Source organism: Arvicanthis niloticus, chromosome 16 (genome assembly GCF_011762505.2).
Source record: "Arvicanthis niloticus isolate mArvNil1 chromosome 16, mArvNil1.pat.X, whole genome shotgun sequence".
NCBI classification, from domain to species: Eukaryota; Metazoa; Chordata; class Mammalia; order Rodentia; family Muridae; genus Arvicanthis; species Arvicanthis niloticus.
The window spans coordinates 31001248-31145426 of NC_047673.1; the positions used below are offsets into that span (position 1 = coordinate 31001248).

The 144179-nt window shown below is 38.8% G+C and overlaps 3 protein-coding genes across 6 annotated transcripts in view; 2 read left to right on the forward strand and 1 right to left on the reverse strand.

Annotated features, from left to right (window-relative positions):
- Positions 1-4396, reverse strand: part of Fgf20 (fibroblast growth factor 20) — an 8223-nt gene extending 3827 nt beyond the window's left edge. The window contains exon 1 of the mRNA XM_034520665.2: positions 3636-4396. Within this exon, the coding sequence (XP_034376556.1) occupies positions 3636-3921 (286 nt within the window). The 5' untranslated portion in view covers positions 3922-4396. The remainder of the gene's footprint in view (positions 1-3635) is intronic.
- A 20323-nt stretch (positions 4397-24719) lies between these two features.
- Positions 24720-102357, forward strand: Micu3 (mitochondrial calcium uptake 3). Of its 3 annotated transcripts, XM_034520552.2 has the most exons (15): positions 24720-25276; positions 49862-50015; positions 54269-54300; positions 67584-67662; positions 70663-70710; positions 73189-73271; positions 75634-75705; positions 78159-78197; positions 87137-87232; positions 92175-92275; positions 92725-92896; positions 95547-95655; positions 96459-96616; positions 97930-97998; positions 100395-102357. In XM_034520552.2, the coding sequence occupies exons 1-14, from the start codon at positions 24917-24919 to the stop codon at positions 97996-97998; spliced, it is 1572 nt and encodes a 523-aa protein (XP_034376443.1). In that variant the 5' UTR covers positions 24720-24916; the 3' UTR covers positions 100395-102357. The 3 variants fall into 3 exon arrangements, with proteins under 3 accessions (XP_034376443.1, XP_076770157.1, XP_034376444.1); XM_034520553.2 differs by lacking the exon at positions 78159-78197 and having other exon boundaries at positions 24884-25276; positions 100395-100550; XM_076914042.1 differs by lacking the exons at positions 49862-50015; positions 54269-54300 and having other exon boundaries at positions 24883-25276.
- Positions 102358-138909: 36552 nt separating this feature from the next.
- The window catches only part of Zdhhc2 (zDHHC palmitoyltransferase 2), a 54285-nt gene continuing 49015 nt past the window's right edge, over positions 138910-144179 (forward strand). Inside the window, exon 1 of one of the 2 annotated variants that reach the window (XM_034520256.3) lies at positions 138910-139216. In XM_034520256.3, the coding sequence (XP_034376147.1) occupies positions 139090-139216 (127 nt within the window). In that variant the 5' untranslated portion in view covers positions 138910-139089. The remainder of the gene's footprint in view (positions 139217-144179) is intronic. The other variant, XM_034520257.2, reaches the window with a different exon arrangement.

Consider the following 144179-nt stretch of genomic DNA (forward strand, 5'->3'; position numbering starts at 1 on the left):
AGTTCTTTTGAAGTATTAAGATTGCAGACTAGTAGAATTCTAGAGCTATCAAGGGATCTTACAGCACAATACCCTACTAAATAGCCTGTAAATGGGCTGAAAGAGTCAGTGTCCCTAATGGAGAGGCCAAAGTGGGGAAGATAAGATGTATCAGGAAGGTTTAGGCTTCACAGGGCACAAGAACTCTGACAACTATGAGCTGGAGGAGTGAAGGAGAATCACATCCACTACCAAGTTCCTCAGTGGAAGAGTCATGTCAGGAACGAAAACATAAACCTGAAACATAATTGGCATAAATACATATAAATGGAATCTCACCCAGGATATAATTACAAATGCATAATTACTTTAAATTATATTGAATATTCACCCAGATTAAAAAGGACGCATGGCTGACGAGCACCCAATGTTCCTACCCCAGGACACACTCCACCTACACTTTAAATCTTATCTTCAGAGAATACTGTCCAAAATATGTAATTACATAAGTAAAAATGATTACCCGTGTCTTTTTTAGAATAATTATATCCAATAGTTTTAACATTTTAAACAACATATAAAACCATATACACAACCAGGCATAAATGATTTTTGCCATGGCTCATGGAACTGATGGGGGAACATTATGTGTGGGTTTTTTTTTTAATGCCCCTCCTAAAGATTTTAGCCACACTTTTAAATTCTGATCCTTTTTCTCACCAAAGAAATAGTATACCACCTAGTAATTTGTAATCGTTTGATTCTTAAATGAGATTTGACAAGTCTTTCTTATTTATAATATGAGGTGGCAACTAAGCTAATTCTTTCCCAAAGAATAGACATGAAGAACTTTCCTTAAGAGGTAATCACAGATTTTAGGTAGATTTTCTAATGCCCAGTGTCCCATAAAAAAGACTTGGAGGTCCTTTGTCTTCCTGGTATCGTTTTCAAAGCCGGCCTTTTCTTAAATCATAATAAACAGGTGAGTCAACCCACAACGCGACCACATCAGACAAATCTAGGGAGAGTAAAGAAGAATAAAGGAGAAAGCTTTAAAGGAGTATGTTTGATCTCAGGCTACACTTTTTTCTAAAGGAATGATTCTATGTTTACGTGTTAGGTAGAGTCTTCCGTCTATACTGTGGTGCAGAAAAAAACTCTGCTAGAGAGTTTCAGGGAATCCAATTAGGGTATTATTTTAGCCTCACTGAGAACTCTCTGCTGATGTTCAATTGGTGTAGTTTTAAGTTTTTTTTTTAAAAATCTGAGTTTTTATTGCTTAAGTTCAAATTAGTATAACACTATTTTAGTGGTAGTTAATATCTTAAATAGTCATCCTTGAGAGTTTTTTTTAAATATTTTAATATCACAGAAGTGAGTTTTCTTTAAAAGGGGGGATGTCATTTAATACTTAGTTACTAAGGCAATAGCAAAAAAAAAAAAAAAAAAGAATGGAGAAGCACACAGTGTTGCACACATTAAGTATTACCTTGTCCCTTATCCTCTGGCAGTTAGTTAAGGTTTCTAGGCCACTGGGGGCACTACAAGTTATAAAGAGACTGTTCCTTTAGGTTTATATACTAATATGGGTAGTCTTCCTTTTATGTAACAGTGAATACTTGGTTTCTCTATAGAGTCTCTCACTAAAACATGACCTAACCAACACAGAAACATATTTTCCTAAACAATCTTTCAACATATAAGTTTTACAGTGTATTAGTAAAAATATGCCACACCCATTCCTAAAGGATCAGATTTCAGTACAGCTCACTGACTGTTACCACATCTTCGAGGATTCACCAATCCCTCCCAATAGAATCTGTCTCCTAAGGAGACAGAACACAGTGGAAGAGACAACACCTACATTACAAGGGGCTCAAAGGAGTCATTTCCTTACTCCATTGGTATGTGGCAGAAAAGTCGGATGTTGCCTATAACCTACATTTAACTTCTGGCTGCTTTGCCTAAAAGTGTTACCACATTTGGGAAGATTTTACTGTAACGAGAACAGTACAGTCATTCTTAAAGGAAGAGAACTAGACCAGCTGGTGCCAGGCAAAGCAAACTCTTTAGAATCATAACGTCAGCCTCCCCCGAAGGGGAAAAAAAAAAACAAAAAAACAAAAAAAAACAAAAACAAAAAACAAAAAAAAACAAAAACAAAAACAAACAAAAAAAAAACCTTTCCAAAAGTGACCCCAGGTTGGCCACTAGGTCATAGCACTCTTGACTCATTGTCAGCAGCGGGAATTTAGAAGGGATCAGTGGGAGCTGCAAACACGTGGGGTTTTTTAAAAGTCAGTTTTCTAAGCCCTTAAGTGCTGCCAAATGACCACCACATGCTGCTCCTCCCATCTAAGGTTACGAATGCTTCCCAAGTGGAGATTTACACTTCGACAACGTTTTAATGAGCACTGCAAGTGCATAAAGCAATGGGAGTGCGGGAAGAAGAGAACAAGACAAGAGCCACTCCATAATGAGATGCTCCGGAAATGCCACACTGAAAAGGAAAGATGTGTGTTGCGATTCCTCATGGGGCTGACAAATAAAAGACACTGTGTTGTTGTTGTTTTTTAAATTAAAATGACACTCTTCAATGACATCACAGGTTAGATAAGAAAAGTTTCTTGGACGAGATAGTAAGTTAATTGATGAAAAATGTAGCCACAGGGGAAGTATCCTGGGATATTAGGATCAGAAAGCATCTTTAGCAAACTATCTGATTTAACCTGTCTTGTCTGTTGTGCGGCCCGGCAAGAAAGCACGACTCACACTGGGGGGGGGGGGGGGGGGGGGGGGGGGACACTTGCTAGCTACCTGGATGGCTGGGAAGTCATTAAGAGCAGATACTGTACTGATCTAATCTAGAGTCCCTTCATCCTATTAACCCCTCCTGCTCCCGGGCATTGCTGTTGTATTATAGAAAAGATTCTCTGTGTTCCCAGCCATATCTTCTTTCGCTTCCCCCATTTCCTCTTACCTAAGGTCAATACCAAGATCTCTGCTTTCCCGTTTCGCAATTTCTAAAGGGAATCTTGGCCAGGTGGGCATGCTCAGTCCTTCTCCCTCCTCCCTCTCTTCCTCTCCACACCCCCAACCAGAACAGAGAACTGCAGCCAGGCAGTCCACTGAATAGACACGTGAAGATTCACATCCTCTTGAAGAAGCATCCCTTCAGAGAGAGAGACACGGGCAGACTAGCCGCATAACTGCGGGTCATGTTTTAAGAACTGGAATGCTTCCCGTTATTAATTTTCAAAAAGGTAGGCACAGAACTGCAAGTGTGGAAGAAAGAAAATTTTGTACAGAAACCTCCTCAAACAATAAAACTGACTGTGAAGGACAGAGTGCAGACAAGGCTGGGGGACGAAACGCGCTCCAACACTTTGTGCCCCAGGCAGCAGAGAAAACAGAGCAGCATTGTACCCCGGAGTGAGGGACCCATCCGTCCTTTCTCCCCCTGCACCAAGAGTTGCGCTCCTACTTGGTAGGACAATTTCTCACAAGCCCTGAGCCCGGAGCCGCGCACCCAAAATACCTAGGGGCTCAGGTAGCCCAGAGCTCCGGCTCATTCCGTTCCGCCAGCTTGAAGGTGGGAGGCGAGAAGAGGAAGAGGAGGGGAGTTAAGGGCGCAGGGGCGGGATGTTTGTACCTACCGAAGAGACTGTGATCCTGCCGGGTGCCCTGCACAGTGCCGTCGGGCAGGATCTGCAGGTGGAAGCCGGTGCGGCAGTAGAGCTGCCGGCGGCGCAGGATGCCATGCAGGTGTGCCAGCTCCACGGAACCCGGCCCGCCGCGGGCGCCCCGATCCAACGCGCCCCGCCGCTCCCCCAGCAGCGGCGGCCGCTCCCCTGCAGGAGGCAGCAAGAAGTGGGATCCCACCTGCTGGCCCAAGCCCTCCAGGCCTCCCAAGAAGGCCCCGACTTCGGTCAAGGGAGCCATAGAAGGGCCGGACAGGATGACTGAAATTCCAGAAAACAGGAGACCTTTTCCCCAATAAAAAAAAGTATAGCGAGGGTGGCGAGGCGAACGCAGAAAAATTATGGCCAAATAGGTACAATAAAAGCTAAGGCTGGGTTACTCCTGTGAGGTCCCTGTAGGGACAGTGCAAGGCACTGGCGCCGTCTTGGATGGATCTTCTCTCCTTGGGTAGGTGAAAGCTGGCTGCTGGCCTTGCAGAAACATCTAGAGCTGAGGCTGCTGATTTGGGGCTGAGGCTGAGGGGCTGGGGCTCCAGCTCAGCAAACTGATCAGACCAGAGTTCTGTGTACATACACTCCCGGTATATATGCGGGTCCTCTTGACATATGCTAATGAAGTCCTTTCATGCGCGCCGGGGAGGTTGGTTTTGTTTGAAATCTTAAACCAGCCTCCTCTCGCTACACGTTTTGCTCGTCGGAAGTGACCAAAACGGAGCACTTGGAAAACTCATTCCTGCACTTGGCCAAAGTCAGTCAGCTAGCAAATTCGGGAGGCTCAGCAGACAACCTGGTATACTAGGTTGTCTCTGAGACAACCACGATGTTGTTTAGTCGCTGCTGAACAAACAACCACCTTTGATGTGAGCTCACTTGCAGAGATAGATAGCTAAGAGAAGGAGCCCAGCTTGCAGAATATAGATGGGGGTGGGGTGGGGTCAGGTACGGAACCGGAGATAAGTGGAAGAGGAAAATGCCGGCGCTAGAGAATTGGACTCCTTGGGGCTGCTGGGAGCCTGCAGTGGACAGGTGCAAAGAAAGGCAAGGAGGAAGAAGGGAAAGGGCGTTACCTGAGGCTTAGACCTGCCCAGACACACATGAAAGGAAAATCAAAGCTTTGACAGTTTAACTCACTAATTTTAAAACACTAATAAAATGTACAAGCATTACTCTTTTCTTTTATCATTTAGATGGGGGATTTTCTTTACATAATCAAGCTTAGGGAAGAAATGCCTTGCCCCCCCCCCCACCTCCTTCTCAAGTTCTCTTTAATGTTTATCTTAACTCAGCAAATGATATAACCAGGATTGCCGTATGTCTGTGGAAATGATAAATTGTGTGTGGAGGTCCTGGGCTTCTCATTAGAATAGTCAAATAGCACAGTATAATCATGAAGGGGGGGGGTTAACAGTACATTCAAATAGGCTGGTTCGTGTCCTTATAATTTGCTGTGAATAAAAAATACTATCTACAATAGTGATATAAACGATAGATGCCTTTGTCCCCTTATCTAATCTAAGAACACTTCCTTTTGTCTTAGCTGTAATTTCCTAGAAACTGACCTTTTTGTTGTTATTGTTGTTAAATTCTCTCTTCAAGTATAAAAAATCTCAAAATAGCTACACAGAAATAATTTTGGTTCTTGATGAATGTCAGAGATTTCAAAATTACTGGTAAGCTTTAAGAGTACCTAATCATATTTGCAAAATAAAAACTTGACCTGAAGGCATTAGACGTATATCTAGTTAAATGTTAAGACTTTGTTCCACTGGATAGCCTCAAGAGCTGGCTAGTGAAAATCCATAAGTGGCAGAAAAATTGAGACTCACTGGTCAGATTTACTCTTTCCCTGTGCATAGAGTTTCAAAGAATGACTTAAGATTAGAAGCTCTATTCAGAAAAAGCCTAAATTTGGGAGCTCAGATGGATTTGACTGGTTTATTTTATTTTCTCTGAAGGCTGGCTCTTCCTCTTCCTCCTCCTCTTCCTTCACCTGCTTTTCCTCCTCCCCTTCTCTCCTCCCTTCTCTTCTCTCCCTCTTCCCCCTCCTCCTCCTTCTGCTTTGGATAATTAATTGGCAGGTGCTTTTAAAGAGGTAAAGTTACACTTTTTTGTCACTCCAAGCCTAACTACTGACCCTTGTAGAACCAGGTTATAAAAGAGACCTTAAAACAGTGATTTACTGTTGATGGACACAAAATAAAACAAAAGCCCAGGCTAAAGACAACAAGCAGATCAATTACTTTAGAAACATATATCAATAAGTCTCTTCTAAAGGATGTACCAGGTAGATGTCATATTATTTTACCTTTCAAATAACTGCAGCTTGCTTTGTGGTGGGACCCCCAAATCCACCACAATCAAGATTTCAAAGCACATCTGTGTAAACATTATCACATCAGTGTAAAGCATCGACCAATGGGCTGTTACTTTGAACCAAATCTTCTTAATTGCAGTGTTAAATCAAAGAAAGTTAGATCAAAGTTGTGTGAATCTCATAGCAGGATAACTAAAGTAGCCAGAACATACATTGATCACTTTTAAAGAGGAGGCGCTTAAAGGTTTTAAACTTAGATCAAGTGCCTTTTAAATGAGGTCTGTTTCAAGATCTAAGTTGTATGTGACGTATAATGCTGCTAATTATTCCACAACGTGTTATTGTCACCTGCTCCTGGAGGTATCAGTTGAGTGTGTATTTCCTCATGCGAACATTTTCAGTCCTGGTGTGTAATTTATAGCCATTAGAATTCTTAAGTCTCTTGTATCTCGCACACACACACACACACACACACACACACACACACACACCACATACACACACAACCAAACTTTTCAGGAATAGTCATCAAAGTCCAAATACTGTAATAATGGACCTTGTCTGTTATAACTTTGTCTTCGTGGGCCTTAGCATTTGTATGTGTTTTCTATCACAATACCCCAGTACGACAAACATAACCAAGTTATTGAGGAGCAAAGTCCTGTATTCACTTGGGTTTTAGTTCTGAGTCTAGCATCCTTTATCTGTAAAATAAAGACAGCCCCATTCCTTAGTTCACTGTACTCAAGGTTGCCCTGAGACATAAATGTGCAAATACACGTCCGAAAGAGGTTTTAAAATGACAAGGTTTCCTCTGTGTAAAATGCCCTACATACACTACTTCAATTGTTGAGCAAGTTTTTCTTTTAACTTTATAATTCAGCAAGTGCAATTTGTCTGAAATGCAAAATAAATTCTTTTTTATAAGCCCAAAGCAAAGCTATTTTATAAAAGACCAGAATAGAAACCAAAAGATAAGGGTTTCTTTTGTTTGCTCTAGTCATGTGACAGGAAAAGATAACGTTAAAGTTTTTTTTTTTTTGTGCACATGCTATGATGATATCATGGGAAGTTAAATAATTTTGAAGAGTGTTTTACAAGGGTACATTATTCGACTTTTAAGTATACACTGCAATCTAATCAACTTTACCTGTGCTTCCTAGAGACCACACTTGCCTTGCTGTTGTACAAATATAAGGTATGATTTTTACTCACACAAGATGTGGTTTCAGACCATATAATCATATACACCTTTTCATAACATTTGGTTTTCAATGACTTTATATTATGTGATTCACTTAAGAAAAAATAGCTTACTTAAAAGCCATGATTTATACTTTCCACAAAACAAAAGTCTCTATGTGCAACATTATTTATTACTTTTAATTATAAAACATTGGTAGCAACATGGATATCTGCATATAATAAACTGAATAAATAATGATAAACATGAGAAAGATATAAGAACTAATATCCATTATTTTTAGAATATAATATAAAATTGAAAAGATTATATACAGAGTGCTATCTTTCTTATAAGAAAGAGGGGAATTTTAAATGTATGTGCTTATTTAAAATTAATTAGTTAATTAATTAGAATATATGGAATGAAATAGTGGTGGCACTTCTCTGAAAACATTTTTACAGAACTTTGACTTTTTAAAAAAAAATTTTTTTCAGGTAAGATGAAATAAGCAAAGAGGGAAGACTAGAATTTACTCCATAGTGTTGAATTACAATCGCTATAGCTGGTATTAACGTTAGCACATTCTCTCTCTCTCTCTCTCTCTCTCTCTCTCTCTCTCTTTTTCTCTCTCTCTCTTTATCTTTATCTCTCTCTTCTTCCCCTTTCTCCTGTCCCCACCATCTGTGTGTGTGTGTGTGTGTGTGTGTGTGTGTGTGTGAGCACACACACACACTCTTTAGTAGTTTTTCCATGAAGAGGGCCTGGATGAAAACACTCGCACAAGCTGTGAGCACACCTAACATTTATAACTTTTTTTTTTAACATTTATTCACTTCCTGAAATTATCTTGAAAACTTGGAGAAATTATTGTGCCGGTTCTAGGAGTTTGTTTGTTTGTTTGTTTGTTTGTTATTTTCCAGCTAGCAAGAAAACAGAGAAAAAGATAAAAAAGTAACAAAGGGACATTAAGTCTAATCTAATCTGTAGATGTTTATAGAACAAAATAAAAATATTCAAAGGCGGCCAGAAGGCTGAAGATCAGATACTCCAACGTTCTGTAGTATAGGGACTGTCCAGGTGTTCAGCGGTCTCTATAAATTGGCTGTGTTTTAGAAGCTATGCTTTGTGCTTCCCATAATTTCAGTTAACTCAGTCATTCTGGATTTCTGATGGGGTTGAAAACTTTTGTCTCATAGCCAATCCTTGCTATTTACTTTGAAAGAAAAGATTTGAGAGGATAGTTTTCAGCTGACATTCATTCTAAAGCCAAGGGGGGAAAAAAGCCAGGTTCAGAACTAAGTGTTTTATTTAGGAGAAATGACAGTGGTTCTGGTTAGTCAACAAAATGGTGGACTGGGTATTAGGTCTATCTTGCACCTTACTGACATAAATTGGTATAGTTATGCTCTAACTGTATTTTGAGAGAAAAGTTTTATTTTAACAGGAAGGGTGATATGTAGGAGGAGCTAAGGTGGAAAGAGTAAGGAGGAGTATGGAGAGGAGGAGGAGAAGGAGAGGAGGAGCTAGGTGATGAGAGAGAAAGAGAGAGGGGGGCCAGACATGGAGGCAGATGCTCAGATAGTTGATATATCTAGGTTGGGTATTAGGTTACACTTCTGATTGATATTGAGCATTACCAAATTTATAAAGCCATTGGTTAACATTTACAAAAAATTGTATAAAAGCAAAAAGGAGAAGGGGTTATGGGATAGGGGTTTTCTAGGGAGGGGAAATGGGGAAAGGGGATGGCATCTGAAATGTAAATAAAATATCCAATAAAAATTAAAAAAAAAAAAAACATTCAAAGGCAACCACTTAAAGAAATGACCAAATGTTAAAGGGAATCTTTGTAAAAGAATACCAACTAATAAATAACAAAAAAAAGTGAAAATAAAAAATATGGAATTAGAGAAGGACCATTTTTTATACTCATCACAAGGACACTGCTGGTCCAGATAAAATAATTAGTACATGGTAAAGCTAATTAGTAAGTTTTGATTAAAAACAGCAACACAAACTGGAAAATGGTGGTGAGGGATAAAGAGTGTCTATTAACATGGAGAATGTTAGTAAGGACAGTTCATTACTGTAGTGACTACTGTTCTACCCAAGTAATAACCACAGCCATGTGACAGATAAACCCCATTTTCTTTTTATGCCTGCATTAGTTACCTGAGAGAAATGTTTAAATGAGGAAATTTTTCTTGGTTCCAGGTTTCGGAGCGTTCAGTCCATAGCTGCTTGGTCTCATGTGTTTCAGTAGAACAGCGTAGCCATGGAAGCATGTGATTTACCTCATGGCAAATGGGATGCTGTGTGAGACCTGGGGCCTAAAGAGATGGCTCAGCAGTGTGCTGGCTGCTCGTCCAGAGGACCCAGGTTCAATCCCAGCATCCACAAGGCAGCTCACAAGGGTCTGTAACTCCAATTCCAGGGGATTTGACACCTTCACACAGGCATGCATGAATTCAGGAAAAACACAAAGATAAATAGAAAGGAAGGAAGAAAGAAAAAAGGAAGGAAGGAAAGAAGGGCGAGCCCCACAGACATTTCCCTACCTTCTTCCTTTTACCTCTTTCCAATGATCCTGTCATGTTATGACCTCATCAAGGGCTCAATCTGCTGATTACATAAGAGCTGTCAGGTTGTAGTCCTCTCTGGAAACACTCAGTGAAAACAGCAAAGTGTACTTTACTATCATCATAGTATCTCTCAATCCTGTCAAGTTGACAATGGATAGTAACATCACAAACAAAAATACAGTGCTACTTCTGTCTTATACCAGTCAAGACTTCATAACCTGATTTCATAATGATGACAAATAACACCAACTGTGTGGCAGTGCACAAAACAACCAACTTGTGGTCTCTTCAAAAATGTCAAAGGTTCAATGTCCACATTAATGAGAACTAAAGAGACATAGAAATTAAATGTAATGTAAAGCCTGTTGAACTAGAAAAACAAAACCATTCAAGTTTTATTTACACAACTTAAAAATTTGACTGTGGGTGGGGGCTACTCACCATATCTCTACCCATAAAGAGGAACAAAATAACAAAATAATAGTAACACATAATTTAATTTTGTCCTTGTATTTTTCTTTCCCTTTCGAATTTGTTACTCTTTTGTAATGTTTTTTTTCCGTCCTTGCCCTGCTCAGTATAACTAGGATGAGGATGATGCCGCTGGTTTAGTATAAGACCTTGGGAAAATTCTATTATCTCCACAGAACTCAGACTTTTTCTTTTCCTAATACAATGAATCTTTCCATAAAATGTAGGGAATAAATTTTAACAATTAATGAATTTGTTGTCTCTTTGGAATTAGATAGAAATAAAACTGCCATCACAGAGACAGAGGCACATGTTTATTCTATAATAACATCAATAATAAGAATGAATGACATTCACTTTGAAAATCAGAAAATGGATTAGTGGCTTCTTAAGCAACCAGGAGATTTTACATCTTGCAAGCAAAGTGATAAGCTGACTAAAGCCTTATTTATGCATCCTTCTCCCTTAAAATAGAACTCTGAGCTAACTAGTCCAGTTTAAGGAAGACTGAAGCTTGTAGTAACAGCTACCCAGAAGTTTTCCCAAACCAGAGCTGGGGGACTAGGGAAATATCCATCCCTTTAGTGGGGAACAGACAAATAAGAGGAATGGAAAGAAGACTTAGGAGTTTCTTAAACTTGGCAGCTGTTAGGAAGACACTCGTTTTCTACAAGGACCAATCTAGAGGGAGAGGCACTTGTACATGGCTGAAGTATCAACTATGTAAGTAACACACTGCCAGTTACCTCTTATTTGTCTTGAAAGCAGGTTGGAGGAGTTAAGACAAAACCCAATTACAGTACTGATGTTATAAGCACAGATCATGATGGTATTTTTTTTTTATTGTCTGATTTTAATAGTCTGGCTTGAATTCTATCCTAAAAGAGAAAGCTGGTGCATCATTACAGCCCTGCTAAAAAAGGAAATTAATGGAACAGGGAAAGTTAAAGAGGGAGGTTAGAGGGAAAAGTATGAGGAGAAATAGCTAACACTAAAAACCTTTGAAAATACCATATGGAAACTTACTACTGTAGAGACTTCCAGAAAGATATACAGATAAAAGGAGTTTAAACAGAACTATTCTATGATGGTGCAAGGCCCGTCCCAGAGACCATAGGCTATCAGACAGAAAGCTCAGTCAGTGCCAGATACAATATACCTAGTTTTGAATTATTGGTGACTGAGGTCCCATAGATGTTCCCAAAACATTACATTCGACTGCCATTGCTCTTGATTTTCCTCCAGAACTTAAAGGTGAGACCCTATCACTGAAGATACCCACACTTGAGTCATAGGAAACTGTGGAGTCAAGATGGTACAAAACTGGAAACCTCATCCTTACTAGCTATCTTCCATATTGACAGGTGCTATGGACTCTACCAGGGTAGGAGCGTAGTCAGTTACACAGCTGTGAACTGTGTGAGCTACTGTAACCACAGGCCTGGCAAGATACACTCGCTGCTCCATTAGTGGCATGAACAGCATAGAAGCGAACAGCCACTTTTTAAGATTATTAGATTGAAAGCACTCTCCATAAGACAGAACTCAACCCTATTGCCACCAACTGGAGTCATAACCCCTGACGGGCTAGATCACAGGACTTAGGGCAGAACCTAATACTAGTTTCTGCAAAATGGACATAGTGATAAACTGCCCAGTAAGTTCTGATATTTGTGTTCATAAATTAATGCGTTTCTGGTGCCTCATAAGAAGTATTTTTTATTTGGTTGATTTTGTAGTAGATGGCAAGTCATACAGCCCCATGACCAGTCAACCTGCAGAGAATAAGAGAGCTTGTAAAACTGAACTTAAAATGGGATGTCTGTATGTCCTGCCCCCAGGATCACACCAACAGGTAAGCAGAAAAAAATAGTAAGAGCCAAAAGAAATAGACATCTGTAGCAAAATAGTATTTCCCAGATATGACAGCTCCTCTGCACACATGAACTCTTGGGGGCTGTGACTTCCTGTATATGACCTGTTCAAAATCAAGCCAGTCAAAACCTCCCAAAGAATGGGTGAGAGGCTGGTTAAGTCCTGCCCCTATGTTGGGAGCTGACTTTAGTAGAAAGCGGCTAGATCAACTTTGCAGCCATCTGGAACCATATACCCTGATGAAAGACTTGGTTTTCAAAAGCCTATAACAGCTGAAGCACACTCTGATAAATATATTGTTTATCCCACATAGCTTGTTTTGCTGTTTAGTGACCTTAGCTGTATGGTGCACGTGGTAAAGTGTTTTCACCTGTGTTCTCCTGCTTGTGTTTATAAATACCCCAGATTTCCTTTCAATAAAGAGAGATGAAAAAGAGACGGGAGGAGATGAGTCGAGAATTAAGACTGGATCACACACCCTGTCGTCTTGTCTTCATTCTTCGTGTAGCTTGCCCCTCCAGCCTCACTCTCTCTCTTGACACTTAGCACCAAAGTGTTGAGGCAGAGTGCAGGTCCTCAACACCCCTAGATAAGGAGCTACTGTCAGTTGACAACTGCTGGGACAAAGACTGAGTTGGTTTTCTTCAGGGGTGTGGTCTGTGAGAGGCTACCCACTGTCCAGTCCGGTAGCCCGACACCCACGCACACACAGGCATCGCTGTGTGGACTCAGTAGCTTTTAGGAAAACAGAGCACATGAAGTTGAGAAAGGAATGTTGGGGAAAAGATGGAGGCAGGGAACAGAGAGGAAGCTTGTATGGCGTGGATTTAAAACACATTATAATGCATGCACAAAATTTCCAAACAATAAAACCTAAAGTAACCTAATAGTCCACATCAGGCTTACGTAGCTATGAACTCTGAGGTACTGTAGCAGCTGTCCTGGGACAATACAGCATGAACTTGGACATATTTTCCATGCTCAATAAAATTCCTTTTCACTTAGTTGATATGCATGTTTTAAACTTTTTCAAAAACCTCAAGCGCTTGCTTTAATTTCTTGAATTTACTATTGCTCACAATTAATAATGATTCTAAGTTACATAATCCAGAGAGGTAAAAGTGTAACTTGTCTCTCAAAAAAAGGGGGTGGGGTACATTTGGGAAAATATATCCTTGGTCTTGAAAAATAACTACTCTGAGACATAAATCCACTTGCTGCTTCTGTGGGAAAGCGGCTGCTGGCCTTGCCTGGGTCAGCCACTAGAGGACGGTGTGCTCTCGCGCCACGACCTTGATAAAGCCCAGCAGGGATCCTGGGAGACTGAAATGATCCCTGCCAAGTTTCTTTTCCCAGCTTCTAGTCCTACCCTTGGCAGATTCTGCATGTAATTCTGGCTTCCAAATGTGGAGAGGGCAAAAAAAAAAAAAAAAAAAAAAACAAAAACAAAAAAACAAACAAACAAACAACCAGCGAAATTAGAATGCGTAGGTGATCCGCAAGATTTAAAAGCCACAGAAAATTGTGACAATGTCAGGAGTCTTGATGGGGAAGAAAATGCAGGTCAGCAGCCACCGTGCAGCTGTCAGGACACTGAGAAAGTGTTGACGCTGTGAATATTTGACTGGAGCTATTCCTGCGAACAGGCTATAAGGTTGGCAGTGAAACTTAGAGCCGAGTTCAAGGACGAGAGCTGAGTCAAGTAAACGGAATGACAGGGAGCCAGCGGCTGGATTTGGAGTCCACTGCTGTCAAGTATAATGATTACTGATTTCTTTCAGAACTGTAACCGTCATAAAGCCGTGTTTGCCGGAATCTCCAACAAAATAACAGCCTGGCAGCAGCAATACACGCAGTGGGCTTTGTAAAATAAGACCTGAAAAAAAAAAAAATCTCACAGCAGCATTTAATGTCTTTAGCAAACTGAGATCCATCGTAGCTCCCTCAAACCTTTCAATCATAAGCTGTGTTTCTAAGGAGCTGTCCCCACGGAAATTTATTTTGCAGCTCCATCTTCTTTTCAGCTGCAAGATTGCTGACGTGGGTCTCTGAAGCTGGGATAATTCAGTCACCTTCTCTCTGCCCTGAGGATGCCCGTTAGATTTGCCTGGATTTTCAGTAATCTTATAAAAAAAAATTTCATTCTTTCAAAAACAAAAGATTCTGTTTGCTTGCTTGCTTGTTGAGACAGTCTTGTTATAAAGCCTTGGCTGGCCTGGAACTTGCTGTTTAAACGAGGCTGGTCTCAAACTCACAGTGATATCCCTGTCTCAAACTCACAGTGATATCCCTGTTTTGTCAGTGGCAAAGAGTTACTTTTTTCATTTCTTTTCTTTTCTTTTCTCTTCTCTTCTTTTTTGATAATAGATCCCTCTCTCATACAATACATCCCACATCCCGACCACAGTTTCCACTCCTCCCAGATCCAATTCTCCTCCATTTCCTCCAAAAAAAAAAAAAAAAGCAAGACTCCAAGAGATGATCAAACAGGACAAAGCAAGATCCAGTATGACAAGATGAAAACTGTCATATCCAGCCTGGACAGGGCAACCCAAAAGGAGGAAAAGAATCTCAAAAGCAGGCAAGAGACTCAGAGATATACCCACTCCCACTGTCAGGAGTTCACCTTTTAAAATAATCTAGAATTGAGCCTAGGACATCCCAGTTCCCCAGATTGTAAGTTCTTACTGCTTAACAAACAATGGCTATCCTCTTAAAAGGTAAAATGCAATCAAACCTTCCTGGAGCTTACAGTCTAGCTGTTAGCTACAAACGAATGAAGAGGAATGCCATTAGATATTGGTGGGAGTGGCAGGAAGGGGAGTTAAGGTGCTTCACTGAAACTAAGGAGGTTCATGAAGCCACCTCTGGGAGAGGAAGCATTTTGGTTAACAGACAGGAGTCCTGAGGAGAGGGTCAGGGAAAGCAAAAGCAAAGACAGAAGCCAGATGAGAGAGTTTCACCTGGAAAGTATGTCTTAGTTAGGGTTTTACTGGTATGAACAGACACCACGACCAAAGCAACTCTTATAAAAAGCAACATTTAATTGGGGCTGGCTTACAGGTTCAGAGGTTCCATTCAGTATCATCAAGGCAGGAACATGGCAGCATCCAGGCAGGCATGGTATAGGAGGAGCTGAGAGTTCTACATCTTCATCTGAAGGCTGCTAGCAGAATACTGGTTTCCAGGCAGCTAGGATGAGGGTCTTAAAGCCCATGTCCACAGTGACACACCTATTCCAACAAGGCCACACGTACTCCAACAGGGTCACAATAGTGCCACTCACTGGGCCAAGCATGTACAAACCATTACAAAGTAGAAATTCATTCAGTTGTCTCCTCTGAGTCCATGTCTCCAGTGCTAGCCAACATAATGTTCTATGATACTCTTCCCAAATTTCACAGAAAAGAAATTAGTAGAAGAATATAGCTAGCAACTTGACTTTACAGGCTAATTTTTACAACTCCATTTCTTCAAATTCCTTAATTCTCCTGACCTTAGACGAAATTCTAAGATGAAGTAGGGAAGAAGATTCTAGCATTCAGACTCAAATGTGAACAAACCCATAGATAAATGTTTTATATGTGCACATGTAGGCTTAGATTTTTTCCAAAATCTACCTTAATTATGGTTCTTTAATGCTTCAAGCTCCCTTCTAGCCCACCACCCAGCAGAGGTAGGGGAAAAGAAAGATTAATAGGAAACGAGGGTGGAGGACCTATTAAGAATAGTTCTTTGGGGCTACTCCAGTCTTTGTTGTCATCAGGCTAGTCCACGAGTAAAACACTAAAAAAGAATCAGCAGCGGTAGTCCAGTCTATTCAGCAAACACTAACCATGAATCAGTAGCTGTGGCTTGATCCACCTATTGACAGGCATCCTCCGAAGTGGCAAAAAGCAGCCAAACGCCACCAGAAGTTCTTTGGTGTGTTTTTCTGTACAAAGTCATGACAAACAAAGATCAGTGAAAAGAGCAAGGTGAACCAAATGCCACTGTCTGCTGGGTTATACTCTTTCCTGATATCACATATCCTCTCAAGCATCTGTTCTTGCAAAATATCATGTGCCCTTTCACCAGGCAACTTCCAGAACAACATGTATCTATTCTCACCAAAACATCCTCTCATGTGTTTGCTTCAGAAAAGCATCCTTTTGTAACAGTTTTCAGAAAAACAGCACATGACACAACTGAGTCTCCGGGGAAACTAGAAATTCCCATGTCGTGCATGAGTGAAGTTGTTGTAGTTCTCCTAAACATACACAGGATTTCTGCAGGTCTATCTACAACTTCCCAACTGTTATTGTACAAATGGTATCTTTTATGTAACAAAATCTTTTTAAAATCACCCACTTCTGTATAAACTTTTTGTTTTGTTTTGTTTCGTTTTTTGGTTTTTCGAGACAGGGTTTCTCTTTATAGCCCTGGCTGTCCTGGAACTCACTCTGTAGACCAGGCTGGCCTCGAACTCAGAAATCCACCTGCCTCTGCCTCCCAAGTGCTGGGATTAAATGCGTGTGTCACCACTGCCCGGCCTGTATAAACTTTTAAATCATGAGTTTTAAATAAATACTGCTTTCAAAACCCAGGTTTCAAAGTCTGGCTTTGAAGTAAAAAACTAAATTCAGGTAATTTTTTTATTTTTTTTATTTTATTTTTTTTCAATTCCTTTAGGCATTAGGCACCTAACTTTCAGTAAGTACCTTTTTATGACCTCTATGTCAGATATAAAGCACCTAAACTGTTCATACCTGGTTGATAAAACTGTAAAATGACACACTAACACTTTGGAAAATGCTTTTGTTTCTTAAGTGACTACACACACATCTATGCAATTATTAAGCAATTCTACATGCAGGCATTTATCCACTAAAAATAAAAAGATACGCCAATACAAATGATTGTGGTACATCTGAATATAGTGCAAGTGCCCCTCAACAGGAGGGTGGAATGCTATGCTACAGTACAGGCAAGCAGAATTCTATTTTGCAGAAAGAATAATTGGTATAAATAAAAAACATAGATTAATTTTAATAACATGCTGAGTTAAAGTGTCCAGCCAATCAAGTTGATTGAAAGTGGTAACATCAGTTTATCTCAAACTCCCCAAAAGTTAAATACCACAGGATACAAAGATAGTTAACTTAATTATAGATATCAGATCAGATCAGTGTTAATTTCTGGATATGGAAGGTAGAAAATGAATTGGGAGGTGCTGAAGGAAGCTTGCCGAGGTAACAGAAATAGTCTGTCTTGAACTATCTTTGCCAAAACTATCTGAATGGTACATTTGACATTTCAGCACTTCAGACTCCCAAATACATGTCAAATGCATTTCAATGGAAAGAGTGAGCATGAATTGAACATTCTTTACGAAAGAAAAAGAGGCACTCCCAAAGGTATGGTTCACATCTGTGCAGTGGCCTCTTCTGGTTTACTGTCATGTCAGCCTGCATTGTCATCAGAAAAAAGCATTTGAAGGAAACTTCACTTCAACAAACAGAAGTTGAAATAAGACCAAAGGAGCATTTGTACTCCATTTTGAGATTTATTGCTCAGGTTCTGTCTTGTTATAACTATTTCAACCCTTCCTTCTTCACTGGGATAATTTCCAATTTTAAAAGATCACCTTATTATTATTATTATTTTTTTTTTTAGAAAATATCTTGAACCTTGTGGGTTAACTTTAATTGTACTCTTTCATCTCAACAAATCCACCATAAGAACAAACTCTTCTGAGGATATCAATAAGTCAGTGTAACCTCCATATTTCACTGTAACCATGAGTGCAATGATTAATTGTGGGTATCACAGAGCATATGTCTCTATGACAGAAACTTTGATCAAAGTATATGCCTCCAAAAAAAAAAAAAAAAAAGATCAAGATTCTAGTCAAATGTGGTTCCCTTATACTGCACTCAAGGGATGAGGGAACAGACCTCTTTATTCTAGAATTTTTTCTTGTTCAAGGATACCTGTACACCTGCATAATGATGTTGTGGTAGATTGTCTAATGGTTTCCTATAAGGTCTTATTACTAAGTGAAAAGTCTACTTCATTTCCCTTGATGTGGTCATTTGGGGTTTGTACGGGGCTGAGCACAAGATTTGAGATGACTTTGACAAACTGGAAGCCGTTTTTGAAGTTTGTGGGGTTTGATAAGCTTCAGCTGCCAAAGCATTTAAGGAAATCTGTACTTTCAAACTTTGTATTGAGATCAATCCCTACTTTCTAAGACACACTAATTTATTTTAAAAGAAAAAAAACACATCCAAATATTACTTTTGTTTATGACTGAATAACTTTATATGGATAATATACAGATTTTTAAGTGGAATAAACTTAAGCTTTTGTTAAATGCAATACATCACTGATATATAAATTTGAAACCTATGTTGATCAAATCTAAAAGTTATTGTTTGCCTATACAAGACCCTCATTTCCTGGTATTATAAAATAAAAATATTGCTTTTAAGTGGAACCTTGCAGATCTAGTCACACTGGCCTCTGCCTGGTGTGTGTAGTATGCTGAGCCCAGGAAGTGTCTGCATGTTTGAAGTGGTCCCGAATTTTGAAAGAAGAAACAGTAAAATGGCAGTGTGCAGGTTACTGAACTTAGTGAACTGTCCTGTGAAACTGAGAACTGGGGTCTTCCTCTTCACTAAAGATGAACAAATGCATTTGGCCATTTGTGTCTGCAGACAAATCAATCCTCACTAGTAAAACCTTTTCTCATTTCTCTGTCTGTTCCTGCTGTGGTCTCCATCATCATTTTTGGAGGAGTTCTGAAGACACCAAAGTGATCAGTCTTCTCATGGCTCACTCACCCTTAGCAGACCTACTCAGCCATTTTTTTTTCCTTGTGAATTCTGAGTTTGCCCTGAAATTTTGATTTAGTCCAAATTCTGGATAAACAACATTAGATCACATATGTTGTCAAAAGATGAAACTGGCTTGCTAGCCCACTAATTTCCTCCATGCACCCACACTGAATTCTCTTTGCTGCTTCTCTACTGGTCCCCTCTTTCTGCTGAGCTGTCCATCTGTTCTGAAGGTTGTCCTCCTGTTTGGATATCTGCCCTGAAAGCAATTTCCCAACTAACATATGACAGTCTGGGTTCAGCGCCAGAGACAGGAGTGTGCACTAGATATACTACGACTTAACCCCAGGTACCTACTGAGTCTGTCCATATGGACGTTTCAGAAGAGAGTATTGCAGGCCACAGAAGAGGAAGCACTGAGCATTTGCTTACAAATCCTTTTGGCTTTCCTTATAAATAAGAAAAAAATAGCTAGTGACCATCTTTTGTAGTTCGCAGACCTGAATTGGACACTCTCTGATTAATGCTCTGGAGTTTGTGGCAAGATCATCTACATTTCCTTTGAGTTTTAAATACTTCAGTTAATGTTATTGTTTTAGTTCACACTAAGCTCCAGATGGTCCTAAATTGATATCTTGTAACTCTATAAGATTTTCTAGTTGGTAAGGTGTAAGAGCACCAAGAAGCAATTTTTTTAACTTATTATAAATATTTTATGTCATGACATATACAAAAAGGGTATGCAAAATTTGAGAGTATAACTCTATGAATATTCAGAATGAAGACACTCTGTCATCTCACCCAGAACATTCACAGGACTCTGAAATTACCTTTCCCTAACTAATCTTGCCAGCATCATCTACCTAGGGATGCCTACTACCCTGAGTTCTAATATTATAAATAAATGAATAGGGCTGGCTGAGAAGTCAAAGGCATTTACAGCCAAGCCTGAAAACCTGAGTTTGATCTCCAGGACTTATATGATGGAAGGAGAAAACCAATGCCTGCAAGTTGCCCTCTGACCTCTACATGCACTGACTTATATGCACTTGTGCACACACATACACACAAAATAATAAACGAGCTTAATTTTTAAATGTATTTTTATGCAAATGACTATTTTGCCTGCATGTACGTCTGTACAATACAACTGTGCCTTGTGCCCTTGGAGGCCAGAAGCAGGTATCAGTTGCTCTGTGAGTTACAAACAGTTGTGAGTTACTATGTGGATGCCGGGATCAAACTAGATCCTCTGGAAGTCTTGCCAGTTCTTAACAGCCAATCCATCACTCCGGCTCCATAAATGAGGTTTTGCATTTGACTTCTTAGACTCAGTTTTATCCTATGAAATTAATCAAGATGATTACATGTAATTGCAGTTTAGAATTCTTTTTTACTTATTCTATCAAGTTGCTTAGCTAAACTATTTTTTTTACACCCACACTTCCACTGAAGGACATATGAGTAGCTTATATTCTGTTGACAATTACAAGTGATGTTGCTTTGAATACACACCTATGTCTTCTGGAGACCTGCTCATGTTATTTCAAGGAGGGGTAGAATTAGGCCACAGGGTATGCATATGTTGAGTCTTGGTAAATACTGCTATAATAGTTTTCAGAAGCTCATTAGTTATTTTGATACTCTGGTATTGCAGTGTGTAATAGATGACTAGCATTGTATTAGGAACCTATTTTCTGCCAGAAGACATCCTTTGATGGTTATGGAGTTCTAATCACTATGACTTCTGTGTTAGTCATCATTCTTTTGCTATGAAGAGACATCATGACTACAACAACTCTTATAAAGAAAAATATTTCATTGGGGCTTGCTTATGGTTCAGAGGTTTAGTCCATTATCCTCACAGCAGGAAGCATGGCAGTATGAAGGCAGACTCAGTGCTATAGAAGGAGTTGAGAGTTCTATATCTGGATGGGCAGCAACAGAGAGAGGGATACTGGGCATGGCTTGAGCATTTGAAACCTCAAAGCCCACCCCCTAGTGACTTCTTCTAACGGGGCCACACCTCCTAATAGTGCCACTCTGTATGAACCTATGGAGGCCATTTTTTCTTCAAACAACCACAACACATGAATAAAAGAAGAATGACAGTAAAATGAGTTTTCTTGCTTTGGATGAGGGAGGGGGAACTTTACTGGTAATAAGTCTGAGCGGCTATTCCATTCTGTTCTTTAAATAATGTAAAAGTCCCTTACAGCAAGTAGCAAGCAAAGATGGGAATTTTAAGGGCTACACAGGAGGAGCTGGGCAATAAAGAACCAATAGCAGAGACCTTGAACTTGTGAAGAGTACATTAAAAAAAAAAAAACCTAAGTAGGTATAATGGTCATGGTTAGAGTTTTACTGGCCTAGATGTTAAAATACATACGAGTATCACTAAGAATTTGGTTACGGCTAACAAAGAGATACATAAGAACAAAGAGGGACATGTGACCATCAGGCCAGTGACTTGTGGCAATGGACAATGATGAACTTCCTTAGGGAACTATAAGGACTGAGATCTAAGACTCTAATCCAATGTGATTGTTCCAGGTAATATTTTAAAAGCGCTAGCTCCAAAAATCTCAACATCTCAGAACTTGTTCTTGAATTAACCCTTCTCCATGATCACCTTCCTCCTTTGCTTCATTCTATTTTCCCTTTTGGCCTCTACATTGAGCAATGGTTCTCTGGAGAAACAGAATCAAAGAATGAATGTATATTATAAAAGGGGGATATATTAGTTTGGCTTATACCATCGCTATGGGTTGTGTAGTTCAACAATGGCTGTCTGCATGCTGAAGCAGATCCTGGTACTTCCTCAGCCCATGAAGTCCATGGGTCTCAGAACTTCCAGACTGGCTCTGAAGGCCCAGAAGTTCCCTGGAAAGCTGCTGGTATCTGATCTACATTGGAAGGCTGAAGAAGCTGGCGTCTGACATTAGTGGGAAGACTGTGGCAACTGATAGACACAGCCAATCAGGAAGAAGCAGCCAAAGGTGAATAGGAACAAACTCCTTTCCCTGAGGCTGTCCTTTATCTGGGTCACCCGTCCTAAGGTGCTGCCTAAGATACCTGCCCTTTCTTAGTTAATCGTATACCCACCCTATCTCCTTGATCATTCCAAATCCTGTCATGTTGATAACCAAGATTGACCACCAAAGCCTCCCATTTAAATCAATCAGATCTCCAGATGTGCAGCTTGGTTTTTCAGGAAGTAAAACAATTTGTTATTTAACATGGACTTTTTGCTAGAGTGTCAAGTATATAAAAAGGGTCACTAATTCTATTTCTGTATCCTCTTATTCTCTTCCCCACTTCACAATCATAATAAAATCCCTTCCTTTTAAGAACACTACTGATGTCCTATCTCTTGTGGCAGGGTGGGGCTATATGAATGTTCTGGGGTGATTGTTGGGACAACGTTCCTTGAAAGGAAAATTTAGAAGATTATTACAGTCCTGCTGTTGTCAGGACTGAGTGGACCGGGGCAGTGGAGGGAGGATGAGGATGAACATGAACAAATTCAGGGCACACACTTCTCATAACTAGGCAGGCTTTGGGAGCTCGGTGCACAGAATAAGACAAGTGATAAGTTTCTACAGGAGTTTTGTTAAGCGGTTTCTGATGATTCCACATTTTCAACAAATAAAGGTTATTCCTTTATTCTCAAGATGACAGCCAGCAAAAGGCTAACATCATTAGGTCAGGAGTTGCAATTTTTAAGTTGAAGAAACAAAGCAAGTAGGACAATTGCAGATTTGAAGAGATAAGATGTGAGAGATAGCATGTACCACAGAATTGAAAAAAGAAAACCCAAATGCTATAAAATGCATGTGTGTATACATATATGAAATGAAACAGATCCATGAGGCATCTATAGCCCTGCTATTTGATAAGAAACCCTGGCGTCTGAGACACTATAATAGTTGCTGTACACTCAGGATGAAAGTTCAGATCTCTAGGCAGTAATTACTAGTTGTATAAGATACACCCTTTCCTGGAGAATCATTTCTGGCTTAATCCTTGCATTTTTTCCAGAACATTCTTTTCCACTTAGGCCATAGTGAATGAATGCAAGTTGACAGTTTCTGTGACTGTTTTGAGGTCTCGCTGTGGAGTGGGGGTGGAAGGTAATCATTGATTCTCTTTCGAATTGATCCAAATAAGGAGTGCAAGTTGGGCTGAATCTGTATTCATCTAAAGTTTCAAGAAGTCCCGAGTTCCTAATATCATACTTTCTTCTCATGTTTACTCTGGGAATTAAACTTAAAACAATATCCAACTAGCATAGCAATTTGGCTATTTTTCTGCAGCAACTGCCACAAAGCATGTAACTTGGGGAAAAAAAACAATCATTATTCTTAACCCAGTTTGGGTTTAAAAGAAAGAAAGCATGGAAGTTTGATAACTTCTGTGCATGAGACATTTGTAACCTACACGTGAGTGCTCCGGAGGTCTAAAGCCTGTACTTCTTATAGAAGAATTTGGCTTCTCCCCAGAGAAAATGGAAACGTGGCCTATACATTTATTATGACTGAAGATAATAGATAACTATGTGCGTACGTCCTATAACATCATCTTAGATAATTCACTGATTTTCCTCATTGCAATGACAGTATATATTACTTTCCTATTGCTCTTTATAGCTTCTTAGCTTTTTAAGTGCCACGAATAAAAATATATCCTGTCCAACATCTCTGATAATAGTCCATGTTGGGAAGTTACAAAAAATATCAGGAATTGTGCTCAGTTCAAAGAAGACAAGTTTAGAGGACCTATGCTACACACATCACCATATATTATATAGAAGTATATATATCCATACATATACATACATACCTTTGGGAAGTAAATGCTTCGGGAAAACTAAAAATGTTTGAAATTAGAGAGGACAAAAATTGAGAAAAAAATTCTGGAAAAGTATGGGGCTGCCACAAGTCATCTTGGTGGAATTAACAGGCTTCAGTGGAAAACAGATAACCTAAAATAGATTCTGTCCTTATATGTCGCAGACATTTCTTTTTACCATTTTTAGTAGCTTTAAGAAAGTAAAATTCTATTGACCTATATTAAAGCAAAACATAACACAGTATATACTTGTAAGTAAAGGGTGAGGGACGGACACAGCAGATGTAGGCCAGAAAACAAACCAATTAAACTATTGGATGTTGTTGACTATCCTAGATCTGAAACCTCTCTGGGGTTCCTGGCACCATTCCACAGGAAGAGCAAACCAAGCAACTCAATCAATAAAGCTGACACTGGCAACGTGCACACACACAAAAACTATGACGTGCACAAAATAAAGAGGATACATTGTACTTCTCAGTTACATTTATACCAACAACCACACACACACACACACACACACACACAAGACAAAACTGAGTCATACGATTTTTGAAAAATCCTTTGTATCACATAATTGACAGTTTTATTACACCAGTGTTTCCTAAAAATATTAACACTAACTATAAACCATTAGCCTGTCCTGGCCCAAAGTCCAGAAGCCATCCTTAGGTAGTCCAAAAACATTCCTTCGGAATTGCAGTCTTTATGACTTGAAACAAACGTCTGCATGCAACCACCAAGCACTCAGATCAGACACCGAGCGGTGCACAGAGCAGCGGAGCCTCCCTAGGAGGGGCGCCGGGTCAACCCGCAGCCTCGGCTCCTGGAGTTCCGCCGACCAGCGGTTCCCCGGTGTGTGTGGGTGGGTGGGGGTCCCCTAACCAGTTGCCATGGCTACGAGCGCCGTCCTCTACGACTACGTGGCTGCGTTGAGGAAGCATGAAGAACAGCCTGGACTTGGGCGGCTTTGGAGTTCCCTCCGCCGTGCGCCAGCATCCAAAGGCTGCTCTAGAAGAAGCTCGGCCAGGGTTACGGAGGACCGCGGGTCCGCACCGTGCTCTAGCACCGCGCCGACTTCTCGCGAGATCTCACTCCGTCGCCCCCCTCTCCCCTCCGCTCGGCCCGCAGCTCCCGCTATGGCTGCACTACGGAGGCTCCTGTGGCCGCCGCCTCGGCTGTCGCCGACGCTCGCCCCTCAGCAGCCCTTCCTCTCGCCGTGGGGACGGCCTGCGGGGGCGGCTCCGGGGATGTCGGGCCGGCCCTTCTCCTGCCGGGAGGAGGACGAGGGGGCCGTAGCGGAGGCGGCGTGGCGGCGGCGGCGCTGGGGCGAGCTGAGCATCGCGGCGGCAGCGGGCGGGGGGCTGGTTGGCCTCGTGTGCTACCAGCTGTATGGGGACCCCAGAGCCGAACCCTTGGAGCTAGCGGCCCCAGAGCTCGAGGACCAGCCCCGCGGCAGGGGGCTGCTGCCCATCCCGGTTGCCGCTGCCAAGGAGACCGTAAGTGCCTGAGCGCGTGCGCGCACCGCGCAGGTGACGCCAGAGGGTTGGGCTGTCAGGTGTCCCACCTGCCCTGGGAGGGCTTGTTGGGAGGAAGGGTGGTCGTCACCGTGACACTTGATTGACACTGGGCAGTGGAAGTTGTGGAAGCACTGTGCAGTCGGTAACAGAGAGTGAGGAACCTCCAGTAAGCAGCATAGATCAACGCCAGGCGTCCCTGTGCACTTAGGATGCTGGGAAAAGATGAGGATGTTGCTATCACTCAGGCCTCTGGACCATTCTGGTTGCTGAAGCTGCCATCGAACAACCAAATACAAACCAGACCTGTCAAGTCCTTTAGTTGTGACAAACAAGTGTCACAACTAAAGGACTTGACAGGCATGAACACGAAGAAGTGATGGAGGGCCACATGAATAAGAGAAAGAGACGCAAGAGAAAATGATACTGGAAGCCAGTGCTGGATGCATTCTGAAGGTGTCTTCAGATATCAGAATCTGCCTCATTAGTGTATGCCAGTCCCAAGAGAGACGTTGCCGTACTGGAAAAGATAAGAAAGCATTACTCAAAAGTAGTACATCTTTTTCGTTCTTTAAAACCAGAATCCCTGAAGTAATGGGTTAAAACAAACCAGAAGGCAAGTCATGAAAGGTGATAAACTATGAATGAAGCCAACTGCAGAAGCATCAACTAAAAATGTTGAGCTATAATGTAGTTCTGATATGAGGTAAAGACTAAGACAAGAAGAGTTAGGGATGTGCTCCCCCCTCCCCACTGCTCTGTAGTTAATTGTCATGTAAATGACTTAGAGAATTAGCCTAGAGAATATTTCCATATCAAGCCTAGAAGAATATGACAGACTTAGGTGAAATAGTGCTACTTTTAACCTTAATGAAATTTTGTATTTGGATGAAGGTTGGCAGTTCATTTAGGTTAGGGAATCTATGCTCTGTACCTTTGCTTAGTGCTAAATCACAAGCACACTGTGTACAGTACTTTTATTCAAATAAATAAATAATATATAAATAATAAAGTACTAGCAAACACTGTCACCCTTCAGCTCCACACATACACACATGTTATTTTGTGGCTTAGAATAGCATGACATTTGTCTTTTGATTTGCCATGTGAGAACTTTATTCAACTGTAGTTGCTTTGGAAACAGATTAACAGGGTAGGGAACATGCAAATACTGTTTTCTTTCCTTCCTTTTAAAAATTAACTTTACCTTTAGATTTGAGAGACTGGATCACGCAGTTACAGGAGTATGCTCTGAAAACTAGCCAATGACTCAGCAGTGCTGTGGGAGTTAAATAAGTTAGTGTATTTGGGGCAGAATGGAACGCCTGGCGTGTCGTAAACCTTCGTTCATTTTGCATTTATTCATTTACTTTGTGTTTTTGTTTCTTTTCATGTTACTAGTGATCAAGTCCAGGGCATCATGCTTGCTGCACAAGTGGTCTATCACGGACTATCCTCCCTAGGTCCTTTGTTATCTATCAGTATTTACTTACATTAGTATTGCTTCATGTGCATACAATTTTCTGTGTGATAGAAAATAAACTGATACTAAAGTCCCATGTCTTTGTCGTACCTTTTGCATGTGATAGTTTTTCCTTCTGTAAAACATATTACAATCTTTTTATGATCTGAGTATTGGAATTTTTGCCATAATGAGCTTTGGCTTGAACATATTTTTCATTGCTTGTACTAGATGCTTTCTTAATGAAAGGCCTTTCATTATGAAAATTCATGTCAAAAAGTTTCTTTGAATGTTTCTTATACTATTTCTGTTCTCTTTTTTTTTCTCTGGAACTGCTGCAAGTCTGAATTTAAGCCTAACATCCTAATGCTAATTTAATTTTTTTTTAAAAAAATCTGCATCCACTGGGCATTATAACCAACCTTCAGCATGACTAAAAAAAAAAGATACATTCACTTGTAGAAGTCTAGGTTTGGTATTTAACCTGGAGGAAGAAATACTTATTCTCCCAGATCCATGTAGATTTGGGATTTGTATTAGTTATATTATAATTGCTGTGATTAGTACCTGACAAAAACAGCTGAAGGAAGGAAAGTTTTCTCTTGACTCACAGTATCTGTGGATAGCCGTCATGGCAGCATAAGTGTGAGGCAGCTGGTTACATAGCATCCACAGACAGGATGCACAGGAAGATGGATGTGCATGCTCAGCTCACTGTTCTCAGTCTGTTTGCAGTCCAGTGCACACAACGAATGGTGTCACTCACAGTTCAGGTGGGTCTTTGACATCCCACATAATCTAATCAAGAAACTCCCTGGTAAACATGCTCAGAGATCTGTCTCCTAGGTGGTTTTGGTCCTGTCAAGTTGACAACCAATATTAACCATCATAGGGCTGGGCTACTTTAAGGAAAATGTAGCTATCCTCTTAGAGACTGACTCTGACTCTGTAATTTATCTTTAATAATTATAAAGAAATGAATGATATTCTACCTAAAGATTAAAGAGGACAATTGGAGTCATTAAAATAATTACATTAACTCTATACTTTATATATGGCATTTTGACATATATACATATGACGTGCATATAATATATCTATCTTGAATATGAAATATCCTTAATAGCAATTGAATGATTGATTGGTCCCTAGCCAGAAGCATTGTTTGGGAAGGTTATAGATCTGTAGATGCTAGTGCCTTGCTGAAGGAAGTATGTCTCCTTTACAGGTTTTGAGATTTATAATCTAGTCCTACTTCCCATTCTCCCTCTACTTCCTGCAAGCATATGAAATGTGATCACCTTGCTTCCTGCCAGGCTAGTTTGGTACTCCTGCTACACACCTTTCCCACAGTGATGGACTGGAACTTTAAGCCCAAATAAACCCTGTTCGCCTCTAAGTTGCTTTTTGTCTGTATCCTATCTGTCTTAGTTAAGGTTTTGTTGCTGTGAAGAGATACCACAAGCACAGCAACTCTTATAAAGAAAAACATTTAATTTGGGATGGTTTACAGGTCAAAGGATTAGGTCATTGTTGTCATAGTAGGAAGCATGGTGGCACTCAGATGTAGTGCTGACAAAGACTGATCCACTCCACAGGGAGCAGGAAGAGAACTCTGGGCCACTAGGCCTGTCTTGAGCTTCTGAGACCTCAAAGTTCACCCTCTAGTGACACACTTCCTCCAACAAAGCCACATATTCACCAGCAAGGCTATACCTAACAATGCCATCCCAAAGAGCCTATTGAGCCATTTTCATTCAGACCACCACACTAGCATAGCACCAGACAAGTAACTCATACACACACTTTGTAGAATGATTAAGTTGAACTAATTTACCTTCCCTCCAACTTTTCTTTTCTTTTCTTTTCTTTTCTTTTCTTTTCCAACTCTAATTAGGCTAAGGCATATTTCAAGAAGAAACAATGTCCAGTTTCTAATTCCAGTTGAGGTTACATCCTAAGTCACTTCTTTAGGAAAATTCAAACCACTTTTTTTTCCCTGTGTATAACGGATACCCAGCACCAACATTGGAGAACTCATACTTTGGATATTTTAGGGTGATGTGTAAATAAAGTTTTATTGGTAGATGAGAGACAGCAAATATTTGGCCTATTGTCATTCTCGTTGACCCTCACCTCTAGATGTAGTGATCTTCAAAGGAATAGTTTAAAATTTTTTAAGTTAAGATTGTTTTAAAAATTAGTGATGAACATGAAATGGTAGAATATATTATAATCCTGTATAGTGATACAAAAAAGTATCTCAGCTTTTTGAACCTTCATTCATATCATTTTCCAAGGTATTATCTGATACAGGATCTCATCCTCAGGCTGTTTTTACTTTGGAGCTTTTCTTTTTATTGTGGCATAGTTTATGAGAGGCCACATAGATGTCTGAAATGAAATCAACTATGGCTGGATGTTTTGCTCTAATCTTCCATGAAGGGCCACTTAGTTTTCAGAGTCACTTCTAAGTTTTCTGAGCCTTAATTTTGGGTACTACTTTGCATATGAAAGTTAGTGCAAATTAAAGCCCATTTCACCTCATGTAAGTTGACAATGGCTGGTTTTGCCCAGGCCCCAGAACAGACAAATCACATGCTATACCATGTATTGATGAGGACTAATGACTAGAAATTTAAATTATAATAGCATTCTCAGGTATGAACAGAGTAAAGGTTTTTTTTGCAATAGCAGGCACAAAATATGTACATTTATTTTTTTCATCACTCTAAATCATATATGATTTCCTTTGTATACATCTTTAGTTTCTCAGCATTAGTATTTAATCAAATGCTTTTATGTTTTTCTTACTTTGAGATAGATGTACATGTAAAATTATGTATTGAAACTGTTCACCACCTGGCTCATAATAGCTATCAATTTAGTAATTCTGTCAGCAAGTGCCTCCTTTCATCCCTAATTAGTTACTTATGCATCTCTTTGATCATATAATCTGACATTAAAAATTAAGCTAGCAAAGATTTATTGTGGCTCAAAATTTTGAACGTTTGCATCCTATCATGGCAGAGAAAGCATATAGAGCAGCCCAGTTCACCGCACAGAAACATGTGGAGACAATGCACTATGAAACAGCCAGGAGGAAACCTTCCTAGACTCACATCAGTGATAACCACAAGCCCACACTTACCTGACCTCATAAAGACTCCTTGGGTTCCTTAAAGAGTATGATCAACTTGGGAAGACGTCTTCAGATCAGAAGCATATGGGTGATAGTTTCCATTGAAACAATGACAGTCCCTCACTCTGTTTTCCTCTCTTTTAAATAACATGCAACATGTTAATTATCCTTGATACACTAAAGGATAAGACGTTTTCTAAAGGTGATCATTTATGGCAGTGGACATAAGTTTGTGCAAATAATTGTTTTTTATTTTATTTTATTTATTTTGATGGTGCTGGAGATCATACCCAGGATGACCTTGAGTAGGCAAATTACATCTTCTATTATGATTTGTGCCTCCAGCCCTAAGGGCTTAATATTTTTTTTAACTATTATACCATAAATCTTTTGCTTTTTTTTTTTATTTCATGGATATAATATCAAGATTTCCATTTCATGTTCTATTTTGAAGTATAATAAATATATCACTCTGGCCATTGTTCATTTAAATACTTTATTCATAGAATACTTACTAGGGACAAGTATGGTAATATAATCGGCTTTTGGAAGGCAGAGGCAGGAAGATCGTATACAGCTTGGGCAGTATAGTGACTTCGAGCTCAGCTTGAGCTATATGGCAAGGTCCTAGCTCAGTGATAAATAAATTTGAAAATTTTAAATAGGTACTAGGCATTTAGTGATAAATGAAATAAAATGCATATATGCTCTCAATATATAATATTGTGAAAATACAGAATATAACATGCTAAAATGACATGATGGGAAAAAGAGAATGTTTTGTGGGACCACACAGGAAAGACATATACCTAGACACCACACCTGAAAATGTGTCTTTCTGGAAGAAGTAGCCTTATGATGGTAATGAATTGGTACTTGAAAACTGAGTAGGAATTATTATTTTCAGAGGGAAATGAGAGATGGTAGGTAGTATTGTAGCAGGGTCCTTGTCTAGCACCTAGGAGGCCCTGGATTCAAATCCCAGTGTCACCAACAATAAAATAAAATCAAAATTAAAGAGTGGAATGAAGGTTAAGATAAAGGACAAGTTTTCAGTTTGATACATAGGTCAGAATCTCAGTGGAGGTGTCCTTGTGATAGAAATAAAGTTGGGAATCATCAAGTTTTAAAATTCATAAAATGGATGATATGCCTTACAAGATGTGGACTGTGAACAGAAAAGCAACTTAAAGGGAAAACAACTTAAAGAGCTGACTAGCAGACATATGGAAAGAAAACCCCAGTCATCAACTAAGGGAAGAGGTAGGAACTGCAAACCAGTTAACTAAAAGATAGGGGCAGGAGTGGCATTCAGCAGTACCTTTGATGTAAGGTACCATGGGTACCCTGAGAGTAATGGTGAATAAAGGGTGCTACCGAAGTTGACAAGGCTTTCAAGACTCTATCCATGAAGAAGCAAGATCTCCCAGGACATAGAATTGACTTCATTTCTTTTAGATGAAAGACTCTGAACTATGTTTAAATGCTGAAAAAGAAGTAAAAACTAAACTAAAACAGAGGTTCATTTGTTGTCAAGCAGACAAATGGATGTGGAGATTAAAGTGGAGAGTTTACTCTTAGACAGTGGAGGATGGGTGTCCTGTCCTTCCTAATAGAGGAAGGGAGGGCGAAATAGACTATCTGATATTAATTAGCAAGGAAGAGAAGTTCTTGACTAATGTCTTGTGCTTACTATATGAAATAGGAGGTAATAACGCATTCTGAGAGCAAAGTGTGCACACCAAGAAACAGACTTGTAAGAAAGCCTTCAGGGGGTTGGATTTTAGCTTATTGCTAGAGTACTTATTAACATACCCAAGGTCTGTATTTTGTCCCAAGTTTCAAGAAAGAACACTTGCTGTAATTACATTAATTGCTAGCACCACTGCTTTTGCAATTGCCTTGACACAAGAAGTTGAGACAGCTACTTTTGTTAATCATTTAGCAAAAAATGTTACTAATGTGTTGAAAATACAAGAGGATTTAGATAGGCATTTGAAAGAATGGATTGATGCTTTTTATCCTATTCAAATTATTGGAAGGAGGTTCAGAGTTTAAGATTAAGGAGTTATCTCAAGTGTCATGCCAAATACCATTGGATTCATATTAGTTCTAAAATTTACAGTGGTAGTCATTATAATTAGGAAAAAGTTTAAAGACATTTGCAGTGTATTTTGCATAATTCAAACACCTCTCTGGATGATTTAACTTTATATACTGAGATTATGAATTTAAAGAATGCTGCTCTGCTGAGTGTTGATGATGCAGATACTGCTGATAAAATTACCAATGGCCCGAGGTCAGTATTTCTGTTTTTGTCAAGCTTCAAGAATAGCATATATAGCTTGATCATGCTAGCCCTTTTTGTCCTGGGAATACTTTTATTCCTGCTCATTGTGTTAAAGCTTGTCTTTAACAACATCAACATGTTGGCAGCCAAAGTACATGGCTTGAACCTGAAAATAAACCCCCAGACAGAGTTATTAAATTTGCAGGCTGGCAAGCCAAGGACAGGTAAGATTCTGCACAGAGCCTTACCAACCTAAGACAGAAGTGCATTGTTTTTGATAATGCATATTCCATGATGAGTAAGAAAGGCATTCTTGTCAGAACAACCTAAAACAGGGTCAGTCTTGTTTATGAAATAAAAAGGCGGAGATGTGGAGAACTTTTGGGACTACTTTGCAGGAATCTTACATTGGCCAAGAATAAGGAAATGGGCTGCTTGGCAGGAATCTGACATTGGCCAAGGACAAGGAAATGGGCTTGAGGCAGGAATCTGACATTATAGTAGAACAAAAAAGTAATTTCAGACAGGAATCTAAATCTTAAGCTAGAACAAGAAAGTAGGCTTCAGACATGAAAATGACCTTGGAATAGGAAAATGACCAAAGTAGGCTCAGATACTTTGGTCATCCTGATAAGCCTCTAGATACAGTGATCATGGGAGTGTTCGTGGAATTTTATTTATTGCCTTGCTTGTTCTTTGACTATTTGTGTTTATTGTCTTGTTTATTCCCTGACTATTTGCATCTATTGTATTGTTAGTTCCTCAACCTAGAACTGACCTTAATAATTGCATGTAATTAAAATGATATAAAAGCAAAAAGGAGGAGGGGGATGGGATGGGGGTTTCTAGGAAGGGAAAATGGGGAAAGGGGAAGGTATTTGAAATGTAAATAAATAAAATATCTAAGAAAAAAAGAAAAAAGAACATTTGCAGAATCTTTTTGTTTCTCATGATTTATATTTACAGTGTTAAATATTATTTTTTAAATGATGAAAAATTTTCCACTTCTGTCTGAAATGCAGCATTTAACAGGATCACAGCCTTTGTTATTCTAGTTGATAGATTTTCATGTTGTTCTTTTTATTGAGATGCAGATACCTTAAGAATCTGGTCTAATAATTTATACCTGTGATGTAATAATTTATACCTGTTAATTTGTATGGAAATGTACTCCATTCATAGTACAGTTTAGTTTTTGTTTGTTTGTTTAAGCTTGAGAGGCTGGTTTTGTCTACAAAATTTTAGAATGTACTATAATTGTGCCAGACATTGAGAATTTGAATAACTTTGTGTCCTGTAAGCACTTGATTTGAGAAAATATCTAAAAGTCAAATAAATTCTACTTATTTCATTACCAGGCATTAAAGAAATTGACTAGTGAACTGTAGCAGAATTTTACAAATATGTTACTTTCTCTTTCTGGAACCTTTTTTTTTCCCCCTGTGGATGTAAAAACACAGCTCTCACCCCTAAGGGAAGAAGATAGGTTATTCAGAAGCCAGATGTGCTCTAGGGACAGCTCTAAGCTTCCCACCCACCATGTTCTAACATGGTAGGAGTTTCATTCATGAAACTTCATGACATTTCTGTTGCTAAAGAACAAAAGAAAGGTGCTTTTCAAAGGCATGGTGGGAATACCAGGTAGAGTACAGCGAGGTGCAAATCCATGTTCTAGGTTTTACATGTCATCTGATGACAATCATAACTTTTGGGTGGAAGAAATCTGATGGTCGGTTAAATTAATATATCCTCAAATTTTCAAGTGATAGTTACAGAATAGTAGGTCAGATGTGGGTAGGCAATTAATAGCTATTGCAGAGATTAAAGTGAGCCCAAGATAAATTGGCTCTGGCTCTGTGACATTCCAGCTCTTCACAATCATGAATTTCTATAATGTCATCCTTGGAGAATTTTCAACATAGGTGTGGCTTTTTTTTCTGTGGAATTCAGTTTACCTCCCTGTATTCTATGATGTATTAATGTGGAATTTTGTCTAAAAATGTGGATTTTGGTGCTGAATTATTTATTTGGTAAGCAATAGACATGGTATGTAGTAGTAGTAGTATTTGCTAGCAAGTTCTTTTTTTCCTCCAAATTGTAAAAGTAAACCCCATATTTTTCATATTCCAAATTCTCATTTAGCCAGCTCAGTGCTCAAACTTCTTCCCTAAAATTTGGAATATAGAACATTGTGGGTAGGGTGGCTGGGAACGCTGAAAGTTCCTCCAGGTGGGAAGTCATGCATGGAGGTTGTGACTACAGCAGCTTCACAGTTCCTCACCATCAGTCCCAATGATTCGAAAAAGTCCTTGGGTTTCCAAAACGGCTTTATTGGCATGATGGATGATGGTTGAATCTGCCCTCGTGAAACTCAGGGCAGACCTGAGTTAAATAGAGAGGGAGAAAGGGGGAAGAGTCTGCGGAAGTATGCTTAATTGGCTGCGCCCTCTGGCCTTCAGGCATCTCATTCTTATGTAAATCTCTCTAGGGCCTGAGGCCTGTAGTCCTGCCCTCTACCTGTGCTCTTTGGGTGGGGCTGCATTGCCCTGAACATGCCTGAACAGTGTAGGTCAATGGAGTTCCATGCCATGTGTTAGGAGCCTGGATTCTGGGAGCGCAGCGGAACAGATGCCCGTCCCTTACAGACAATGGACACCTGTTGGGTCTCCAGGCTTTCCAGCCAGCCTGTCGTCCAAAACCAAGACCCCTTTCATGGCCTTACAGAACATGTTCTATTTCCCATCCTGAATATCCCAGGTTGAACATGTATGTACAAGAATTTTAAGTCGTTCCATTGTTTTCTACTTTTTCATTAGTATGATATCTGTGAGGTTGATAGTGTGTGTTGACTAAGATCTTTGTAGTATTCTGTTCCCTAGAAAAGGATGTGGTAGAAGATGCTTGCACCAACTCAGTTTAAGACAGCTTCATCCTATTACAAGTTACTATACTTAGCCATGGTCATCTAAATTTTTCCTGTGCTCTTACACATCTGACAATGAAATAAGACTGGTCTTTTTCATATGAATACTGTTCTCAGTAGATTAAGAAAGGGAGTGAAACAGGGTCTATCCTAAATATGGAACAATTATTTTATGCAAGTTTATACAGCATTATTAAAATCCTCTATGTGGTAAACATAAATAAATAAATTTCTCTTTTTCATGATATGATCAGAATCCAGTTCAAGTATATTAGGGTCCTATACATAATAAGTAAAACTTAAAAATATTTAGGGGAATATGTCTTACTGGTTTTCAAAACAAAAGTAAAACCCAGAAAGGGAAGTACACAAAATCTTGGAATGTACGACAGCATTCAGAAAGAACAAGTGTGCAGAGTGTATAGTGAGGGGCCACAGATTGATATGACCTCAGCAGAGAGTGGCCAAAGTGAACAGGTGAATGAAGATAACAACGCTTAAATGACTGAAGGACTCATGAAACGGTATTTACCACCACCGATAACAGAGACATGTAAATTATAACTACAATGAGGAATTCTTTCTTACCAATTTGAATGATTAAATATGAACAATACCAACTGTCAGCAGCAATGTGGAGCAACAAAGGTTCTCCTATGCTGGCTGTAGTTGTACACATTCAAGAAAGTAGTGTGGCATTTTTACCATCAAATGAGGATTCACAGTTCTCTTACTCCTGAAATTCTCTCTAAAGTTGAGGTGTACCCCTGGTAGTACTTGCCTAGTGTGGTGGTTTGAATGAGACTGACCCCTATAGGCCCAAAGAAGTGGTACAGCAGGTAATTGTGGCCTTGTTGGGGGTAGGTGTTGGCTTGTTGGAGGAAGTATGTTACTGGGAGTGAGCTTTGAGGTTTCAGTTGCTCAAGCCAGGCCCAGTGTCACTCTCTTTGTGCTTCCTGCTGATCTGGATGTAGAACTCTCAGCTCTTTCTTCAGCAGTCATGTCTGCCTGCGTTCCTTCATGCTTCCCACCATATTGACAATGGACTAAACCTCTGAACTGTAAACCAGCCCCAGTTAAATGATTTCCTTTATAAGAGTTGCCTTGCTCCTGGTGTCTCTTCACAGCAGTAGAGATACCTGGCATGCACAAGGCCTGACTGTGAAGAAAAGACCAGGAAATGAAGAAGAAAGGGGACAGAGAGCAAGAAGGAGAATGAGAGTGAGTGACAGAGACAGAGACACAAACAGAAAGACAGAGATGAGTGGGGGTGGGGTAGATTGATTCCATGTTGTCCAAACTTCAAAGAAATTGGAACATGTGCCACCTGACATGGAGACTTCTCAACCCCTCTTGACTACTCTTAAGACAGGTACATGGGCTTTAATTTTTATGGTAGAAATGGACAATCAGATATAAATTTTCTCAATTTATTTCTTCCTCACAAGTAGGTTTGCCTACTTCTTGAGTTGCTTACTTCTAGTTCAACAGGAGAGAGTTTTCCCTGTGAAGTTAGTGAATACAGTTCATACATCACTGGCAATTGTCAATACTTGAAGAGTTATAACTATTCTAGCTATAGGGTGATACAAGGTACTTACAGAATCCTGCACCTTGTCTTGATATTAGATGTCAGTGAGCTTTGAGGCTGTTACTGCACAACCAGTGTGCTTTAACACTGGAGTTATTTCTGATGTGATGCTGGCTGGTGAGGAAGAGCATGCGTTGTGTATGGAAGTCCTCTTTAACAGTTGAGAAGGAATGCCTATAAGTTGCTACTGGCAATCAATATATAATCAGTGCATAGCTACCTTTATTAGCATTCATGGTTTAGAACTACCAGATGTAACTGCCAGGTGAAATTAGAGGCAGAGATGAACATCCTCATTATTTACCAAAAATTGGTTAATAAATAACAAGAGAACAGATTACTTAAGTAGGTTGAATTCTTGGGGATAGGTTGAGTTTCCAAAGGTAAATGAAAATTGTTAAAAATGTAAACATCTTAATTTGGGCCAACACAAAATCCTTTAATAAACTCCCCTTAAGGACTAAATCACATTCCAGGAACATTTTTCTTTTCCTTGAGATGTGCTTTTCTCCATAAAAAAAACCCACCTGATTATGTTATCTGATGATATGCTTTCATTTTGTTTCCCATTAAGACATTAATATCATTCCTAAGACACAGTCAAGTTAATATACACTATAACTTTCAAAATCACTGTATTAGGTTAGGTGAGTTTGCAATAACAATTACACCTTCAAATATCAGTAGGTTAACTCAATAAAAATTTATTAGTGTAACCTCTCTTGGTGGGTAGGTATATGGTTACCAAGGCTTCTTCATGTTTCTGTTCCCATATGGTTATTCCCAGAGTGATAGGTGAGGTGTTTGTTTGTTTGTTTTTGTTTTTTTAAACACTCAGCTTGAAAGATTAATTAGAATGGTGCCATCATAGTTACAAGATTTTTTAAAAACGGAACATAGATGAAGATGTTTTATGAATGTAGCTTGGTAATGATATATATTCTTTCCATCCTTTTTACATTTTCTAAATTTAGTAATATGGCTATATCTAAGTGTAAGAGATTGAGAATGTACTCCAGACTCAGAAGAGAAAATAGGCTTGGTTGGAAATTAGCAGAATTTTTCATAATGATGAGGCATCTCGAGAGGAAATGACATTTCCTCCAGTGCACAGTATGGTAACTACCCTTTTATGTCTTCAGTTTCCACCAGTCTGGAATCGGATGGGTAGGGAGATGGGAAGGATCTGGGAAGAGATGGATGGAGAAACACTATCAGAATGTATTATATGAAAAAAAAAAACCCTTTTTCAATAAAAACACAACAAATTTGATCACTGTGATAAAAATATTTCTCAAATGGGTTAGTGTGTATAACTTAACTTTTAAGTTCTCTTTTTAAGAACTAGCAAAATTTCAAATGTATGAATTTTAATAAACCAAATTGTATATCACGTGTATAGCATTATATGTGTAGCATGTACAAGGCCATATGCTCAGTCCCTAGTGTTGTATAAAATCAAAACAATAAACATTGTTTGTCAATGAGTTCTGTAAGGAAAACCATGAACACTATTTTTATTTTTATACCTTTTAATTATTTATGTATTTTTCTTATATGTTTTAATGTAATTTTTTCTAAACTTAAGAGTTAAAAAGTTATATATTTATCATTCAAAATTAAAATTTATTTTATGACACTTTTACACTATTTTTAGAAATAGATACTCCCTGTGTGTGCTGTATTTTTAAGAGCAATATTGACAGAATCTCCCTTTTTCTTTAAGAAAAAAACCAGTTTTTTTAAAACAGTTTTAAATTAACACAGAAAGTATAGAGTTCCCATGCACCTACATATGTAGACTCCCTCTCCTCCCAGTATCTGGCAGCATAATGATGAATTTGTTACAACTGATAGACTTACCTTTACAAATTATTATTACCCAGTATTGGTATATAAATAGCCACACATATTAAAATTTTATTTTTGGTGTTACATAGCTGTGGTTCTTAACAAACATCTAGTGTGTCCACTATTGTAGTTTTACAAAATGATCACTGTAAGGGGTTAGCTATGAAGAATAGATTAAAGTTTGAAAGAATACTCCATACATAAGCAAACATGGAAGGAAAACCTTCTTCCTGGGTCAGAATTTGGGTCTTCTCAGTAGTTGCAGAATTTCCAGATACTGGGCCAAGACTCACAGGCAAAAAGACTGGCATGCTTGGATTGGTAGCTTGAAATTCTACCAGTGGGGTACTATATGGTCAATACAGTCATGTAGGAGACTTCTTTCCAACCCATGGGGCTTCAGGAATTTCTTTTTTTTATTGGATATTTTATTAATTTACATTTCAGATGTCACCCCCTTTCCCCATTTCCCCTCCCTAAGAACCCTCTATCCCATCTCCCTCCTCCTTTTTGCTTTTATACCATTTTAATTACATGCAAGTTAAGGAACTAGCAATACACTAGATGCAATTAGTCAAGGAACAAGCAAGACAATAAACAGAAATAGTCAGAGAACAAGCAAGGCAATAAACAAAATTCCGTGAAGGGAGGTTGTTGCCTAGGTAAACTCAGCATAGGACAAAGAAGCAGACAGTTCCACTGACAGACACCAAAGGATATCTGGTAGCAAAGGATTCTGGATCTGATCTTAAGAACTGTCTTGTTCGTTCACAGGTGATATAAAACATTCATAGTGTTCCACAGAGTGAAATGCCCTCTTGGTAAGAATGACCTGCTGGAACATTTATACAGCTTGCATGAGAGTGTGGAGAAGTGGGGGTGGGGCAGATAAGTTGTTCGGTGTATGTACTGAATATTGGTGTCCTCCACAAATGCGTCTTGAGGCTCCAACCTTGAGTGTGATAAGCAGTAATCAAGGATAAAGATCGCACAGAGATGGCATCATCTCACCTCTTGACCTTGGGAGAACAGAACAAGAAAGTGGTATCTGCAAACCAGTAAGAGGACCCTTACAACCAAACAAATGTGCCTGCACCTTGTTCTCATATTTTCCACCTCTAGAACCATTAGAAACTAATTTTTGTTGTTTAGGCTGATTAGTATGTGCTTCTTGTTGTTGTTGTTGTTGTTGTTGTTGTTGTTGTTGTTGTTTGGCAGCTCATACTGAGTAATATAGTTGGTAAGTTCAGGGTGGTTTACTGGGGGGAAAGTGTAAATATTGATGATGTATCTGTGTTCCTTTCTTTTAATCTCAGCCTATAAAAACTATCTTGGAGCCTACTATTAGTTTTTGTACCTGTCACCAAAATATATGCAAAAGTGAGATTCATTTTGGCTCTGGGGCTCACGGATTTCAGTGTATAGCCCTTGGCCCCTTAACCATAAGCAGAGCACCAGGCTGAAGGAGCATAAGCATGTGCAAGAGGTTGCTGTTTATGTCAGAGCTGAAAGGAGGCAGTAAGGTCAGAAGAGAGTTCTGGGAATAAGATACACTGTAGGAACACTCCCGTGATTGACTTCCTTCATTTAGGTCCCACCTCTTATAGTTAACAACACCTCCTCCTAAAATAGTGCCACCAGCTGGAGACCAAGTCTTCACTGCATATGTCCAAGGGGTATCTTCGTCTTCAAACCACAGCAGAGGTATTGTATACCTAGTCCTCTGTGGCCATGGTGAGTGTATAGCTAAAGATTTTGCCTTGGAAAGCTAGCTGTGACTTTCAAGTAGTAAAATCACCACATTGTATATCTAGACATTTGGAACTAAGTGAGACTGAGAGAAAAGTGGTAGAACTTAAGTCAGATGAAAAGCACAAAGACAGACATGAAGGGCAGATTATTTGGAATAACCATGGACAAACCTAATGATCACTGAACCTACAGCAACACAGAAACTTAGTTAAACCTGAGACATGGAACTGAACATCTAAACTGTTTCAAGAATTAGCCAATTAATAGAATGAGTTATCTTGACTATCAGAGAAAGAAGCAGGCTTCCTACTTTTTGCTTAGTCTTTATAGTTTGTGGGCTTGGTATTTATCTATTTGAAGCTAAAGTTCAGAGAGATTAAGTATTTTTCCCAAGGCTACCTAAATAGAAAGTTGTGAAGCTGACATTTGAACATAAGCCTGAGGGATTGCAAAAGCAGTGCACTTTTATTCCAATATACCAAGTTGTGTAATAGGAAAGCATATTGAATTGGGTGTCAGAACACCTGACTTCAAGTCCTAGATTGATTTGCTGTCTGGATGACCCTGGTGATGACTTCTATAGACTATTACCTCTTTTTTTCAAAATTAGACTAACACATTTTCTACTTGCTTGTTAAAAGATAATATACTGATGTAATTATATTATAATCTCATAAATAAAAATATATTTTTTATAAAAGCACACTATTCTTAAGTGACAGTTGAGTGCTCACTTCAAAATATAGGGCATTTATACCACCACCTCTAAGGCTAGGGAATCGTTATCAAAGAGATACAGAAAGAGTACAAGAGCAAGAAGATAGGAGAAAGGTTTTGAATGTTGTCTTTTTAACTTCCCAGCATTTGTGGATGTCTCCAATGGACTTACACAATACTGAGTCTATCAGCAGTCAGTCGTATATTAGAAAGGGGCCCATAGGGCCCACCTCTTCCTTAAGGAAGTAAGTACTACTTACTGATGGATTTTAAGGTAGGAGCAGTGAATATCTTCAGTTGTCTATTTACTGAAGTGTCCAATAGGCTACAAACCCATGGTCACACAAATGATCCTGGCTAAACTCAGTGGGTCTCAGGATGGGGAGTGGAGTATCTGACGGGGATTGTGAGAGGAGAGGGGATTAATAGGAGTGCTAAGGACATTTGAGAGGGTAGGGGTTACAGTAATCAGAACATACTTGATAACTGAAATTGAGAACAAATTTAACAAAAGTTATAAAAGTTTTTAAACAGATAATACACTATTTTAAAATTTCTATATATTTCTATAAAGAAGACCAACTTTATGTAACTTTTTTGCCAGCTATATGTTTTTTTTTAATTTTATATTACTAAATCTAAATACTGTATCCATTTCATTGTCTATATTCCTTTACAACATGGTTTTACCAGGATATACTCCATATGCAATTAGTAATAGGCTTCCCATATTTCATACTCCACTTTCATTTAATATTGTCCAGTAATTTTTTGCACACTTTGCTTTCTGTTTTCCTGTTAATTTGTGAAGTAAAGACATTTTTTATTTTTAAAATATTTTTATTTTTAAGATAAGGTTTCTCAATGTAGCTTGGGCTAGCTTGAAATTTATACATAGACTATGCTGTCCTTGAACTCACAGAAATCCATCTGCCTCTGCTTTCTGACTGTTAGGATTAAAGGCATGGGCTTTAATTAATAATTTAATTAATGGGCTCTTAATTGCAGTAGAGAACTTCTCAAAGTTATATAGTTATGTCTTTCATCTATTCTTGTGTCCTAAGTTTATTGTTTTCATGAATTATGAATTATAAATCCATGAACTTTATGTGCGAGTATCTATTGTATAAATATTTCCTTACACTGATATAACTTCCATATTTTATGTTGTTGATAATTTTGTGAAGAATGATAATTGCTCAGTTTACCCAGTCTCTTTATGGATACAGTGTTAATAATCATCATACACATTCTGTTATTGAGGCCTTATATGGTTTCTTTCCATTTTAATAGCAATGGATTTACATCATAATATTGAATTTTTTTATTTTGAATTCATTTAATTCACAATGCATTTCTCTAACAGTTGCTCAGTGATCTATAGCTATTTGTTTCATGATTGATTATGAGATTTTCACTATCACATTTAATACTTCTAACCTTTAATTCCATGTATTTTCAGATATTTCCAGTAATGTTTAACTGTGACAGTTCTGAGGGATACTTCTGTGGATTTTTGAAGGCACAGGATGAGAGTTTCTCTTTCTGTATTTGAGTTTGCTGGGAGTCTTGTACATAATGAGCATTCCCTGTCCTTCTGAGCAATCAATCTTACTAACCCTGTGAGGAGTTGCTTTTTTTATGAGGCATTTTATCACTATTTCATTTAATATGATTAAAAACATGTTTGCATTTGTTTTTGCTGCCTTATGAATATACGCTCCCTCATTTGTACTCCCTGGCATAGACTGGATCCATTTTCTTGGTTTTTGTCCTTCTAGAGCAGTGGTTCTCAACTTGTGGGTCACAACCCCTTTGGGGGTCAACAACCCTTTCACAGAGGTCACCTGAGACTATTGGAAAACAGAGATATTTACATTACAGTTCATAACAGTGGCAACATTATAGTTTTGAAGTAGCGACAAAAATAGTGTTATGGTTGGGAGTTACCACAGCATGAGGGACCTGAATTAAAGGGCCACAGCATTAGGAAGGTTGAGAACTGCTGCTCTAGAGGTTCAGAAGGTGAACATTCTGTTTTTAACTTTCAATTGATTGGCTAAACACAAACTTGAATAGTTGATAATAATCAAAGATTTTAGCCCACAGCTTTAATCCCAGCTCTTGGGAGGCAGAGATAGGAGAATCTCTAAATTTGAGGCCAACCTTGTATATATATCAAGTTCCATATCAGCAGTGTACATAGTGAAAGCCTGTGTTAGATAGTTTGTAATGCATGAATCTGAGAATTAAGGATAAGTCATTAAAAGGAAATATCCCATTCCAGGGAAGATGCTTTATTAAAATGTTTTACACAATTACCTTCTGCTTTTACATTTTTCTGAAGTTAACTAAAGTATTTATAAGACATATGTATTTGTTGACTTTCTCGTTTCTATGACCAAATGCCTGACAAGGAGTAACTACAGGGAGATGAGGGTTACACAGCCCATAATCATGGTAGAGATGGAAACATACATGCAGACAAACGCTCATACATATAAAAATAAGTATATTTTTAGTTAAAAGAAATTACCAAAAAGGAACTGCTAGGACAGAGGGACATCAGAAGAATGTGAAGTTTGGGAACTTGACCTAATAAATTTTTTCAAGGGAGTTACAAACTCTGTCAAAAGGTGTAAGATGAAAACTGAGAATTTGCCCTTTGGAGTAAGCAACAAGAAGGTCATTGACAACCTTGACAAACAGATTTAATGGAGGAAGAGGGTAGAGCCTGCTTAGGTTCAAAGTAGAAGGAGAAGAAATTTGAGACAAGGAATGTGCTGTTAAAGATAGGAAGGAGGTAGAAGGGAGGACAAGAAGGTTAGCTAACTGGAGAAGTCAGAAGCTCTCTAAGATGGGAGCATAGTGCAATGGCCATACTCAGAGGGAAGTAGTCAGTAGAGAAAGAAAAACATGGAATCAAAGGGCAAGAGAGATCTTCAAGAATAAGATAGATATTCAGCAAACAAGAAGAAATAAGCTCCAAGCAGTAGTTCCTGATGTCACACCACCTTAAGAATGGCTTATATATTATAAGGTGTTTATATAAGAATTTATATCTTATCAACTATTAAGAAAGGTAATATCCACACATAATATGGATAGAGACTAAAAGTATGGGGCTGGAGAGATGGCTTGTTAGTTAAGAACCATGGCTGCTCATTCAGAGAACCAGGGTTGATTCTTGGACCTACTTGGCAGCTCACAGACATCTGTAACTCCTGTTCCAGGGGATCTGATGCCCCCTTCAGGCATTCCTGGGCATCAGGCATGTAAGTGGTGTATTAACATACATGCAGACAAAATACCCATACACATAAAACCCTCATAAATGGCCAGTTGTTTATTAACACCTTTATTCTTATCTGATCTCAGCCAGGAATATACTGACTGCTAGCTTGTCTTCAGCTGTGTTTTTCTATATAGATATGTTAAGCATCAAAACATTTACCTTGAGTACTTTGGGATTTTCCCACACTGGGAATTTGATGTTTAACCTTTAGACCACCCAGCAAGCTAAGAAAGGGTTGTGTCTTTTATCTTCTTAGATTCTTATATAAGCCTCAAGCCATATGAGAAAGTACTATTATGAACAACTTTTCCAGTTACTTGAATAGAATATGTCCCATAGATTCTTGCTCAGCATATTCTTAACCGGGAATTAAAAAAAAAAAAAGTTATTTGCTCTTTAATGTTTTTTAAAACTGTTGGTACAGTTGCTAGCATCAGATAGAACCTATTACCAGATGTTCAACTTCCTATGTATAATTGAATACTTTTTTATTTTGAAAATTTAGATTATTTGATTTAAATAAAACAAATGTATTTTAAAGGAAACTCGTAATGATGTCTGTTCTTAATAGTCTGGTTAATACAAATGGTATTAACTTTCCCTACTATTCTTTATTCTCAGTTTTATGTTTCTTGATTGCTAAAAATATAAGTAATGCAATGTTCACTGTTTAAGTAATTGTTTCAAATTACCTTTTTATGGTATTATCAGCTTGTAGGCATTAATTTCTCTAATTGTGTGGTAGTAAATCTCTTATCTGGCATTTAATCTTGCCTCCCTGGAAAAAACAGACCTTACCACAGAGTAAATTTTCACATTGCTGACCCAAAGTAACAGGAGACTGTCTTCGCAGTAAACCTTTGCTTTCTGTTATTCATAGGCAGGATAATGATGTGCTCTGTTGCCTGGAGGCCCTAGTTAAACTCCAGTAATAAGTAACGTCTAAATATTGTTTGCAAAGCTCTGCACTTGGAAATTCCAGGATGGTAATTGCATTGACATATTGTTTTTGTTCTTTTTGGAAAGCACAGTAATTAAAAATATAGTTTTAACAATTTTCTGCTACTTTATAAGGTAATCTTAGTTCTGTCAGCTTGACTTTAGAACCATGGTTCTCAAGCTGTGGGTTGCAACCCCTTTAGGGGGAGTCACATCAGATATCCTGCATATCAAATATTTACATTACAGTTCATAACAGTAGCAAAATTACAGTTACAAATTTTGAATTCATATGAAGTAGCAATGAAATAATCTTATGGTTGGGGTTCGCCACAATATGAGGAACTGTATTGAAGGGCAACAGCATTAGGAACATTGAGAACCACTGTTTTAGATGATCCACACAGTAACCTAAAAGTGGTCATTATGGATTTTTATTACTAAATATTTCCCCGCTCTGTGTGTGTGTGTGTGTGTGTGTGTGTGTGTGTGTTTGTGTATCTGTGTGTAGGTGTACGCATACGTGTCCACGCACGCACTCGAGCACATACCCATGGCTAGGAGATGCCATCAATTTGGTGTCCTGATAACTCCGTTTTATTCCCTTGACAAGAAGTCTCCTGAAGCTAGTTAGGTGGCTATTAAGCCTCAGTAATTGCCCCTGCCCCCAGCTCTGGAGTTATAGGAGCCCATAAGCCTACACCCAGCTTTTATATAGATGCTGGGATTTGAAATCAGGTCTTCTTTTTTTGTAAGACCTGTATATGTATTCTTATCTGCTGTGCCCTCTTCAGCCTCAAATTCTCCATTTTTTTCATGAGTAGAAAGCATGAAATTAGAACATGAAGTGAAACTCACAGATTCTTAATAATAAAAAACAGATTTTTTTCTAGAGATAGAGTCTCTAAACATTGTCACTTATGTGAAAAAGAATGTCATACTATTATTATTTTGTAGAAAGTATAAGATGTAATTTCTTAGAAATAATAATATAAAAAGATAAGTTTAAATTTTCTTATAACTCTAGAAGTCTATGATTTCATCTTCTACTCTGTGGCCTTGTTAATACAAATAATTCATGTGCCAACTTTGAGGCCTGTGCTTAAATGGTTTTAAACAGGTATTTTTAAATATCTCTATAATGTAAAATTTTTCCAGTTAATTAAAAATTTGCTACACATAAAAATCCTTTGGGACTAGAGATGTAGCTCAGTTGGTAGAGCACTTGCCTAGCATACAGCAGACTCTGGGTTCAAATTCTAGCACCACAGAAAACGAAATGTGGTGGTACTTTCTGTGCCTCCAGAATTTGGGAGGTAAAAGAAGGAGGCTCCAACATTCACTGTTATCCTTAGCTGTAGAGTCAGCCCGGCCTTCATCAGACCATGTTTCAAAACTGCAAAGTTTTAAAGTGCTACAGCGATGACTTCTCTTAAATGTTTGCTGTCTGTGTTTTCCTGTTGTGTTTAAAAAAAAGTGCTCTAAGATTTTTTTCACTATCTAGTTAGAATATTTCAATGTAGAGCTAAATAGATTCTTGTTGCTGTGTGCTTAATTGGTAATATTTCTCAAATTATTTGTGTGTTATTTTATTATTTTGATATCTGATACTTTATTTTCAGAGTGAAATTGAGCTAACAGTGATGAAAGAAATTCAACTTTTAGAATTTTAGATTTCTTGTTATTTTGGTTGGCAACTATAGCAACTTGTCACCAGATTTAGTTTAGAAATATCCCAGTTTTCTAATTATAAAGTAAAATATAAAGATCATGATCTTCTCAGCTATAGTTAGTTGAAATTAATTTTTGGAAATTATAGGGCAGTAATGCTAATTACTGTTAAACTTCTCTAGATACATAAGTTTTTGGAACAAAAAACGTGTGCATACTAAATATCTCAACATGAATGTATAGAGAACCAGGTCTCAGTCTTAATCATAGGGCAGTGTTTATGGGAAAACAAACAAACAAAAAGAACATTTTGAGAAATTTGGAAATACAAAACTAGAAAAAAGAAAGTACACACATTAAATTTCAAGTGGATGGTGGCTCTGTTGAAGACTGTAGGAGAGCACAGTGTATTTTGAGATTTTCTTTAGAGATTTCTATACATTTTTTAAACTTGTCAGTATTTTAAAGATTTTTGTTTAAAGATATAATCAACTTTTGCTGATTTTTATTTTTTCTATTCTGGTACATTTAAGGAGGCAGGAGGGAGTAAGAGATTTCTGAGAGCCGTCTAAAGCCACTCACTCTCATAGATAAGGAAACCATGTAAATGCCCATTCCTAAGTAAGGCAGAGCCCACTATAAACATGAGCAGGAAAGATTGCTTTCACTGGCAGTTCATTAGCATTTCTGGTATTATTAAATGTCAGTTTACATACCTAGATTTTTAATAGTTAAGCCAGTTAACATATGTAAACTGTAAATATCACCTTTTAAAAAAACTTCTAATTATTTACTAAATCTAAGAAATTAAACTGATGATAATATTTAGTAAGGTGTATGAATACAAAGCAAATGTATGAAAGTCACACTTTTGCTATTCATCATAAATAACCATTTGAATCATAGATTGGTGGTACACTCCTATGTTCCTATAGCCTCAGCCCCCTAGAAACCAGGGCAGGAAGATCCTGACTTCAAGGCCAGCCAAGGCTGCATAACCAGGGTGTCTGACGAAACCAAAAATTAAAACAAAAGAAATAACTAATAACCAGTTAAAAATAAAAGTAGAAGTAAAAGATCTTGTTCGCAATTCAAGGCAGGCAGAAACTAAAGTCTGTGAGTAAATTATCATTCATTTTATAAGAATAAAACTGTTAAACCTTACCTAAAACATAGTTGGAGATGACTAAATATACATCTATATTAACCAGGTTAGAAAAAAAAGTCTATGTTGTGAGGCTGTTTTGACACCTTAAATTAAAAACATAGTGTATATTAGTTATTTGACGTAACAGACTTCTAGATGAAACATCAGAAAAGACAAAGATTGCTTCACATTCATTAAATGATAAGTCACCAGAAGGATATTAGAGTTTTAAACATATGCTCACCAGATTCTGGTATGATCAGCCTCATAAACCAAATACTGCTACATGTGAAAGCATGGGCTAGCTGAGACAGAGAAATAGTAAGTGACTTCAATACCACATTCTCACCAACAGGCAGGTCATCCAGACAAAATCTAAGCAGAAAGACTGTAACTAAATGGCATCATAAATCAGTTAACGAACAGAAAACTACTAAACTTCTCACTGAAACAAGAATACATATTCTTCTCCACAGTCTATGGCTCATTCTCAAAAATTGACCATATATAGGGTACAAAGTAGTTTTCAGTGAATACAGAAATATTGAAATTATCTAATCATAGAGGAATAAAGCTAGCTATCAGTAGCAGTAGAAACTGAGGAGTCCGGTTAGTTGATATTGTTCTTCCTGTGTAGTTGCAATCCCCTTTTGCTCCTTCAGCTCTTCCCCTAACTCTTCATTGGGGTCCCCAGATTCAGTCCAATGGTTGGCTGTGAGTATCTACATCTGTCTTAGGTGTTGGCAGAGTCTCTCAAAGGACAGCCATACCAGGCTGTATCTGCAGGCACATCTTGGCATAAGCAATAGTGTCTGGATGGAATGATGTGTCTGTGGATGGAACGGATCACATGGTGAGGGCTGCCTCTGGATGGCCTTTCCTTCAGTCTCTGCTCCATTTTTGTCCCTGCATTTCCTTTAGATGGGCAATTCTGGGTTAAAATTTTTGAGATGGGTGAATGGCCCTCCACTCGAGAGGGGCATGTCTATCTTCTGGAGGTGGTCTCCTCAGGTTCTATCTCCCTGCTGCTGGGTATTTTGGCTAATGTCATCCCCATTGGGTCCTGGGAGCCTCTTGCATCCCTCGTGTCGAGGACTTTTTGGGGGTTCTCCAAGTCCCCTCTCACTCCCACTGCTACTTATTTCTATTCATTCTCTTGGCCCTCTGGACTTCTCTCCTGTCTCTTCCCAAACCTTTTCCTGCTACCCCCTTTTTCTGTCCCCTACCCTCTTCCACCCAGGTTGCTCCCTCCCTCTGCCTTCTGTGATTATTTTGTTCCCCTTCTAAGTGGATTTGAAGCACCCACACTATGGCCTTTCTTCTTGTTAAGCTTCATATGGTCTTTGAGTTGTATCATGGGTATTCTACACTTTGGAGCTTATATCCACTTATCAGTGAATACATACCATGTATGTCATTTTGGGTCTGGGCTACCTCACTCAGGATATTTTCTAGTTTCATCCATTTGCCTAACACCGTTCATGAAGTCATCGTTTTTAATAGCTGAGTAGTATTCCATGGTATAATTGTGCCACATTTTCTGTATCCATTCTTAGGTTGAGGGACATGTGGGTTGTTTCCAGCTTCTGGCTATTATAAATAAGGCTGCTGTGGAAATGATAGAGCATGTGTCCTTGTTATATGGTGGAGCATCTTCTGGGTATATATGCCCAGGAGTGGTATAACTGGGTCCTCAGGTAAAACAATTTCTAATTTTCTGAGGAACCACCCTCTTAAAGGTGGTAGTGTTTCTCCCAGTTAATAGCTTCCTACTTCCTTAAGCATAGGTTGCTACTGGCAGAGCTGTTACTGAAGACTTGGACCTCTGTGCTACATCTCGAGAGAGACGGTTTCGTTTATTTGCATCTATAGAATGTGAAGGACAGTTGTTCATGACTCCACATGACTTTATTCTGGCTGTTACAACAGATGAGCCCAAATGTAAGTAAAAATTTTAAATTATCTGCATAATTTTTCCTTCAGTATCATAATAATTTTCAAGAACTTCCCAAGATGGTGATAGAGTGATGGATACGAAGCAATTCTGGCTATGTTAAATAGATGACAATAGAAATGAAGTTTTAAGAGAAAAATGCCTATTTTGTAAAAATATGAAACAGTATATATATATTAGAGTACATAACAAAAGTAATGTGACACTTGAAAATTCATTGCCCTATGCTGTGTTTGCAACCAATATTTCTTTTTACCTTTTTTTTGTTTTAAAATATGCATTGGTGTGAGCATGTCAGATCCCCTGGAACTGGAGTTACAGACTATTGTGAGCTTCCATGTGAGTGCTGGGAATTGAACTGGGGTCCTCTGAAAGAGCAGCCAGTTCTCTTAACTGCTAAGCCATCTTGCCAGCCCCAGCAGAATGATATTTCTTTAAAATCTTTATTATGTCTAACATTGAAGAATCTTTGAGTTACTCCCTCATATGTTGAACACCACCTTACTTTAGATATTCTTATAAGAGATTAACATTCTACCTATTATTTTGTGTATCCAGAATAATACAATAATTCAGAGGACCAGCACTGCTGTTAGCCTTGCTCAAGAATTGGGCATTTTTGTCATCTGCATAGCTCCTGGGTATAGAGATGGGTTATTTCTTCCCCACTTTTTCTCATGATAAAGGAGTGGTTTTCAAATTTTTGGACAGCTGCACATTTCTTAGAAATGCTTTATACCTGACTTAATAAAAAGCAGTGAGATTCTGGTGTATGGTTTTGTATCCAACTTGTTTTAATATGTACTTTTCAATAAAGTGTATAAATAAAATGCACCTCACAGATACAGGTGGTTAAAAAAGGGAAGACCACTTTTATTGTGTCTTGTGACTTTGCGTATTCTCTTTGGCTCTGCCACAAATTGTTTGTGATATTCAGGCTTTCAAACTCTCCAAGATGGTAGTGAAAGATTCTCTTGTATGAAAGGGTTTGGGTTAGATTAAATGGATGGATGGCTTGTAAGAATAAGGTTGAGGAGAAAAAAAAAAAAAAAAACCAGCACGAAATTTGTTACTGATGTTTCTGAGATGTATTGAATATGTAGAAATTGGATTTATCTAGTTTCAAGTCACTGAAAGATAATTCATTAAAAATTAATGTTTCAAATAAATTGTTTGACTATCATTTCATAAAATTTCTTATAAATTTATAGCCATTTTCCTCCATAGCAAAACCAAACTTTAAAGTTTTCAATAATTTGGCAAAAGTATACAGACTATCTTTTAATGCTTTCTTTTCCACTCAGTGCTGGGCATTGGATCCAGGCTTTGTATATGCTGAGTCCGTGCTTTTCTGATGAGTTTTGTAGAGGGAATCTCTTGTGCACTGTATGGAAACATCACCTGTCAATAAAAAGCCAATGGCAAAAAGTAATGGGTGGGAGTTCCGGTAAAGACTTTGGAACTCTAGGAGTTAGACAAGATCTGAGGAATTAGCCCTGGACTCTGAGGAAGACAGACACATGAAACTGAGAAGTACCTAGCCTCATGGCAGATGTAGACTAGTTTAAATGAGATAACTGAGTTATGAGCTAGTGGGAATGAGCCAAAGCTTATAGCCTAGGGATTTATTCATAAATAATTAAGTCTCAGAATTGTCACTTCAGGAACAAGGGGAAACGGGTCGAAAATCCTGAGCTTACAAAGTTTCATTTCAAACCTCAATGAATTGACTTTTGATGCTTTGAATTCTGACAGTGAAGACCAAGGAGAGGTCTGCACATACATATTTAGGATTTGTCAGTAGATGATTAGTAGTTCATGCTATGTATATTGAAATTGTCCAGAGAAACATTGTACTATTTTAGATGACCAGGAGCTGATTCTTGACGAACTCTTGTTCATTAAAAAGAAAAATGTACAAATGCTGGAAAAGAGTAAACCGCCAAGGTACTATCTAGAAACAAAAGGCATATACCAGAATGGTACAGAGTCATAGAGGCCAAAAGGAAATGGCTGGGGTGGGCAGTGAGTGTGACACTGCCAAAATGGTGAGGACAGAATATAGTCCAGACTTAGTAATAGGAAGGTTGCTGATACTTTTAAAAACTGACATTTCAGGGAATTGACTAAGACAAAAACTAGGTGGCAGAGTGGAGTGATAAATGAAGAAATGAAGACTCTGACAAGGAAAGGAAACACAGCTTTACGGGAATTTGATGTAGACATTGATCATACAAGATTTGAACCCAAAATAAACTTTAAAAGTAGAAGGTAATTTTTTTGAGTGGCAGGAAAGTGCTGAGAAAGAACACACAATCTAGAGAGTAAGAGTATGTTTACAATTAGCCACTGTGGAAATGTGGAGTGCAGAAAGGGCTGGAAATGAAATAGGACTCTTTTAAATAGTAATTATAAGGCTAAGATAAGATTTATAGCCCTTTGACTTAATTGACTTGCTATAATGTGGGTTCTCTAGTCTTTATTTTTAAGTAGTCTAATAATTTTATTAATATGAAATTATTAGTAACCTCATGAAGATCATCTTGCAAGTAAATTGTGTGACTCGCAGCACAGAGCCAGCTTTGAATTCATAGTCAAGGTTTTTAACATCTTTGATAAAATGTTATGACAGTCAATAGTAAAATGCACTTAAGGATTTTCTCAATAATTATAAGTCAAATAAATGTTAATTGTAAAATATACCAGATGGTTAGTTTTAATTTTTGGAAACTAAAAATTATCTTATTTTTCTCTTTAGAATAAAATCTGAAAAGTAAATTTTCTTCTAGGCTTAGAATATGTGTTTATTTTTCTATACTTAAACATCATTTTAATTAATATTTTAGAAATACTATTAAAATATTTCAGATACAAAAATTATCACAGATATGATAAACATCAGTCTACAGCCTGAGAAATAAAATATTCCTAATAGAGTTACTGCCTCTCTTTACCTGCTATTTTATACACTCAGTGATTTCATATGAAATAAGAAATTTAGAAAGTCAGCACACCCTTTGAAGACTTAATCTTAACGGCTCTTTAGTTTTTATTTCTTTAACAACTAATAATATTGAACATGGTAGATTTCCTGCAGAATGAGTATGTCTTTTGTGAATAATCTACTGTTGAAATCTTATAAAACCACAGACTCAAGAGTAAATCTAACTTCCTTGCTGGATAAATAGTCTCTGAGCATTGCGTAAGAGCATGTTCATGTATTTGTGTGGGATTTTTTAATACTCTCTCAGAACTATTACTTCATTGTTCTATTCATTTAAAAGGGCCACTGCAAAATTATGTGTACAGTATCATAATTAAGGTTACATGCAAAATTCCTGTGATTTTACTGCTTGATTACTTGGATAAAGAAAGATTTTGTTATGAAATAGAAGAGAAATTGATCTCAAAAAAATTAGTTTCCAAATTTTATAAAATTTTTCTTCCCCTTTGGATCTCAAGATGAGTTAATATATTTATTACCTTCAAGAGAGAGTTGCATTGCAGTGTGTTCCTTATAATTTCAAATTCAGTATATTATTAATTATACAGAATTGTATGTAGAAACAAATACAGATAGTTCACCAGTTTTCCTTATGCAAGGATACTGTAGAACTTAATTGCTACCAACTTGGAGACAATTGCAATATAGTTGGTTGTGCATCTGTCCCAGCGCTTTGCTGATTAAAGTGAAATATTGACACGATAAAAAAAAAAAAAAAAAAAAAACACATGGTATTGTATTCAGCTACCACACTTTTGCCCCACAAGATTAAGTGTAGAAGGAAGAATTCAAATTGGATAAGAACTTCCTTTAATTTGATGTGCACGCTTGTTATGTCTTCTTCTCTTTGCCTCTGTCATTTTTATCCAGCACAGACCTCACCTATGAATTATTTTCTGAAATACTAATGCATTTGATTCCAGATGAATGTTTTATAAGTATCATTAAATAGTGTCAGAAGTGTCCTTTAAGTCCCATAAAATAGTTGTAGCTTAATTTACCTTATGAATTTGGTTATGGGAAAAATTCCTACTACACTGATGTTATTGATTATAAAGTTACTGTATTAGAAACAAATAACATGAAAAGAGTATATCTTAGAGTCAAATAATGAGGGTAAAAAACCCTTTTTCTTTTGAACATAAAAGCTTAATTTTAAGATATGGTTTTATATGGTTACTATATTTGGATATACATTACATACAATATCATCTAATTATTTTATATTTATTTTAGTTGCTAAAACGTGGAAGTCACTTTCTAAACAGGTAAGTTAAAGCTCTTGGTATACAACATATGCATGTACGCAACACATGATACACACATGTGTAAGCACACATGCACGTTATCTGATTCTATATAATTATGTGTTTTTATATGTGTGTGTGGTTTTTATAAATAAAAGTCATATAATGGTGGTATTTTTAGTCTTCATAATGTCAGAAAATAAAGAAGGTGGGCAGTCCATGGGCTAGTAAAGATAAAGATTAATGGTGATTGTAATGCATGAATGTTAATTAGTAGCCTTTATTTAGAAACAATTAGCATTATCCACTAAATTGAAGATATACAGACTCCATACCCCACAGTTCCATGCCTGAGGTTAAATTCTACATTAACATATTCACATTAAAGTCATAAAGTATATGAAGAAATTCATAACTAGAGAAACCATCAGTTACATAAAAAAGAGGGTCAAAAGTTCATAGGCTGGTCATCATGGTTTTAAAAAAGCAAATGGATAGTAGACTTAAAGGGAAATAAGATGAAAGTGTTCAAGGATTCAACCACAGTTGGCAAAACAAAGGGATAAATTAACATAACGTTCAGGCAATAATCACTTCTTGGAGAGATGGAAGGGACTGTCATCGGCAAGGACCACAAATTGGCTTCTAATGTACTGATGATTGGCTATTTTTAATTTCCTTTCTCAAAAACCTGTAATGGCAAATGCAAGCTTACTTGTGAAACTTGAGAAACATTGTCTTTACAGTTAAATATAATGTAAAGGTGCATTGTGTCACAGCCAGAGGACTGTCTATCTCATGAGCTAAGAATTCTAGACTGTCCTGATAAAGGACCACAGCCTAGTGGCTGAAACAGCATTATTGTCATGCAGTGACCTGGGGCATTAGCAAGTTGGTTTCTTCTGGCTTTTCTCCTTTTCTGTGACCATCTTCTCACTGTTTCCACTTGGTCTTTCCTCTAATAACTTAAGAAGATCTCAGATGATGAAATTAGCGATGTCTCTGAAAGGCCTGTCTCCAAAGAAGCCAGGTTCCTATACTGCATTGTGGCCATAAAATACACTCTGTGAGGGAGAAAAAGGAGGGGAAGATGGCGGAGGATGGAGAGTAGGGTTAGGACTAAAATAGTAACAAGTAATACAATTTAAAAAGTTGATATCTAATAAGAGTTTTGCAAGTTCTGCTATATATAAAAATAAATGAATCAAAGTTAATAACATGCTGATAATAATTATAAATTGATACTAGCAATTAGAAAACTGTATCAAGATATGTTGCATAATAGCCACAAAATCTATCAAGTATTCATAAGTATACCATCTTAGTTACTTATTACTTAAGTTACTTAGTTAACTTCTTAGACTCTCTGGTATAAACTTTTCTGTTTCAGTGACAAAACACAATGACCAAGGAGAGAAATTATTTATGGTTGTGGATAGCAACCATAAGCATATAGATAGTTGTAGAGAAAAGGAATGGCAGCAGAAAGGGCTAAGAGCCCTCATCTTGATCCAAAAGCAGGAAGCAAAGAGTTAACTCAAAGTAGCACAAGTCTTTGGAAACCTCAAAGTCCATGCCCAGTGATATACTTCCTGTAACAAGGCCATACCTTATTTTTTTTTAAGATTTATTTATTTAATGTGTATGAGTACACTGTTGCTGTCTTTCAGACATATCCTAAGAAGGCATCAGATACCATTAGAGATGGTTGTGAACCACCATGTGGTTGCTGGGAATTGAACTCAGGACCTCTGGAAGAGCAGCCAGTTCTCTTAACCACTCAGCCATCTCTCCAACCCCCAAGGCCACACCTTCTGATGCTCCCCAAAAAGCCAAGAACCAGAAACCAAATATTGAAACATGATGCTCTGAGAGCCATTCTTATTCAAACTACTATGTTCCATTCCCTGGCCCCCATGCCTTCTGGTGGCCATATCATAATGCAAAATCAAGTTAGTCCAACTTTAGACATCCTCGTGGTCTTTTAGTATCAACTCCATTTTAAAGAGCAAAGTCTAACATCTCTTTTGAGACTCAAGATAGTCTCCTCCTGATAAGCACCTGTAAAATCAAAAGCAAATCACATACTTCTGACATACAGAATATACATTGCCATTCCATTGTGAGGCCTTGTAGCATAGTGAAGGAATTAGCAAAACTAAAACCTAGAGGGGCAACCTCCAGATCCTGTAGCTTTGTGCTTGGTATCAGAGGGCTCAAATGGCTCTGTCCTTCCAGCTTGGCAGCCTGCACCAGACTTTTCTCTTGGTGTTGCCAACTCTCCTTGGAAGATATCTCATGGCTCCAGCACATTTAACATCTTTGGTTTCCAACAAAATCCAGGCTTCACTTTTACAGCTTCATACAATGGCCTTTCAGGGTCTTCATGATAGGACAAACCTGTCACATAGTGCCTGGCCTCAACTGTTCTCTTTAACGCACAACGGTATAACCCCTGTACTGGTGTATGCTTCATGACTTCAAAGCCATGGCTAGGCTGCCAGGCTTCGCCGCCCACTGGGATGGAGCCCTTGAGTCACATTGCAGCAGCATTCCTCTGCTGCTGCTTTTAAGGAGGGGAATTTTTTAGGTCTTTTCCCTTTGCAAGTTGAAACCTGATTGAGACCTCCCCCTGAGGACACCACTCCCCTTATTTATTTTAGATCAGGCTTCTCCTCAGTAATATCTCTTCCAGCACAAGCTTTGACTTGACATTAAGTGTCCTGATTTATTCTTCTCTTCCAACTGTACATGTTGTATTTCTTCTGCCCCACTTGTGGTTTTTCATTGTAGACCTATATAATATTAATACCAAATAACCATGTGACGGAATCCATATTAGGCTGTCTTGAAGTCTCATCTGCCAGAAAAATATCAGTCCATTGCTTTTTAATTTAGCCTCAGGATAATTCTTAGGACAAGAGCGGAAATCAGCAGTTCTGTTTCAAAATATCACAAAAATGACCAGTAGTTGAGTTGTTTCCCTTAGAAGTCTCTTTGGCTGGGCCTCCATGGTTCATGTGGCTTTCAGGACTGTAACTTTCTAGGTTTCTACTAGGGTGGACCATTAAGACCTGTTTACTCAATCACTTTGCTAGTCCAGAACCCCAAAACCACATGGTTAGGAATATCACAGCAACAGCCCACTCTCTGGTATAAACTTGTCTTAATTACTTTTCCATTACAGTAACAAAGTACCACGAATAAGATAACTTATAAAAGAATGTGTTTGAGTTTATGATTCCAGAGGGTTCAAGTCCATGATGACAAAGCAAAGGCATGGCATCAGGAACAGCTGAGAGTACATCTTGATCTAAAAGGAGGCAGAGAACTAACTCACAGTAACAAACATCATAGGATACCCCAGAAATGGTTCCCAGTGACATACTTTCTCCAGCATGGCCACACCTCCTGTCTTCCCCAACCAGCCACCAACTGGAGCTCAAGTATTCAAACATGAGTCTATGGGGACCATTTGCATTCAAACCACCACATAACATATACTTAATAGAGTATACAACATTTTATAGTTGTCTTTCAAGCAAAGGAGTAAACATATAGTATCATATTCATGGGTACTAAACTATTTATGATATGTATGTGAAAAATTATCTATATATTAGTGTTAATACTGGTCTTACTCTAATATGAAGAAAACATACTTTAGTTTTTACATTTTAAAACATTTGAGTAAGAACTCTAAAATATTTGGAATGGTTTTGAAAAGGAAATAAAGAGGTGTTAGAAATGAGAGCAAGGAATTCATATTAGAAGAATGATAAAGATTAATAGTAGATTGATAATTAAAATAACATGTGTCATTACAAGGATTTTTTTAACTAGGTAAAATAAAAGAGTAATAGGTAATAGAACAATCCAGAAACAGATCTAGGCATTTTAGGGAAGATCTGTAAACCAGTAGAGAACAGACTGATGCCCCAATTATGTGTAAGAATAATGGGCTTTCTATGGTAGTTCTATCCTCAGAACCCACCACCATATATAAAAGCTAATTACAGATGAGTTTGTGTTCTTTGTTTTTTCTTCAAAGCATCATGGTTAGTAACTTTCCTCTTCATAGAAAAATATTTCATAGGCTTAGAAAAAATAAACACATCATAATATAGCACTGTAATTATGTACTATAAAAATCATTGCAAATTTGTAAAAATACAGTATTCACACAGCATAGATACCAGTAATGATCATTTTTTTACTAGTGATTCATTCACATATATGATGATTATGTATAAATAACTATTATATATCAAATACTGTCAGAGGTATATAAGTAAATTTATAGTCTACTAAACAGTTGGTTGTAATTATAAACACCCATAAATATTGACATATCAGTGGTTGCTAGTACCAAATAATGTCTTCTCACTCAAAAGTAATGGAGAGAAGTAAGAAGCTCTAGGGAACTGGGAAATAGAATTGTAGATGCTCATTTTGTCTTTGCCTTTAGTTATATTTTTTACCCTCATTAATTCTCAGGAGTATACCTCAATCCACATAACCATAACTTGGGTCCAGAACGGAAGATGTCTTGCGTTTGGGACCATTATACAGTATAACACTGGTTTCCTTGTGCAGAAGAAAAGAGCACAGTGGAAGCAGATGAGCTACTCAGTCCTTGCTACCAGAATGCCACAGTGCAGATGACACCCAGAAATGCTTTTCTTAAAAATTCAGAGAATTGCAAAGTAGTACCTTCTCTTTTGCCTTCAAAATGTAATAAAAATGATAATTCTTGTGCACCCAAGTGTCAAGTCCTACCACCTTAGAATTTCAAAGAAAAGAGTAAACTCTCTTTCAGCTAAGTACATCTTAGCTGAAAGAGCAGGACTGAGTATCATGCTTTCCTGTGTGGAATAGGTTAGACCCAAATGTAGAATTAGGGACATTCTTGTACTGAAAAGGGAGGCTCACTCTCTTAACAAGGGGATTGATACTTGTACCCCACCAAAGAAAATAATTGTTTTGAAAAAATATATGCTGTCCAGGCCAGCTGGACAATCAAGTGGGACCCTTAGACCCTGTGGAGAGGACTGAGATGTGTGAGAAAATAAAGAGGCACAGCAAGTTAAAAAGTCTGATCAAGCTGGCAAAATTTTTATTGTTCACACAGGTTATATACTCTAAAAATAAGATATGGGGAGGGGTAGGAAAGAAAAGAGGGCTTTGTAGGTGGAGGAAGCTAGCTGCAGCTGTGGGGTCTAACTAAGTTATTCTCACAAAGCCTTGCCATTACCAGGGGTTCTAAAAACATCTATCTAGCAGGATGTTGGCTAAATCTAGAGATCAGGAGGAAGGGTTACTAAGGTGGGTTGCTATGAGGCCTTGTTTGAAGTTCTGAGAACTGACAAGTGAATCATGGAAGGTAAGCAGAAAGAATAGTAGATAGGAGAGCCAAGGGTGAGTGTTTGCCAAGAGTAAGGCCTTGCCATGCCTTCCCACATCTCCCCCTTCCCTGTATAATAGAACGCTGATAGCATTGAGGAGGAAGTAGAGGCCTGATCCCCTTTGAGTTTCAGGAGTTATACTGAAGGGCTAAGCACTCCTTGGTTGGGTAGGCTGGGCCCCAGCCTCCTGGGCACTTTTTCAAGGGGACAGGAAGAGTGACCTGTATGCATTCAGGCATGTTTCTCAGGATCCCATCTTTGAGCGCAAAGAAAGAGGTATCTCTGCAGTACTTTGTCTCCAGCATCCCCCTTTACAGAGGAGGATCAGTGGTATCAGTGGCACCTTTAGGACGTCCCACAAAGGCAGCTGCTCTAGGGAATTGGGGGGGGGGTGAACTTTGAAGCACCACATTGGAGCTGGCGCTTGACAACTTCTGGAGTGGGTTCATCATCAGAGTCCAGTTTTAAGTAATGGACCTGTGGCTTGACCACCAGGTTGTCTGCCTGGGTCTTTATGAGAGTAGTAAGGCGAGAGAAGGCCCAGGGGCCAAAAGAAATGAGCAAGAGAAGGCCAATGAGAGGTCCAAGGACAGGAGGGAGCGAGGTAGAAAGCCAAGGCGAGGTAGAGAACCAGTTCTTATACCAGCTCTCGCTTTTATTTCCTTTTTTTTTCTATCTTTTCTCTAAGCCCTCTCGAACTCTGTGCATGGTGTCTTTCACTGCCCCTGATTTATCTGCAAAGAAGCAGCACTCTTCCTTTAAAGTGGCTCAGAGTCCTTTCTGTTGAAGGAGCAAGAGATCCAGGCCTCATCTATTCTGGAGGACAACTTTAGCTGAAGAGGAAAGTGACTCACTAAGGGCTTCGATGCTCTCCTGTCGCTCTCTAACATCTTGATCATTGGTGCCACTGAGCTCAGAGTAGCAGTGGTTGGAGAGGAAAGGGAGGAAACTCCAGTCCCAGGGCCCACTGCCCCCAGCCCCAAGATGACTGCAGTGGTCATTGCAATGATGAGCTCTTGCTTTTGTCAGAGGAGAACTTCATCGTGTCTTGAGGGTGAGGTCCAGGAAGGGTGCTCCTCTTAGTTCCATAAGTGAAAAAGTCATCTGAGGAGTAATAGGCTAACCACGGGAGAACCTGCACAAAAGATCCTTTGAAGCCATAAAGGTGGTAAGGTGTGCGCATGGAATGAGTCCAGAGGAGCAGGGCTACCATGTATCCTGAAGAGGAATAAGGTAAAAGTCGCCTGTAAAGTTAAAAGAGGTTTGAGTCTGATTATAATGCAAGCAAAGGTAGGAGGCAGCTTGTTCCCAGGAGGGTTGACATAGGTACCAGATCCCGAGGCCATCTCCAAAGAAAATCTTTTAAAGAAGGAATGTTGCCAACAGCAGGAACTATGTTCTGTGGAGACAGTAAAATTATTATGGGGGATAGCAATTCCTTCATAGAAAGGAGGGGAAGAATAATAACCTGGCCAGCACTCTTGCCTGAGCTCTGGGTGAGAATCATTGATGGCAGCAAACGTCTGTTCTACAAGGGAAAAGACAACGTGTGAAGAAGAATGATGAGAAACTGTTGTTAACGAGGGAGTCAACTCTGGCGCTCGGGGGGGGGGGGGTGTTAGGGGTGGATGGGTGGGGTGGGGTGAGGGTTTGAGAGTTGGAAGGTGGAGCAGGTTGGTGAAGGACCAAAGCTGGATTAGGTCCTATGGTGACAGGGGAAGTTTTATGCGGGATTTCTCTGGTGAGTTTGCTGCAAAGAGATGATGGATGTTAGTCAATGGCCGTAAATCCGCAACCAGATTGACCCGGGATGGCGGGCTCCAGAGGCTCTGGAGGCCCCATTGGGCCTGGGGCCTTGACATTAGGGGTGCTCTCCAAGGTGGCTCTGAGCGTGGACTTTGACCACAGCTGCTCAGACAGTGTCGAGTACCTGACGCTCAACTTTGGACCCTTCGAAACAGTGCATCGCTGTCGGCACCTCCCACCCTGCAACAATTCGTGGGCACCCAGCGCAGCAAACACACAGTCGTAGCATATAAGGATGCCATGTATGTGTTTGGTGGAGACAATGGAAAAACAATGCTCAATGATAATAAAGGGGTTGTTGTCTTTCTGAGGCCCGAGGAGGCAGTGAGCTGTCTCCTCCAAGCAGCTAACAAAACTACTATAAGGTTCCTTAGGACCCTGTTTGATCTTAGTCAATGCTCCTGAAACAGTATTCCTAGATGGGAGTTTCCTCCAAGCTCCCACTGCTGTTTGGCGAACCTGAGCCAAGAGACCAGATGTATAACGTCTCCGGGCATCGGGTGTATTGTAAAGTGGTTCACCCATAAGTTTGGCAGTGGGGGCAGCTGCGGCCACAGAATCTCCGTCATCTTCACTAATAGTCTTATCAGGGTGAGCCTCACTAGAAGATGGCTTATCACCTGTGTCTCAGGGAACAGATATACCGCTGTGTGAGGGGCCTTTTTAGTTTTCTTCTTAAGCGACTGGGGCTCATCATGAAAGGAATGTTGTTGGCCTGTGGGGAGGGAGAGATCTGCTAATTGTTTTAAAAGTGAAAGTTGTTCCTGGTAATTATGGGCCAAATCTGTGAGGACACTCAAGTCAGCAGTAGCGTGCCTGCAGGAGGGCGGGGGGGGGGGGTAGAAAAACTTGATCAAGCAGAGAAGACAGATAGGGTGGCAGGGGATAGAAAGCGGGAAGAAGTTGATTAGAGAGTGGCTCGGGATTTGGGGAAGTTGAAAGAGCCACAGTTTTCTTGAAAGGGGGCAAGTCCAGATTGGGATATTGAGCAGCCTCCTTGTCAAGGGCTGCTGAGTCTCCCAGATCGAGGGGTTCCTCTCCGCCTTCATCCTCAAGACCAGTCAAAGAGGGATAAAGAGGGGAGGCTTTAATGGTTTTAGTGGGCAAAGTTGAAGATACCTTTTGAGAAATTTCTACAAGTGGGGGGCCCTCGGGACAGGAATTTTGAGAGGGTGGTTGCAAACAAGAGGATTCGGAAGGAGGGCACGAACTCTGACGTAGGGCCCTCTCTCCCTCTTCAATGACATTTTGATCATCAGGCCAATTATTGTGAGTCTTTCATAGGTCATGAATGAGATTCCAGTAACTAAAAGCTATAATAGGGACCTTTTCTGGACCAAAGGTCTTAAAATAATCTTGTAAACAATCACCAACTCTCTTCCACTTCTTCTGATTAATACTTCTTTCTTGGGGGAAATAGAGACAAAGGTAAACCAAAAAATCAAAAAAAAAATCTCTTTAAGTCTTTCTCTTCAACCCTGCCTCCCTGGGTCTCAAGGGAATCCTTAAGCCCCGAAATGAATAAATCTTGCTGAGAAATATTCTTACCCATGTCTATATAATGCACCACCTGATTACTCACCAAATGCCCGTCTCAGGGTCGGGGAACTCCCAGAGTCCTGAATGCTGGCTCCACTGCCACTTGAAGGTGGGGTGGTGATCCCCTCCAGTGGTCCCAGAGCCCCACGATGGGCACCACTTGTCCAGGCCAGCTGGACAATCAAGTGGGACCCTTAGACCCTGTGGAGAGGACTGAGATGTGTGAGAAAATAAGGAGGCACAGCAAGTTAAAAAGTCTGATCAAGCTGGCAAAATTTTTATTGTTCACACAGGTTATATACTCTAAAAATAGGATATGGGGAGGGGTAGGAAAGGAAAGAGAGCTTTGCAGGTGGAGAAAGCTAGCTGCAGCTGTGGGGTCTAACTAAGTTATTCTCATAAAGCCTTGCCATTACCAGGGGTTCTAAAAACATCTATCTAGCAGGATGTTGGCTAGATCAGGAGGAAGGGGGTTACTAAGGTGGGTTGCTATGAGGCCTTGTTTGAAGTTCTGAGAACTGACAAGTGAATCATGGAAGGTAAGCATAAAGAAGAATAGTAGACAGGAGAGCCAAGGCTGAGTGTTTGCCAAGAGTAAGGCCTTGCCATGCCTTCCCACAATATATGATTATTGTTGATAGAGTAAAAACTTTTTTTTGTTGATAGAGTAAAAAATTTTGATAGTCAAAAACTTTTATGCAGTTCTAAAAGAAGTCTATAATGCTCCAACTCAAAAAACTGTTTAAAGAGTATCATAATAAATATAGACATGTCTCCTGGAGGAGCAAGAAATCACCAAGAGTAATAGCTACATTCTCAGTGTGGGTTTTTGTTTTGGTTTGGTTTTAATATTGTGTTTTTATTTGTGATTAAAAATTTTAAATGTTAAAAAGCAAACATTACATAACAGGATCTTTTTAGATAAGATACATCAAACAAAGCTTAAGGGAAATTACTGGCAAATTTTACTAAATTAAATACTTAAATTTTCACTAAACAACACTAAAAGATACTTGATGCATGGGAAAATGTTTTTGCAATTTATTATCCAAAAACAACTTTAAAAAAAGATTTTATAGTCATGTAGAAGTGGTGTAAGTTGATATTAAAATGATAATCATCTCAATAGGAAACAAATGGACGACCATAGCTAGAGTAGCTAGTAAGTACATATAAAGGGGTTTAACTCACTAGTAACCAAAGATATGCAAACTAAAGCAGTATGTCCTGTTTCACACCCACCAGATGGCTAGCTGCCAGAAGTGTGAGTGTCAGTAATGAACAAGGGCATGAAGGAACCAATTAAAAAGATAGATGATATATTCTCTTTGGAGAAGGATTTGATAATGGCTGATAAAATCACAGTGTATTATGAGATCCTGTTTATAGGTGCATATGCTACAGAAATGTTTAAATGTTTATACTTAATGTTCATGTCTCATGAACAATGAAAGAGAAAAAAGTAGCAAACTAGTATTGTCACTGGGGAAATGGATCAAGTAATTGTAAACCAGCATACCATAGATAACATAGCAGTACAAATAAAATGAATGTGTTAGAGTCTATATATTCAGCTTTAGACCCAACAGATATTGCTGAGCAGGCAGCAGGTGGTAGGATGCTGCCGTTTTCTAGGACCTGGGAAATTGATTGCCCTGATTGTGAGACGCTATCTGTTTCACTCAGACCCATTCTCTCAGAGGTCTCAGTAGAGTTCTCTAAGTGCTGGATGATGACTGAGGCCCTCACTCTTGGCAAGTGATCCGAAGGATGGCTATGTGTGCTTATATTTTAGATTTTTTTAATTAATAAATAAATGTTGATGAATACAATACTGACAAACATCTTTTGTGTCCTTAGTATTTTTAAACTGTAAACAGCGGACTTTCAAAGTGCTGTTATGAATAGCTACTTTAAAGGCATTAATAGCAAAATTAAGGCCAATTGGCATAAAGATATGTCCATATTATGTAAAACGCAAAGAGTAAAGTATAAAACAGCATTTAGAGAGTAAAGATTTAATATTTACAATAAAAATGCTGTATAAAATGTCTATGCGAGGGTTCAATTAAAAGAATATTAAATAAAATGGGAGTTTGGTTTGTCTTTGAATGTTATTTTTCTTTTCTGAACCTACAATTTTCCTGGAGCAAATAGAGGCGTGTACTAGGAATAAAAAACTATACTTAAGAAAATTAATGTAAGTACTTTTAAAACACGTATAACATTAGAAAAGTAAAATTAATTCAGCAATTGTATATTTGTTCCCTACTTGGAATACTGCAGTGTAATTCTGACATTGTACTTTCCAGAGTAGTATCTGACCCCATAGTGTGAAGATGCTCTCTTCTGATGTGTACCACAAGCTCCAAGGTCTCCCAGCCACCACATTCTGACCTTACTGGTTACAGTTCAAGGATTTTCCTAAATCTCCCATTTGGTTTAGTAATGGTTGAAGTGACATATGGAACTTAGAAAGTGCTATGTTTGTGATAAAGAACATAAACTAAGCCAGCGTACATGAAGAGCATTGGCTGTGGGAGCGCACTGACAGTATCTACATGCAGTGCCCTCTCCGTGTACAACAGGGCTTGTCGCTTCTCCCAGCATCTTCATCGGGCTCCAGTGAGCATCCTGCCTAGACTTGGGTCATTTCTGAATTGTAAGTGAGTAAATGACTGGTCTTGTCTTTGCCTCCTAGTCTCTGCCTCTCCTGGTTCCTACCCTTTCTTCCGGTGACCAAGCACCATGTTCAGTTCTTTGCGTAGTGAACACTGAAGCATGACTCATGGTGGGGTCTTCATCCCAGGAGTTGGAGACAAAGGCCAAATTCATTTTATGTAGCACAGCAGTATGTAGAAAAGACGGGTATTAAGAATGAGGAAACAAAGTTTCAGCATGAGTTATGGATATGCAAAGCTTTTAGTAAATGCTAAAATATTTTTTACTTAAAAAAACTTGGAGTCAATGAATATCATTTTCTATAATTTGCTAATATGTCCTAGCAGGCAAATTACTTATCCAGTTTAGGTCTAAGTTAAAATATGTGTGAAGATTGCTTAGTAGACTTAAATGAGCTATTATGAGTTCATTGTTAATCACACGGGGGACCCTTAATAAAGGTAATTGATTTTTAAAGTCAGAACAGAGATTAGGGGACATATTGTAATGGGAAAAATAATATTTGTACAACAAATGGTATAAATTTAATTATGTAAAATGTATTGAAGATTTCCTTAGTTCCTTACTGTAAATATTTTTTAGTTTTGTCTAAATGGCAAACATCCCAGTTTCTCACTATCATTCTTGCCTGCAGTCTTACCTGGTTGCCATGGTTCCTGTGAGATACTGCTCATCCTGTGCAGCATCTGTTACTTGTAGTGCACATAAAGCAGCTCCAGGCAGGAACTGAATGCTAGAGTCTACACGTGGGCTTCAGGAGCCATAAAGCTCCTAAAAATGACCTGCTTTCACATCCCGTGGATACCTTAATTTTCTGATACCTCAGTTTTACAGTTTAAAATGATGTTTATAAACATCACAGAGCACATTCTAAATTCTACTTGTGGAAAAAGTCTATTTGAAGTATCCTCAAACTTGAATGTGCAAAGTAATCACCTGGAAGTCTGAGAAAAACCTGAGTCTAGTTCAGAAAGTCAAAAGGAAATGCTCCTCTGCAGTTCTGTAGGCTTCCAGATGACACCAGGGTTATTGGAAACCATGGTGTAACAAAGAAGGAGCAGATCTAAAAATAGAAGGGGTTTCTGTATTAAAAAATGGGCTACTAAAAATATGTTAGTGAGAAAAGTAATTTTTAAGCTTCAAACTATTTCATTATTTTACCAAATCTTTTCACTGGTTTTCTTCACAGTCAACCTTATTAAAGTTATTGCTTTGTTAATTTTATTTGTTCTAGAATATACATAATATATTCAAATATTTTTATATAAGCAATGATTCACCTGTTTAAATTCTCAAATGATTTCTCATCAGCAGTGAAAATTTACTTATAGAAAGATGAGTATAAATCAATATTCCCAGTTTACCCAATATTAAGATTCTTTAAGTCAACATTAAAATTCCCTACTCATTCCCAGCATCTTCTTTTACTCATTTGTTTCTTTTGCTCAAACTCAGATAAATCCAGGCAAGCAACAAAGAGGAACGTGGCGCCAGCTGGTCACCTGACTTTAATGAGGATGTCTGCGTGCAGCCCCTTTGTGCCTTGCTCCAGAACCCAAGCTTGTCTTTTATCTGAACTTAGTCATCCTGGCTCTATACATCTACTTAGGAAATTTATCTCAAGTTTTGAATAACTAATTAAGTTTAATACAGCATCTTTACTATTTATTTTATACATTTATTTACATTTATTTATATGATGGGCAAATATTGTGGTGGAATGAAGCATAGGTACTGAATACGATGATTAATGTTAAATTTCTAATCATTTAAATGGAGAATTTCTTGGAAAGGATGCTTATTTTTTTTTAAGATTCATGTCATAAGAAAGTAATTTGACTTCTAATCAGTATTCCAATCTTTCTTTTATAGGAGTTAAGTCAGATGCTCTCAGAAACTCCACCAGTTTGGAAGGGATCATCAAAGCTTTTTCGAAATCTTAAAGAAAGAGGTAAGCTAATCTTATGTGCCTATGCATTTTAGTATTGACATGGATTTAAAATTGCATGTGTTTATAAATATACATTTACTAAATATATTATATATTTAATGATATATATATAACATCAAAGGTAAAAGTTTCTATTTTAATAATGTTATTTTGCTATAGTATGATTAAGAATTATGTTATCACTATATACACAAATATATATATATATATATATATATATATATATATATATATTTCATCACCTCCTTAGCTTCATTATTTTTACCCATACTGAAAAGAGCATTTTACATTTGATCATAGAAAGTACTTTTCACAAATATTAGATATTCAAGTACTGGTTTTCTAGTACATTTTGCTTCTAGGGAATTAATAGTTATTTCTTTAGTTAATGACTACACAAAACTTTGGGATATTTTTTTAACAGCCAAATTTGAAATACAACACTCACTGTAAAAGCTTCCTGTTTCTGTATCCATAAGGTGGTTGGTTATGTGAACATTGGCTTGTTCTCAAATTATATGGCATATCTAGGTATTATGGTACATGTCTATAAGACCAGTGTTGGGAAGACAATTGCAAGATTAGGCACATAAGGCTAGCCTTGGCCACATAGTAGGTTTAAGGCTATCCTGTATTACTTGATGCCTCGATTAAAAGAAAAAGACAAACGTCTTGGTTTAATTGCAGTTTTCTTTTAGAATTTCCCAATTTTCATGTGGAATCTGAATAAAAGATGCGTGTCTTTTATTGTGAACAACTCTTTTTAACTAGGATTTAAACACTGGGCTCAGGCACATTAAAATAGTCCTTGGAGAACTGGGAGCTAATCTCAGCTTCTCTAGAGCCTGAAGAAGGAGGATGTTTGAGTCTGAAGCCAAACTACATTTCATAGCAAAGATTTATCTCACAAACAAACATAATCTTAGAAAATTTATTCTTATTTTAGGGTGAAATAATAGAAGTATTTAAAACTCAAAAGGAATAGGTAAATATAATGAATTTTAAATTTTTTACCTTAATATATTTTATAAGAAAATATAGATTGGACCAAATACAATTGAGAACAACAAGAAGAAAGCTGAGTGCATAGAAGAAGGGAATCCATTTTTCCTAAGAAAAGGTTAAACCATGGCCTTAATAAGAGTTTAGAGCCAGCATGTTAGATGGTAAAAAACACTGAACTACTTAATTTACATGTATATGCAGATTAAATGGTGGCAAATTTTTAAAGCTAAACATTTAAATCTACTAAATAATAATTTAAAATGGATTTTATCTTCTTAGCTGTTAGTAAAAAATATTAAGCAACTTCTTATAAAAGCAATATGTAATACTTAGGAAAACATAATAGATCAAGAAATAGTAATTTAATGATGTCATGCTTTTAAGAAAGTTCTTTAAAACTTTAGTTAAAAACCTAATTATTCAAAACCTAATTGTCAGTTCTTCTCCCTTTCTTTCCACTGCTCAAGACAGGGGGCTCTCTAAACTGTTCAGGGCTGTACGTGAACTTACAATCCTCCTTCTTGAGCCTCCTGATTACTGTCATGTAGTGGATGTCTTCTTTATTCTTTACTTTAGACTCTACAACTACTGTATCAGTAGTATTGGACTTTGTTACTTTTTTTGTTCTGGGTGGCCTTAAGTAAATCAAAGGATTGATCTTCTAATTTCCTTCTGGTTTTATATGTTTATAGTTAGGAAGAACTATGAATCTGTAGTTTATCTTCAGCATTTTCTCTTTTCTTGACCATTTTCATTTATATCACTTTTTTCTCCCTTCCTGTGTGCACATTAAAGTAACTCAGTAGTCAGATAGCCCTACAGACAAGCGCTGGCCATGACTCTCTGCATGCAAGGATTCCTCCTGTTAAGTAATCCTAAATGACAGGAACCTTGAACTAATTATCAATTATATGGCATTATAAAAGTTAACTATAATTCTTTGTCATCCTCTAAATGAATCAGAGTGGTAAGAGAACTCTTAAATAATTGTATCTTTAAAGCCATTGACCATTTCAGAATCTTTCTCCTATAACATTCATGGCAGTCATACAGAACTATCTGTGTATAGGTAACAATATTCTAGTATAAACAAGACAGAATGCTTTCAGAGCCTCCTGGTAGTTCCCCTGATGTCTGTGACAGACTACCTGTCAGTGACTCCTTGTCTCTTTGTTCTATAACAAAGAGTTAGTGGAGCCTTGAAGAACATCAGGTAAGTGGAGATCTGAAGAGCACAATGTATATTTAAGGTTTTGTTTTTCCCATACCTTTTACCAAACATGAAGAATGACTACAGTCTAGGGAAATACTGTAGACTTATTCCTGTACATAATTCTTTTGGTCTTTCTTGGTCAGTTAAGCAAAAAGAGTAGTGAAGAGTCCAGTAACAGTGTATTTATTTACTTCATACAAATTCTTGGTGACACTTGAAATTATAGGGTACAGAGAATTCACGATGCAGAAAACAGAAAGTGAGGGCAATTGGGAAAAAACTTAGAGTCAATTAAAGATAAAAGCTGTTATAAAATTAGCAAATGATCATTTGACAGAAAAAAAAAGGCAAGTGTAAGGTTTTAGTTTTAAATGTTACACATCAAATTTCTAAACAAGTATAAATTTTTATTCCAGTGTCACTAAATAGTGACTAAGTTCTTCATTGCATTTCTGACCTCCTTATGTTTCATATAGTAACCGGTAACAAGTTTAAAAGTTGAGCTGTAAATAAACATTAACATTTTACCTTTTTTGCCAATATATCTACCATAAGTGGAAACTTTTTGGAATTTTTAAAGAGGCATATGTAACAATTTAAGTAAAATGAATTTTGCTACTTTTGTAATGATTTTGTAATATAGTAGTCTCATTTAAAACATTATTTAGCATATGCCTTAAAACTAAATTAGTCATAGTTTTATTGTATACAGTATTTTACTTTGTTGTATGTCAAAGATAAGTTAATATTTTTAAATCATAATTGATACTGTTTTCTTCTAGGTGTGATTTCTTACACAGAATATCTTTTTCTTTTATGTATTTTAACAAGTAAGTATACTCATTAAATTTATTTCTATATGTATTTTTCCTTATGATCCTAAAAATGAATCTTTCTTAGCATACTATTTTAAGTTACCTTATGTGTATATTGGCTGTTTTACAAATTCATGACTAAATATCACAAGAAAATGTTAATGATAACACTGTAATGGTCATATACTTGGCTTCTGACAATAACAAAATATTCATAAATTATAAATATATAACTCGTTGGTTTTTCAGCTACATGAGACCCTAAAGGTCAGAATTTATACTAACTTATCAAGTTTGTATTATATACATTTAAGCCAGGTTTTCTGCAAGTCTAATGTGAAAATATAGTAGGTTTTGAGTCTCTTAACCTCCTATCATCTGTCCATGCAGTGGTTTGCTCTCCCTGGCACATGCAACAGTATTTATGAAATACATAGAAGGTTTCCTAAAGCCTGGGTTCAGTTCTCATCATCCAGTAGATGAAATTGTATGCTGTGCTCGCTGTGCTTCGGCCTCCAGGCCTTACATTTCTGGACCCCTTCCCTTCCTGTGGAGGACGTGGAGGACGTGGAGGACATCTGCTCTTTGAATGCAGCATTGTCTGCCCTTGAGCTGTCAGCGCTTCTCTCTAGAGCTTCCTGGGATTGTATCTCTCAGGCTTCCTTTCAAAATGCAGTCCTCATGTGGATCCACTCTTCAGAAGCTCTCTTGCCTTCTCTTTTAATCTCTCTGTCATGTTTTATTTTCTTCATAGAATTCAGATTATTTGAAATTATGTTTTACAAGGTCAGTCTTTCCACACTGCTGTGAAAGGTCTGCAGTGTCAAAATGTTACCCTCTTTTGTGCCATCTGTATCAAAAACAGTATCTTATTCACAGTGTCCCTTCAGAAAATAATTGGTAAATGGAAAAAAAAAACAAGGAAGAATTTTCTTTAGGGAATTTCAAATGATGAAATCTGGAGATGTGTACAAACGAGCTCTAGTAAAACTCACTTTAAAATTCTGTTTCTATGCTTAGAAAGTTTACACTACTGTGCTAGCTATGAATGGTATAGCAGCAGAAAGGGCTGTGAGCATGACATATATATTTTTTTTCTTATATTGTTTATTCTCTCATAATGAGAAAAAAGTTTAGTGTTGGAAAACAAGCATTCTGCTACTCATAGTAGGGCCACCTGAGATTTATCTAGCTTGAAAAGTATTTGATGACTCCAATCTAAGTCTGTGATGAGACTTATTTTGCATATATTCATATACTTTTTCAAAATCTTTTAAAATGTAGAACTTGCTTTTCGCTTGTGGTGTCAGTAGTTGTGAAAGATAATAACAATAAATGCAGATTCCTACAATACTTATAAAAAATAAGGTTCATGAAGCAGTGGCTTCCGTTGATTATTTCCAGAGACAGTTCTGATGGGTTAAGAAAGTAGGGCTATCTGCTTCTTCGCAAAATTCAGACTGATAAGTTTACTTGGAGATGGAACATTCAGATTTTTGCTAGCCATTTCAGAGGACAAAGGTCAAGTCTTTTCTTAAATAAGCATGCATTGACCACCTCCCTGAAGGATGCTTTTCTTCTCTCCAGGTTTTCTTGTTATTCTAGATATTAAAAAACAAACAAACAAACAAACAAACAAAAAACAAAGCAAAGTATGGGGCTCCAGAAAAGATCATAAAATTAAGTCAATTCATAAGCATGGCAGTCTTTCTCAAAAAGATAATTGGTTCTTGGATATTGGAACTACACATTCACACATTTTAAAAAAGATTCTGGCGGGGGGTGGGAATGTAAGGGTGGGGAGAGGGGAGTGAGGGTGGGGGGGCACAGCCTCATAGAAGCATGAGGAGGGGGGATAGGATAGGAGGTTTCTGGGTGGTGGAGGGAAGTGGTGTAAGGGGATAAAATCTGAAATGTAAATATAATACCCAATTTACAAAAAAAGATTCTGGCTTTTCAAGCTTCTAGAAGTTAACCCCAAATCTGTACCCTCTCATGAGCACATTTATTCACTGGTGATTTCAGTTAAATTTTTCTGAAGAATTGGAACTGGTACATTGTGTTATATTTTTACTTTTTTTTCTTTTTTTGCTATATCAAGTAGTTGAACATAGTTCATTTTTAAAAAGAAAAAAATCAAATGCAGTGACCTCATGATGTCTTATTAACAAATAAGCAGAATTTGGATATTTATTTTTAGGGGGACTGTTGTCAGATATTCCTTTAATATAATACAGGGAGTTATAAATACTTAGAAAGCTTATTGTCAGTTCTGTTATTGAGTCTGCAGTTCATAAAGCAGAAATATGTATTCTTCAAAATAGCTCTCACTGTATATAACCTGTACTAACATATTACTTTGCATTTTGTGCAGTGTATGTGCCTAACTGTCGAATGCATGGATTTTGTACTTTTAAGTCTTTTTTTTTCAATCTTATGAAAACTTGTTCTGAATTTTGTTTGTTTGTTTGTTTGTTTGTTTGTTTCTGGCAGAGCCCCATGCAGGTTTTAGAATAGCTTTCAACATGTTTGACACTGATGGAAATGAGATGGTGGATAAAAAAGAATTTTTGGTGGTATGTATATTATATGCTGCATTTTTCTAAAAACTAAGTATTGCTCACTTACAGTGTTATGGAAATAAAAGTTATATTGAGTGTTTAAAGATGACTATAGTCATGTTTGGAATTTATCAGATTTTTCCATCTACTTGATGAAAAAAAGGGAGTCTGAGATTATGTCTTTCCAGCTAATTCTCAGTTTTTGTCACAGCTCTTTGCCATAGGACTGTTGGAACAGTCCAAACTGTTTTTCACTTGTGCATCCTACATCTGTTTCTGTGGCAAAATACTTTCTTTTTCTTCTGAAATATAAAATAATATTAATTTATTTCTTAGAGTAGTGAAACCTGTGAATAATATCAATGTTCTATTCTTAATTTTTCATATCTTCTGTTTAAAGGTAAGAGAAAAGGTGGACATAAAGAGCTATTTTATTTCAGAATGAACCTGTTTACCTAAATAATTTGAATAAACATTCTGTATCAGCACTGACTTTTGGAGATCACATTTCTTGAAAGCTCTTTGTGCCCGTGTCTTTTGGGATGTTGTGTGCTTCTTGGATAGAGTCAGAGGCACTTGCATCACCTGCTACTTGTTTCCATATACTCACTGCAAGAGCTGCGGTTGCTCTAAATCTGAACTCTCCTCTGCCCTGTTGCTGTTCTGCTTCCTTAGTTGTGATGTTTACCTGTCTGTTTCAAAGACTTCTGAAAGCAGGAGTAACCTGACTCTCAATCCTAATGCATACAGTGAGATAGAGGTGCCCAGGAAGGCGGCCTCATCAGTCAAGTGCTTGCTGCCCAAGCATGGCTGCGTTCAGATCTCCAGCACCACACAAAAAGCCAGCCTGCACTATACTCTCACTGCTGAGGAGGCAGAGATGGGAGGATCCCTGGGGCTCGTTTGCCAGGTAGTCTAGCTAATATGTCAGCTCCAGGTTTAGTGAGACAACCTATCTTAAAAAATTAATTGCGGGAATGATTAAAGAAGACACCCAGTGTTGACTGCTTCCCTCTGTCCATGTACATACATATACACACTCAATACACTAAAGTAAAAGTAATAACTGGAAAAGGGGAAAATGATAGAGTTGAGATTGTTACCCAGATTCCATAAACAAGAATAACAAACTATTCATAAAACCGACAAAATCCATGTGTGTTAGAGGAGTCTGCAGACTGGCTAGCCGGTCCTGAGTCCTAGAGTCTGACTCTGGGCAGTTTAGTTTAGGGATAGTAAAGCACGACACAATTTGGAAAAAGTCTACTGGTAATAATTACCTCAATCCTGTGTGTACAATAAAGCTTAAGGTATAGCTACATCAAAGCTCCTTGTAAAGTACATGTGACCTCTTCCATAAAGACAGGTGCTAAATTAAATTGACTACATATGACACCTTACAGCTCTGGAAGAGGGTCTGCTGTGGTCTTGGTTATACAGATAGTACAAAGGTCACGAGGCTATAAAACACCTTTGCTTCTGTTTATAAGAGTTTGGGGCAGCCAGGTGTGGCCTAGCCATACAGATGACACAGAAGTCACTGTGCTATTTACCACATCCATTCCCAGCTTTCTGGGCTTATAACAGCTTATACATTTCTGCCTTTGAAGAGAGACATTACTGGATGTTTAACATTGCTAATTTCCTTAGTGCTTATCTGTGATCACAAGCACCTCATGTCCTCTACAGTAAAAGAAGCAGAATTAGGCTTCTATTTCAAACCACAGAAATTTGAAGATTTATAAAAAGTAATGATACTGTTTATAGCACTAGCTAACAGCTATTTAGATATATAATAGGCAAAGTTCTAGGTAATTAGTTTTGATACTTAGTTTATATAGCACTCTATACAGTAAGGTACTTTTCTTATTTTCCAAATGCAAAAAATGAGCTGTAGACAGTTAATTTATCTAAGAAATGATGCCAGCAGTCTCGTCTCTACCATGTACAGTTAGTAGTTAGTACAGGAACTTCACAGGTGGTCATGTCCGTTTTCATACATAAACGAATTAGAACCGGTAGAGTGACCAGTCTACTGTAATAACATTGAGACAGAAGCCTGACTCAAACCAGAGTCCGTGAGGACTGCTTCAGTGCACCTTACAGCCCCACCAGGTTTCCTCTCTTTCTGTATGTGCCTCAGATCAATGTCTTTGTGTTATAGAGATCAAGTAAAACTGTATTGTTAAATACATTTTGACATAATTGTGAATTGCCAGTACCAAAGGATATAGTTTTTCCTGGGGGGGGGGGGGATGGTGCAATCATAAAATATAGAGTAGTTTAAATGTTGTTGAAACTGCTTTGTTTATGTGTAAGATATACTTAGTAGAGAGTAATATGTAGGTATTTTGATTCCTGATTTATTTCTGTATAGCTTCAGGAGATATTCAGGAAAAAAAATGAAAAGAGAGAAACTAAAGGAGATGAAGAAAAACGTGCAATGCTGGTAAGAAATACTTTATAGTGGTTTCAGGTGGGTTTTTCCAGGTGAGAATTATTTTGTACTTGTTGAAACAGTGTAACACTTAGAATTTGAATCGTTTCCTTTACTGAAAACATTCTGAAGATTTAATGTATAAAAATTATATAAGTATCTTATGCATCAATATCAATATTTATGCTAAATATTGATATTAAATACCTGTACCAGTCATATTCATTAAATCATTTTCATCCATACTGTCGTTATCTGTGAGCTATGAAGGGTATATATCATATAGTAGATGAATAAGATCATTATGCATGTAAAAATTTAAAGGTGAATATGCAAAGATTTAATTCTGTAAGTGAATTTAATGATAGTGTAATAAAATGAATGGTAAATATAAGGAAATAATGTAGGCTTTCTACATCTCACAGAAGGAGTATAGATTCTTCTGGGTTACATGTTAGTGCCTCATCCTGAAGTTAAAATTAACAGTATTTCATCTTTTTAGTCATCATTTTATTTGTCCCAAATATTTTAGTCTTGACAACAGCCTAGTTCACATTAAAAAAATAGCAGATTGGTCCTAAGCTCTTACTGTCAGGCATAAGGCTAGGTGCTTTTCACTCATTTTGCCATTTAATCTATACACTAATCCTCCTGTTGTCCCCAGTCAAACAAGAAAACTGACCGTTATAAGGTTTAAATATCTTATGAAAAATTATAATCCTGTTAAAAGTCACAGTTTCAACCTTTGGTGGCCTGCTCTGAATTCTCTACTTTTATCTTAAGATGAATAAATCTTAAATTTATTCATTTGCTACTTAAATACCAAAAGTATGGTATATTTTATTGTCATGTGACAAATACTTAATTAGAAGTATAATTTTAGTCATTAGCATTTACTAAAATACATAGATCAGATAACATAGTGGGGAAAATTACAGTATCAACACAAAAGCCAAGGTAAAGGAATCACAAGATACATTGTACAAATAAATGTGCAGACTGTAAAGCACAATGTACAACGAAATATAAAATACATTGAAAGAAAGCATTTCATAATAGTGATGTAATTCACATTAACTTAGATTAATTAGGCAAGTCTAGATAAATTATGAAATCTATATTATATCACCTTATCCTGGGCGATATGTCTTATAGTCATACGTTAGTGATGCACTCCCTAGCAAATATATTGGGAAAGAAACTTAGTTTTAGAGAACAAGTGAAAACAACATAAATTGTATGCAACTTAATATATGTAAATGACCTCATTACAGTAATTGATTTACAGGTCCTCAGAGGTGTTGATCTGAATCTAAATAGCTCTGCTCAAAGCTCATTTCATAATGTAGTTATCAGGTGTTCCTGTCAGTGACCTCTCCCTGACATTCAACAGCACAGCACTTTACAATTCCCCATTACCGTATTTGATAGGGCAGTCCTTAGTTTCAGCGTATTAGTCATGTTTTAAATAATACAAATCTGAATTGACTTTTGACTATTCTATCTAGAGAGGATCAAGTAAAATGCAAATGGTTTTGGCAAGTTGATTGAATGAAATACATGTACACATATTCTAAACACTAGGTTGAACTTGAAACAACTAAAATTTATCTCATAGTAAAAAATGAGATGAAGCCTAAGAAGAAAGTAAAGCAGGTCCATGAGCCAAGTCCAGAGGGTGTGACTATTTCCTCTGTGATGCATTACCTCTGTGATCTTCAGTAAGATTCTTAATCTCTCTGTCTCTCTCTCTTTTTACTTGTACAATTAAAATAATACAATAATGTTGTCACCACCTGTAATTTTATGAAGATTAAATGAGTTAAAATGCTACTTAGCCAGTATAATATATAATTATAAAAATATAATAAACATCAAAAAATGTTAGCTAATAGACTTGATAACAACCTCCTGGTTTCTTTAACTGAAAATTAGCATATCCAAATCAAAACTCTGTAATACATCCATGTCACTAAAACTCTGAAATGAACACTGTGTTTAAGGTCTGTGCTAAGACCATAATGAGTGGTACTCTCTGTATCCCCATCTCAGGCCTGGCAGGTAAGTGTTACTGCTGTTCCACAGGTGAGCAGAATCTATGACCATAGCCAATAGGGTTCCAGTGCAGGGCCTCATCCCATTGTCCACATCCATCCTGCTGCTGAGCCCAGCATCCCCACCTCCGCCCAGGAGGAACTGTCTGCTCACAGCAGTAGTCCTTTCATGTACAATGGAAAAGGCTGAAGTGAACCCGGCCTCAGTTAACGTTTATTTATAGTGATTTAGAAACTTTGCTACTCATCTTTAACATTTATCTCACTTGTGTGTGTGCTTTATAGAGAATGTAGCATAATGATTTGCCCTTCCTAATTGATTATTTTGTCGTCTTTTTCTTTTTTCTTTTGCTATACTTGGGTTCATTCTGAAATGTGACACTTCATTTGGCCCTTTGTGCTCTATGTCAGCGTCTTCAACTTTATGGATACCATTCTCCTACTAATAGTGTATGTACAATACTTTAAATGTTTTTATGTATATATCCCTTACCTGTTATATTGGATAATATTATTTCTTTATATAAAGCTATATATACTATTTAAAGTGTATTGGAGTTTGTTAAATACAATAAGATATAATCAAGCCAAAAACTTTAGTTAAGTGAAACAAAATGTAGAAAGCAATTGTATATCTTTATTAGTTTTATATTTGTAAATTAAAATAAATGTGACTAAACAACCACCACCAGACATTCCGGTAGAGTAATTGAAATTTTATATTTTTCAGCAATATATGAAGCATTATACAAAAATAATAAAACAGATAGGCTCTCTTCCTGAAGAACACAGGTATTTTAAGAATTAACTCTAGACATTGGTCAATGCCAATAAAATCATGATAATGAATAAACTTTCATTTTCAGTTTTCATTTTTTTCTGAAACTCTGTTGCCTGCCTACTTTCTCTGCTCTATTAAAAACTGTATATAAGATTGTACTTGTCACATACTACATAGACATGACTATGAGTTTCATTTTTTAGTCTTGAAAAGTTCTGTACATGCTCTTCCCAATTGTGACATTTCTATTCTCTTGAGAACAAGCTTGTTGGTTAGCCCAGCACATAAGAACCTGCTCAGAATAACCTGGAGGACAGTGTTTAATTAGCTACTATAAACTATAGAACCTATTTTAGATTTGAGCACATCCTGGAGATGGTTTCAACATCAAATATCACAGAGTATCCTGCCTATTCACAAGGAATGACACAGTATAATTGGAGAGCAAGCCACATCTATGGGGCCCGCACAGACTTTAAATTTGTCTAAGATTTGGAAACATTTTTTATAAAATCTACTGCTACTTCCCAATAAGGTTATTTTTTAAAAGTGTTTTTCTAATAATCATTTAAGTATTTGTAAGAGCTTAGAATATAAAAAATCTCACATTAGAATATCAGACATACTTGTAAACATAGTTAATAGTATTTATGACGTTATGGCATAATGTTTACTGTCACAGTGGGAGCCACTTTATAATTGCGGCCGTTTCCTTCCTTCCTTCCATTTTTAAGGAGTTACCGTAGAGTTTAAGCTGCGTAGACTTTACAGTCGCAGTCAGTAAGGTATTTTCAATAGCCAGATTTAAACTGTACATTGTATTCATATTATCCTTGAGGAGTAAAACATACTATTTTTATTTTATTGGTTCACAAATATTTCATTTCATCTACTGAGGACAGCTTCTGTCCTTATGTAAAACAACCATTAATGTGCTATAACTTCATGTTCTTTTAATCATCACTCAAATAGATTACATAATTTAACTCTTAAAATTTGATTTGTTTCTATAGTAGAAACATTCTTATGAGGAATGACTTCCCTAAAGTGCCTTTGGCAAACAAGATGGGGTCTGGACATGAAGACAGACCCTCTGAGTTCTCAAATTGTCTGTTCCAAGATAGTGCCTGCTACAGCTGCTTCTGCCTGTTTTCATTCTTCCTGCTATAGTGAAAGATTAAGACTGACCAGCCTTAATCTTGTGCCTGTGAATATAGTAGTTACTCTCAGCAGCTTTTCCATTCCAGATAACCCAGATCTTTTTATATTTCTCATGTAGTCAAGTCTCAAATTATTGTTCCACAGTGATGAAAACAGTACAAAAAGAGTTCAAAAAAAAAAAAAAGCAATTCAACTAGCTCAAAGTCAAGAGTGTTTGACTTCAGCATCCCTTATATGATTTTTATGATATCAATTTTAACTATCCTAATGCTATTACTATCAGAAAATGTGTCAGTTTTTAATAGCACTTCAGTGGTATTTCATCTTATATTGAAATGTGGTTTGGGGATAAATTTGATATTCATAAATAATTTTTATTTTTAAAAATGTGTTCTCCAGTTTTTGATGCAGAACTGTAATATATATTGTACATGTATTTACACATATATATTACCATGCATGTTAATTGTGTGTTTTCAGTCTTGTCTGTCATTACTGACAAGTAATGTCTGCTTGATTGTCAATTGGTATTTTAAAATTAAACTAAATGTATGGATTTATTGTTTACTCACAATGTTCTTCATTTTTATGTTATCTATTTTAAAACATTATTACATGTGTATGAATATAAATTAATTATGCTTTAGCCAAATTTCTGGTAACTATTGTACTAGATTTCTGGGTATATTTTGCCTTATAAAACCTTTAGTTGTCAGTATAAACTATCTTTTAAATTAATGTTTTACTTTTTTATTATTGTTCCCTGTAAAGATATGAAGCTTTTCCTGATTTTAAAAATGTACTTTAGCTCAGAAAGTTAATGCAAATAAAATGAATACTTGTAAAATAGCTCAAGAAATAGAATGTGCTATTTCCCACAATCCCCTTTATACTGTCTCCAGGCATAATTCTTCTCCCAAAACTCATTCTCCCAACTGATTGCAGCAGCTGGGGTTTATAGTAGATCTTCGCTTTGCTGCCTGTGCATTTTGAGAACTTGGCTTTAGTTCTTCTGCTCACGGAGTCCGTTCTTGTAGGCAGAACCAGCCCGAGCTCCTGTATTGCTTTAAACAAGTGAAAATGGTTGTTTGTGAAGAAAGTAGCTCTTCAGCATGTAGCATGGGCTGTCACACAGATGTCCTCTTGCTGGGCAGTTCCAGCTCCTGAGTGTGCGACAGCAGTTCTTCCTGAGTGCTTCCTGTTGCCACTCAAGATGCTGAAAATCTAGACCTGGGCATCTCGGCACATATGAGGGCACTGTCTCATTTGTGTGAAGTTACCAGGAATGACTTGTAGTCATTTTTACTATCAGGACAAGTAGCAATGCAAAGCCAAAGGCAATAATAGCATTTAAAGTGTCTTCAAGACGTCTTAGGTTTGGGCTGGCCATTTCATTCTCATCAAGCAAGCTAGTGCTGGTTCCTGGCCTCTCGGCAGCATAGCCTGCTGCGCCTTTTTCAGCTTTGCTTTTCTCATTGACTGAGAAAATTTTGATGGTATATTTTGTGAAATGTACTGGTCTCTTTTCTCCTGGCTGATTGATAATCTGTGCCTCTTAATTAGAAAATTCCAGTAATTTACATTAGTATGATTACTTTGTGATGTAGAATTTAGGTGTTTTTCGTGTTTTTCTCTGTAAACCATTCTTTTCTTCCTTGCTTTACCTTGCCTTCCATAGAAATTTATTTGTTCTTTAAATTTAGAACGTACTTAGTATATTTCTATGTTTATTTTCTGAGTCTTTGATGAATATACCTAAACTAAGAACATCTTTATGCTCTTCCGCTTAGGATGCATAACTATCTTTGATGTCTCTCTCAGCATAGATACTTGGAATTCTTTTATAATGGCTGCATCATTCTTTTTTCTAATATCTCTAATTAGATATTCTAAATATATATCATTGATACTTGTTTATGGTAATTTTACTGTGTAGCTTGAGCTTTGTCTTCTTGAGTCTACAGCCTCTGCCTCTCAAGTGCTGGGATTCCAGGTTTATGCCACCCTTCCTTGCCATCAGTGTCTATTTAGAATTACCCACTGTAAACAGACACCATGACCAAGGCAACTCTTATAAGGATGAAATTTAATTGGGGCTGGCTTACAGGTTCCAAGGTTCAGGCCATTATCATCAAGGTGGGAACATGGCAGTATACAGTAACTCATGGTGCAGGACGAGCTGAGAGTTCTACATCTTCATCTGTAGGCTCCTAGGAGAAAACTTTCATCCCCACACAGCTAGAAGGAAGCTCTCAAAGCTCACAGTGACCCACTTCCTCTGACAAGGCCACACCTCCTAACAGTGCCACTTCCTGGACCAAGCATACTCAAGCCACCACACATGTATATTTACCATTCCTAACTCAATTTCTGTTTTGAAGCCAAGGAGATGGCTCAGTTTATAAAGTACCTGCTGGTCTAGTTCTGATTCCTAGAGTCCATATAAAGCCCAAGTAGGTGGGACATGTATGTAACCCCAGCACTGGGAGTGTAAGACAAGAGCAGATAGCTCCCTAGAGCTCATGGGCCAGCCAATCTAGCAGAATTGATGAACTCCAAGTACAGTTCCTTGTCATCAAAAATAAGATGGAGAGCAAAACAGGAAGATAAGTAATGTTGACTTTTGGCCTATGAATGCATACAATTCACTCATGTATATTTGTATGTATTTACCAGTGCTCATAATTAATTTAATCTCATCCCTTTCTAAACCTTATGATCTAATACTCATAAAATGCTCAAGATAGAGTCCCTTGGTGATTGGAAAATGATGGTTTAGCAGTGTAGAGGTCACAGTAGAATTACTGTTGAGCTTTCAAGTCCCATTAAAACAAACAAAAAAAAAACAAACAAAAAAAACATCTGTCTGAAAATGTCTTTATTATAAGTTAACAGATGCTTCTCAGCAAGTGGCAAGTGAAGATAAAATTTATACACTGTTTTTGGGCTTCTGTAATTGAAATTAAGGTGTCAGCTCTGAATGTAATTAGCTTTCTTCTGTAGGTTATCAGGATCTCTTCCCAGCCCAGTTCCTCCCTCCCCCAATGAAAACAGATTTTTTTTCCTCACTTGATATATCCTGATTGTGGTTTTTTCTTCCTCTACTCATTCCAGTTTCTCTCCACATCACCTCCCATTCAAATCAGCTGCCTTTCTCTCCCTCATTAGAGAGCATACAGGGGTAGCTGGAGAGATGACTCAGTGGTTAAGAGCACTGACTGCTCTTCCAGAGGTCCTGAGTTCAATTCCCAGCAACCACATTGTGGCTCACAACCATCTGTAATAGGATCTGATGCCCTCTTCTGGTGTATCTGAAGACAGCTACAATGTACTCATAAATAAAATAAATAAATCTTTTTTTAAAAAAAAATAAAAGCATACTAAAACATATAACAGAACTAACACATTGGAGTTGGAGAAGACAAACAAATGGAAAGATAGTTACTTTTGTCAGAGACATCCCCCTTTCAGCAGTGTTCCAAGGTAACTCACTCATTGCAAGCCTGGCTGTGGGTCTTTGTATTAGTTCCCATGTGCTGCAGGAGGAAGCTTTTCTCATGATGGCTGAGCAAGGCACTGATCTATGAGTATAGCAGAGTGTCATTTTTAAAATAATTTATTTTATGTGCATTGGTGTTTTGTCTGCATGTCTGTCTGTATGGGGTATTGTTATACCTAGATAGCGAGGTCCCCACAGACCACCAGTGACGACCAGGAGTCCAACTCATATGCAAAAGCAAAAGTCTTCATTCAAGCTTGAGCTCCAACCCTCCAACCTCTCCAGCACAGTGAAAGGTGCTGAGCCAGTACAAGCTTTGCCTATTTATCATGGTTGCTATAGCAGGGTGAGGGACTTTCCAACTTGGCAGTTACATAATTGGTTGACATTTGCTTGGCACATTGTCGGCTAGAAATGATTTCAGCTTGGTATGAACAATGATTGCTAGCTTAATCAATCTACTTTAAGACACTAGGTACTTCCCTTAGGAACTGATTGGTTGTTGCTAGGAGTGGAGTGGCTGTTTGCTCAGGGAATTGTGACAGTTGGCAGGGTGACATGGTTCTTAGAACAAGTTGAGGTTTTTCCAGTAGCTGGGTTTATTCAGAGTCTGAAAGCAAAATGGAGTTTGTAATGTTAAGCTTAGCCCATCAGTATCAAATCTTGGAATTACAGATAGTTGTAAGATGCCATGTGGGTGCAGTGAATTGAATCAGGGTCTTCTGAAATAGCAGTTAGTGTCAACTGCTAAACCATCTATCTCTGCAGCCCCAACAGAATGTTGTTTTAAGTTTTCTTTGCCCTTGTTTTTCTTTAGTCTAGCTGCAGTGTGCCTCTCTGCCCTGCTTTTATCTGTGGTGAGATTTGTTGAGCTTCCAAAACAGGAAATTGTTTTCTCTCCTTTATTATTGGAATCCACTGTCTTTATCTCTTTACCTGAATGTTATTTCTCATCATTCTCTGTTAAGACTTTCTGGTGCTTTCATGGACACTTATTTGATCTACTGTCTGTTAGCTTCTCTCTGAGTGTTGGACAGGCCTGGAGAAAATTAGTCCAATACAACATTAAATTGTAATTTCAAGGTTACTGGTTTTGGTGTGTTTGTTTTGTTGCTGTTGTTTTGATAAAATTGTCAATTGTTACAATAGAACATAATAGAAAGATAGTTTTATTTTGCTTGTTTTTGCTTAAGTATGTAAAGTACTGGCCTGTTTAGTCATAGATAACTTGGGGTCATCATCATTCTGCTTATCTCAGTGATAGATCAACATCTCTAAGGTAGACTTTCTTAAGAACTTCCTTTGACCTTTTGTTCCTCCCTCCCCACTGTCATGTCTGCGTTCTCTGCACTCCTGTCTTTCTATCACAAATTTATCAGTGGCAGGATATAAAGGATTATGGGAATAGGACCTTGCTTAGACAGTTAAAAAAGAGATATAGAAATTCTCAAATCTGCCAAGTTTAAGGACTTCCATTAATCCCGTCTTTGACATAGACAGACAGATAGGTTGGTAGAATAGGTAGGTAGGTAGGTGGGTGGGTGGGTGGGTGGGTGGATGGATGGATGGATGGATGGATGGATAGATGGATAGATAGATAGATAGATAGATAGATAGATAGATAGATAGATAGATAGATAGATAGATAGATCTGACTTAGAAGGTACAGGACATCAGTTTGCGTGGTCCATCCTTTTTGCAAGTTCTTTTGAGTGGGTAGGTGGGGGGAGCACCCTCATAGAAGCAGGGGAGGGGGATAGGATAGGGGATTTTGGGAGGTAAAACTGGAAACAGGGATCACATTCGAATTGTAAATAAATAAATAAATAAATAAATAAATAAATAAATTATCCAATAAAAAAGGAGAGAAGAAAACAGAAAGAAAAGAAAGGAAGGAAGGAAAGAGAAAGAAAGAAAATAAAGAAAGAGAGAGAGAGAAAGTTAGCTAGTTAGTTAGTTAGTTAGTTAGTTCACACTTAGCTTGTTACCAGTAAAGGCCTGAAAGCTGAGCTCACACAGCAAGATGTTTTCAGGAAGTCTTTACATTTATACACTGAAGCATCAGAGCTGTCTGTTTCATTACTGTCTTAGAGCCCAGTCATAGGTGTACATCTCACGTAAATTTTTTTTATTATTTTTATGTTAAAAAGTTTTTCTTAGTTACATCATTATTGATTAAAAGTGAAATACTAGCTTGAGACCAGACAAATATAGGTATCATTGGGTGTGCCTGGAAGGTCATCTATCTATCTATCTATTATCTATCTGTCTGTCTGTCTATCTATCATCTATCTATTTATCATCTATCTGTCTGTCTATCTATCTATCTATCTATCTATCTATCTATCTATCTATCTATTTATCTATCTCACGGCTATCTTTTACTTGTAATAGTACTTGCTGTGAGAATTAGCATAGATTTACTAAGTTGTTTCTGTATCTTTTGTGATAGTGACCAATTAGTCATATGTTCTAGTATATTAAAATGAGAGTGCAATGTTAATCTAGAATCTATTGAGGTTATTTCTAGTTTGTATGAAGAAAATAGACTGTGCTAATTCTATATTTAGCCGATTTTACCTGTGCAATTCACTACTGTTTGTTTTCAACTCAGTTATTTAGGAAAAGAGATAATTATAGATCCATGTAGTAGTGCCACATTGCTACAAGTATTTATGTCTGTTACCTATTTACAGCTAATAATACTTTATGATCAGCAAATGATTAGCAGTGGACAGTATTTTGTAATTAGTTATAAAGTTAGTTAAAATTAGAAAATATCTTTTGTAATATTCCTAGCACATAGCATAATTTTAATATTCCCTCCAGATTGTTGTCTGTTTGCCTGAAACAGAGGTTCACTATGTTGCCAATCGGGTCTTGAACGTCTAGAATCAAACAGTCCCCGCTCTGGGCTCTAAAGTAGCTGGCAGAGAGGTACAACACACCTCACTGATACCTGCCTTTTAAAAACTAAGACAAGCCGGGCAGTGGTGGCGCACACTTTTAATCCCAGCACTTGGGAGGCAGTGGCAGGAGGATTTCTGAGTTTGAGGCCAGCCTGGTCTACAGAGTGAGTTCCAGGACAGCCAGGGCTACACAGAGAAACCCTGTTTCAAAAAAATAAAAAAATAAAAAATAAAACAAATGAAAAGTAGAAAAGTTTGATTCTCCTGCCATGGTGCATTTTTTTTTCTTCCGTAACCAAAAGATCCATAGGCCTGATAGCTTCAGTACCCACTGTGTGTCCCAACAGAAGCTGACTATAATTATTTCTGTCTAGAGTCTCAGGTTAGAATTGTAGTTTTTAACTTAAAAGCTCCCTCACAGTATCCAATACTGAGAGGAAAGTGAGTGCCCTGCCCTTCTCAACGTTAGATGCACCTTGTCTTTCATAGGAGACACAACTGTCAGATCCGAAATAGGTTTACATCATTTGACTTAAACAGTTATATTTTATTTTTACAAGCTTTATATTAAAGTTTGTATCTACAAGGTATGGATGAATTTATTTTGATTATGTTAGTCTAACAAAATGGGTGATAAAACAACTAATTTTGAAATTATATATGCATTTAACAGGTTACAACAAATGTACAAAAATTTTCTCCACATGCCATTTTACATAATTTACAACAAATGTTTACATCATACTTTCATCCAAGTTAACTTACATCTAAACAAAGGCAGGCAAGATTGCAGAGTTTGAGTCTTTTTGCCATAGCCCCATTGTGCTTAGAAATGGGTTATATACCATTTCATCCCTGAAAGCACCATGGGGCTGCTAGCTGTGTGATGTAATACTGTTGTGTGCAACAGAAAACAATGAAGGTAAGCCAGTGGCTCTTTTCCCTTCTGTGGTTGGGTAAAGGAGATGTAAAGTATGTAAGTTGTCCTTCTTTGTGACTGTTGTTTACATTTGTGTTGGTGTTCTTAAAACTTCTACAGGTACTTAAAACAGATGCTGAGGAACTTGTGTCCAGAAGCTACTGGGATACCCTGAGACGTAGCACAAGCCAGGCGCTCTTCTCAGACCTTGCAGAGGTATAATGAAGCATCTGTGCGGTCCTCATACTCCTGTACTAGATGCCACTTTATGAATCTCGTCTTCACTTGGTTTTAGATCACAAGATGAAATCCAAATGTACTATTTTTCTATTTCTTTTAACTTTTTTAGTAAATTAATAAGTACTGTGTATCATATATATAATCACTCTATAAAAAGAATATTTTAATATGCCCATTGTACTGACAGGGGATATCAGTTATTATTATTTGTGTTGACTTCGAAAAGTAAGGCACTGTATGATACAGTGTTGTTGGAGTGCTTGACACACAGCATGAGTTCAAGTGACCTGAGTTCAGTGTCCAGCATCCATGGAAAGAGTTAGCACAAGGCACAGTATGTGTGCTTTAAAGCCAGCAGTGAGGAGGAAGAGACAGGAGTGCAGATCCCTACTGTTTGCTGGGTGGACAATCTAACTGCATTGGCAAAGCCCAGGTTCATTGAGAGACCCAGCCTTAAAAGACGAGGTGGATAGTGTTGAAGACAGACATCTAGGATTGATGTCTGATTTTATGCATGCACATTGACATGTGTGCAGATACACACATACATACACACACATCAATATCTAAAATAAATACCAAGTATTTGTGATTTGTTTTTCTCTTTTTTTAAATAAAGTTTGGGGTGATGTCTTACTTAGAGGGTCTCTGTGTTGCTGCACTCCTACATTATAGAAAGTGAGAACTCACTCTAAGTCACAACTTGTATAAAAGAATTATTATAGTATTTGTATTTCAAGATACAAACTATTTTAGAGGGAAAGCTTGGAAATTTACTTACATATTTCTTCACTGAATATAATATACAACAACTCTTGAAATATTATAGGTAAATAAGAGCTTAGCCTCTCACTTTCTTATCCCACAGCTGCTTTAAACTGTTGGCATGATATAGTATAAAGAAGAAACCATGTTTTAAAAAATTACTTTAATATTATATGAGGAAGATTTGCATATGTGAACAGCTGGGACTAATTTCTGCCCAAAATAATTCAGAGTGCAATATGACAAGTATATCAAACAGCATTGAAAACAGTTGGTTAGTACCAGAATTCTAAAGATTACTTTGACTTTTACAAATGAAATTTAATGTCTTTGTGCTTGCTATAAGTAATACTTACCCATTGGATTATTTCAGAAATTTTATTATATTAAATTTGAAGATTTTTCCTTTGCTGGAGATTAAGGTTATTTTTACATTATAATCAATAGAAATTTGTTTAAAAGGCTATCTTAAAACTATTTTAATAGTTTGATAAATTTGTATAAACTAAGTTTGGTCGTGTGTTTATTATTGGTGCTGAGGACTGAAGCACACTAGCACACTACAGCACACTAACACACACTACAGCACACTAACACACACTACAGCACACTAACACACACTACAGCACACTAACACACTACAGCACACTAACACACACTACAGCACACTAACACACACTACAGCACACTAACACACACTACAGCACACTAACACACACTACAGCACACTAACACACACTACAGCACACTAACACACACTACAGCACACTAACACACTACAGCACACTAACACACTACAGCACACTAACACACACTACAGCACACTAACACACACTACAGCACACTAACACACACTACAGCACACTAACACACACTACAGCACACTAGCACACACTACAGCACACTAACACACACTACAGCACACTAACACACACTACTACTGACCTACACCCTGTACCGTACTCCAACTGACCACGCTCCTTCCCAGCTAATACCATTTTTAGCTTTAAAAAAAAAATTAATGAGCTTATCTCTAAATGGCCACAGGGATCTCTCTTCACTTGGTGTTTTTTTTTTGGCACTGTGTTATGATAACACCTGAATTCATTGTTTTAACAAACAACCCGAATTCATTTTTTTTAACAATAAGCAAAAGAATCAAAGAAATAAAGTCTTTTCTTTTTCTTTCCACCTTCTTGTAATTTGTTACGTAAACTGTATGATGCCAAAGATACTGGTGTAGCTCACCCAATGGCTGCAGTGCTCAGTTTCAGATGGGAATGGGGTCTCCATTTGCATTTTCTGGTTTTCCCCACCTCTGCTGTCAAACTGTTACTTATCCTTCTGTGGATCTGGATTACTTGAATAAGTGCAACTTGAAGCTACTAAAATTGGACACTGAAAACCGTAAGTGAAGGTTCGTTCTGCTCAGTGAACAGAAGAGCCTCAGTGAGGTCAATGTAGAAGCCAGCGTAAACAGCCCTCATCTCAATGCACCTCACTGTGAATGTGGTGGCAGCACAGCATAAGGTAGTATCTACCTGCCCCCACATGTAGCGCCCTGCATCCTCTCATTTTGAAGGTCTCTGTTTTTAGATGTGTATAGATTTAATTTCAGTAACAAATAAGCATGTACCATGTAGCGATCCTTTTTTTCTATGATTGTTGAAAAGTTTTTGTCATCTAAGCCATATTTCAACTTTTTAAACTTGACAAAAAGTAAAACATGATTAGAATATATGAATGAATATATGTATGAAAATTTTTTCAATTAAAAAAAAGGAAAGAAATCTACCACCTGCTCCATCTGTGTAGCTTGCACACGGGCACATTGTTTTTTCATGCTAATAAACTAGTGCCCATTCTTAAATTCAACTTGAGCCTGCTTCCAAGATATCTGCCACACCCCATTTACAGTTAAGCTCTTTGAGGCAAAATCAATAGATGTTTGCACCTGTGACTACCAATAGGAGCAAGTGTGCACTTTATCTCCGTATTGTAGCATTCTCCAACAAGTTAGGATAGACAGGGTTATTACTCTTTTCAGATAAGGAAGCTGAAGATCCAGAAGGTCATTCAAGTGAAGACCTCTGATTTTAGATCCTGCCCTTTTCCCATTAGAACAGTGTGCCTCATCCACCCAGTTAGTGATATAGTGTCTTCCAGGGTTACTCTCTTGTCACATGGGACACTGCAAGGACTGGTACCTCTCATCCTTCAACATTCATAACATGCTTGGCAAGCAAATATTTTTAGAGATAGTGTGTGATACTTGGCTACCTGTATTGTTTTCTCATCTAGCCACCGGATGGGTCTGCTGTCTGATCTTTGGACAAGTTGTGGTGTGGGAGTGTGGGAGTGTGGCTTTCCTTGGGGACTGACCAGTGAGGATGCTGTGGCTTGTCAGGGAATTTAAATGAGATGAGTACTAGAGCTTTCCCAGACTGTACAGAAACTGTACTGGGACCAGTAAGAAATCCATCCTCAGTTACTTAATTATACACAGAACATTGGGGTAATTGCTAAAGAATTTCAATAACTTTAACTTATTTTCTCCAAGATAGGAGTTTTTGGCAGTTTTGTTTGGCTGCACTTGGGTGTGGGTTTATTTTTTTTTGAGATAGGGATTCATATAGGACCACCTAGTCTGGAACTTAAATTCTTGACTCTCCCATCTCAGTCTTTCAAGTGCTGGGATTAAAGCAATGTGAAATCACATCTAGCTCAAAAAAGTTGAGTTTTTAAGATAGATATAAATAATCCAAGTAGCATGGATCACTTATTAAAAAGCACCTTAACTGAATAAAAGGTGGGCATCTAAGGGGAAATAGATAATCTAGTATCTACCGCATTCTAATTCTTAGAAGAAAGTGCTTGACTGATGGAGAAAGGAAAGAAAGACCCTACTAATGTTGCTAAAACAACTTCCTTGGGAGAGACGGGGAAGAGGGCTTGGAGGAGTCAGTGAGATCAGCATGTATGTTGTAGATGACACATGAAATGCAGCTATCACTAGACCCATCTTTTCTAGAAGAACATCCTGTGTTGTGACTTCTGTAAGTACTGTCTCAGCTACACACTATAGTGGACATACTCAACCATTTATATTAGTGTTGAAAATGGTGGCCCTGCACTTTCTTCTTACATTTCCTCTGAGTTGTAATTTTTTGAATTTTCTGAATTGTGTATCTGAATTTATGAAGTAGTTATGAGTTGATGAAAAAGGAAAGAAGAGGAGAAGACTAATGAAGCAGTAAAATGGGGAGTGGCATAAAGCAGTTCCATCTTGTGAGGACTGTAATCAAACCCTTTAGGATATGTTTGTGAAGATGTAGTTGAAGTTGAGTAACGAAGGGAAAATCCTGTGGAATTCTTGACCATTCAAAAGTTATATGATACTTATCTTTGAAAAAAGTACCAATGATAAGTTACTACTGTAGTTCCTCTTTCTAAACACATTATCACATATTTCAAAAATTGGTTGTAATATAATACATGTGGTTAAAGAACACTGTTCTTTAAAAGTTTGAGCTCATTCTCTGTCATTTCCACATAGTCAGTATCTTTGGAGAATAGCTCGCTTTCAATTGAATTGTTCAGGTTGGTTAGGAAAAAACTAATTACTTAAATAAAAGTGGCATAATTAAATGATGTCTAAATAACTACTTGAGATAGTCAACAGGATAGGTACTCTATATGTATAATAATTTTGGGTAGAATAGTTTTAAAATATAACTGATGAACATTCTCGCCAATAAAGATCAGTATTGCTCAAGTTCCTAAGTTTAAAATTTGAATATTTTAGTTATGGTTATAGTCTTTGTTCTCCATTCTAATGCTTGTACCTTTTCATTAGTGGGTTTATTTTACATATAAAGGTGTTTTGCCTGTGTGTATGTATGTGTACCATGTATGTGCATGTGGAGATGAGAAGGGATATGAGATGTCATGGACCTGGAGGTATGGGTGGTTAGGAGCCATCATGTGGATGCTAGGAACCAAATCTGTGTCCTTGAGAAGAGCAGCAAGTGCTCTTAACCAGCGATCCACCTCTCCAACCTTTCTTGACTTATATTTTGATAAAATTCTTGAAAGAATTGTTTGTTTGTTTGTTTGTTTGTTTTTGTTGCTAATTTTAAATTATGTTTTTAAGCGTGCTGATGACATCACAAACTTAGTAGCAGATACTACACTTCTGGTACACTTTTTTGGAAAGAAAGGAAAAGCTGAGCTCAACTTTGAAGATTTTTATAGGTGAGCTAAATTTCTGTTTAAAATTATTAGACTGCTAAGGTTGGGTGTTCTTGGGAAACTATCTAATACATTAAAACTGTGCTGCTCTGGTCTTAATGGAAAATATTCTATGTAGTATGCATTGCCATTGGTGTCTTCAGGTATATTAATACAGATCCACAGCATCTAAAAGATAAAAAATGAGTGCATGCGGATTATTATATCTCCCTCAGTCAGTTCCTCAGTCTCAGTAAGCCTCAGTAAAAATGGCCATTCTCTTCTCTACCCTACAAGATGCCGTTAACCACTTTCCAGACAGGCAGGCTCAAACTCTTAAGAGAGAGGGTACTCTCTCTTAAGAGGTACCACAATCATTGAGCAGTAATAATTAAATTATTTCCATATTACCTTTCCTAGAATGGTAAATGTCTGATCATTTATCGTGCTTATTTTTCATTATTTCATCACAGATTTATGGATAATCTACAAACAGAAGTTCTAGAAATAGAATTTCTTTCCTACTCTAATGGAATGAATACTATCAGTGAAGAAGATTTTGCCCATATTCTTCTACGATATACTAATGTGGAAAATACATCAGTATTTTTGGAAAATGTGCGCTACAGTATACCTGAAGAAAAGGTGCTTAATCCTTTGTTTATTTGTTCATAGCCATTATCTTGAAACACACTATTTAGTCAAGGCCATTTTATAATGAGTTATTAAATAACTTTATTAATCTAGCTCCTCTGTAAATTAAAACCTGTTTGGATATATTACATTTGAGTAGAGATCATTATTCTTGGAAATACTTAAAAGTCTTTAAAGCTATTAGGGTTTTTTTTGTTTTTTGTGTTTTTCAAATTATTACTAATACTGTTTTTCAAGAGAATTCTGATCAGTTATTCTGGTGTTTTGACTAGTACCAAAACATGTAAGGCGGCTAATATTGACATTATTTCTGTCACCCACTGTTCATTTCTATAGCACCTCTAATAAAAGGTCATTTGAAGAGAGCCACTGATGAGTGAGTGATCTTATCTACGTTTGAAGAGGCTTTTCAGCAGCTTTTGGTGGCATGAATGGTTAAGAACCCAAGACAAGTCCTTGTCTATTTGCTTGGTAGCAAATGTGGTGTCAGCTCTCTTGCGCAGTTGCATTATCTAGTGGTATTTGAATGCTTCATTGCAACCAAATAGAACTGTTGTCACAGGTACCCCTTTAAGCCTGGGATGTTTGTCTTCTATTTGTGTTTATGGAAGGATCAGGTTAAACTGCTGAAGGAAACTTGCAAATAGTTAGAGTTTGTTTAGAGTGGATACACTGTGACTGTGACGGTGTTAACAATTCTAAGACTCGCCTAAGGACCTGGGGGTGGGGAGAGGCTTTGATGCATTTGGCTATTAGTTTACATTATCTTTTAATCAAATCACTTATGTATGTTTTGCCTACTAAGCTGTGTTTTCCTGATCAGTAGATAATTCCCTAGAAATAAAAATCGTCTAAGCTACTATAGTGTAACATAGGATCTTTAAATCTTTTTTCTAAATAGAAACTTGAAAAACTAGCTCAGAAGGTCAAATTCCAGGATGACTTTATAGAAAGTTTTCACAGTTTTTTTGTAATTAATTTTTATATTTAAATTTATTCCAAACTAAAAAAGTCTGAAGTTAAATTCAGCTTTTCTACGAAGTTAATTGTAGAAGTATCTCTACAATTACTATCATAGAAAAAAATCACACCATCATGGATTCAGTGTGGTGATCGCTTGATCTGGATTCCCTCATCAACTCTGAGAACAACCGTGCAGGTACTGACATATTTCTGTTGGGAACGGAGATACTAAGGACCTCGGGCACTTGTCCACGCACACCCAAGACGCTAGGGCAGTGGCTCCTCTCCTGTGCTCTACGTAAATCCCTCCCTTCCGTCCACCGCTCATCCTTTTCTCCCCAGTTAAAGAAAAGAAAGAAAAGGTGATATTTGAATGGCACTTAACATTTCTAAACTACTTTCATTTCCATTCACAGACACTAAATATCTATAAGCCTTATTATAGGAACAAATGATAAAGCTACAAGATAGGCAAATTCTTCTTCAGTAGGAATATACACTGCTAGAAAGACAAAATAAGTAAAAATAAAGATATTTTCAGATAAAGGCAAATGCTGTGGGCAGGACAAGGATGTGGAGACTGGAAAAGAAGGCTGCTGTATCTGAGAGTTCTTCCAGTGTAGCTCTGAGCAGAGCCTGTATGCAGCAAGCTGTGCAGAGATCAGGGTGACGGGTGTTGTAGACAGCAGAGCAGCAAACAGCAAGGGCCTGGAGAGGGAAAGCGTAGGTTATTTGAGAAAATGCTAAAGACCTTTTATAAACCAGGAAGGTGGTAAGTGACGAGAAGGGAGTTGTGTCTGATAGGACTCGGCAGACAGACAGAGAGGGGACGTAGAGTTCATTCTAATGGAGCTACTAAGATGGATAGGAACTGTTGCCATGTTTAAGTTTTACACTGGGGCCTGGAAAAGCTACCTTCCTAGTTAGTTCCCTGGCTGCCCATCACACTTATCAATGATCGCTTAACCTGCACTCAAAGCCAGGATTTGGGAAGCTGGAGCTGTGGGCTCTGTGTTCTCTCTCTGTCTCTCTTTTAATGTATATTGAATTGTTTAAATTTTGTTGATTATATCCAAACTTGAGATACAGTATTTTTATTTCATATAATGTTCCTAGTAACTGAAGTAGCACCTTGGGTAGAATCACAGCCTGTGACCATGGCATCTCAGAACAGGCTGCTCTGAGCACAGGTCCTTTATCCTCAGTGCCCTCAGGGTTGGACCTCTTGGTGCAATTCCCTGTAGTCCCTGCACATCCCCTGGTGTCATGGCTGCATATTCATGGCTGAGCAAAATCAACTAAATGACAGTTGACGTGGACAATTATATTTTTGTATTGTCTCATAAACATCTTGATGGCCTGATGCTGAATCATATAAAGGAACAAATATGCAAAGCAAATGTGTTTTATGGGCTCTTATAGGTTTCATAAATGGTATTTAGAAGATTATCATAATCGGAATTTCTCTAGTCATTTTTATTGAAGCATGTAGCAGTGCTACCCAGTAGAAATAAATGTGCCCAAGTCCTAAGTTTATTTGGAGAAATTTTCCAAACACACCTGGAGTGCTTGATTATAAAATATATTACAGTTCCTAACATTTTCTTTTAGTAATGTGTTACACTTATTCCAATACATCTGTCAATACTAATTTTTCACATTTATTTTCCCAAAATAGGGTATCACATTTGATGAATTCAGGTCATTTTTCCAGTTTCTAAACAACTTAGAAGACTTTGCAATAGCTCTCAATATGTATAACTTTGCAAGCCGTTCTATAGGACAAGGTAAGAAATCATCTTTCAGAATGTCAGTGTCAAAACAGCCCTACCTTCTTCCCAGAGGTTTTGGTAACAGGCTAGTGAGATATGTTTGATCGTGCCTCAGCTTACCTGAAAGCCTGGTCTCCTCTCTCTCACAGCATGTGTTGCTTCAAGTTTGCCCATCTGTCATTTCTCATTCCCACTGCTAAGACCATCCATCCTTTGGGGCTTAGCTCCAATACACAGTCCTAGCCTTTTGAAATCATTGCCTGCCTGCCCTTTTCTCCAGCCTTCTGTGTCTGCACTGTAGATAGAATTAATCACTCATCTCCAAATACACAGAGCACTGTACCCAGACCAATGATGTAAACCTTTTTCCCTGGGAAATATTAGTTTCCATCTAATGCTTTAATTCTTTAATCCATTTCTGTGTATAAAGATTCAATATCCGTTTGTACATACGTGTATCCAGTTTTCCAACACTCTTGGTGAAATTAATTAATTCCACCACGTTTTGTGTGATTCTTTGTAATGATTATTTCTGCAAATCCTGTCTCCTATCTCAACTGTTTCTCTGGGATTTATTTATCATAGTAGCCTCTCCGGTGTCTTCCGTATGGTACCTGCCGATTCAACATTCCTTGTTAAGAGTATATTATTGCTCTTGCTCTTTTCATTAAAACCACAGTGCCTTCTTCTTTCCTGAATGAAAGACGTTTGCAGTATACCATCATGGCTCATGCTTACAAAATACTTTTTATAACCTTTGCAATAATTAGCATCATATACTAAAATACTGCTTTTTCTTTTTTATGACGTTTATCTAGATGAATTTAAACGTGCTGTATACGTAGCTACTGGACTGAAACTTTCACCACATTTGGTGAACACTGTCTTCAAGATTTTTGATGTTGACAAAGATGACCAATTAAGTTATAAAGAATTTATTGGGATTATGAAAGACAGACTCCATAGAGGGTTCCGGGTAAGCCCACAGATTTCAGGCCTCTTGATAATTTGTTTTAAATCTAAGTTCAGAAAAAATGTATGTGAATTTTTAAAGCTGTAAACATGAAGTGCTTATTTTTTAACCTGCTTTCAAAAAATGTGAGGTGATAAAAGATAAATTTTTAAATATATTAATAAATTTGATTGTTTATTTTTATGTTCAATTAGGGGATGCCTTTATTGCTGTGTAGAGGAAGGGTATAGTGGCTTTGTTTTGATTTTTTTCCTTAATTTTCCCATTAGCTTTCAGACTCGCTAGTAAATATCCCTCCTCCTCCTGCACGTCAGAAGCTTCCTGTAGGGAATGGAGGCTTTAAGTCAGTATGCATTCACTATACTATAGTTTAAAATAAACTGAGAATCAGTTCTGTTTCCTTACTGTTTTTCTGATCAACATACTGACGTACTAAAAGGTAACAGTTCATCCTTCCTTTTCTCAAAATTATTTTTTTTAAATTCCAGTTGTAATGTGGCTTAATAAGGGTTTACACATCTGACATACTTAATGGATATTCCAGAAACAGAAGAGGAAAAAAGATCCTTTTTAAAATTAACAGCTGCTATAGTGAGAGATAAACATTTTAAGTAGAAAAATCCATATATAGAAAAAAAAAATCATCTCAGTCATTGAAATTCCAAGATTTATTGAGTGACTTTCTACCCAAGTCTTGAAAAAACTGCTGTTGTACTTGAGTGCCACCTAGTGGACACTAGACACAGTTTTAAGGATGCGCATGAAAATCCATTTATTATTCCTAAAAAAAGTAAGCAGGTTAAGTTTAATATGACCCCCCACTGTAATCCTTTGGCATGGTTTTCCCTCTTAAGCACAGCGACTCTCACTGTGTTCACCATTCCATGTGCACCTGCACTCCGTCATGGTTTACTTGTATTTACACACAAGCTTTACAGTTTTGAAGGGACAAATATACTCATTGTCTGTTTTTATGGGATGCAGTGTAGTATCTTGTTACATGAATGCATTGTGGGGTAATCTAATTCATGTAATCTCATACTTGTTTGTAGTGTCAGCCCTTTGATTCTGTTTGCAAACAGTTCTGAAATACACATGATTGTTAGCCTTGGTCGCCATTCTGTGGCCATCTTGAGAAGGCATTTTTCTTGTCTGACTGGAACACTGTATCTGTTGGTTCAATTGTTCCTCTGTCTACCAACCTTCCCAGCCTCTGGTAGCCAGCATCATGCTGTTTGCACAAATTTGGTTCATAGTCAACATATAAATTAATAATGCTGTGCATACATTTGGACTTGTAATCCTTTGTTCCACAGGGTTATAAAACAGTCCAGAAGTATCCGACCTTCAAATCCTGCCTGAAAAAGGAGCTTCACAGCAGATAAGTATGTTAGCTTAGGTTTATCCTAGCTGTTTCAGTAATTATAAAGAATCACCTTTTTTTTTTATAATGTGTAGACATTAGATCTGGGTTAGATCTTAGTGGTAGAATACATGTTCAATGCCATGTACCACAAGAGAAGAGAGTAACTGATAGAAATCTAATTATCACCTACAATTTGTGGAGACAGTGAAGGTGTTGTAGTTTAAAAACTGTAGGCTAAGGAGCTGAGGCCATTGCTGAGTTGGTAGAATGCTCAGCCAGCAGGCCTGAGGCCCTGTGCTCTGTCTCCAGAACCACATAAAGTAGGGGTGGTGCATTCCCTTTTCCCAGCATCTGAAACAGAAGCAGGAGAATCAGAAATGCAAGGTCATCCTCAGTACCATAGCCACTTCCAAGCCACGCTGGGGCACAGACATATTCTCAAAAGAAAGAAAAAAGGAAGAATTTTTCGTTAGATTTGTAGTTCCATTCCTGTGCAGGCACAAGATAATAAATCTGAGCTGTCCTTTGTAACATAGGACTCACAGCACCTACAGAACAGGTGTCACTCCTTTGGAGGAGCTTGCTTCCAGAACGCTGCCACAAAATAGCCCAGATAGCTGCTAGAATAGCAGCTTTACTGTTAAGGAGTTTGGGTGTGTGGCAGCATACTAAGCATCCCTCTCCATCCTCACACACGTCTTCACCCGTGCCTGCATTGCTGAGGACCATCCTACAGCCTTGGGCATTTGAGGAGGCCGCTTTATCACTGGCTTACACCCCTAGCTTTGGAGTTTTGTGGGTTTGAACTCAGGATTCTCTTGCTTCTGTCTTCAGAGTACAGGAATTATAAGCCTTAGCAACCATGCCTTTACTAGATTGATAGCTCATTTAACAACATAGAAGAGCCAAGAAGTAGAAAGTGATTTCTTAGGATAACTTGCTAGTGAATGACAAACCATGATTTGAGCTGCCTTTGTTCTTATGGCAAAATTGTTTTTTTACTTAATATGTTATCACCCTTCATTGTAGTAACTGAGGATGAATCAGGAAGTCACATCAGTAATAACTATATCATGTTGGTCGGCTGTGTTAGATTCCCATGGTGGGGGTTTTGTTGCTTATTTTAGATGAGTATATGTTCTTACATATTATTTCTTACTATTTCCATCAAGTTTGAAGCACTGTATATGTTCCCCAAGTGGTTTTTAAAAAGAATATTTGCTTGATATCTGTATATTTCCTGTGGCTATGATAAAATACTTCAGCGAAAGCAACTTAAGGGAGAAAGGATTTATTCTGGCTTACAGTCTAAGGGTGCCCAGTCCATCCTGGCAGGACGGCAGCAGAAGCATGAAGCAGCTGCTCACATCTCATCCCAGTCGGGAAGCAGAGATGCTCTCTGCATCCTGCTACTTGCTTCCTGTCCCCATTTACACTATTCAGAATCCCAGCCAGAGAGCAGTGAATCACCTACCTCACATTATGCAACCAGTGTAACTCCCACAAGCATGTCCAGTGGCCTGTCTCTCTGGTAACTATAGCTCCTGTCAAGTTGACAACACTAACCAGTCATCACACTTTGTCAACTCTGAGAAATGTAAAAGAAATGGCCACATTGTTACTTTCCTCATAGAATTTAAGTTGCTACTTTTCTCATAGGATTTATCGGCTTTCAGGATGCTATTGTTTACTTTTTTCTTTCTAAAAAGAACCTGCAGTGCTCAGTATTTTGTGAAGTAGCTTTGAAGTCTCACAATATTTGGAATTCACATTGGGAAGTAGTGGTCCCAAATACTGAGAGAAGAGTGGGCTTGTTTATCTGTTTAGGTAACTGTTGTGGTTCAGCTGCCTAGGGTCTTCCATACTTGTAGTCTGAGAAACTACACTACCTTATGAAACAAGACCAATGCATTGAAAAAGTAGTGAACCCCTGAACATAGTGTCTCACTCTGCTTGTAATAGCTTCACACCAACACTGATTTTCCATGTTAGTGCACAGAACCCTAGCTTAAAGTGATCGCCCACATCTGTAACTCTCTGAAACTGAGTGTCTAAGGAGTTTCTTAACAAAGTATGAACCTGGTCCACTGAGATGTCTTCGTGGATAAATGTACTGCCCCTACCCTCAACCTGACTCCACATGATGGAGTTGATCATGGACTCCCACGGGCAGACCATGGCACATCCATCCACATACTAACTTTATGCACAAATAGAAACAAACAGAAAAATACAGTTGTTAAAAATCTATGTACTGGTAAACTAAAGTGTTTTAAATACTTGACTCTTTTATTTTTATATGTATTGCTTTTAATTAGATGCCTGACTGCTTCATATAATTAATGTAAACGTTTACATTAATATCATTACCTTAACTTACATAAGTATTGCTTTGGTGTTATGTGTTTTAACTAGATCCTCCTAAAGAAGAATTGAGGGACTATGATCTGTGACCAGGCAAGGACCAGGATTTTGAGTAGATCCAGTGTAAGGTCAGAGCATGCAGAAAATGAAGGGAAAGTGAAATGCTATGAAATTTACATTTTTTTCCTTGAACGGAGTTTGTCATCATCAAACAGGAAAACTGCATCTTCTAATAACAAACATTAGCCAGGGACTGAGCCCTGAGTACCACCAGAGAAAACTTGCTGCAAACACTAAATATAATCAGCTGAGCTTTCACCGTGATTGACTGGCCTGAACTTTTTCATTCCCTACACATGGGTAGTCCTGATGACTATCTGAGAATATTTAGATTATTTATTTATTAGAAATGTCCTTTATTTCAGAATAATTTATGAAAGATAGAGTATATATGGAAACACATTTTCTTCAGGTTTGCACTGTGAGCGTGTTTTCATACAGTGAATATTGCTTCAGGTTTGTCTTGGGCCCTTACAATTGTTAGTAAGTCTCTGTTATTTATCTTGTATTTAATTATACTGAAGTAATTTCAGAGAACAAGTGAAAATTGACTAAGCAATCGGATGGTTTACACTGTACTTTCAGCTTTGAAAAGTACTGATGTAATAGACATTGTTGGATTTATGTACATTTTTGTTTGTTTTTGCTGTTCTTTGTGTGTTTTGTTTTGTTTTTGTACCAAAGCCAACAGGAATTCAGGTATTTTATTTAAAAAAAAAATTTAGACTTTTTTTTTTTTTTAAGAAAACACAGCAGTCAGTAGTAGTCACCATCCTGTGATTCCCACTCGCAGCTGTGACATACAGAAATAAGAGCAGTAACATATTGGACACTGTTAATGTATGTCTATAGTATCAAAACTAATATAAATGGCCTAGAAGGTTGATGTATATTTATTTAATAGGTAGAAGATAATGTTTTGTTTCTTGAAAAAAAGGACCACATGCAGAATTGATCTAAACAGTCAATAGCAATGAATCATTTATATGTAGTCCATTGTATCTAAATAATACGTCTTAAAAGAGAAAATAAAACTTTCTCTTGAAAAGCCCCACTTGAGAGACTGGCCAGCATGGCTCACAACTCAGAGTCTGCCTGGGCTCTAGTGTGATGAGCTCAAGCCATCTCAGCAACTTAGAAGAACCCTGCCAACAGTAGAACTGCTGGGGAAGTAAGTAGCTTAGTGGCCAAGGGTTTGCCTGCCTTAGGTTTAATTCCCAACTCTGAAAAAGAAAGGGAAGGGAAAGGAAGGAACAGAAAAAGAAAAAAAGAAATCCTAGATTTTCACATTGAAAAATAATTTTAGAATATTTAATAGAACTTTGGCTACCTGATAAAATTGGTTTATACAAAGGTACTATAAAATAATGCAATTAGTTTAAGCTAATATATTTATGTATTGCATGTCAAAAGATTAATAGATTCATTTATCTTCTTTTATAAGATGTACATAGTATAAATTGCATACACTCCAACCATTACTTTGCTTTTACATAGGAAAATAGGAAACACTGGCTGTATTTTAAGTTATTGAATGTGAAATTGGTCTGCATCAGCATATTTGTAAACTGTTATTTTGGTGTTATTAGTATTGATTATGTTTTTTTAGGCCTTTCTGCATTCTCTGTCTGATATTATTTATTGCACCAATAAAGAAATAGAAATGTGCAAATGCAGTCGAGTTATACTTATGTGATTTCACCTGCTTTGAAACTTTATAGTCATTTGATGACAGAACAGAGACCTACACATTTATTGTGTCTGAGGCCTAGATTTTTCTTGGTAATACATGGTGTGTAAAATAATTGAAAAAATACAAATTAATCTTTGTCTATTAGTTATATTATCACACAAACATGGAAACCTTGTTAATATGGATTAAAAATTAAATAACCTATTTAAAGATCCTTTATAAGTCTGTCAGTATTCCAAGAAAATAAATCATATATTCACAGCCTCTAGTCCTTATTGCTTTATTATGAGTGGGTTTGTTTACAAGGTGACAAGATAATATAAAAATGAGAGTAAATAAAATACCCCGACCAGTTAATATGATAAGAGAACAGTGAGCAACAATGGCTTCTTTCATATCGCTCTTAAACCTTCTTGTCTATAAAATGGAGGTAGAAATAACTCATGGTGGGGGCGAAAGGGGTAAGTCAGTTGAAATGTTTTTTGAATGTTTGCAAATAATAATAACACACTAAATGCACAGATTTTAGCTTCAAATTTTCCTTCTACAAATTACACAAATTTCGCAAACATTAAACTCTGCATAAAATTTTAGTGTTATGCTTCTTGAAGAAAGCCTACATTATAAATGATATTTGGTACTTCTCAGAATAGTTTATAATAAATTGTTTTAGCTTAAAAGCTGATTGTTACTATAAAACTTAATTGTAAAGCTGTGTCTTACATTGTTATATTAAAATATATTTACCTTCTTTGAATCAAGAAACATTGCACTTTGCTATTGAGTCTATCAGTGAGCTAATTTTGTGCTGAAAATACCACTTTCTAAGGTAGGAAAGCTTAATGGGTTAGTTACTATTGATCCTAAACCCACGTCTATAGAAGTGCACGCCATCACATTGAACTCATGAATATCTCAGTATACATAGCAGTCTTTGGGCCTTCTCAGAGCATCTCAGAGATGCCTGTCTTATAGAACTGTGACTATTAGTACTAGAAAGATTTTCAGGAAATTTACAAGTTTAAAGGAGTGTCTATTTTGTTTCACAGAACTAATCATTTAAATGGCTCAAAATGAAGTCAAAACTGTAGTAGCCCATGTTTCTACTGTTGTTGTTTTATAGGTGTTGTTAAGAGAACACCTAAAATTACATTTTAAAGGTGTATTAGCTATTTTTCTCTCCTGTTTTGTTTTGTCTTGGTATTAGTTTCATTAGACAGTCTGACTTTGTAGCCAAGGATGGACTCAAATTCCTTGGTTCAAGCAGTGCTCTGGCCTAGGTCACCTGAACTTTTGCACTGTGGTTGTATATCGCCACAGCTCGTCCCACCTCTGCCGCCAGTAAACAAACACTGAGGGTATGAAGATGTGAATCCTGTTTTACTCAGTAAGTAAAATCAAATCTTACGTGATCAAAAAGCATTTTTTTCTTTTTGGGCAGCATTTTTTACTTTGTTAGGAGCACATGAAAAAATGGCTTGGCATTATCACATATTATAGTCTGTGAAATATCACATTTTATAGTCTGTGTTATAGTCTGTTCAACATGGGTGTTGATCGGCCGTTTCACAGGGGTAGCCTAAGACCATTGGAAAATACATATATTTACATTATGATTCATAACAGTAGGAGAATTACAGTTATAAAGTAGCAACAAAAGTAATTTTATGGTTAGGGGGTCACCACAGCATGAGGAACTGTATTAAAGGGTTGCAGCATTAGGAATGTTGAGAACCACTGTATTAATTAACCATAATTAATAATCTTTCTATTACAATAAATACTTTAGCATCTTAAACTAAGGGCATGCCTATAATTATAACTATGCATATATGTATGCAATGCTTGTAGAGCATAAAACAGTTACTACGAAATTAATTTTGTCCACTCAGTGAAGGACAAGGAGTTGCTAACTAGAAGTTGGTAGGAAAACAAATAAGTGAAGCACATGGAATAGGAATGTAAATGGGGAGAGATTTTTTTTTTAACTGAGACTAAGTAATAGGAAAACATAATTTTAAATGCTTGCACATAAAGGTAAAATGATATTGTGTGTTTTCATTGTGAGTTCCAGATGGCAAAGATGATTTAAATGAGTATGTGGTGTGGTTTGCTGTCCCCCACCAGTGCGGGTGAAGCTATCTAAGTAACAAAAAATTGTTTGGTTTTTTGTTTGGTTTTGTTTTTTTACTCTTTCACAACAGATTTTATTGGCTGAGGAGCAGAGTACACAGACCTTCCAGTTCTTATCACACATATGCAAAAAGAGCCATATATTGTATTCAAGTACCCAAACTCTGAAGAGTCACGTTGTTTTCATGTACGCAAATGAAGAGCTACACACTGTTTCTCTTTGAACCTATTCCAGTGATGTTCCAGCCTCAAGGTTGTAACACAAAAGTATTACCTCAACCTTTCTGTCTGGATCAAAGCATCCTGTGGTATACTTATAATTTATAATTGTAATATGCCCACAAGCTTAGTGAAATGTTATATGATGAAAAAACTAGGAAGTTCATTTATGGTGTGGATATGACATTATTTCCAAGACATTTATATGAGAACAGAGTAGGGTTTAAAATGTCTACTCAGCTACAATGTTCTCAAAATATATTTTAATTACATAGTACTGCATTGCAATTGTATTCATTATATCAGTGCTTCTCAACCTGTGAGTTGTGACCCCTTTGGTCTTGAATGGCCTTTTCACAGGGTTCGCCTAAGACCATTGGAAAATACATATATTTATATTATGATTCATAACAGTAGCAGAATTAGAGTTATAAAGTAGCAATGAAAGTAATTTTATGGTTAGGGGGTCACCACAGCATGAGGAACTGTATTAAAGGGTTGCAGTATTAGGAAGGTTGAGAAACATTGCATTATATTTTAAAAGACAAAGAGCTATAAAGTCTCATTTTCAGTCAAAATTAATAACTTTCTCCACTTCAATTTGCTAAAATGTTCATGTACCTACTAATTTACTTGTCACTAATTCATTCTAGATTCATCTCTGAAACTGTGCATTGCTAATGAATTTGAACACATCTGAGTATACGTAAGCCCTTTATTATTCTGAAAATCCCTGTAGCTGGTTTCCATCTCACTGACCTATCTAGAGTGGTCCCCTTCCCCTGGAGCAGAGCTGTCATTCTGGGACCCCCATGCCCAGGACGTCCTCTGTACTTTTCTCTTTCTGGAGTGAGAATACCCTGTAGCCCCTGAGGGGAGTTGCATAGTGAGTGAATTTTTTAGCTCTCTGCCTTGAGAACACCTTTATTGTATCTTCACGGTTGGGGAATAGTCTGCAGAGACAGTATGGCACACTCATCTCTCCCTCCAGATTGTGAAAGCAATGTCCCATTGCCTTCCAACTTTTAGCGTTGTTCTCAAGATGTTTGCTGTCATTCCCTCCTGGAAGCTGCTGACTCTTGCTAATTCCGGTTCTGTAAGGTTTTTCCTCGCTGTGCCTTGATACAATTTTTGTATCCATTGCTGATGCTGGGCACAGTAGTTTTATTTGTGGGTTCACAGCATCCAGTTTTGAGAAGAGAATATTCTCTCCTTTTGTTCTTGATTTTTCTGTCTTCTCTTTTGTTTCTTACACTCCATTACTTATTTCTAATTGTCTGACTTCAGTGTCTTTGATGCTTTCTCCTACTGCCTTGTGCTGTTTTGTGTTTGGGTGTGCCTCTCACGCTACAGGTTTTGTTCAAATTCTGATGGTTCTTTGCTGTACACTCGTATTTTACAACACATTGGAGTCTGTGTGGATAGGGTGAGCTTTTAATGGATGGATTTCCCTCTCTGCTCTCCTGTCCAGCCTGTTTGTCTATAAAGCCCCTTTCCTGTCGGCACTGACAAGCCTTTTCTCTGGCTGCTAGAATTCTGCCAAGTAATTCAAAGCTTCATTTCTATTTTGCTCGGAGCTGAATACAAAAAGAATTTGAATCTCCCTTTCTTTCTCTGGGCTCGTCCATCTGTGCATAGAATCCTTTGGAGGCTTTGAAGCGTTTCCTGCCAGCATATGTTAGAGGGGAGAAAGAAGGCAAGACCCTGAGATCCAAATGGTTCCAAAACAGCACTTCAGCTAGCCATACTATTTCCAGAGCAAGCGTTGGGGAACTCAGCTGTGGGAACCACCTCCTTCAGAGTTCTCCCCTATTGTAGTTATTTGCATCCTTTGGAGATAAATTAGTTAGCTACTGCCCATTTCTGAAACTTAAAAAAAAAAAAAAAAAATTATTTTCCTGTACTACACTTTCCAGTTTGAGGGAGGGATTTTTGTTTTTGCGTTTTTGTTTTTATTTGTTTGGGTTTCATTTTGGGTTTTTTGTTTTGTTTTTGGTTTGGTTTGGTTTGGTTTTTGGTTTTTGGTTTTTCGAGACAGGGTTTCTCTGTGTAGTCCTGGCTGTTCTGGAACTCACTCTGTAGACCAGGCTGGCCTCGAACTCAGAAATCCGCCTGCCTCTGCCTCCCAAGTGCTGGGATTAAAGGTGTGCACCACCACTGCCCAACTCAGTTTTCTTGTCCATGACAAAAAAAAAAAAAAAACCTTTACTTTAAAAAAAATCAAATTTTATTGTTATTTTAGAATCATTTCAAGGAATGGAAGAAATGTATGTTCCAAACAACACACAGTATTTAAACTGTTCAGAATATATCTGGAAATATATGCATAAGAAACTTAAAAATAGTTGTCATTGAAGATTGGGACTTTGTAGTTTTTATATTTAAATTATTAAGCAACTGCTGAATGGTTTTGAATATTTTTAACATGACTACATTTATGTTTTTGAAAGATTATTTTTATCTTATATGTATGATTGTTTACCTATACATATGTATGTCACCTCATGTGCATCTGGTACCCTGAAAGTCCAGAAGATGGAGTCAGGCCCTCCAGTACTGGAGTTAGATGTAGTTGTGTGTCTCCATGTGGATGCTCAGAACTAAATCTGGGTCCTCTGCAAGAGCACCGACTGCTCTTAAACACTAAGCCTTACCTCTCCAGCCTCATATTGACTTCAAGGAAATTGAAACTTTAATTTCTTTTTGAATATGTGTATATGGGGCAGGGGTACCCACAGACTCTAGAAAGGGGTAGCAAGTCCTCTGTAGTTGGAGCTACACAGTTATGCACCATCCAGCACTAGTGCCAAGGACTGACCCTGGGTGCTCTGTGAGAGCAATACTTGGTCTTAATCCCTTCATTTATCCCTCAAGACAAGCAGAGTCTTCAAAGTTTAGGATCTCAGCGTGATAAATATTTGTAATCATATTTATTTGTAAGACACTAAGCTTAATGGCAACTGTCCTTCAGCATGGTGTTTCTGGAGACATATTTCGAAGCAAGCAGCTTGAAGTCGGCAGGTAGAGGAAGCAGGTAGCTTAGTGTAAACAGATTAATATGATAGCAGGTTTTAGGCCAAGTAAGATGAGAGTTTAGGCCCGAGTGGAAGACAATGAAGACATCTACTCCATGCTGCATATTGCTCTACGTGTACTATGCAAGTTAAAAGTTCACACTGAAACCTACAGGTAAGTGCTGTGAAATCTATCCTCTTCCATGTCATCGCTCTGTGCTGAGAAGTTCTCAAGAAAGAGGGTATCTTATATACCGTTTGTGCCGTAATATTTAATTACAGTGAGTGTACAAAAGATTAGCTGTCTCAAAGATCCTTTTGAAATCAGATTGCACATCAAAACTGCATTGTGCCTGCTAAGCAAGTAAATTTCAGAAAGAGGAGAAGGTGATGTCAAGACTTATTGCAAAACGAACAAATAAAAGAGTAGGATTTGCCAGTTGTTGAGCCTATTAAAGCTAGCCCCGAATGTCAGCCCGCATTTGTCACGTGCGCTTCTGAAATATACAGCAGCTTGGCCCATGCAAAGTATTTTTCAGCTTATTCTTACACTGAGAAATAAATTAGGAAGCAAACAAATGCTAAATAGGTTATGCCAACAATTCAGTTTTTTCTCCTTCTGATCCTCACTTTACTGACCAGAAAGTCACCATGTGTGTTTAGCTCCGGAGTGCATGCATTTTCAGAAATGAAACTTAGTTTCTATCTACAATTGTTAGACCCCCAACTGCATCGTCTGTTCCAGTGGTTATAGCATCCAGGTATATTTTACCCCCCTTCAAAAGGCAAAAAGTAACATTTTAAAAATCTGAGACTTAAGTTCCAGAAAGTCAGATCCTGAATGGGAATGGCTGTAAGCAAGCAGGAACAAGATGTCCAGGAGAGAGGCCTTCACCAGGACACAAGAGTTCAGTGGCAGCTGGACCGTGGACAGTAGTGAGCCTGCAAACTGGGGCTATTGGAGAGCAGTTTGCTCTGAACCCACAGTTTTATATTAATAAAATGAATATAATGTGCTTGAAATAGCAGTACGACTCCTCTGGGTTCGAAGTCTTCAGGGTCCTGAGATAAGTGTGCACAAGCGCATATGTGTGCCTTATACGCGTGCACAACTGGCTGAGGCATAAAAGTAAGTGTAGGAGATTTTCATAGATTACAGATCTCTCTCTCTCTCTCTCTCTCTCTCTCTCTCTCTCTCTCTCTCTCTCTCTCTCTCTCTCTCTCGCCACTCGGGTACTCTGCAACTGGGCTACGTTCCCATCCACATAACTTTTTAGAAAGACTTGTATGTTGGTTTTATGTGCATGGGTATTTCCTGTGTACCACGTGCCTGCAGTTCCTATAAAGCTGGAAAAGGCATGAAATCCTCTAGAACGAGGTCTACCAAGGCTCATTGGATGTCATGTAGGTTCTGGGTACCAAACTCTGGGAAACCAACAAGAACTGTTACTGCTGAGGCATCTCTCCAGCCCCAAGCATACCCTTTTTCAAAAAAAGACTGAGCAGTCAACAGGCAAGCAACTAGGAATCAGAATGAACAGCAGTACTGGACCTAGCCTCTGAGAATATAGATGTTCGGACAGTGGACAAAACCCAAGGGAGATACATAGGAAGAAAACCATGGAACGGCAGAGGATATTTCTTAAAAACTATGCCAAAGAGTACACATGGAGGGACCCATGGCTCCAGCTGCGTATGTAGCAGAGGTGGCCTTCACATGCATCAATGGGAGGAGGGCCCTTGGTCCCGTGAAGGCTCAACGCCCCAGTGTAGGGGAATGCCAGGGCAGTGAGGTAGGAGTGGGTGGGTGGGTGGGTGAGCACCCTCATAGAAGCAGGGGGAGGGGTGGGATAGGGAGTTTGCAGAGGGGAAACTGGGAAGAAGGATAACATTTGAAATGTAAATAAAATAACCAATTAAAAAACCCTAGGAATTAAGTAAGTTCAGTTAGTAGGTAAAATTTCTAGAAAATAATAGCTGAAATCTAAATCACACTAGTTTGGGCCAAGTATGTGCATCCAATGGGTCCTCCACCACCAACAGCTACAGCATTGTACAGCTGGCTTTCTGCCTTGGTGTACGTTGCAGGTAGTAAGAACTCGAAGGAGAAATAAATCTATGGGATGGCAGAAATGAGACCAGAATCCAAGGTCACTTGGTAGTTTGGGGAAAGCACCAAGAAAAACTCCACAGAGAAGCCCTGAGATAAAGGACAGCAAAATCCCTACCTTCAATAAAGTGGCATTTGTCTTAGTTGTGGTTTGTTATGTGATAAAATACCATGGCCAAAGAAAGAGTAAGTTGCAGCTTACATCTTGTAGTCAGCCCGTCATTCAGGGCAGTCAGAGCAGAGACTTAAGGTGAGAACCTAAAGGCAGGAACTGATACAGAGGCCATGGATGAACACTGCTTGCTACTTGCTTAACCTGCTTTCTTCTTATATACCCCAGGCTCATCTTCACAGCAGTGGTACCTCCCACAATGGGATGGGCCCTCCTACATCCATCCCTAATTAAGGAAATGCCTAACAGACTTGACCACAGGCCAATTTATGGAGGCATTTTCCCGATAGTGGTCCTCTTCTCTCAGAATATGTCTAGGTTTATGTCAAGTTGACAAAACCCAGCCAGCACAGTATTCTTTGCACTTGTTATGAAGTAAATAGTTTTGTACTTACTAAGAAACTGGAAAATATGTCCCCTAAGTACAAGGGAAAAGTCAAAAAGAAGTACACACAGGAAAGACCCCAGTGTTTGAATTAGTGGGTTAGAAATTTTGAGTGCTATGGTAGTATGTTGTGTTGATGAGATTAAATAAAAAATTGAGTATAATAGAAGAAATGTGACATAACCTGAAAAGCAAAAACTTTAAAAAGCAAAAGGAAATTATAGGACTAAAAATTATTTTTTTCACTGTGTCTGGTGGTATATGTCAATAAACCCAGTACTCAGGAAGCAGAGGCAAGCAGAACTTTGCACGTTTCAGTACAGCCTGGTCTAACTAGTTCCAGGCCAGCCAAGGCTACATAATAAGGTCCCATAAAAAATATTTCAAATAAGTATCTGTATGAGTTAACGGAAGATTGGGAAGGAATAAAAGACTGCTAAACGAGGGCAGGAAGATACAAGCTATTTAAATGTGTGCACAGAGGAAAAACATACTCAGAAAACAGCATCTTAGTGATACGCAGAAGCACATAAAACAGCTCCCTAAGAATAACAGGGTGAAGAAAAGAGTAAGCACCAAAGGAACATTCAGGAGAAAACAGCCAATTTCTGTTCCATAAACCAGAGTTTCAAATTGATAACTCCTAAACAAAACCCAGTCTGGGTGACATCTCTGGGAAAGCAACTGTCTTGAAAGCAGTAGCAAGGATGGAGAGCACACAGTGACCACAGTGACGTGAGCGGGACAGAAGCTGTGTTTGCCTCACTCATAAAGTGCAGAGGGTGGCTTTATCCGGAAGAATTGCCTTTCATCATCGTGGTGGCGGGGAAAAAAATATGAGATAAAGGTTATCAGAGAAAAAGTAGCAGATTAGACTTGCACCCTAGGAAGAACCAGAAGTTGTCCAGACGTGAAAAACAAAACCACCTCAGAAAACCTGGATGGGTGCAAAACGATCTTTCAGTAAGTCAGTGTATAAAAATGTAATTAACTGTTTAGAGCGTAGGCGTCTTGTTGAATTTATCATCAAAGTCGTTAGTGGAAGGAGGCGGCTGTGAAGTCCTTCCATCACAGCTGTGATGTTGCAGTTACTTCAGCTAGTGCTCAGCATATCCCATACGGCCATAAAGCTGATTAACTACAATGATGAGAACATGATTACCCGTGAGCAAAGAAAGTCCAAACAAGGGGGAAAAAACTACTAAATAAAAAACTAATGACATAAATCTAACAATCAAATAATTACATGCTGTGGTGTGTGAATATGGTTTGACTCTGAAGGAAGGGTTCATGTGTTCCTAGTTTGGTCCCCTGTGTTGTCCATGTCGGGGATTATGGAACGAACCCTTTGCAGGTAGAACCTAGTGGGAAGCTCTTGGTCCTTGTGGGCTCTGCTTTCAAGAAAAGACTGGTATTTTAGAATGAGTTTTTTGAAGGGGGCGCTAAACCCTGAACCATGCTTTTGCCTCATCTGGTGATGTGACCGTTTCCTCCCAACAACCCTGTACATATGTAGCAGATGAACAACTTGCTCTTCATATAGGGTCTAAACAACTGGAGCGGGGGCTATCCCAATCGCAGTTGCCTGTACCTGTAGTATGTTCTAGCTGTGCTGCCTAGTATGGTCTAACTGGGAGAGGAAGCGCCAGGCTGGGGGAATACGTGGGGAGCCCCCACCTGCTCAGAGGAGAAGGGGAGAGGGAATGGTGGGAAGAATTGTGGGAGGAAGTGACTAGGAGAGTGGCAGTGATCAGGATCTAAAGTGAATAAGTAAAAAAAATAAACTTAATGAAAAATAAAGAGGGTGCTAACCCCTGAACCATGTTTTTGCCTCTTCTGGCGATGTGACCTTTTCCTCCCACATACGGCTCTATTCATAGCCCCATCACTCTGAGGCCTTATCAGAGTGTCCTAGTACACAGCGCCAAGCTATATTAGCACCATGTGATTCAAAATCCTGAACTGAGAACCCGAATAAATCTTTAAAGCTACAAAATGTGGGATTGAGAATAAAGCCCAATTAGTAAGGTACTTGCTTGGCATGCACAAAGAGCTGAGTGTGGCCGTTTCAGCACTGCCCACACCAAACATGGTGCGCACTTGTAATCTTAATGCAGGCAAGAAGAAAAGGGGTTCGAGGCCAGCCTGCGATGTGTAAGAACATCTCTCAAAACAAATGAATAAACAAAAGAAAAACCAAAGTCACTCAGTTTCAGGGGTTTTTTTTTTGTTTGTTTTTTGGGTGTTTTTTGTTTTTGTTTTTGTTTTTTGGGGTTTTTTTTTTTGTTTTGTTTTGGTTTGGTTCTTTTGGTTCTTTTCGAGACAGGGTTTCTCTGTGTAGCCCGGGCTGTCCTGGAACTCACACTGTAGACCAGGCTGGCCTTGAACTCAGAAATTCGCCTGCCTCTGCCTCCCAAGTGCTGGGATTAAAGGCGTGCGCCACCACCGCCTGGCCAGTTTCAGGTTTTAGCTACAGCCGTGACAGATTAATACTTTACATTAAATAGAAATCAACTTAATATTCCAACAAAATACTGGATTTTTTAAAAATGGTCTCTCTTTTTATCTTATGTATTTTATGTATATGAGTGTCTTGTCCACATATATGTTTATATACACTTGGGCATTAGAAGGTGTCAGATCGCCAGGCTGTGGTGGCACATGCCTTTAATCCCAACACTTGGGAGGCAGAGGCAGAGGCAGGCGGATTTCTGAGTTCAAGGCCAGCCTGGTCTACAGAGTGAGTTCCAGGACAGCCCAGGCTATACAGAGAAACCCTGTCTCGAAAAACCAAAAAAAAAAAAAAAAGAAGATGGAGGCGGTGTTGGTGGAGGAGGAGGAGGAGGAGGAGGAGGAGGAGGAGGAGGAGGAGGAGGAGGGGAAGAGGAAGAGGAAGAAGAAGGAAGAAGAAGAAGAAGAAGAAGAAGAAGAAGAAGAAGAAGAAGAAGAAGAAGAAGAAGAAGAAGAAGAAGAAGAAGAAGAAAGAGAAGAAAGAGTGTCAGATCTCCTGGAACTGGAGTTAAAGATGGTTGTGAGCCAACCTGTGGATGCTGGGAATTGTACACAGGCTCTCTGGAAGAACAGTCAGAGCTAGTAACTGCTGAGCCATCTCTCCATCCCCTAAGGACTGAATCTTTAGTGAATAGTATGTACTCTCTAGGGATGATACTCTTTACTCATGAAGACATAGATAGGATATATAAAAGATGATAGGGAATAAAGCAACAATAAGTAACTAAGATGGTCATTCTGGCCTCAGACAAAGTAGTCAGCAAGGCCAGGAAGGCCCCAGATACATTTGTTGGAGTCACTGGAGACGGAAGATGGACAACAGCTTCGACAGCGAACTGACTTAAGCTCTTTTATCCATCTTAAAACTACCAGAGCGAGAGTGAGTTGATGAGCAAGAGTTGAAGAGAGTCCTAACAAAGGAATTTCCTATCAAGAACAGCTTTATTAGTTACTTTTCTCATCTCTGTGACAAAAAAATACCTGACAAGAGCAATTGTTCTGGCTCCCAGATGGAAGGTGCAGTCCCTCAAGGTCCTACAGGCATGGCATTGTGGGTAACTCTGTCAGCTGTGAGAGGAGCATGACTCAGCTGGTCGGCAAGGCATTGTGGGTAATTCTGTCAGCTGTGGGAGGAGCATGACTCAGCTATTCACATTTCATCAGGCCAGAAGCAGCAAGAGATGAAGGTGGGCTCCCTTTCTCCCCCCACCCCCACCCCCACCCCCGTTTCCTTTTTTAATTTTGTCTTCCCATTTAATGTTTTCTCCTTTTTTCCAATTTTATTTAGTCTTGCGTACCAGCCCATGGGATAGTCCCACCCACATTCAGAATGTGTCTTCCCTCCACGGTTAAACTTCTTTGGAAACACCCTCAGTGTCAATGAGAGGATTCTGAATCTAGTCTGAGGTCTTACGTTCAGTTCCCAGTAGTGGGGGGAAACTTCTACAAATAGGCAGAACTCAAAACTAAGAAAACAAGGGGCAAATAGTCTGAAGTTTAATAATTACCACGGTAAGTGCAGGTTAGACTCCCCACCTCCACCCCCACACCCCAGACATACCTTGCAACTTACTCAGTTGCCAACTTACTGATATTAAGGGAGCCTTTAGGAAGAGACTGTCTGCTCTGGGGCAGGCAAAGCTGTCTTTAAAGAAATGTAAGAACATCCCCCTGCAGCTAGATACAGTCAGCACAAAGAGCATGATTTTGGAAGCAGACAGAAGACCTATACCAGACACTGACTGTTGGGACCCAGGTCAGAGTGGATCTAGACTCGTCAGCCTGCAGAATTGGGACAACTTTCTATGGCTTATCTCTTACCCCGTCTAATGCATTTTATTACAATATCCCAAGACAGGTGGGATGGAGTAGCCGTTCTTGCTACCTGTTCCTGACCCCTTTTATTCTGGCTAAGGAAGAGTGTGCTGTGTTGTTTGCTCTAGGAAGGTTGCTTTGGTCAAGCTGTCCTATCATCACTAGAAGCTAGAAACTTCTTTACTACCGACACTTTTGTTTGCTTATCATTGAGAATTTGATGACTTGTAAATTCTATGTAATTTTGTCCTATGCTAAGGTCTTTCTTTCAGTCTAACCCTTCAGTTTCTGTGTTTTAAATGTGTATTCCTTGACTGTCAGTTAATTTGTACATGTTTCCCAGCATATAATTTGAGTTTTATATGTAACAAAGGTTTTATTAAGTTTTTTTTTAAGATTGATTGATTGATTGATTTAATGTATGAGTGCTCTATCTGCATGTACACCTGTATGCCAGAAGAGGGCATCAGATCCCATTATAGATGGTTGTGAGCCACCATGGGTTGCTGGGGATTAAACTCAGGACCTTTGGATGAGCAGACAGTTTTCCAAACCTCTGAGCCATATCTCCAGCCTAAAAGGTTTTAATTATTATGTATTTAGAAGTAATCTCTTTATGTGCCATGTCTTCCATCGCTTTCAAACTGAAAAATCTCTTCCAGTTTAACGTTGTGCCGCGTTTTTAATGGTCTATGTTTTTTTTTTTTCTCTCTCTCTTTAAACTGTCTGGCTGTCACTGCTAACACTTGTTTTAACTACTTTATGTTTTCATACTCCATAACACTAGTGAGCTTTTCTAATTAAATAACCACACATGGATTTTTCTTTTTTAAAAAAAAAAATGTGTGAAAATACCACAGGAAAAGCACCTACTTCATAACAAAATTAAAAACACTTTTAGGGTCTTTCTTTTTTTTTTTTAATTTATCCTTTCAGAGGAACTATTGAATTGTTTAAACACAGCTGGTTTATCAAAGTCATTTTTAAATTATATATTAATTTGAAATAATCAACCCTTATCCTAATACATTTTTGTAGAGAACAGATCTAGTAAGGTTTATTTACAAGGAGAAGAGTTATTAGGAGGAATTAACCTGTGACTGTAGAGGCTAAAAAATCCTTAAGTTCTTCAGAGTGAGTTGATGGCTACAGAACTGTATTCACTTTGGTTTAGGTCCTTGTGGCCTGAGAACTGGGAAGCTGATATCCAGTGTGCCGGCTGGCAGAGCTAGACTCAGAAACCTGATGGATCAATCAAAGACAGTCTTATGGAAGGGTTCCCTCTCACTCAAGAGATTAATCTTTATATTCTTTTCCTGAGTTCAAATGATTGGATGTGGCTTACCCATTCGACAAAGACTGCTAATGAATTTAAGGTGAATCTCATTGAAAACTGTCCTCACAGAAGCATCCAGAATAATGCTTGATCAAATATTTGATCATCAAATATCATAGTCAAAGTGATTGAACATTATCACAATGCCTTTATAATTTGATCTCATCATCTCAATTATTTATTCTGTTCTCTTAAGATATATTGACTACTCATATCTTTATTAGATCATAAATATTTATTAAGAGAGGGAATTTCTCATCAACTTTTCAATCTGGCTGTTGATGGTTGATGACAGAGAAATTCAGCTGAATTGGTGATTCTGAGAGTTACTCGGCTGATTCCCTTCAGGTTTTGTTTGTTGTTGTTGTTGTTGTTTTGGTAGACATTCGTGTTATAGGTAAATGATCACAGAGAGCTCTGTGCTATATTCATGTTATTGTTCTTAGCTCTGTGTCCTGTGTTATTATTAATGTCTTCCAAAATATAAAATACTAATACACATAGCAGAGATTGTTCTGTAACCCAATTTTATATCTTCAGATTCAACTGGTTCAACTCATTGAACAATGGAGTGCCTCTTCAGCTTCCTCGCTAGGTAGTGCTGACACTTGTGTGGTTGGAAGATGCCACAGCTTGAGACTTTTGATGACCAAGTCTGGCCTCTGCCCAAACAAAGAGTTTGGATGCTCTCAGCAGGAGGAAACATCCAGGACTCTGAATTTCTGGGGTTTTTTAAAAGATTTATTTATTTTATGTATATGAGTATACTGTAGCTGTCTTCTGATACACTAAAAATGGGCATTGGATCCTGTTATAGACGGTTATGAGGCACCATGTGGTTGCTGGGAATTGAACTCAGGACCTCTGGAAGAGCAGTCAGTGCTCTTAACTACTGAGCCATCTCTCAGCTCCTGAATTTCTGTTTTAATGGGATTTTTACTGTTTTGAGTCAAAATTTGGCTATTAGTGTTAGACAAATTCCTTTGGTTTCTGGAATTTGGGGAAAAAATAATTGAATCCTGAATAATCTCAAATATATTTCAGCATCCATAGATATACCCTTCTCCAGCTTGTCCTCCACAGGAGGTGTGTGTTCTTTATGGACACCTTGTAATAATAATGTAATCACATTACATTACTCTAAGAAATGCTGGTCATAGTAGGCTTTTTTCCCTCTCTCTCTCTTGACATTGAAAATTTTATTTTCAATATTTATGTCTGCTCATCCTGGGCAAAGTGAAGCCAGAGTTTTTATTATTTATGATGTAGGAATCAGATGAGGTAATTCATACAGCAAACCTCATATAATGTATAAAAATTGGGTACATATAGCTAGTAGCCAACAGGCTTGAATGTGATTTGAATTTGTAAAACTGTATTCTTTTTTAAAATTTATTTATTTATATTTATGTACACTGAAGTTTTACCTGTATGTATGTCTATATAACGGTGTCAGATCCCCTGGAAGAGGAGTTACAGACAGTTGTGAACTGACATGTGGGTGCTGGGAATTGAACCTGGCTCCTTTGGAAGAGAAGCCAGTACTCTTAACCTGCTGAGCCATCTCTCCAGCCTGTAAAATTGTATTCTTAAAAAGATTGCTTTTTAAAGATGTATTTATTCGCATGGATACTTTGCCTGCATGGATGACTGTGTACCACATTTGTGCCTGGTGCCCTCAGAGGCCAGAAGCAGCACTGGATCCCTTGGAACTGGAGTCACAGATAGTGGTAAGCTGCCAGTTAGGTGCTGAGAACTAAACTGAGGTCCTGTGCAAGAGTAACCAGTGCTCTTAACCACTGAATCCTAAAACCGTATTTTTTAAAGGACTTTTGAAAACATGAGAGGGGTGGTTTAGAAATCAAATAGCCATTTAATTTTGTGTGTGTATGAACTAGAGGGAACAACACTTTCAAAGATACCTTCTCCCTGTTTTATTTTAAAGCAATTGTTTGTTTAGACTTTACCTCTTTGTGAATTACATACCAATTACATACTCCTTTTCCCTGTTCCTGGGCAGTTTGGCTTCATGCAGTTGGTTGGACAAACCCAGTCAAAAGACCCCACACAAGTGGATTTTATTGTCTACAGCAACACTGCTGAAAGTCTTAATAATCTTTAAAGATTTATTTTGTTTTAGTATTTTTAATCATGTATGTATGCATATCTGCATGTTAGTATATACATGGGATTGCAGGTGCCTATGGAAGCCAGGAGGCATCAGATCCCATGGAGCTGGAATTACAGAAGGCCCTTTGGAAGAGCAGCAAGTGCGGAGCCCCAAAGGTTCTTAATAATTTGATTCCGTGCTTTGTTTGTGAAGTCGGTGGGAGAGTGAAGTTTGCAGATCAACTTACAGCCTCTGCTCACATGATACTCTCCTTCCCACTCCCTCTCAATCCGTATAGAATGGGTCCTTTGCCACCCTGTGCCTTGCCTGACCTAACCCTACCTTTCCAAGGCTATTTCTGCCACCCTACATACCCTGGCAGAGCCCAGATCAAGGTGTAGGTAGGGAAAATGAGGCATCTATAACAAAGAGAAAGCCACTATGTCTTCAGTTGTCCATGCCATATTTATTAGCTGGTATCCATCCAAAGACCAAGCCAGTGAAGATGAATCCTCTTCACCCCTGATCAATGTGTTTGGAGCCTTATAGGGTGAAGCTTGCAGTATCCTGGAAGGTTGTCTTTTCCCATAGATTGGAGAAGCAGGCCTTGGAAGAACATGCCTACCCTGACAATTCCTGGAGCATGATGCTAGTCCAAAACCTGGAGCCAGAGCTAGACCAGCAGCTCATTCTTCAGTGACAAGTTCCTGAGGGAGGGGGGGCAGGGAATCAAAAAATGATGAATATAGGAAAGTTTTGGATAAGAAAGTTTTGTACAATCTATGTCTTTATTTTTTAAAAAAATGGATATTTATTTACATTTCAGATGTTCTCCCTTTTCCCCATTCCCCCCCGAAACTCCCTATCCCATCCCCCCTCCTTCTGCTTCTATAAGGGTGTACCCCCACCCACTCACTCACTCCTGCCTCCCTGCCCTCGCATTCCCCCACACTGAGGCATCCAGCCTTCATGGGACCAAGGGCCTCCTCTCCCACAGATGCCCGACAAGACCATCCTCCCCTACATATACAGCTGGAGCCATGGGTCTCCCTGTGTGTTCCCAGGCTAGCTGTTTAGACCCTGGGAGCTCTGCTTGGTTGGTATTGTCCCCATGGGGCCACAAACTCCTTCAGCTCTTTCAATCCTCTCTCTAACTCCTCCATTGGGGACCCAGTGATCAGTTCAATGGTTAGCTGTGAGCATCCACCTCTGAATATGTCTGGCTCTGGCAGGAGGTAGCTGTGTCAGGCTCCTGTCTGCATGCATTTCCTAACACCCACATCAGTGTCTGGGTTTGGTGACTATACATGGGATGGATCCCCAGGTGGGGCAGTCTCTGGACGGCCCCTTGTTCCGTCCTTTGTCTCCATATTTCCTCTTATGCCAAGCAAGCTTATTAAGAAACACAGCATGTTATATACTGTTTGCAGGGAGAGAATGGGACAGAGAAAGCTGATCAAGCAATGTTGTCAAAGAGAACACAGGATACCTCAGACCCAGCTGCCCTAGGACTGACTGATAACCAAAGCCCATGGGTAAGAGGCAAGTTCCCAGAAACCACACATTGACTCCTTTGAGAGCTTGGCCCCAGCCCCAGATTGGACCTACCAAGTCTGCCCCTGAGCAAAGGCACTATTTCCTTTTTTCCTTTTACAGGGGCCTCTGAGAAACTCTTGGATTGGCCTGGCTCCCAACAGACACCATAGATAAATTGACAGTAGCCTGTCTTAAGCAGAGGCATGCATATCCTATGTCATGGGATAGAGTCCCAGGTACCTAGGATGACACCTTGCCCACATCCTGTGTAAGGAAGTGTTTCCCCAGCTAGTCACATGCTGAATCAATGCTTTCCTATGAGCCTCCCTGAGCCTGGCCTGTGTGTGTCTGTGGTCTGAGCAATTGGATACAGCATCTCGTGCTGTGTCATGAATTAAGAGATGTGTGATTTCAGTGAGTCTACGTAAGAGTTGAATATTCTGAAATGTTTGGAAAGTAACATTTTAAACTACAAACAGTGAAAGCCATACCAATTATTTAACCATTTAAAAACAGCAACAGGGCCTTGCTATAGAGCCCTGACTGACTGAGAAGTTACTATGCAAAACAGGCTAGTCTTTGACTTGAACAGTCTTCCTGCCCCAGCCTCCTGAGTATACCACCACATCCGGCTGCCATTATTTAATATTTTACAAATTTCATTGACATAGAATGGTGCTAAATAGTAAGTAAAGAACATCAAAAATTGAGAGAACCCCAGAAAGGGAACGTTTTATATAGTAATATCATAACCTACCTCTCTCTCTCTCACTCTCTCTCTCTCTCTCTCTCTCTCTCTCTCTCTCTCTCTCTCTCTGGTTCTACATTTTTATTTTGCTGTGGACTCTTTCCTGAGATGAAAGATATTTTAATGATCATTGTCTTCTGTGAGACAAAGCTTCTTTGAGGATGGGTGAATGGGACTTGTCTATTAAAGAGAGAAAGTATTTGGGGGGGTGAACTTGGAAATTCCATTGGTTTAGAAAACTGGAGGTTGTATATTCTTCTATAGAATCCATGACTGCACCAGCACCAGGCATGAATTCTCTTGTTGAGAAGGCCCTATGTCCACTTATATGACTGCTGGGTACCCCTACAATGGTAAGTGTCAGTTGTAGCCTTAGAGATGTCCTGCCAGACTGGTTACTATTATGGGTCATAGGCTTTATACTGTTGACTGCTTTTCTTCCTTGGCAGCTTGCACAGCACCCCCAGATACTATGAGAGCTAAGTTCTCAATGAAGTTTTCAGGTCAGTTCCAGCCAGATTCCTCCAAGGCCCATGGCCACAGTGTGTGGTGTCTTTAACAATAATCTTCAACTTCTGAGAGGCAGCCAGTGGCTACAGCAAGAACCTATAGTTTGTTGTTGTTGTTGTCACTGTTTTTAAGTCTCTTGTACTACCCTGACCAACAACTCAAAGGAACGATTCCTACTGGAGTTCTTTTATGGCTCTTGAGAGGACATTATCACCAAAAGTGGCATAAGTTTAGGACTCAAAAGTTGAAAGAAATGCCAGAAGGGAATATAGCAATATTATAATCTCTCTCTCTCTCTCTCTCTCTCTCTCTCTCTCTCTCTCTCTCTCTCTCTCTCTCTCTGGTTCCAATATATATTATATATATATATATATATATATATATATATATATATATATATATATATAATAGTATGATTGCCTATGGGTCTTTTAAAACAAGCTTAATGTTCTATGTCCTTCTGCCTTGTTGCCCCCTTCTCAGTTATATCCTCACACACTTTCCCATTTCCCCCACAGTACCTGTGTCCCACTATCCCCTCCTTTAGAGTTCCTCCCCCCACCTCCCATGGTTCATTTTTACTTTCATGGAAACCATTACAGCAACCCACAACTGGTCAAAAACAGAGAACAGCAGACGGATGCCCAACACCAACTGACAGATGCAGCTACAGCCCAAGCTCTACACCTAAGGCTCAGGGGACAGAGGGGCTGAAAAGACTGTAAGGACCGGAAGACAGGGACACACTCTGGAAAATAATATCTTCTATATAGGACAGAGAAGCTGCACCCATGAAATCGCAGACATATGATCACTTAAGATTTGTACAATGACAAAACCAGTTGACATTCCAGCAGGGATGAGGGTTCACAAGCTCTGCCCCTGGATGAAGAACTATAGGCAGTTGTTTTTCTTTTCTTTTTCATTTTATTCTTCTCTCATATAATACATCCTGACCGCAGCCTCCCCTCCTACCAGCACCCCCTGACACCTACCCTCTCCCCCAGATCCACTGCTCCTCTGTTTCCCTTCAGAAAGGAGCAGGCGTCCCAGTGATATCAACAGATTTTGAAATATAATAAAATACAGTAAGACTAGGCACAAAAGCCTCATTTCAAGGCTGAATGAAGCAATCCAGTAGGAGGAAAGGAGCCCAGGATCAGGCAGAAGAGTCAGAGACACCCCCACTCCCACTGTTAGGAGTCTGACAAAAATCCCAATCTAAATAACCACAGCATGTATGCAGAGAGCAGAGCACAGGCCTATGCAGGCTCTGTGATTGCTGCTTAGTCTGCACGAGGGAGGCCCTATAAGCCCTGCTTAGTTAACTCAATAGGCATGTTCTCGTGGTATTCTCCTCCCCTGTGACTCCTACAATCCTTCTCCACCTGGCTCTTCAGTGGGGTTTCTTGAGCTCGATCTACTGTTTGGGTGTGGGTCTCAGTATCTGCTCCCATCAGCTGCTGGAAGAAGCCTCTCTGGCTGAGCTAAGCACTGATCTATGGGTGTGGCAGAAGATCCCTAGGAATCATTTCAGGGAAGAAGGAAAGATGGCACAGCAGGTAAAGCCTGCTATCAAGCCATGGACCTGAGTTCATGCCCCAGGACCCACTTAAGGAGGTGAGAGTCACTGCTAGAGGCTGTTATTAATTGCTGCTAAGAGAGGGAAAGTAAGTTTATCACAGGGCTTAGCAGTGAAGATATTATCCATTTCCTTAACCTGTGCTTCATTCTAAACACATATGCATATATGAACAATACCAAATGGACTACGACTCTCTGTGTGTGTCATACACATGCGCATGCACACACACATTATATATAATGATAATATGTAACAATAATAATGAAAGAAGCCATGAATTTGAGAGTAAGTGAAAGAAATGATGATGCATTATAGGAAATTTAATTTAAGAAATTTAAGAAAGATAGTTTGGGTCCTTGTGTGAGTGTGTCTAAGTTTGAAGAAATAGTGTTAAGAAGCTGATAAAGGAGAGACTGATATTTTATGCTACTGGGAGGTATGCATCGACATATTTTACAAGACCTTGATAAAGAAAATTACTCGTGCAGAATGCAAATTTACAACAAGTAAGTAGCAGCAAGTTGCTGTGATTATTTTTTTGCACAAGTTTGCAAAGGTGAGGTTCTGAAAGAATGCCCTTCACCAGGCAGTAGAACTGTGCTATATGAACAAAGAACTATGTCAGATCAACTGGGATGATGTATGGGAGAAAGTAGTGAGTGACAGGTCAGGAGGAACAGGAAAAGGAAGAGAAAGATGCAGGGACTGACAAATTATGACAATCCATCTTTATCAAATGCCAGGAAGTTGCTGTTCACCTCACCTCTTAGTAATAAATATATGCACCATTGTCTTCAAGGAGAGTGGAAGATGTTTCACAGCCATGATGGTGTGCACAGCCTGCACTGCATTGTTAGACAAAGTACTGCCAGAGAGGAGATACATTCAAGATGGACATGCAGCTAATTACCACTTCAAGAAAACTGAAGTCTCCGGGTACCAATTTCTCATTAAGATGATTCAGGAAAAATGTTGATTACGTTCCTGGTGGTTTTTTTTTTTTTTTAAATGGATTTGGTTTTTACCTTTCAGCTAAACGAATAACTCCGTATATCATTTAGACAGGTGTAAGCTTGCATAATTATGAAGTTAACTCTCCTGGGAGAGAGCTGAGAATGTAGGGCAAGTCTCAAGTCCAACACATGTAACTGTTTCAGAGGAGGGTAATTAGAGCACACACAAGTGGGTCTGCCTTTGATCCCACCCATCCAAAAGAGCATGGTAAGCAAGTCTGGGCTTTTAGTGTGTCATTACCCACCTCAGTGGGGCTAGGATTTAATTCAGTGATGACGTAAGTGCCCACCTAGTATGCCCAAGGCCTGGGGTTTGATTTCTAGCACCAGAAGAGTAAAAACCCAATTTAAGATTAGGAGTCACCTTTGTAGCCCAAAAGTGAGGTTCCAGCTCCAGTATCACAAAGAACTCATCATCCCAGTATGAAGCATAATGTTCACAGTCTACAGCATTTTTACATGTGAGGTGATAGTGGTGTACTGGCTAGTTTTGTGTGTCTACTTGACACAAGCTGGAGTTATCACAAAGAGAGGAGCCTCCCTTGAGGAAATGTCTCCATGAGATCCAGCTGTAAGGCATTTTCTCAATTAGTGATTAATGGTCCCAGCCCATTGTAGGTGGTGCCATCCCTAGGCTGGTAGTCCTGGGTTCTATAAGAAAGCAAGCTGAGCAGGCCAGGGGAAGCAAGCCAGTAAGCATCACCCCTTCATGGTCTCTGCATCAGCTCCTACCTCCAAGTTCCTGCCCTGTGTGAATTCCTGTCCTGACTTCCTTTGGTGATGAACAGCAGTGTGAAAGTGTAAGCTGAATTAACCCTTTCCTCCCCAACTTGCTTCTTGGTTATGATGTTTTGTGCAGGAATAGAAACCCTGACTAAGACAGGTAGCAACCATGTCCAACGATGCTGTAAGAACTGAACAGGAAATTCTCATAAAACAGCAACTGTAGCACACAGTAAACACTTAATAAATGTTTGTTACTATTCTGCAATGAGACTGTTCATGCAAAATCAGCTTATTATTAACCAGTGCTAACTTGACCTTGAGAATGACAAAGAGGCAAATACGTCGTGAGTCAATCCTGAGTCATTAGACACAGGAAACAGTACTCAAGGGCACTGAAGAGAAGGAATGAAGAGAAAACACGGGCACTGTCACTGGGTGAATGTTGCTGTGACAGTGTTCTGTCAGGGAAAGGTGACAAATTTTAATGGACATTGCCACTTTTCTGTATTGGACTTCCTCGGCCTTTAGGCACCTGAGTTTGTTGAGTATTTTATGCTGTGGTTGTAAGAATAAATAGTTCATGGATGCAGGAGTATTTCTATTTCTGTCTACTAGTTTCCTGGTTTCTAAAAACAGGAACGAAGAGTGCCTATGGGGGGAAAAAAACAGAAAGAAACAAGGAGAAAGCGAGCTGTCTCCTGTCAGCTCTTTTTTTTTTTTTTTTTTTTTTGCTGGAATCCTGAAGACTTCAAATTATGCATTATACATTTACAAAATTTGCATTTTCCCACACTTAGGGTTTTTTTTTTAAAAAAAGAAATTAAGTCAAAATCTGAAATGAATTCCTTTTATAGCATAAAATTAATTTTATTGCTCAAAGCTAACCTAAAATAAAATTCAGTCAATGAAAAACATGCATATATATTACTTAAATATTTTTTTAATTTGGCTTCAGACCTTTAATTAATACACCTACATATACTTTTTAAGTTTAATCTAGGAGGTTGTCCTTTCATAAGTGGAAATAAAGCTTTATTCTTTCTGAAAATCATTGTTCAATTCTGTGCATTATAAAATACCTGGCATTTGGTAGATAAAAGATTAACTTGTTTTGAAAGAATAAATGAATCTAATATAAGAAGGAATGAAAGAAGGAAGGAAGAAGAGAGGGTGGGGGGAGGGGAGGAGGAAATACTATTTTAGTCTGACTTTTAAACTCCTTGGCACATTTTATAAACTACATCTGTGTCCTAACATTGAAATTATAAATGCAGTTACCATTCTTGAGATCTTCATGGTAAAATTTATGTTCAAACTCTAGTGTTCCAGTGTTAAGAAAGCAGGTCTTTTACTGTGCAATAACTACTGATAGATAGATAGGTGGATAGATAGATGATAGATAATAGACATAGATAAAGATATAGAGGTATAGATTTGATAAATAGGTAATAAAATATGTAACATTATATATTATACACATAAAGTCTTAATGCATACATTTACATACTCTTACAGTAAACATTTCATATGCATACTATTTATCAATATCTTCAGCAATCCCATTGAGGAATAGATTAGTTATTACATTTTTTGTATTTGAAGTTTAAGTTAGTCAAACGATCCCCCAAAAGTCATGTATCAGTGAGTATACAAACCATTACTCACCCCCAAGTTTGTCTGACTCCCAAGCCAGGCTCTTAATGTTTGTGATAGATTGCTTACTCTGGTGCAAGCACTTGTCCAAATGAATTGGGATGAAGAGGCGCTCCTAAGAGGTGTTGTTTCTGTGGGAAGTTGAGCCACCCCAAGCTGTGCCCTGATGATGGAATAGATTTGGCACAAAGCTCTGGGAAAGGTAAGGTATTATGGCAAAAAACTGAGTTGGACTTAGGAGATGGCTAAGATGGTAAAGTACTCACTGTGCAAGCATGCAAAGTTGAGTTCAATCCCCAGAACCTTTATTCAAAAGGCTGGGCTGTAATCCTACATTGTAATCCTGAGATGGCAATGAGAAAGATCACACAGGCTGACTGCCCACATGGTCTAGCCAAGTCAGTGAGCCCCAGCTTCAGTGAAAGGCTGCATCTCAAAATAAGCTGTTGAAGAGCAATTGAGGAAGGCACCTTAGCTACCACATGTGTGCCTAGCCTGTGCACACACTCATGTGCACATACACACACACACACACACACACACACACACACACGCTTGGGTTGGGAAATTTTCAAAGTATTAGCCTCTCTCAGGATATATAATTTATCATCCAAGTAAAGTCTCTTTTAACCTCAAAAAGAACTCTTCAGAGATGCATCAGGATAACACCACAAATGAGAATTATCCAGAGTAAACTAGAATATATGACCACCTTCCTGTGTTCCTCTCTTGCTAATATTTATTTTTCTCCCATTTTTTTCTTTTCTTTCCTTCATGTCTCTGGCTGGCTGTTTTCAAAGTAGCAATGGCTTGCTAATTACTTGTGAGTTACCATGCTTACTCTGGTGTCTCATCTTTGAAACCAGTGCTATAAAGAAAGCACCAGGTTCTCTGCTGCAGCAACGTCTATTCAAGCTTTTAAAATGACCCCAGAAGGCTTTGGGAACTGAGTCCATCCTAGAACGTCTCATTCAGGAGCAGTTTAGCTTAGGTCCTGAGCTTACACTCACTGCCAGATGAAAGACAAAAAAAAATTGCAGAGCGGCTTACTCAGCGGGCTGTAGGCTTGGCTTGTGACATGGCTTCTTGGAAGAAGAGGTTGTAGGCTCCTGGGGAATCCATGACTGAGAGATAGAGAAGAAAGTCACAGCAGCCTTTCCTAGTCCTAAGTTACATCAATTCCAGTTTATTCTGAGAAACCAAAATGAGACGCTGACTTCTGTGGGCTGAACCTGTCAAACGCCTGTGCTGAAATCCTAGCATCCAAAGTGATGCTTTGGACATAGAGACTGAGGGAGACCAGGATGGGATTAGATTGTACTAATGGAGTCCAATGAGGTCATGACCTTTTTAAAGGAAGCCAAAGAAAGCTTGTTTGTCCCTTCCATCATTGGAGAATATGGCTGAAAGATGTGTTCTAGAATCAGAAAGGAGCCAGCACTAGACACCACATCATCATTGCCTTGGTTTTTGTTTAGATGTTTTTGTTAATTTGTTTGGGTTTTTGTTTCTTTATATTTGAGACAGAGTCTTACTGTATGGCTCAGGGTGGCTTCCAATTCTGAGACTCCCTTCCTTGGCTTCCTGCATGGTACAGTTAGAGATATTTGCCACCATGTCTACTAAGCCTCCGTTTCCTAAAGACTGTCAAAGAATTTGTGTACATATCCTATCATTTCAACTCTAACAAAATAATCAAGAGACCAAGTGGAAGCAAAATTAAACAACACATGTCCTGCTACGTCTTGAAATGACAAAAAAAAGTTTTATCCTGTTGAGAACCGCACTAGTCCCTGTTCGGGCGCCAAAAATGTTGGGGCCTAGGTTGCCCACTTTGGGCGGCCTAAAATGTCGTGACCCGAGCAAAATGTTGAGGCCCAGGCTGCCCCACTTTGGGCGGACAAAAATGTTGCAGCCCTCTCCACTCCACGCTCGGTAGCCACTGTTTCCTGGCCCAAGCTGCCGCTCCAGTCCGCGGGTCTGGGTTCAGCAAGAGAGTGAGGATGAACTCGAAGAATGGAGACCGGACAGAGTGTGATTCAATCCCATTTATTCTTCAGTCTCTCTTCCTAGTCTGAGTCCCAAGTCTTGAATTCCTAGTTCCTAGTTCCTAGTTGTACTCAATGAAATGTCTGATTCTCTGTTACTCCAAATTATTCTCCCTTGTACTCTCTAAAGAGTCTCCCTAAAGAGTATATATCTCTGCAGTCTGCCTCTGCCTTTTATATGTCTCACTTCTAAGCCATACCTCTAAGTTACACCTTTAATCATGCCCTTAGGTCTTGTCTCTAAATCTGATCTCTAGGTCACACTCTTAAGTCACACACCTTTAATCTCACACACCTTTAATCTCACGCACCCAAGGCATCTAAACCAAGATTATCAGAGTGTGCTCAGCTGTTGTAGGCTATTGTAATACAAGTCTCATGTCAGGGTATATGGCTCAAGATGGCTGCAAAGCTGATAGCCGCTTTCTGCTAAAAGTCGGCCCCCAACATTATCCCTTACTCTATCCAAATTATCTGTTATGTAGCTGTTGTGTATCATTCCACAACACATAGTCCTCTTCTGGGTTTTTTATTGTAATAGAAATAATTAAAAATAATACAAACCTTCTAAATAAGAGTTCAGTAGAAATTTACATATTTTTACATATCAAAAATACCTGCAATTTACACATAGGTTGGTTGTGTTATATTAATAATATAAGAAGTGGAAAAGAGATGACACAATTAGAAATGATAATTGGAGAAGAGTGTAATTAAAGCAAATGGAGAATGGACTCCTGGAATAGTTTGGTGATGGTGATATTTAATATTGATTGTCACGTTGACAGGATCAAGAATCCTGGGAGACCAACATGTAGCATGTCTATGAGGAGTTGCCTCGAGGGGGAAAATCCACACACTAAATGTAACATGGGTCACCAGCAGAATAAAAAGGAGAAGGTGATCTGAGTCCTTCTACTATTCTTTGCTTCCTAACAGTGGGTGTTGTGTAACCAGCCACTAAGTCTTTGCTCACTGTGGTAGACTGTGCCCTACAATCAGCTACCAAAATAAGCCCTTCCTCCCTTGCTTTGTCCAGACATTTTTGTCACAGCCTCAAGAAAACTAAGGGGCCAGAGAGATGGCTCAATGGTTAAGATCACTGGCTGCTCTTACAAAGGACCTAGGTTCAATTCCCAGCACCCACATGATGGTTCACACTTGTCTTTAACTCCTGTTCCAGGGAATTTATCTTCTCTTCTGATCTCCACAGGGACCAGACACACATGTAGTAAACATACATACATACACACATACATACACACATACACACACACATACATACACACATACAAAATTTTCATACAATAAAAATAAAGATGTAAATTTTTTTAAATGTTAAAAAAAAAAAAGTAATGCAGTCGATGCAAAGGGAAAGAGTAGACTTTATCTCCCATAAGCTATGATCCTTTGTGTCAAGCTCAAGAAGATGCAACAGACACTCCTCGTTTATATTCTGACCCTCTAATCTTCCTCCTAATGAGTGAGCCAACTAAAATCCAGAATGCAAAGAAGTCCATTGAGATGAATTGGAGATGAGCTTCCTATAATACAAATCAGAGTACAGAGTAGATCTGCAGGAAGAGCAAATGGAAATATCCAACCCAGAGGATTATTCAAAAGAGCTGGAGATGTTCTACTTTGATGAGAAGATTCCAAAGCTTTTTGCATATAATTTACACGTTTATACTCAAAATGGACATCAGCAAGTTCTGAGAAATATAGGTTGGCATTGAAATGTTCATGGAAATATCTCCAGATTTCACATGAGTTATGGACAATTTTACTGTTAGACACAAAATGTCTCTGTTTTAGGTCATAGCAATACAGAGTGATTCTGAATCTTTTATATGTGTATTTTATATCAAGTTTTATCTAAGTTTAGAAATATAATTTTTAATGGTATACACATAAGGGACTATCCCTATAAGCACGCCTTTATTCAAATAAGAGACATAGACTGGGATATTCTCTGTGCTGTATCTTCGCCATGTGTAGCCGTTAGTATAGCTCTCTTCTTGGTTGAATGCAGATTTCCTCACCCCAATTCTTGATGGAACATCAAACACCAATGCTGGTACTTTGGTTTATTCTAAATATCCAGCTTGAAATATGATGCCACAGGGCAAAAGAAGACAATACTCCACCTTCTCTTCAATAATTTGGAAACAGATTTAATGTTCTTCCAAAATGAGATTGTTCCATTATATAATTGACATAATTTTTTTCTATATGAAGGAACATTATGGTAAAAAAAAAAAAATCTCACCCACCACTGTCTATTTAAGATGGACCTTCTGGAACATTCTTTAGTCTAACCGTGGTTATCTTGAAGTTAATACTTCCTAAAACTCTGACCATCCCCACCCCAACCCCTAAAGGGTAAGAGGATACTTTTGTTTGTCATAAAACCTAAGAAAGATCCAATTAATTGGTGTGCAGATACCGGGAGTGACAAATGGCCAGCAGTGCTCAGCTGCGTCTTAGACAGTGAGTAATTGTCTGCCTGGAAGTGCGGCAGCCCCTCTCCTTTCTTCATCTATTCATCTTTCCTCTTCTTTCCTCCCTTCTTTTCTCCCTTCCTCTTCCGTTTCCTTTCCTTCCCTTCAGTTCCTTTCCTTTTCCTCCCTCCCTCCCTCCCTCCCTCCCTCCCTCCCTCCCTTCCTTCCTCCCTCCCTCCTCCCTTCCTTCCTCCCTCCCTCCCTCCTTCCTTCCTTCCTCTCTCTCTCCCTTCCTTCCTTTTGCTTGTGTATACGTGTATACACATGTATATGTGTGCCTACACAAGCCCATGTATGAATGTTGTGGAAGTCAAAGATCAAAGCTGGATGTCTTCCTCCACCACCACACTTGATATTTTTGAGGCAGGGTCTCTCCTTGAACTTTTACCATTTGATTGAATTCAAGGGGGAACCAAAAAGAATGAAACGTGTTATTACTTTGTACAATGCACAAAATCCCAATCGCTAAACATTTGGGCCCTGAACCTTCAACCACTAACTGTACGGCATGTGTGAGCGAACCTCAAAGCTGTATCTTATATTTCATAATATAATAATAAAAGTGTAAACATACTTTTGATTATCCACTGCCAATGTAGAATTTTATAGCATGACTTGTTATCAAATACTGGATGGAATATTTTTAAAAAAACACACAGGAAGGCTTTATCAGCCAGTGGGAAAAAATCCATAGGTATTTAGAATATTTTATCTAACTAACAGTTGAAAACAATTCTAGACCCAAGAACGCCCAGCTGTTGGGTGTCATTTACACAGCATAAATTCCAGCTGAGGGGAGGCACCCTGATAACCGTTTTATTTTTACCACTAGTCCAAAGTCAACATGCTTTTTGGTTAAATGTCATCATTAAATATTTATTGTTTATTTTACCTGCCCTTTACACAGGCCGGGGTGAGGAGGGGGAGAAATCTCTGCTTAAATTTTCTCCAATTCTACAATTTTAAGTGCTACTAAGATTTTTGCCTTCAAATTCAATCTAGGTCTTTGAGAACACTTGGAAATACACTCAAAGAAAACATTTTTCACAGCTACTTTTCTTTTCTTTCTTTCCTTTTGTTTTCCTCCCCTTTGTCCTCCCACCGCAGGGTAAGGTGTCTTGAAAGTCAAGTGAGTTTACACAAATCACTGGGCATGATTTAGTGACCCCAATCCTCCCACATCTGCTATAAAGAAAACTCAGTGCTTCTTCTTTTTTTATTTTTTATTGGATATTTTCTTTATTTACATTTCAAGTGTTATCCCCTTTCCCAGTTCTCCCCCAAACCCCTCTATGCCACCCCCCCCACCCCTGACTCTATGAAGGTGCTTTCCCACTCACCCACCCACCCACTTCTGCCTCCCTGCCCTTGAATTCTTCTACACTGAGGCATCTAGCCTTCACAGGACCAAGGGACTCTCCTCTCATTGATGCCCAACAAGGCCATCCTCTGCTACATATGCAGCTGGAGCCACAGGTTCCTTCATGTGTACTCCTTCATTGGTGGTTTAGTCCCTGGGAGCTCTGGGGGGTCTGGTTGGTTGATATTGTTGTTCTTCCTATTGGGTTGCAAACCCCTTCAGCTCCTTCAGTCCTTTCTCTAACCCCTCCATTGGGGACACCGTGCTCAGTCCAATGGTTGGCTCAGCACAGAGTCACAGGAGTTGCGTTATTTTTATTATTTATTAACCGTTATTTTTCAGATGCTTTGATGGTGAACTCGTCAAGTAGCCCAACCAAAAGAGTGCTGTTGGCCCGGAATGAAGGTAGACCATTCTGTGCCCCGAGGTTCATGCTGCCCAGAAATGACACCTTGTCTTCCATTTCTATTATTACTATTAGGTTAGTACTTAAAACCCAGTGTTTATCTTTAAAAGTTTATGTAACTCCTTTGTTCTCCTAAGTTTCTCACACACACTTTCAAAGGAATTGTTTGTACACAAGTCTGTGTTCCAAGGCTACAGATCTTCATTTTCATCCAACTCACCTTCGGTTTTTAGGCTCGTCTTCAGATTTAAAAAGAAACGTTTCTAATATAAGCCTAAAAATGTCAACTCTCCTTACTTTACTTTTTTTCATTTCTGTATAACAATACAGTTAAGATTCGAGGAGTCCTTTTCTGTCTTACATGTACAAAAATAAAGCTGGCCTCATGAATATTCAGAAAAGGTAAAATGTCAAGTTCTGTCCAACACTATTGTCTGTGGTGATGGAACTGTTCTACATCTGTATTATCCAATGGAAACTCTGGCCATGTGAAGCTACTGAGTGCTGGAGGGTGGCTTCCTCAACCCAGAAACTGAGAATTTTATCTTATTTGAATTTAGTCTTTTTAAATTTGACTTTGGATAGGTATGCATGGTTGGTGACCGCTTAGTGCGTATTGCAAGGTTGAGAGACTATACCTTGATGGGCTTGGTTCCTGTATTTCTGTATCCCTATTTCTCAGAGTACCTCAGTCTCTCAGCTGAATGGATCTTAAGTAGCCTGAGCCCATATTATATGCTGTGCATACCCTCATCTTATAATAACATACTTGGTAAAAAATAAAATTTACCTGTATGTACACACACACACACACACACACACACCTCTCCAAGCAATGAGGTTGCTTAGCAACCTCAGAACCCACCTCTAACACTGATCTGCATTGAGCTCCGCATACACCCTTCTCTGGAAAACAGTATAAGCTTCTCTTCTCCTGACAACAATCAAACTTAGACAGGTTTCCAGTGTATCAAAGTAAGAAGAATGGCAAGGCCAATCTGGCTTGAACTAGTTTGGGATCCATTTTCATTAGGAAAATCTGTGTCCTTCCAATGAGCTTTCTGCAAGATTGCACTCTTTACCACCTTATGCCTATGCATAATAAGATTAAAATCCAATGCATTATAGGAAGGGACATGTACAGTAAGAAAGGATCATATATCTACCTAATCTAGCTAATTTATCAATCAAAGAGAGGAACTACCCAAAGTAGTAACCACCCCTTCCTTCCTTTACAGTATATAAAAAGTCTGTACCTTCATTCCTGTGGCTCTCTAGTAATATTAAAATACGTATATCCCTGCTTGAAAGATTTGTATACATATGTATTACACATGTATTACACATGTGTGTTCCCACACATGCATATTCTACAATGTGAGTGTAGGGCAGAGGACAACTTGAGGAAGCCAGTCCTTTTCTTCACATGGGATAAAGTTATCTGGCTACTTTTCCAAAATATCGTGAGCCCTTGTTTTTCAGTTCTTTGGATGAAAGGCCACGAACCTAGGAATACCCAGCCCAGACCTTAATATCCTTTTCACACCCTTGAATAAATAAGATGCAGAATGAAATTTAAACTCTGATGGAACTGTAAACATAAATAAAATCTAATTGATTCCATATACAAAAAATATGTTTCTCTAGGTATATGGGGGCCCTGCAGAATCAACGGGAAGACTGGATAGTCCAGCTTGAGCCAGAACAAAGGAAACTGGTACACGGCCAAGATACTGGCACCACAAAAAGCTCTGCTTAGAATACCACTGCCATCCTTGGCATTTCCGGGACACTTGCCACCACCCCACAGGGTTTTGTTGCCTTTTAGTGGTCACTCACAGACAGCAAATTCTCCCATCAAACATATGGCAGTGTTTTGCCCCTTAAAAATAAATGTATGTTATATCTTCTTTCATATCTGGAGTCTACACTTCCATACACATTCATGTGGATACACATGCTGTAGAGGGAACTATCTGGAGTGAAGAAAATTTATAAGGAGAAGACGAGAAGGCTGGATAAAAGGTCGGATAGTAGAAGCAAATGCACACGAACACAGAACAATTAGGAAAATGTCACAGTGAAACCCATTGTTCTGTATTCCAACTAACAAATTAATTTGAAAAATTATACTAGAGATGCTGACCCATGAACCGGGACACTTGCCTACCGTTGGGTAAGTAAGCTCTGCCCTTCTCATTTACAGGTAAGAGCGTATCAGTATAAAAAAAAGAGCAATTATTTAAATGAAAAATTCTTATTTTCAGATATTACTCTTCACATTGCACGACGTGGAAGCAAAGCCCAGGTGATTTCCTTTATTGAAAGATTATTTTTGCCTTTTTAAATTTCTATGTAAGGTTAATATTTTTATTCACTAGCCACTAAATTATAATGTAAAATTCTATAATTATAAGTGGTTGTAATTATGTGTAATTGATCATTAAGTCATAATTTGTAATTGCTTTGGTTAAGGTAATGTTTTGTGCTATTTAATCTGTGAAGAAAATGCCAAGACCTTAGCACTGCTTAGTACGCTCCTGACCCCTAGTGGCCGGACACATTAATGAGTTCACAGAAATTGTAGCCTGCTTGATGGGGGAATTGACCAATTTGACCCCGCCTCCCCCGTTTTTAAATTTGTCAGTGTTTTCACACAATAGACCACACAGAAAAATCATCCTTAGACCGTGGAAGTGATCTTTAAGTCTATGCAATTGATTCCAGAACAACTGAAAACAACTTTTGAGAGCCAGGGTGTTTTTGTCTTCATCAACATCTAAGCACTGGTTCAGTCCTGTGCTCCCTAAAGCAAGGTCCTTCTCTAAGACTACTTTTCTTTTACATGTGTCCAGAAACATCACGCTTGACGTATGCATGACCTTCTCTCACGGAGATTATAACGGACACCATCCTAGTTAGGGTTTCTGTTGCTATGATGGAACACCATGGCCCAAAGCAAAGCAAGTCGGGAGGAAAGGGCTTATTTACCTTTGCTTACACTGTCACATCACAGCTCATCACTGAAAGATTGCAGGTGTAGAAGTTAGGTCTGGTTCTTCCTCTCAGCCCCATGCTCCCAGAAATAGAACTCTGACTCAAAATATATTTACAAATAAATACCTTGGTTGTATAGCTAGGTTCTTCTCTGACTAGATCATAACTTAAAATAACCCATTAACCTAATCTGCACTTTGCCAAAGGGACTGGTTACCAGTGCTCAAGTGCCACGCACCCATCTTGTCACATCTTCCGGAGGAAACTACTCACCTGGTCTATCCCAGAATTCTTCCTGCCTCCTGGATATTGTGCATTTCTATTTCCTGACTAAGCTATAGACATCAATTTTATTATTGACAGGTACCAGGTCCATATAAACACAAGATAGTTTCTCTATAGTCAGGACCAGGTCCATATAAACACAAGATAGTTTCTCTATAGTCAGGACAAAAACTCAAAACAGGTTAGGAGACGATGCTGGAGCTGATGCAGAGGCCTTGGAGAAGTGCTGTTTATTGGCTCACTCCTCAAAGCTTTCTCAACCTCTTTGTTACAGAACCACCAGCCCAGGGACAGCTCCACCTACAGTTGGCTGGGCCCTCTCCCATCAGTCACTAAGAAAATGCTCTACAGGCTTGCCTACAACCTTATCTCATGGACGAATTTCTTAGTTGAGGTTCTTTTCTGTAAGATGACTCTAGTTTGCGTTAAGTTGATCTAAAACCAGCCATCACAGGGGGTCATAACCTCGGGGTCATCACCACCATGGATTGCTGGTTTAGCCTCCCACTCCCCAAACTGATAATCTTTGTTTAAGAAAACAATAAAAGACAGTCTTTCCTCAACAAGAAACTCATCAGTAAATGAAAATAGATTACACCCTAGCTTCGTCACTTCCTATCGTTATGGTGGGAGATGGTATTTGTCAAGTGTCATACCTCAGACAATCTGAGAATACTAAAATTTTTCACACATCTGAGAATACTAAAATTCAGAACATACTTCAAAGATATTCTCTTACCGTAATGCTAATCACCAAGAATACTTTCAAGAGGAAGTAGTAACTATAGAGCAGTGCCTAGGTAAAGTCAATAAAATTGGGTGCACTGGCTGAGATTTGAGATTAGTCTGACACCAGGGTTAATGGTGCTCTCTAGAGACTAGGTAATTCTGTGGCTTCTGGGCTTGGTTGACATGGTGGTTTCTTGATACTCACTTTTCAAGAGACTGGGTGAAGATTTCAGCCTGGATCAGAAGCAAGATTTAAAGTTTTAGGCACGAATGCAAGCCGGAGTTGAGGTCTGGGGACTGAAGAACCAGGGGAACTGAGATCCAGAGGGAATGATGATCAAGAATCTTTCATAGAACCAAGATCTTTTAGTTTTAAAAGAGAATGTCTTTGAGATGTATGCACAATTTCATAAACTTTGAGTGAGCAGAGACTTCACGAGAGGCTTCGCTGGGATGGTCTTATGATCATTTGAACCAGGATAGACAGGTTCTCCTCAAAAAACAAACGACAAACAAACAAAAACAAACAATTTGTCCCTCATCTTCTAATGCTTGACTTCATTTACCCACAGTTCCTTGTAATCTTTTAAAAGATAACTAAAAATTAGAGTTGAAATTTGTCTAGCTCTGTGTAGAGTAAGTTTCTGGTGAATTGTGCACAGCCTTCAATCCATTTTCCTGTTGAAATGAAAGTGAACCTGAGAATGAAAGTTATCCATCCTTCTAGGCTTATGAGATCCTGGTGTCCAGCACTGGTTCACTAACCAAAGAGCTTGGATTTGTGTATGTAGGTTTATGCCTGTCCAATCAGAGGCCAGGCAGAGATAAATCCTGCCACTGTCATTGTGTGGCTTCAGACATGATTCTCCCTGCCTTCCTGTGCCAGACAGTTTCTGAGATGACAGTGAGCAGTCAGCAACTCAGTCAGCAGTGGTACCCTTAACGTGGCAAAGAGTTAAAAATCCTTCACGAACATCATAAATGTGAACAAGGGATGTTTTAGTAATAAAGTGTGATAATTAAGTAATAAAAAATGTGGCCTATAAAGATGTTAAACCTCCATACAGCTTGTATTGAAAGCTGAGTAAAATGATTGCTCTTCCTGGCCTGACCTCAAGCCCTGAGAGATGGTTGAGGATGGCACAGGTGTCACTGGGTGTCTGAAGGGCACAGTAACACTGTCTCCAGGGCTCCCAGGATTGGGGGTGGGGTCAACCTCTTTTGAGTCTTCGGTAATGTCCATTAATCTTTGCCTGCAGCTAGCTCATCTTTATGAGGTAACACAATTCCTCCCTGTTGGTCTCATTAGTTTATGAATTGGAAGCTGGTAGAAGCTATTGAACCCACGGTCTCAAACATACTAAGCATAAACTGTACAGAGGAGCCAAGCCCTCAGTCCCTTATTCTAGTCTGGTTGAGATACGAAGTTGGTTTCTCCGGGAGGAGCTAAGGATAGCAGGGAAATTCTGTTTTCATTCTAGTCCACCCTAGAGAATATCCAAACGGAATAAAACATCACAGCAAAATAAAGTGACTCACAGGCTTAGAATATTTCAGTGGCTTAAAGACCCTCATGAGCGTGACTATTATTTCCTATGCACTTTAGAATGCCGGCAAGTGAAGTTGTTTCTGCATTGAATGCGGTAGCTGTTTCAGGGACATTGGCGTGATATTTAATCCAGTCTTAGGAAGATAATTGAAAAGCTAGGGGGACTTAATTGGAGCTGGGTTTCTATACTTCAGTATTCTTATCACGTTTATCAAGTAATTCTATCCAATATGGTTGTGTGGCGAAAATATCGTATTCATTAATGATATCTGGTACCTGTTACACATACTAATTGTTTATATAACGGGAGGGGCAATCTCAGAGACATGTATCTTTTTACATTCGCCAACAATTAACTGTGAGATGTTTGTTTTAACTACCATTAGGATCCTTTCCAGTGGTTTTGGCAATGGCTTTAAAATCTACTACATGTTAAATTTAGAATCGCTATCACAATCGAAAACACTGTCAGGTTGGATAGGATGGGAAAGAATGCAAAGAAGGAATCGCTCCACTCTTGGGAGGAGGGGGTGGTGAACTTTACTCTTAGAATCACTAGACAATTTAACACACACACAAAAGAGAGTCTTCTCAGCAAAGATCTGCCATGCCTAACTCTAATTAGTGTCAATGGATTCACAACATAAAATGCAACTTGCTCCCTCTGACTAAGGCCTCTGGCCCTCTTTGGTGGCGATCTGGGCATGTAGGTAGGCGTCCTCATCCCCAAACAACGCCGGTCTGTTCTGGACACGGACCGAACTTTGTCTACTATCAGCCAGTTTACTGGCACCCACAAGTTAAAGCGAAAATTTTCCAGGCAGGATGCCGGGGTGCGGGCCTGGACGCCTAAGGACTTGGTGGCGCAGTCCTCCCTGGGCCTGGCAGGTGAGGAGAGGGATAGCAGCTGGCTGGAGTCCCGGGGAGCCGCTCGTCCCTCCCACGCGCGACTCTGAACAGCCTGTCCCCTCCGGTCCCGGTGCGCGCCCTGGGAGTGGCTTGCGGCTGGGGAGGGTGACCCAGAGCGAGTGTCAATTCTCATTACAGTCCGGCGATCCCAGGGCCAAGTGCAGAGGCGGGAGGGCCAAGGTGGGCACAGGGTCGCCACCTCGAGCGCCCCCGCGGTGGCCCGCGGCAAGGGCGCACGGGTGGCCGGGAGTCCTGGGGACGCAGTGGGAGTCTGAGCCCCGGATCCTAGCACCCGCCCGAGGGCGGGCAGCCCGCCGCGCAGTGGGAGGCGGCGAGGAGGGGACCGGGCGGGGACCAGGCGGGGGCGGAGCGGAGCTTCCCGCCGCCTCGTCGCCTTCGTCCTTCCCCCTCTGAGCCGCCGCCTCAGCCCGGCTGTGCAGCGGGAGTCCGCGGCGTCCGCTCGCCGCCGCGGGATGGGGAGCTAGCGCCACGGCGGCCGCGGTGGCCGCAGCACAGCCAGCCGCCGCCCCCGGGCCTGTCCCGCCGGGGGCTCCGGGAGCCCCGAGCCCGGCCCCGAGCCAGGCCCGCGGGCGGCGGCGGCGACAGAGCTGGGCAGGTGTATGCGGCTGGAAGATGGCGCCCTCGGGCCCGGGCGGCGTGAGGCGGCGGTGCCGGCGGGTGCTCTACTGGATCCCGGTGGTGTTCATCAGCTTGCTGCTGGGCTGGTCCTACTACGCCTACGCGATCCAGCTGTGCATAGGTGAGTGGGTGCCCGTGTCCCGCACCCCACACGCGGTCCCCTCGCCGTCCCGGAACTACTGCCCCGCTCCGCGATTGCCTCCACTCCGAGCAATCGCTGGGCTCTCCCCACCCCGCTGTGCGCCCTGGGCGCTTCCCAGTACCTGCTTGTCTGCCACCCCACACCTCTGTCCCCTCACCCCAAGGGAGGTCAGGAAGTCTCCTCGAAACCTCGTTGCCCTCTTGGCTTCCCCTGGCAGCTTTCGGGTTACTGGGTCACCTCCACCCCAGGACGCACTGCCCGGAGTACCCCCACCCCTGCCTTTCACTCACCACTGCCACCCCAGCCACACCCCCTAGCTGGGCAGGACAGAACAGGGGACCACAGGGGTCTCCACTGTCTGTTGCCTCAGTGGGGAGCTGGAGGCCAGAGGGTTGGAAGCTGGGCCAAGAATCAAAGCTGCGCCACACCCGCGAGGGGAAATGCTGGCCTTAACCTCGGGTGGCAGAGCCAGTTTCTTTTCTGATAGACATAAACCCACTTTAAAAAAAAAAAAAAAAAAAAGTGACAGTGCTCACTACCGTTGTAATAGCCAGTATGGTTTGAGGGTTGATAATTAGCCACTTTCTAATTCAAAAAGAGGCAGAAAGGGCGAGCCACTAGAAAGTATTTTTCGAAGACCTGTGAGAAATACAGGACTGTAGTTTAGATGCGGGGGATAATAGAAAGTGGGGCGGGGAAACCCCATCATTCGAGGTTCTTACATCCAGAGAGCCAAGTGGCCCCAGTCCAAGATAAAGCTTCTGAATTGGTGGGTGGGGCACTTTTAGCACTGAAGATTTTTTTTTTTGAGATTGATTATTCATAAGCAGGGAATACAGTTATGACGCTTAATGTAAACTTTCTGCCTTAGGGGATTTTGTGAAAGCTGATGCGTGTTATCAGGAAGAAATGTTCACACAGGGGATGACTCTTCCGGCCAATGACTTGTGAATATTTTGTCTGATGTTTACCCACTGTACTTACTACCCTTTGCCCTAACCAAGTACTAGCCTTGGGTGGGACAAGGAGTCAATAGGGTGCATTTCCTTAAAGCTTTGCAACCTGAACAGTTTCAAAGCTTCGTGCACGAAGTGCAAAACCTTGTCTGAAGCCATCGTATCTCCAAACGTTGCTCCTGTGAGAAATGGTGTCAAAATGATAACACCAAAATAATTTTGACATAATTTTCAAGATAATTGAGCCCATCTACTCATTTCATATAGTTTTAAAATTTGCTACTATTACTTTGTCGCCTAGATTCAGAAGCAACCTTTTAACCTCAAATTAAGCGAATTTGTTTTGACTTCAAAATTTTGCAAAGTGGTCTAAACTGACATCTTCCTGACAATGCATATAAATATGTAATAGTTAATCATGTATAATATATAGGAAGAACGTTAAAGAGAGAAATTAAAGTTTCTGTATTAACAGTAAATCTGTAAATAGGTTGTAAATGAACAGTTAATCTGTAAACATAACAGTGTATAATATGTTATGTAACTATTGGGAAACTTGGTAAGGTTTTATTCCTTCACCTCTGAGAAATAATGAACAGTATCCTTTGTTGCAAAAAAGGAATGCCCTAGAAGGCCTTCACTATCTAAGTAGCCGGCTTGTTCTTTATTATCACATTAAGCTAAGAAGCTTAGCCTGGCATAATAGCTCATGCCCGTCAAGAGGAAGCATTTGAAGATACAGGTTTCCTCCATCACAGGTGGCAGATGCTCCATAGGAGGCTTTATTTTCCTAAGTAGATGATGGTCAAAGAACTACGTAGAACATTGCTATGTAGAACTATTATGTCTGAACCATATTGGGCTTGGACCAATATGTGTGTGTGTGTGTGTGTGTGTGTGTGTGTGTGTGTGTGTGGTCTTTGCTTATGTGCATGTGTGTGCAGATTCACTATCTCGTGCTGGTGAATGTAGAGGCCGGAAGTCAGGGTTGGATATCTTCCTCAACAATTCTCCAATTTCCCTTTTGAGACACATTCTTTCACTGAAACCGGAGCTTGCCTTTTTCCACTAGCCTAGCAGGCCAGCAAGCCCCCAGGGTGGCCCTGTCTCCACTTACTGGAGCTGGGATCACAGGCCTGTACTCATCCAGCTTCTAGGTGGGTCTGAGAGAGTCTAAACTCAGGAGCTCATGCTTGTACAGCAAGCGCTTAACCCAGTGAGCCATCTCCCCAACTCCTGAGCCATACTTTATGTATATTTTTATAATTTTAAAATAAGGTATCTGTGTGGTCCCAGTCACCCTTTTCATAAGTGACCATTGGACTTAGGAGGACAAGTTCCTAGGGACCATGGCCTCTTACTGATATTTACCTGATCAAGCATCCTGCCAGTCCTTATCACTACCCACCTATGGTGACCAAAAGTGCCCCAGTAAAAACAATCAGAAAACAGACCATCACAAACAAATAAATGGATGTAGAGCTATACCCACACCAAGCTGTTAGAAAGTAGTTTTAAATATTTTCATCGTTGCAGAAACAAAGGCCATGGGTTTTATAAAACATCTAGATCCTTAAAGGCAAGAAGGCAAAATTCAAGAAGGTGAGTTTTGTAAACTATGGTAGTTGCTCAGTGGTGTTCTCCAAAAACTTGGTTGGCTGAGAAGTTGAGGTTAAGGGTACAGTTGTTATCCAGGCACAGGGAAAGATGGCGACCAATGTGACTAATGCACATAGCTAGCCTTTGCTGCTTCTCACAAACAAAGAAAATGAGAGTGCCAGCCCCCACCCCCGCCCTCACATGAATCCATCTCTTTCTGCCCTGCCCTTTGGGGAATTTTCTGTCCTCTTGGAAGACATATTTGCAATCATATTCTTCAACTTTCTCCTGTGAGATATTGACCAGGGGGTCAAGGACTGAAAAGTGAAGTAGGTACCACACAGGATTCAGCAGGCAGGGTGATTTCCCCTGCCCTTCCTTCCACATCTGCTGTCAGCCAGTGATGACCCTGAATATAAATTACTCTATGCCCTTTGCTGAATGAACTGCAATTTAGGAGTAGTGCTTACCCTGGTTTCCTTGGAAACCGGAGATAATGATGCTCATTACAGTAAGTTTCTATATTTAACGATGTGCATGTATGTGGCTCTCCAGGCACGTTCTCAGTGAGCACAATTTTTGCTTGGTGTTTGTATTTTACAAAAATAACTCATCTCTTTGGGAATGTGTGTATATCTGAAATATATGGGATGTAGAGGTAGTGGATGAGTCAAGTACTTCAGATAAAATTTCATCCAATTCTGACAACAGAAGACTAAATAAGGCTATTATGGGGGTAATTGTGTAGAATGTGTTTATATGGTTTGCTACTTAATAAAATTCTTTTGTCATATCCCCTCGATCCATTCCTCTCATCAACCGATGTCTCTCTTCCTCCTGCCCTTATCCCCATCCTGACTTCTTATTTGTAATAGCCATCTTTAGTCTATTCAAATATTAGCGATAGCATTTTCTATATGGTCATATACATTCCAAGCGTTAAAAAAGCATAAAGGTGTGTACTTAGGATGCAAAATTACAAGAGGTGTGAGAGTGCCTGCAGCCTTGGGTGTGGTTCAGGGGATATGCTGGACCTGATGTGTGTGTTTCCCAGAGCCACCGTGATAATTAGTATAGAAAACATTGCTTGTTGAAGAAAGCAATTAAACTGGTTCCTCTTAGGTGTTAACGTTTAAAATGGATTTACATTGTTTTTATGTATCCCTTGTCTTGTTATAAGTCCAAATTTACTAAAAGCTCCTAAGATTATTATACGAGATGAACACATTCGTTTGTTAAACCATTTTGGTGTCTTGTTTGCCTAAAATGTGTCTGTTACTGACATGATTTCACCTTGAGCGTGTGTTGTCGTTCCTAATGGTCGGGATCTCAGCCAGGACTTTCTTGGGTTTGAGGCTTTTTTTTTTTTTTTTTTTTTTTTTTTTTTGAAATGAAATGAAATGAAATGAAAGCCCACAGAGAGTGTGAAGGAGCCAGGAAACAATATTCAGAGCAGAGTGCTGGAACAAGGAAGAATAGTCCACAGGAGAGCAAGCAGGCAGCATGACTGAGATGCTCACGGGTCATGGTTGCTCCCTGGGCTCTTTTATGAAGCATAAAAGAAGGAGGATCTGGTTAAGAAGGGGTGCGGTTTGCATGGTTCTCTATTTTGATTGGTTGACGAAGTTAAATATTCATTTGTTCTATTGCACTTGTCCCATCCCACCATGCATCTGATTTAAGTTGTATGTTTGTCCTTTCATGCACAGGCAAAACATGGTAAACAGGAGATATTCTCTAAGAGAACTTAGAAAGCTTTATTGTTTATGTACCCAAAGCCAGCTCAGGCCAAGTTAGACTTTCCAGTCTTCTACTGGGGCATAAGGAGAGTGTGATTGAATAGAATCTAAGTTGGATAATTCTTAAGAGGAAGCAAAACTTTATTCCATTGCGGGGGTGTGGTGCTCATGCAGCTTGCTGTTGCTAGCAGGATGCTAAGTGCATCGTTCAGACAGGGGTGTTCGTGCACAGCTTGAGAGTCTCACACTGGCAAGAGATATGTTCATGTGGTCCAACACAAGCGGGGTCCCAAGGTTTCTCAACTATCTCCTGTGCTTTCCTGGCTGTCTACCCGACGATTAGTACTAATTACCCACTCACAGTTCTGAGCTTCCACAGGTGTCACCTGTGGATTTCACCAATGTGGCAAGGTGTTCTGGGGCTGAGGGAGTAGCTCAGTTAGCTGGACATGGTAGCACACTGCTAATCCCAGGGCTGGGAAAATGAAGGCAGGTGGCTTCCAGGAGGTCACTGGCCAGTATACCTAGCCTAATTGGTGAACTCTACGTCTATGAGAGAGACCCAGCCTTCAAACCAAAATAAAGAGCTAGTGAAAAACTTCTGAATATTCTCTCTGGGATCGCTATACACTAGTTAATACACATGTA

Coding starts and splice junctions, on each gene's coding strand:
- Micu3 (XM_034520552.2), top strand. CDS start 24,917: ATGGCTGCACTACGGAGGCTCCTGTGGCCGCCGCCTCGGCTGTCGCCG. Junction 25,277..49,861: donor TTGCCGCTGCCAAGGAGACC/GTAAGTGCCTGA, acceptor CCTTAAGCATAG/GTTGCTACTGGCAGAGCTGT. Junction 87,233..92,174: donor TCTTCTCAGACCTTGCAGAG/GTATAATGAAGC, acceptor TATGTTTTTAAG/CGTGCTGATGACATCACAAA.